This window comes from Chlamydotis macqueenii, chromosome Z (assembly GCF_036417535.1).
Source record: "Chlamydotis macqueenii isolate bChlMac1 chromosome Z, bChlMac1.mat, whole genome shotgun sequence".
NCBI lineage: Eukaryota > Metazoa > Chordata > Aves > Otidiformes > Otididae > Chlamydotis > Chlamydotis macqueenii.
The window spans coordinates 9284866-9398571 of NC_141593.1; the positions used below are offsets into that span (position 1 = coordinate 9284866).

Sequence of the window (113706 nt, forward strand, 5' to 3'; positions counted from 1 at the left end):
TTAGCCTCGCCTGGCGATTGGGTAGCGCCCGAGGAAAGGGAAACGGGCGGCAGAGTTGCAGCCAATCAGAAGGAGCAGGAGGCGGGTGCTTGGGTAGCGGCGCTGAGCGCGTCGGGGCTCAGCTGGCGGAGCCGCCACGCGTGGGCGCGGCCGTGGGTTCGCACGATCTGGACGAGAGCGGGGAAATAGCTCCCCCTCTACTTCCCCCCACTCTCCGGTGGGTTCATTTTCCGCGGGGAAAGGGGGCCGTGCGGCAGCCTGCCTCTTCCCCTCTGTCCCGCGTCTCTTTTCCCCAGTTTATCTCTATTTTTGGTAGTTTTTCTTTTCCTTGATTGATTTTTTTTTTGGCGAGCAGAGACTGAACGACACAGACGCTGAGGGTGTCTCTGCCCACGCCCACAGGCTCACAGCAGCTCGAGTGACTGCAAAGGCTCGCTCTGGGTAACAGGCACAGAAAAAAAAAAACTTTTAACTGGCGCTGAGGCTTTTATTATAAAAGGAGATCTGTTCCGTTTCAATCCTTTGGGAATCCAGCTTTATCCAAGAGTAACGCTGAGTCTTGGAGGAGTCCGTGAAAGGCCTCACGCCAGCCTGGTGCGGGGAGGCTGATGGGGTTAGGTGGAAGGGTTCCGTGTCGCAGTGCTGAGGTAATCCTGTATGCTTCCGGCAAGAGAGTCGCCGTGCGGGAACACCGCCTGCTTCAGGCACGACACCAGGTACAAAGGGAAGGGCCTAAAAAAAAAAAAAAAAGAGAAGGGAGCGCTGCAGCGGCAAGGACTGCACCATTCCCGTGCCGTGGTCTGACCAAGAAGTTCGCTCCCTGTGCGCTGCGCCAAGCCCCCATCCTCTGCCCCCTCGCTTGGCTCCGTGTCAGCTCTGCTGTGCCCCTGGTCCCTCAGAGCAACTCAGACACCCCCGAGCTGCGGGTGCAGGCTGGCGGGAGCTGAAATAAACCGTCCACGCAGTCTGAAACACGCGCTGCGCTGCTGTGTGGGCAGCTGAGATCCCCCTCATCCTTCTACACACCTTCCCTGCCTTTCCTGCTGCCTGTCCTCCTCAAGGGCGCTCTGGGAGAACTCCTGCCAGTGAGCGGCCGCCTCCTGCTTTCGGTTCAGTTTCCAGAGGGCCTGCACCAGGTAGGAGGCAGCGGCTGGGTCACCTGCAAGACACAAAGGGAGAATGCGGCCCTGGCCAGGGGAGGAGCAGGACCCCGGCGCTGCTCTGGGTCGCAGGCTGTTGACAAAGCTCAGAAGCCAGATGAGGGAGGTGAGCGTGAGGAGAGGTGGCGTAATGGGGAGGAGACTGTCCCGGCTGTGTCACGGGCTCTCACTGAGCCTGGGGCTGGCAGCCAAGGCAGATGGCATCGGTCCTGCGGCACAGCCAGCCACACCTCCGTTTGGGCACAGGCGGGGGCAGGTCTGCACCCCTGAAGGGAGGGAGCCTCGGTCAGAACCAGGACCAGCAGGTTTGGCAGATCGTGGCAACGCTCACGCCCTTGCAGCGCGTCAGCACGGCTGGAGAACTGAACAGGGGAGGTCAGCCCCAGGAGCAGCACTAGCTGCGCCTCGACTGTGCTCAGGACACGTACAGCTCCCCGCTCCGCTCCCCTCATCCCTGACAGGCCTCTCTACTCGGCTGCAGGACTGCCAGGCACGGACATGCTGCTTTCCAGGATGAAGTGAGAGTCCAGCTCCTCTGTTCTGGGAAAGCAGACTGTCTCTGGCAGAAAGCTGGCTGTACCAGTCTGTGGTTTGGGCAGGAAGAGAAGTGTCCGAGCTATCTCAGGGCACAGGTTGCGGGCAGGGTTCCGATACACTCCTCTGACAACAGTTTTTGTCTCCTTCTCCAGGGCAGGGAGCTGAGCAGGCCCCAGAGAACCATCTGAAGCACAGAACATTGCTAGCAGTCCTGGTATATCCGAATCAGTGTGGTCTAAAGCATTCAGACCTTTCTGCTGAAGACAGCAAAGCAGCCTAGGACAAATTTGTGGAGATCCCCCCTGTTCCTCACCAAAATGAGCCTCTTACCTGGCGAGATCTGCATACTGTGCTGGAAATCCAACAAGGCTTCCTTGTGCCTCCCCAGCTCCAGGAGCTGCGCACCTCTCCCGATGAGAGAGAGCATCCTGATCTTCTGGAGCACCTCCACTTCTGGCAGGAGATTCTCTGGCACAGAAAAGACACATGCACCTGGAGACAGCATCCTCCAGACATTCCCTCTCTTGTCCCAGCAGGCTGAGTCAGGTTAGCAGTCAGGACAGGCCAAACATTTTCTCGGGCTGCTCATCTTCCAGCTCCCGGAACCGCTGGTGGCAGAGCTCAGCCTCTCCACCAGGCTGGGAGAGGCCAGGAGGTGGCAGAGGACAAGAGTGAAGAACACCAAGAACTCGGTACATTTTATGGCTGTGCTGACCAGTGACCTCAGCAGCAGCCTGGCTGCTGGCTGCCCATCTGCACAATTGGTACAGATCTCTTCCCTGAAATCCAGATTGGAGAAGCTTCCCGGTTCACAGCCCATTTAACTGTCATCTAGACAGCGGGAAAGGAGGCAGAGCAGAGGCCAAACCCTGCTCCAGATCCCAGCTGTGCAGCACCATACCTGTTGGTTCAACGTCAGACCCATAGAGCTGGACTCGCAAGAGGTCGCTGAGGCACCTATGGGTGGGAGGACGGAGGAGCTTTGGTACCACCGTTGGGCTTGGAAATCACCTGCAAGTTGTCAGGCCAGCCCCTGCACCGTGCTCTGGTTCCCACCAGCCACTGGTTTCTGCTGGGGCAGCCCCTTCTCCCGGCGAGGCTTCATCACCTGCTGAATTGCGTTACAGCCTCCTTGCTCTCTCCCAGCGCGGCCCACGCCCAGCCCTGGTGCAGGTATCCTGCTGCTCTCCAGGCGAGGCAGCACAGACTCTCCTTCTTCTGGGACAGGAGTCCACCCGCCAGCCCTGCCCCTGGCGATGGGCGCTCCGGCTGCTCCAGCTTCTCCTCCACTCGTAGCATCCGTGGGATCAGGTCAGTAGTCCGGCTGATGACCTCCTCACACATGGTTATGGCATCCTGGTGCCTCTCGGCCTGCTCCAAGGCGGATGCTGCTTCCAGGAACACCTCAGGGATCCTGGGCAGAGCTGAGCCACTGTCTAGGGGCACCTGGGGAGCGAAAGTGGTGGCAGTGCTCAGGCGCAGAAATGCAGAGCACCCAGCCCAAGCAGAATGACCCCACGCTTCCTGGGAACCCCAAGCTGCAGCCCAGCAAAGCTCATACCCGCTCCCACAGACACAGGAGCCTGTTGGAGGAGGCAGAAATAGCAAAGCACTAACAGCTCAGCAGAATCAAGGCAGCAAATCCCTACTCTTGAAGTAAAGGACATCCAAAACCAGGCCACCAGCTGCTCCCCACAGGGAAGGGGAAGCTGTTTCTCCCAACAGCAGTGGCAAGTGGTCTCTGGTGTGAATCCAAAGGCAGACATGCCACAGATCAGAGGTGCCAGCCCCCAGCTTGTTTCCTTCACATCTCACACTAAACACTGAAACCTGCCATCCAGGGGTGACGCCTGGATCCAGGCCTTGGGATGGGGATCCAAACCTCATCTACCAAGTCACCAAGGGAGTTTTTCACCAAGATACCTACCTGCTGTTCTAGCCCCTCCTGAAGCAGAGCCAGAAAATCCAGGTAATGCTCCACTGCATCAGTGACCCTGCAACAGGGACAGGACACGTGGTGGAAGGAACAGAGGGACCCTAAGAAGTGCCAGCAGCCAGGCGGAACCTGGATTACCAGCCCACAGGCTCTCCCTGCACCACACTTCTGGTCGTGATACCCATGCTTTGAGCAGACCTACAACAGCAATTCTGAACTGGACACTTTTCAGGAGTCCAGAGAAAACCACAGAGCCCAAACAGGCAGCATGCTGCAAGCAGACCAGACGCACCTCCCGTCCTGGAGACACCGCTGTGCCAGCAGGTACTTCACTTCAGAGGGGTGGCGATGGCGAAGGATAGAAGCTAGTAGTGGTGTGCGGACCAGAAGCTCTGTTTGAATTAGGAAATATGGACTAGAGGAAGCAGCTGCTGTAGGGTTTTTTTCCAGAGCCTGTGAAACAGGAACAGAAAATATGGTCAACACAATGCTGGTCAAGTCCTGAGCAGCTGCAATCACTTGCTACTTCTGCCATCTGGAGATGCACCCAGATGAGCAGAAGCCCTTCACTTGATAAGCACAGCTACACTGTTCTCACTTGCTACATCACAGCCACTTCCAAGAAAAGCAACCAGGATCAGCCAGGGACAGGCAGACTTCTGCTTTCCACAGGGCATCAGGAGATTTGCAAGATCACTCAGATCACCTCAGGTTTTCAGTTCAAGGTGCTCTCAGCTGCCTGGAACTGCAGCCGCAGACCTAGTTAGACCAGATCTCGGGCCACTCCTCACGAGACAGATCCCTCTCCACAGCTGTGTTTGTGTCTTACAGATTTCAGACAGCTGAAGAGCTAACTCGGCATCTACTGCTGTGGCCTGGGCACAGACCCCCCAGGCAGAATACAGTTGCTACAGCTAATGCACACCCCCCCTCACAGCCACAATTTGCCTTTTTAAGGCCTCTTTACAAGACAGTTTATTAAGAGACTGACACTTTATGACACGAGAGCGTAACCTCTTCTCCTAAGCCAGCAAGAACATGAACTGGGACCCAAAGGTGGGTGAGTAGGAATTTCACATCTCACTGCTGAAAGCAACACCACAAGGGTCAAACAGCCCTCTAGAAGGCAGGAGCCTGCTCAAAGCTCTTCTGGGAAAAACTCAACCCAGAACTACAGGAAGCAGACAAACCTCGTAGAGCAGAGCCAGGGCCTGCAGCTCTGCCTCAGTCTGCCCCAGCTCATGGTACACTGCTGCCACGTGGGACAGGGCAGGAAGGCACTGGAAGTCCACCTGGAGGGCTCGTTTCAGGTGCTGAAGGGCTGTCTGAGGCTTGCCCTAAGCAGACGGGAAGAGGCGCATGTTGCGAGGACATCTTTACTGTTCAGTGGGATCCAGATCCCTGCTCTGCTTCCCCAGTGATCCCCACTAAGCAAGGGCGCACTTTAGCCAAAGGCAGCCCTCCTCAGGCTGGTTTTTGAGCTTCTCTCTCTGCCACGCAGAGGCACGGTGGCCAGCCTGAGCCTCTTCACCCCACTCTAGGCTGCGTTTCCCCTCTGACAGAGGAGAGGCTGGCCATTACCATTCGCTGAGCGCAGCAGCTGAGGCAGGTGTAGATCTGGGCCAGGACCCTCTTGGAGCAGAATCCTCCTGCAGCCTCCTGAAGGAGGGAGAGGGCGGTGGGGAAGTTCCCAGCCTCCAGCTCCTGCAGCCCTAGGACAGACACAAGATCTCAGCTCTGTGGCTCCCCTTCCTGACCAACCTGGTCCCCAAACAAGTGTACGTGCCCTTTTCTTCCCAGTGCCATAGGAACCCCTCTGCACCCAGCAATACACAGCAGGATGGTGCCAAGCTGCTATCTTTTTGTTGCAAGAGAAAAAGCCACTCGATGGAAGAATCTAGCAGAAATAACAGCAAGTTCCAAGCCCAGATGTCTGCCTGGGCCCAGAACAAGGGCAGAGGTAGGTGCTGGGCAGGTACATCTGCTCATCTATTCACAGTGACGGTGGTGTGGATGAGGAAGCACACACAGAATCTCAGAAAGACTTTTTCCAGCTCATCTGGGCCATTTCCCAGCAGGATGCTTTGGGATATTAATTCATGAATATTTATCATGAATGGTGTTTGCTTTTCCTTCAGTCCTCATTTCAAGCTTCCCTCTGAGGCTGCTCTCACATGCCTACATCATGTTCACATCTGCCACCTCCCTGCTGGAAGTGCTGTCTCCACCCTAGAGGCCTTTGAGAGCTCTATGGGCAGGAGCTCCTGCCCTCCTGGCAGGAAGGCCCTGCGTCAGCCTGAGCACAGCGATGCAGCGCTGGCTGCTCCTGGAGCTGCTGGGGTTGTCAAGATGGTAAGCAAGGGAAAACCACGAGCAGGACAAAACGCAGCAGTCAGATGAGATCAATCACCTGCTGCACACCAGGCTACAAAGCTGCACAACAGCTTCGCATGGCTCCCGCCGCACCATAATCTGATGGGAACAATGTGCTTGCAACAAAGGCAAGTGCCAGAAGACAGACAGAAGAAAGGAAAATCCTTGTAAGTCCCCTGCCAGCCTTCCGCTTTATACAAGTTCACTGCGAGGCTCAGACACCTACCTAAAGACACAGACAGGCAGAGGAAGCCTGTGACAGTGCAGAGAAAGACTTAGCTGGGGAAAAGGCAGAGAAGCTCTTTGAATACCAAGCAGCATAGCTGAGACCCAGAGGCTCAGCCCAGGCCCTCTTCCAAAGGGAGAGACCAGAAAACCCCAAGGGGTGGTTTGCTTGGGAAAAAAAAAAAACAGGATAAGGGACAGGAGAGCAGTGGGAGGCTGTGCTGGCATGAGTACCTCCTCCAGACAAACCTTGCAGGAAGGCTGCTGCAGTACAGAGGATCTCTTTCAAGTCCTTGGCGCTCTGTACGAGGGGCAGGGAGGCCCCCTCAGCAGGTACTTGCCATGCCCTGAGCAGGGAGAGGAGTTCGTTCTCCCCCTCACTGCAGTGAGCTCTCCCTGTGTCCTGTGAATACACAAGGGAGAGAGAGCAAAGAGTGCTGAAGAGCATGGGGAAATGGAGGTCCCACCAAACCCTTTGACAGTGTTCTCTGTGCTGGGGATCAATGTCCTACCACCCCTTCACTTCAACTGCAACCCACTCGCTGCCATGATTCCTGCCTGGCCTGGAGCAGCACCTCCCCACCTCAGAGCGAGGTGCATCTCCAGGGGCTCTTGGCAAGGCAGATCCAAGTGCTGTTGGAGGACATTTTAGAAGGTGGGACCCCTCAGCAGCCTTCACACAACCCGTACAATCAACAGGATGTCTGCATCCCCCTGCTCACAGCATGCTCCCTACAGAGGCTGCAAGTCCACCTGCAGCCCCCTTCCAGCCTGCAAAAGCCTCCTTTCTGGCACCTTAAGGTCTGAGGCACTGGCAGGCAGGAGATATTCTGGGACCCGTTAAGACACTCGGGGTCATTAGGCTACACTGGGATGCCAGCAAGAGGATTACTCACGCTGACTGGGCAGCACTGATGGGTTCAGGTCTCCAAATGCCACAGCAACATTTTGCAAAGTGAGGTTTATGACAAACCCAGTAATTATGCCATCTCTGCCTCCTTTAGCAAACCCGTGGGTATTTATATCCCTGCAAATAGTCCGGTACAGGTAACTGGGAGCTGCGCAGCATCTGCCTGTGCCCAGTTACCTCAGTATTGCTCAGGAGCTGGAAGAGTCCAGCGGTGCTTCCCAGGCGTCTGGCTGCCAGCCACCACGCTGCTTGCAGGGCCCCTAGCCGGTGCAAAGGTGCCTGCAGCTCCTCCGCAGTTACCTCCTGCAGCACCTTCTGCCACAGCTCCTCAGTGCTAAGATCCTGCCCACAGACCCCACAAGCCTCCAGAACTGAAAAAAAAAACCAAAAAAAAAAAAAAAAAAAACAAACCAAAAAAAACTCCAGCCGTGAGACAACAGGTCAGTCCCCTGTAACAGATACCCTCCCAAGGGGTACAGAAAGCCTCAAGCAAGCACAGGTTCCTCGCAGCAAGGGAAGGAATGGGGTTACAGGGCTTGCCCAGCCTCAGCGACACAGAAACCAAGCTCTCGGACAGTGGAGTTAACAGCAGCACAGTCAGGAGACAACACAGTTCAGAGCTACAACTCCAGCTCTGCTGAGTCCTCCTGAGGTCAGTTGCCTCCCAGGCAAGGAGCCCTGAGGAACCCCCATACAGAGAACAATCTCCTTACCCCTTAGGAGCCCCTGGCGTATTTCTTCTGCATCTCCTTCGATGACAGAGTCAGATGCTCCCATAGTAAAAAGCAGGGAGTTGTAGAGGACGGTAAGCTCCAGAGGCAGGGCAGGGAGGGCAGCTGGCAGCCCTGTGATCACAGCCAACCCAACACACAATTGAGCTGGTTAAGAAAAACTCAACAACCATCCATGTTAAGGTATCATCACCTCATCACCCAGCTTTATGACAACAGAAGCGTCCTGGTTAAGTTTTTTTTTTTGTTGTTGTGGTGAGATTTAACAGCCTGAACTGCACTACCTAGAGAGACAGCAGGTATTACCTCTTCAGGTGCTGGCACTGCTTTAGGCATCCGCTCCCCAGCTATCCAGGTGCTGCAGTCCTCCAGAACTGAGACCTTTCAGCTCTCCCAAAAGAGCACTAATAGCCTACCCACTTCCAACACTCATCTGTCCTTTTGCACAGGTTTCCCACGTTGTGTCTCCCAAAGTAAGTCTCTCTCCCTCTCATGAGACTTCTTCTATACCACAGTTGTGGCGAGGAGCCTCTTTCTCAGCTTCCCAGGACAAAGGTTGCCTCATTTTTCCAGAAATGCCAAAGCTCTGCCCACACCCCCCGGCAAGACTGAGCAGAGGTTGGGCCTGAGCCTTAATTCTTTTGCAGGCCCAGTTCAGCCTTAGGGCAGCAGGAAGTGTTTCACCCCTCTCCCTTCATTAGTTCGTTTCCGGCACTGGGATACCAGAGCTGCAGCCCCGTAAACACCAGTGCTCAGGAACCGGTGCTTCGGGTTCAGGGCGGCAGCGGGAGGGAAGGTGAAGGCAAGGCACGGGGCAGGGCGGTCCCCGCTCCGCGCCAGGCAGCGGACCGGGCCGCCACTCACCCCGCATCCTCAGGAGCAGCTCCTCGAAGCCGCGTCGCTGCTCTTGCGCCTCCCGCGCCGCCGCCGCTCCGCCCGGCCCCGAGCATTGCGCTGCCTGCAAGGAAGACCCTCACCGTGACAGGGGCCGGCCCGAGCCGCGGCAGCCCGGCCCAGCCCTTCCCCTCCCGCCCCGCGGCCGACGGGCAGCCCGCGGCCTAGCCCCGGGGTGGCGCATTCGCATGGCAACCGGCACCGGAAGCAGCGCTGTCCCCGCAAGGGCAGCTCCGGGGCTCGAGGAGCGGGGAGAGAGTGAACCCGCCGCACCCGCCAGCGGCCAGCCAGGGCCTGGTTCTCAGCGGCCCAGGTCTGCAGGCAGCCCGGCTCCGGTACCGCCCCGCGGCGCCGCTTCATGGCGGCTGCTGCTGCCGCCGTCCGCCCGCCCGCGCGCGCCTCCCGCCTTCCCGCTGATTGGCCGGCGCCCGCCGCGCCGCCGCCGCGATTGGCAGGAAGGCCAGAGCGGAAGCGGCTGTCGCCAAGGCAACAACCAAGCGTGCGGCGTAAGGGGCGGAGCGAACCACCGTCTCGCCAGGCAGACAGTGGCCGAGGAGGACCAAACCTCGCCAGTACTCGAACCCGCCAGCTCCCACCGGGCAGCCCCAGGGGTCCCGCCTGCCCGCACCGAGGGCGCGAAGGAGGAGACGACCACCGCCCGCCATGGATCTCACGGCTTTATTCGCAGACATCTGTTCCGCAGCCGCCCAGAGCCCCGCGCCACCCTCAGACAGCAAATCTCCCCCACCACCGATTAATTAACGAGTCATTTAACAACGAAGCGACCCCCTCCCCAGCAGCCCCGCGGGGCTGGACACCGGGCACCGGCCCCTGGAACCACAGCAGCCCGGAGGCGAAGCTGTCACTGAATGAGAGCTGCCAACTCGCCCGTTTGGGGTTGGTTTTTTTTTTTTTTTTTTGAAGGAAAAAAGGCTCTACTTCCCAGCAGAGACTCAAGCATCGCCCCGCCACCCCGGGGTAACTGCTGAATGGGACGAAAGCGTTAACGGCCAGACACGTAGAAATACCCAGGAAAGCGTAGCACCATGCTGCATGCGGAGCTCCCAAATTGCTTTCCAGAACTGGGTCCATCCCCTTTTTTTTTTTTTTTTTTTTTCCCCCCCGAACGGGGTACTGAGGCACAGAGAGGTTAGTAACGAAACATGAAAGAACAATCTCGCTCCAAGCCACGTGGCGAGTCGAGCGTGGTGGGAGAGGGCAGAGCTCGCCAGCCCTGCTCCCCACGGGCAAGGGGAGACACGCACGCCGAGAACGTGACCGTTCCTTGGCCTAAATAAGTGATATTGAGAGAAAAAATGTTGAGAGAACAGAGATGGGATGGAGAAAACAGGCGTGGGAACTGAGACACCGAGCCCCGGCCTCCCCACGCCAGTGCCATCCCTTGGGATAGCTGTGCGGGCAGCGCCAGCCCCTCGGATCAGGGTGGGGAGATGCTCCCAACAGCCACAACCTTTTCCAGTGGTAGCAGCTTTGGGTCATCCGCTTTCCAGACAGCATAAATGAGACACAATTCCAATCCTGCCCCGTGCCAGGACTACGGGACACACCACCCTGCCGCTGGCCTGAGCCAGGGAAGCTTCCCAGCGGAGCCCTGCCCTGCCCAGAGAAGCAGGGCACTTGAAGAGCCCAAGCGCAGCAGCTTTGCGGAGCGCAGGATGAGACCGCTCTGCGTAGCACACTGAGGATGACATGTCCCTTGTCACGCTCAGCCAAGGGACAGAGGGACCAGCAACAAACCGCTTGGGAAAACTGCTCCAGGAGAGACGCAGTAGGCCCTGGTGACAACCTCAGCGGGGAGGATGTAGGGCAGAGCCTGCTTCCCAGCACGCCAGGTTTCCTAAAAAGCCTTGGTTTGGACCAGCAGGCACCTTTCTCCAGACACTCCTTGGGGTTTTAAATCAGCAAATACAGACATGTCTGCTCTAGTATCAGCAGCTTCTCCTGCTTCCAAGGTCACTAAGGCTTGGACTAACATAAACTCTATCATCCCCAGCACACTCAGGAGAATGGCAGCCAAATAATCAGCTTGAGGGCAGCTCAGGAAGGCTGTCAAAGTCCAAAAAAAGTCAATGAAAGAAAGCAAGAGCATCTCCAGCCCTTGGAAAACTCGTCTTCTTGAATCTGAATTCTTTGGTGTAGTCGCCAGTCTGCCTTGGCTGAGCAGCTAGCACTCCTTGGCATTTCTGCAGTGACAAGAATGTACTTGCAGCTTTGTTACCGCAAGTTTTGTTTGGTCTCCGGCGAGATAAGTGCGCGTGTTCTCACTGTGCTGCAGCTCTGCTGTCCCCTCTGCTCTGCCCTGGCCTCCTGGGGCCCTGAGCCGCCAGCCCCAGCAGGAAGGCTGAGAGCTGATAGGGAGGCATGAGGAGAGGATGCCCACGCTCCATCTGAGTGCTCTGACCACGAACAATGGGCATGGGAAGGCTCAGCAGCATAATGATGGCCTTTGAAAGAGGAACTATTCCCAGAAATGGAGGAGAACAAAGCCCAGGGGTCTTGGTGGCAACTGTGGGGATGTCAGAGGTCAGTACTACAGCATTAGCAACCATAAGGATCCAGGGAGTCACAGTACACAGCAAATAACCTGCTCTTCAAGGGTGGGACTGCTTAAGCCCATCTGTGGGCTGATGCGTTCCTGCCCTCTCCAGCATCCCTCCCCCTGCACGCTGCTACCCCTTGCTTTGCACCAGCACTGGTGCGCGTGCAACCAGGCGGTGAGGCAGCCCAGGCAGTCTCGCCGGTTACAAACCAGCCCCTGGTTATGTTGGGTGAAATTAAGCAGGACAGAGCCACAGCGCACGGGACATGCAAGGCTGAGGTGGGACAGCACAGCCAGGTCAGGAGGAGGCCAGGCAATGGAAACCTCACATTAGAACAGTTTAAGCCTCCCTGGAATTGCACCCTAACACCTGAGCAAGCATTTTGAAGGGGTGAAATACAAAACTAAACCTGCCCTCAAGAGCCATTTTCCACAGTGGCATACCAGCAAGAACTGAAATGATGAGAGGTGACGAGACACTTTCCCTGGGACTCCCCAGGGTGGAGAGGAAGAGCCTGGAGTTATGCTAGCAGTCTACAGTGAGGAAATCAAAACAAATGGAACTAGAACAAAAATCAAAGCAGGAATCCCAGGCAAGCAGTCCTCATCTCTTTCTGGAGGGGAAAGAGACAGAAGGTTTCACAGCACCAAGTAATGCCACACAGTGGTTCAGGGCAGTAAGGCATCCCAGCTCCCATCGAAACTTAGCTGGGATGTGGCCAGGCACCACGGTCACCGTCCTCTACCTCTGGTCATAAAGAAATAACAACATCTGCTGACTGCGAGCAGTCAAGGGTGGGTTTGGGGTAGCTCACTTGCAGCATGAAGTCCCACTCAGAACAGCAAGGTCAAGGTGAGATAAGCATCAGGCATGGGATCACAGCTGCAGTGCCTGGGGACCCTTCAAGGTGACATAACCCCCGGCACATACACAGACACCGGTGAGTTAAGCCATCTCTCAGAAGAGTCATCACCCACTCAGGGCTTCCAAGCAGCTGTTTCCAGGCACCAGACCTCACACTAAGGCCACTCCTGCAGTTGGAACAACTACTCCAGACTCCTCTTCCTCCTGACCAGACACAATATGGGGATGAGCCAATGCTCTGTCACTACATCCTGCTGCATCTCAACCGTTCACAATCAACAGGTGGCATCCAGCAACACATCCTCAGGAAGAGATTGGGAGCCCTGACTGCTACAGCCCAGCCAAAAGGGACATCGACAGGCTGAGTGGAGAGCTGCTTGGTCATGAACACAGTTCTCCCTGCTACCAGTCCGCAGCCAAGCTAAGCCTGCTTCAGGCTGGACAAGGCAGCCTAGCCTGCTCCCTGCTGCCCCTCACAGGGCTGAGGAAGACCAGGAAAATGGGAGTTAGTGTAGGGCTGGAGGGACCTCACTACAGAGCAACCAACTGACTTTACAGAGGAGCAGCTGCCACCAAAACCCCAGGAACCATCCGTATGCATGACCACGTGCACTTCAACTCCAGTGTGAAAGCTGATCACGCAAAGAGAAGTGGTGGCTGCAGGACCTTCCCTCTCCTCCTTACCCTCCTCAGCAGGCCTCTTCCAGTGAGTGACTGTCTCTGCATGGGCAAGGTGACACCTTGCTGGCCACTGAAGACGACCAGCTGCAAAGTGGGGACAGTTGTCAGGAAAGTAGCAGCAAGACCCCTGGTTGGTGTTTCTCCAGAGGAGCACTTCAGGACTCTTGCTTCTTGGGCTCCTGCAGCAGAGTCCTCCTGCTGCCAACAAACGCCCAGTGAGAGGTCTGACCTCCACTGCTGAGAAACACCACCGCAGTGAGTGGGGAACAGTTGGCTCCGGTCCTTTTGTGCAGCGCTGAGGCAGGGAGCTGGGGATAATCCCTGACCGCTGTCAGCAGGCACTCATTGCTGGTGGCTCATCTATCCCTCCCGGCTCCAGGGAGACAACCTCAGCCTCGGACGACGAGCAGGTCAGGTTCCCCACATCTTCGATGCTACCTGAGCTGAAGCTGGCTGAACCAGGTGCTGACGGCACAGTCCACACGCATCACCAGGGAGATCCCCAGCAGAAGACAGATGCTGCTCACCACGAAGCCCAGTGACTCAAAGAGGAACCTGCAGGCACAACAGATGCAGTAAGGATATCACAGCCAGCGTGCCTGCAAGGACAGGCTGCTGCCCTCACTCCCACCAGACTGACTTTCCTGACAGTGACAGCACCCCAAATCCTAAAACCCAGATTACATTCACTCCTCAGCAGCTGCTGCCTGCAACCTGGAAGCCAAGCACACCTCTGGTTTAGAGGCCATTCAGGACAACATGCAGGTGGGATTCTGAACCCCTCAGAGGCCAAGGCCACCCCATACTCCTACTAGCCCAAAGGTTTGCTATTTCACCATTTCTGGGTTTACCATTTCTGGTCTGGTGTCCCTACCTTTGTCCCTCTGCCCTGAATATTCTTAGCTTCCAGATGGGCTCCATGTGTCCTTGGAAATCAAGATAAGGAGAAATTTCTACGCTCTAGCTCAAGTCCAGCTTCTGAACTTGAAGCAGGAATTAGTTATGGACAGTCCTACAACCTCTGCTAAGTAACAAGTCAGAAGATTGATCATAGGGTCTCTTCCAACCTTCCTGTCTACAAATATTAGTCAAGATGTCAGGGATATGAGCCCTAACGCAGTGTAAGAGCAACTCATGGCACTTACTTGGGGGCAAAGACTTTCCAGACCATGAGGTGCCTCCTGAGGATCATAGCTGCACAAACACAGGCCAGAAGCTGTGGGGGAGATGAACAAAAACAAGTTACAAGTGACTGGAGAGACCTCCTGGGCGCTAGGTTCACATCTGAAGGTGGTACTAACTGCACACACCTGAGAGGCTGATACAGTGCACTCCAGAAATAAGCATCCCAAAGAGAATTCCCTTCCATTGTGTCCTCCAGTCAGGAAACACAAACAGCTTGGGGTACGTGTATGTCCTCCAAGGAAAGGACCAGACTGGGACAGCGCAAGGGCGGGCTCACACTGTGGCTAACCTGACCTAATATTTCACTGACAGGAGTGTTCTCACTCTCCTGCTGCAGGGCCTGCCCCCTCCCTTGCACTGCCTCCCGTCTGACCACACAGGAGAATGATTTGAAGGGATAAACCCCAGAAAGCTGTTTGCTTCTTTCACAGTATTAAATTTCTGGTGTTTAGCTCCCTATATCACCACAGCACACGATCAGATGAAAACCAGAGCTGGTGCAAAACAGATAGGCATAGTCAGGAAGAGGGGGAGCAGGACTACAACCTTGCAGTTTCTGAACAGACATTGTCGCTCTGGGCAGATGGGTATGAAAAGCAGCCCAATCCATACTGTGACTTCCATGCTGGAGCCCTTCCCAAAGCACAGAGAAAATGGCATAACTGAGGAGAGGACCTGTGCAGCTGCTCTTACACCTGCAACCAGACATATCACCTCTGGGCCTGTCTGTGCCCTGCCCGCCCCTTCCTCTCACCAGAGTGTCCCATGGTTCTCACAGAACCCATTTTCCTCTTGGACAGCCTTCTCCACAGTCATCCTGCCTCTGTCCATACCTGTGTCCCAAGGACAAAAAGGTACTTCAGCCCCAGCTGCAGCAGAGCAGTGGAGAACTTCTCGGGGCACTCTCGCAGCCTCATCTCCATCATGTGCTCCTCCACCTCCTGCAGCTCCTCCCGGGGCTCCTTCTTGGGCTTCCTCTTCTGCAGGCTGGGCATCTCACACACAAAGGGCCAAAGCAGGAGCAGAGGGCAGCCGACTACCTCAAGGACAAAGGCACATGAAGTTACTGGAGCCCAGGAGGTGAGGAGTAGTCTAGGCTCTGTCATCATGCCCTGGATGTGCAGGAAGCATATACTCCAGCTCCAGTTTGCTGGTCAGGCACAACTGCATGGAGGCTGCAGGCCACGGGCAGCTCTGTGGCCCCAGAAGGGGACAGCGAAGATGCTGCTGTTCAGCTGGTGCCGGAGCCTTCATCGCCTCATGCTCAGCCTGCAGGCCTCCGGACAAGGCAAAGCAGTGAGCCATGTCTGCTCAGGCTCAACAGCCCAGGAAGAAATTGATTTACCTGCAAAGAGGATATGGGAGGCAAAGGTGTTGGCGCCCACCAGGACAGCAGGCAGGAGGTTCGTGCTGTGGTCAAGGTGGAAGCCTACAAAGGCTGCATTCCAGTGGATGGCTGGGAAGATGGGCTGGTGGCCTGTGGAATAGAAGAACTGGGAAGCTGCAAGGAGCCAAGAGATGACTGCATACCAGGAAACTGAAAAAGTCTCTAAGAGAAAAAAAAAAGACAGAGGAAAAAAAGAGAGAGAGATCAGCATCGAGAAACAAAACAGATTGACAGTCAAAAAAAAACCTATTGACTTTTCTTCCAGGTTCCCTTTCCACACTCTCTCTTTTGAGAGACAGAAACTGGTCAGGGTCCCACCAGAGATATAGTGAGGGGACAGGCATTCTCTCTGCTGCCTGCCCTGCTTACTGGACTGTCAGCAGCAGTGGGGCTTGTTGGCTGCTTGCACCCCGGGGGGAAGGAATGGGTGTAGAACATCCTTCCCTCACACAAGGCACTTCTCCTCCTCCCACATGGCATCCCTGCTGCAAGTATCCCTCTTCTACTAGAGAATTTAAGCAGCTCTAAAAAAGCTAGGAGACTCCCCTGAGGACTGGTGCACCGCCATTCCCAAAGAGCAGAGACTGGGCCCTGCCTCTCCCACTGGAAATAAGTCAAGGTTGCTGCAGATAAGGCCCAGGTCACCCAGAGGATGCTCTACTGAGCCCTGACTCACCAGCATCTCCAGCAAGGCCTCTGGCACGCGAGTGGATGTGCAGCAGCACAAAGGCCTCCAGGAAGAGGAGCAGGAAGGCGAGACTCAGCCGCTCGCTGTGCAGAAGCATCAAGACGAAGCTCAGCAGGGTGAGCGTTATGATCAGGGCTGCCGAGTACACACTGCCCAGCCCGTACGCTGCGACGGTGGCCTTGCAGCTGCCTCGCTCCAGGCGGCTCTTCTGAGACTCCTGCATCCTCTTGTAGATCTGAGGGATGACGTGGAGGAAGTCAACTTCAGAGCGGGGAACACCCAGGTAGGGAGTGACGATGGATCCTGCCGACTCCCGTGTGTCCTTTGCAAACACCGTCATGGGATTACACAGCAGAAGCAGCAGCCCCACGGATGCGAGTCCGTAGACAGCCCACGGAAAGGCAACAACTGCCACCTGCACCAGCTCCTGCAGCTTGCCAAGAGAGTCGTCAGCGCTGGAGGCAACGGCCCAGTAGCAGGCAATGCAGAGGACCACCAGTGGGAAACCCCAGCGCACAAAGAGCACGAGAGGGTCCGAGCTGTTCAGATTGCCGTAGTGTCGCAGCCAGCTCCTCACTGCATAGACCAGCCCGGCCAGCAAGGCCACGCACAGGAGGTAGAAGAGGTTCTTGGCCCTTGTGTTTCTCAGGTTTGCAAGGGGGGAGAGGAAAAGGGAGGGCTGGCACTGAGGGATTTCTTCACGGCACTGGTGGAAGAAACTGGAGAGGCGCACACAGACCAGGAGCATGGCCACGAGGCACAGCAGGTACCAGATCTCTTTCCGGTAAGAAGAAAAGCCAAGGAGCTGCTGCTTGGGGCCTTCTGGCATAGTTAGGCGACCGTCCCAGTGGAGCTTCCCTACCAGCAACATCACCAGTGAGGCCAGCAGGAAAGGGGCCACCCAGGCCTCGGCCACCACAAAGCTATCGGAGAACATAGCTCCGCAGCGGAAGAGGAGAATGCCCATGGGGAAGGCCAGCCCCAGCCATGCTCGCAGCCTCTGCCTAAGGCCAATGCTGGCCAAGGGTGGCTGACTGCCCACTAAACGGGCTCGCCTGGGATGCCAGCCCCACCAGTGCCAGAAAAATCCCAGCTGAGAAGCTGCAGCTGCCGATGACAACACCAGGAGGAGATCCAGCCCCTCTTGGGTGAACACACAGGCCAGGACAAGCAGAACAGCCACCAGCAGGCCCCAAAGCAGTGGGTACAGGAGGCAGCTGCGATAGAAAGAGTCTGATGTTGCAGCCAGCTCTGAGGCCATGTAGCAGAGCAAGCAGGAAGTGGCGATGAGGGTGCAGCCCCCCACCATACGCAGGGGATGGAAGCGGGCCCAGGACCGGGTGCACACAGCCCGTGCCTCCCGCAGGTAGAGCTGGAAGCGACCGATGAGGCTTCCCAGCCTGGACTGCAGCTCCGGAGGCACCAGCGTCGCTCCCTGCACTTGGGCCAAGAGCTGAGTGTGCTCCTCCACGGCACCGGAGAAGAGCTCCTGCAGGCGCTGGATCTGCTCTGCTGGAAGGTCCTGAGCCACCAGCGAGTAGGAATGCAGGAAGCGGTCCACCTAGGGGAGACGGGACACAGGGTCAGACAGCGGCACTGGGACCACTGGCAATGGGATTCAGTGCCATCTTCCTCACTCAGCCCCTTCAGAATGGAAACAGCCCCAACTTGCCAGCCCCTGACAGGACAGACCCAGACCCAGACCCAGCTGCACCACCCAGGGCTGGTCACCTGAATGCAGAAGGAGACCACAAGAAACACAATCCTTCTGCCAAAGTGACATGCCTCTCAATTGACATACCCATCCTGACAGCCACACCGATACCTCTCAGTCCTTCACCCGCAAGTGCACCTCTGGTACCATTGTGCATCACTAAGGGCTTTTATACAGAGACTTTGGCAACACTAGGCAGATGTCCTCAGAAGTTCGAGTCATTACTAGCTATTCATCTGCACTTGATGTTGACTTTTACATTGTTTATCTGAGGACAGACATCAAATTAAAGAGCTTACAGTGCTTGAAATCAAACCCTCTTCCTCAATACAGGCACATAAACACACTGTAACACAGGCTACGGAGAGCTCATTCTGCTTCCTGCTTTAAGAGGACAGGAACAGAAGCAGCTATGATCCCAAAGTCATTTAAAAAAAAGTCTTACAAGGGCATTACCATGGCAGAGCACCCATACAAACACCCAGCTGCTCAGGAACACAAATCTGCTCGAGCCCTGAAACACACCCATACCTTCACATGCCTTCCAGTTGCCTCAGAGCCCAGGCAGAATGAGCCCACCCCTGCCCAGGAACGGCAAACGTATGCACCAGCTCTCCCAGGCGTGCGCAATCTCCCTGCTGTGCCAAAGCTTCTTCAAAACCAACGGGATCAAGCCAGAAACCTCTTCAGACAAATGAGTGCAAATATTTAAACAGGCAGGACTGGGTAACACTAACCCTAATATATGATGATCAATACCCTCAGTGACTACTAGACAGTAACGTCCACTGTCATCTTTAAACGACAAAGCACCCTGCTGCTCTATAAATACACAGCGTAGAGGCTGAACACTTCTGCCTTCCCATCAGCAACCGTATCCTCTCCAGCTCCTCACCGACTTGCACGAGTGGTGTCCAAGTGGCACACCGAGGAGCTGGCTGGGGGCTGGAGGAGTTATTCTCGTGCTCCTGGCAATCCAGAAGTCCCTCAAAGGCAGGCTGGCACTTAATTATTTGAGACACATCCCTTGCAATGCGTGTGGCAAATCTGGTTCTGTAGCATGCCCAGAGCCACAACAGACGGCCTTCACATCCTCCAGAGGCTCTGGCTTGCCCTGGCATATGGCCTGCTCTGTTGCCTCAGCTTCTTCTGCACCTGGTACAGTCACTCTCATTCAAATTTTGTCACTCAGCTCTTGGAGTTCTGTATTCCGTTGCGCTTGGTGTAAACTGTTCCTTCTCTATCCCACTTTACCGTCACCTGTTAAGTGGTGTTTCTTTTATTTAGTCCATCATTATTGTTTTCCTTCTGTCACTGATCTAAAATAGCTTTTTAGCTAACACTGTTTCTCCTTGAAAACTGAAGCAGCATCAAAACATCCATTTGCACTCTTGAATCTCTACTAACAAACCAGGGAATGTTTGCCCCTGGTTATCTTCCGCCTTGAGGAACCAACCTCTGACCATCTGGGCCTAACCCCATCCTGGAGTGAATGCCACCTTCACAGCCAGTATTTTCCACACCACAGCACTCACCACCAAGCACTAAACTGGTACCTCTCATTTCTCTTTTGAGAAAATTGTGCCGCTTTTTACTGGAGCAAACACTGCAAGGAGGTAATTCTTCAAAATAAGCTCCCCACAGAGATAACACCATGTCACTGCCCCATCTCCATCAAACAGAAGAGGTATGTGTTTAAAAAGCCATTCTTTCTCCTCTCTAGTTCAAGGGGAAGGGCTACCACAGGCCATACCTGCTTGGCGTTGATGTGATAGACCGAGAGCTGCTGCAAGGCTGCAGACACAGCGTCGCCGTCCCCAGAGAACAGCTCAGCCATCACCTCCCCGATGTTACTGTAAGGGATGGGCACACCCAGCAGCAGGGCCACAGTGGGCACCAGGTTCACCTGGGGAATGGCCTCAGGCTCCTGGAGAGACAGGGGAGCAATTGGAAATTCGGAAAGAAAACAGCAACGCAGCTTTTCATTCATCCTCGAGGATGGTGGGGAAGACATCCCTGTTCAGAGGGGACTCTAGAGAAGCCAAGAGTGGGAAAACACAGGGGAAGGCAGAGGAACAGCTCAGCTCTCCCTGAGCACTCCGTGGAAGGGAGGATGCCTGCTGGGAGCTGCAGGTCCTTGGGTCTGGCCCTGCCCCTGGCCCCACTCAGACACTCCTCACAGCTGGAGGGGCTCCAACACAGGTCCCAAACACTTCAGTTACCTGCAACCTGTGTCAGCCTTTCCATTCTTCTCCTGGGAGAGGTGACAGACTCCCCGCCCCTCTCCATCTAAATAACTCTGATCAAACCATTACTCTCTGTAACCCCAGGATGCAGTTTTCACCCCAGATGCCACCTCAGGCAGTGACAGCTAAAGATCGGCTGCTTCTCACCTCAGGAGGGCCCGTGCCGAACAGGGGTGTTTTGCTGTACACAAACAGTGCTGCATTCACTTCCTTCTCGCTGTCACCGCCATGGTCTCCAGTCTCTGTCATGCCATGGTCCCCAGCCACCAGAAGAAGGGTGTCATTCCCCAGGTGATCCACCAAGGACCTGTCACCAGGATAAGGAAGGTCAACCTCGGGCAGGTAGCCCAAGACAGAGAGGTGAAGCTGCACAGCCCACTAAGCCTTCTCATACTACAGAGGTGAAGCCCACAAAAGGATCTGAGCAAAAGTGCTGACACAGAGCTGTAACAGCTGAGCCAGGGACCAGGGTGATGGATGTTTCAAAACTGAACTGAAAATTCAGGGCCTTGAGACAGAGTGGACTGATCTCGCCTAGGTCCTCTGCGCATGGGGGCTGGTTCCTCAGTGCCTTCAGGGAACTCAAAAAACACAATTCAGAAGGAATGTTCCCAAACAAATTTCAGGCTGCTCCTATTTAGGACTGGTATACTGCATCATGTTGTGTGAGCAATCTCCTACTTTTAAAGAAAAAAGAGAGGATTTGTCCCTCAAGGATGCAGCAAGTATGACACAATATACACCACACTCTCAGACACAGCAGGGCAAGTTACCCACTCCTTCCAGCAGCAAATATTAAAGCAGCCCTAAGAGTAAAAGGCTGCAGCATTTTGGGATGAGGCACGGCTGCGTGATCAGGATTTCTGGATCCTACTCTACCCTCTGACGGAAAAGTCCAACTGATGGGTCTGTGCAGTAAATGCAGCATTCCCTAGCCAGGGTCCTTGAAGTGCTTCTCAAACATCAGGCAAACTTCAGTGTGACAATCTCCATTTTAAAGATAGAGCAAGTGAGGTTCAGCTGTACTCCAGCTGCACAGTTTGGCTGAGAACCAAAGCTCCAAGACCTAAAGTCAACCTTACCTCTGAAACCAAACTTCTCATGAACATGTGTCTACGCAACTGAGACTGCCCCATAGCTGAGGCTTCAGCTGCTGCTGGCCAGAGCCATTCTCCGTGTTAACAGGCACAGTAAGCATCCCCTCTTGTCCTCTGCATCTATAAATTCCCTGTGAACACCCCTCTAGTCTGGCTGAAGGAAGAGCCCAGCTGGCAACCCCCCACCGTCACACCAATCACCTGAGCATCTCGTTCATCTGGGTGAGCTTCTTAGCCATTTCGGGATGGTCAGGTCCATGTTTGTGCCCACAGTGGTCCACGCCGAGGAAGTGAGCAATCAGCAAGTCCCATTCACCACTGTCCACTGCAGAACAAGAGCAGCCTTATCACACACTAGCCTGGGATTCAGGCACGGGCTCTGTGCCTGAATCCACCTGCCAGAGCTTTCTTCCCCTCCTGCCATCGTCACTCCCAGCTCTCAAGCAGAGAGGTTTTAACAGAAGCACACTCTTGGTCTGCAGGTGCCTGGCTGCAATGCTGCAGAGAGCTCAAAGCCCTGCAAGTGCCCCAGTATCCATGTTTTTTTTCACCACCCCTTGGGAAGAGAATGGCCTAATGTCACCCAATACACTCTGAAATACCTTTAACTCAAACTGCCATAAACTGAGCTAAGCCAAGGGGATGCTCAGGAAAAGGAGAACCCAGTCCTCTCCTGGAGATACTTCAGGTCAGACTCATCAATGTGCCCCTCGGCACGCCACCCAGGCCATGAGCCCAGCACACCAGCGCTGTCCCTAGCAAGAACGTTACCCTGACCTCTCCCCTCTCCTTCAGAGTCTCGACACAGGAAAGCCAACATGTTTGGAGTTAAATGATGAACAGCAGCTCTGCCACAAGGCACAAGGACTTGCCCATGAAAGACCACTGCAACCTTGATTTACTTAGATTCATACATAGATAAAGCAAAGAGCATTCCCCTCAGTCCCAGGACCTCAGGGAGGAGTTTGAAATCACCTAAAATTCGCAAATCCACCTCACACTTCACCTTCTGCCCAAGGCTGGGAGCCACTGATACTCTGCTGAGAGCAGTGCTGTGCCCCGGCCTCCTGGCTGCACTGCTGGCCATTTCCTAGAGGACTGTGTGCCTGCCCTGGCAGCTACGTGTCAAAGTTAAGCTGCTCCTCCTGCTCCATCCTGGCAGTGTATCTCTAGGACAGATGTAGAAGTCTAACCTCGTCTCATCAAGCTGCACTCTCTCCCACATGGAAGAAAGGTATTCACAGAAACAGCTTAGGGGCCCCAAAAGCTGGCTTATCTCTGGAAATCCAGTTTCGGCACTGTAATCCCTGGGCAGCAGTGTGTGACTGCCCACTGCCACTCCGTAAGAGAAAAAAACTCTTCAGTCCCACCCCAAACTTGCAGTAGGACCACTGTGTAATGTAAAGGGTTACCCAGACCCTGGGAAAAAAGCTGCTTACCAGTTGGATAGAGGTGCTGTAGGATCCCATTGTCCACAGTGTGAAGATCCTTCACGTTAAAAGAAGGGAAGAAATACGAGCGGAAAAACTTTTTCGGGAAGAGTCCATCCCAAGTGTCATCACCCATGAAGACCACTCTCCTTCCTGAGGCAGCAAGAAAGGAATTAATGAGAGCAGGGAGCCCACCCAAGTCATGCTGTGACCCACACGAGTGCAAAGAGCTGGGCAGATCCCGGTCAGGGTCTGGAGCACTGGCTCCTCTCCAACCCACACTCAAAAGCGACCTAAAATTAAAATGCCCATCTGGCTGTAAATGAGTTTGAATACAACGAGTGACCAGCCCTGTTTCTGAGCCTACAAGCGCCCCCTACACCAAATCTACCTGCACAACCTCACAACTGATCGTTACCCTCTGACACACCACCCCAGCAGAAAGACCCATGGGTTGAACAGGCCAGGAAGCCGGCAGGACCCCAGCCCCACTCTGCAGCGCTTTGGAAGGTGCAGCGCAGAACAAACCCTCGCCCGAGGCCTGCGACCCCACTGTAAAACACAAAGCAGCGGATGGCTGCTGACAGGGGTTGAGTAGAAGCCACGAGTCCTGGGCTCCGGCTTTAAACACAAAACCCTGTCGGGTTTTCATACACAGGAAAGAGAAGGCAAAGGCATAACGCTTCCCACTGCCCTCGCTCTGCTTGCCCTGCCTGCTGCCAGCCAGCCCTCCGTGTTTCCACAGAGCCTCTCCAGCCTGGGAGCCGGGACCGATCCCTCCAAGGCTGCTGCCCTGGTGCAGGGTCTACCAGTCTTTTTCGCCTCAGGTGATTTAATGTTTGCCCACCTTCCTCGCACACAGCGGGAGGGACAACCCAGTCAGGTTGCCTCCTCCCAGGCACTGGTAATTGCACCACTCTGAGCCCCAGAAGGAAATCTCTACGGCTAACTCAGGCTGCGTCCTGTCCTCTTCACTCTACTCCCTCGTCCCACCCTAACAAGCCCTTCACAGCTGCACTAAGCACAACCCAGCAGCACCAACGTACACAGAAAATGTGATGAGGTTGCTGCCTAACAGCTGCAGGCAGCTGGCCAGGCATGCCTGACTGACAGTCCCAACGCACACCTGGCACCAGCTCCTCCTTCGTTGTGCGTCTCACCTGAATGCAAACACAACATGACCGACTGCCCTTGGTTTCGTATGGCCGTTACTGGTGGTGACCTTGCGACAGCCACCACCAGTACACCTGCTTTCTCGTCATCAGTGACAAGTGGGAGTTGGGGAGTTGGTATTGGGACAGAACCTGTTCAACATCTTTGTCGGCGACATGGACAGTGGGATAGAGTGCACCCTCAGCAAGTCTGCCGATGACACGAAGCTGACTGGTGCCATCGACACGCTGGAAGGGAGGGATGCCATCCAAAGAGACCTTGACAGGCTGGAGAGGTGGGCCCGTGCCAACCTCATGAAGTTCAACCAGGCCAAGTGCAAGGTCCTGCACCCGGGTCATGGCAATCCCAGGCACAAATACAGGCTGGGAGGAGAATGGATTGAGAGCAGCCCTGAGGAGAAGGACTTGGGAGTGCTGGTGGATGAAAAGCTGGACATGAGCCGGCAATGGGCGCTTGCAGCCCAGAAAGCCAACCACATCCTGGGCTGTGTCAAAAGGAGTGTGGCCAGCAGGTCGAGGGAGGTGATTCTGCCCCTCTACTCTGCCCTGGTGAGACCTCACCTGGAGTACTGTGTCCAGCTCTGGAGCCCCCAACACAAGAAGGACATAGACCAGTTGGAGACGGTCCAGAGGAGGGCCACAAAGAAGATCAGAGGGCTGGAGCACCTCTGCTGCGAGGACAGGCTGAGAGAGTTGGGGCTGTTCAGCCTGGAGAAGAGGAGGCTCCGGGGAGATCTAATAGCGGTCTTCCAGTACCTCAAGGGGGCCTACAGGAAAGCTGAGGAAGGACTTTTGAGAAGGGCATGTAGTGATAGGTCAAGGGGTAATGGCTTCAAACTGAAAAAGGGTAGATTTAGATTAGATATAACAAAGAAATTCTTCACTTTGAGGGTGGTGAGACACCGGCACAGGTTGCCCAGAGAAGTTGTGGATGCCCCATCTCTGGAAGTGTTCAAGGCCAGGCTGAACAGGGCCTTTGAGCAACCTGGTCTAGTGGAAGCTGTCCCTGCCCAGGGCATGGGGGCTGGAATGAGATGATCTTAAAGGTCGCTTCAACCCAAACCATTCTACGATCTTTGAAGATGATGAAACCATGGTCCCTGCTACTTCTTGCCTGCACGACAGCTCTGCCTGAGACAACTGTCGTCTGAGTAGGGCAAAAGAATTAGCTGACAGGGCAGAGGTGCTGTAAGCAGTTCCCCTTCCAGGGAGAGCAGAATAAAGGTCCCCTGCTTTGCGCACACTCTGTCCCAGCGGGACACTGCCCTCGCCCACCTACCGTTCTGCACCAGCTGTGCCAGCAGGTTGTCCTCCTGGATCGCATAGGTGGCAAAGTTGCTGCCCACGTCGATGAAAGTGGGCAGCGAGCCGGTGGTGAGGCCCTTGATCCGCTGCATGGTGGCGGTGGGGGGGTCGGCTCGGAAGCGGTAGAGGCGGGCATGGCGGGGCTGGGAGGTTGCCAGGTGGTGCAGAAAACTCAGCTTGTTCTCGTAGGGCAGCGGGCTGGCCTTGGCTGGGTTGAAGCGGGCAAACTCGAAGCGGAGGGCATCGATGACGACAAGCACGGCCTTGGAAAAGCGCTGGGGTGCCCAGCAGGAGCCCGGCGGGAGGCTCTGCCCCTCCCAGGGCGGCGGCACGAGTGGGTCCGAGCAGGAACTGCTGCTGGCCAGCTCAATGCGGGTGAGCAGGAAGCCGCTCATGAACAGCCCGATACCGGCGAAGAAGAGAAAGCAGACCCAGGCCAGGAAGAGCAGCACCGGCCACCGCCGCATCCTGCGGGGAAGGACGCGCAGGCTCAGCCCCGCCGCGGCTCCGCCGGGGCCGCGTCCCACCCCTCCTCACACCCCCGCGTCCGCCGGGACCCCCCCTCCCGCCATCCCCACCCCGGTCTCCTGCCCCCCCCCCGGCCCTACCTGCGCCCGCCGCGGCCCGGCGCCGCCCGCCCCCGCCCCTCCCGCCGCCACCCCGGAAGCGCCGCGCGTGGCCTCGGCCGCCCAAGAGCGGCGGCGCGGGAAGCGGGCGGGAGGCGGTAGCGCCCCCTGGCGGCCGGGAGGCCCCGGGCTCTCCCGCCGTAAGTCTCGGAGACCTCCCCCCCCCCGCTCCCCCCAGCACCCCCAGCTCGACAGGGACACTCATTTAATTAACTAATTCGTTAATTCAATGAACTAGTTCCCCTCCCTGCAGCGCACTACAAGGAGCACGCTGTAGAGACCCCTCCGCTGTGCACTGCCAGGACAGCGAGGGGAGGATGATGACGGTATCATTTATTACATGATTTCAGTCCGAATACAAAATAAGGACCCCGGGGAAGATGAGCAGCGTCTGACCGGGGAGGGCAGCAGGACAGGACTGCCCGCAGCCCAGCAGGCCCCGGGAGAGGGATCCTTCTGGCCCCACTAGCTGGAGCTGGCCTTTTCTGCCTTAAGCACCTCGGCGGCAGGAGGCTGGGGGTCCTCGTGGGCTGGGGGCACCTCCTCCTCCTCCGTCTTCACAGCTTGCGGCTTTGTCAGCGTGGTGTAGATGCCCAGGGCCTGGAGGGAACGAGAGAGCCAGGAGTGAGGAGAGGAGAAGGCCACGTCTCGCCGGGCTGCCATCCTTTGCCTCCCCCGGGGCGAGAGCCAGGGTCCCTCCGGCCACACTGACCTGCGCGACCATGTTGGTGACGTCGCCGGCGTTGGCGGGCAGCAGGAGGGTGTTGGAGTCTTTGGCAAGCTTGGAGAAGGCGCTCACGTACTGCTCCGCCACGGAGAGAGAGGCGGCGGCGCTGCCGTGCTGGGGAGAGAGGGGCGAGGCTCAGCAGCGAGTCAGGTACCACCAAAAGCTCATCCGTGCCCCGGTTCCACAGCCCGCCCCGGCTGGCAGCGGCCGCCAAGATGGCAAAACTCCTTGCTCGCTGCTACCGAAAGCACCGCGGAGCGTCCAAGAGAAGGCCTGGCCGTGGTTTCACCTCCCCCAGCGCCAGCACCAAAGCTGTGGCTGCCCCAGGGACTCACCTGCTGTGCCAGAGCAGCTGCCAGGAGCTGAATTGCCTCCGCCTTGGCCCTGGCCTTGACCAGCATGGCGTTGGCTTCTCCTGCAACCAACCGCAGCAGAACGCGCGTCAGAACCGCAATAAAGCGCTTCCAAGGACCCAGTCCAGACAGCCCATGCTGAGGAAGCCTGGCCCGCAGACAGCGAGCATCGCCCCTCGGTCCAGAGGGTTACAGATCCCCCAGGTCCTAGCCCACGGCACTACCGGCAGCTTTGTTGATCTGTTCGGCCTTCTCCGCTTCCGACGCCAGGATCTGGGCCTGCTTCTGACCCTCCGCCACATTGATAGCCGACTCTCGCGTCCCCTCCGACTCCAGCACCGTTGCCCGCTTCCGCCGCTCTGCCTCCACCTGCAAACACAGACCGGAGTCCAGCCCGCCGCAGCCACGCCACGAAATCCCGTCCGTGGGGCAAGCGCAGCGAGGGCGCGCTCCGACGTCCCGCTTCGGCAAGCGTGGCTTAGCAGAGGATGAGAACGCAGCTACGAAATACGGCGTGATCCCTGGTGAGGGCTGGCTCTGCTCCTCACACCGTGCAGCCTCCTGCAGCCCGGTCCGTACCAAACCGGACAGCCGCTTCCCCCTCCTCCCTGTCCAGCCCGGAGATCTGGTGCCCGGCTTTTCCTAAGAGGAGAGACCCTCAGCTCTGGGATTTGCTTCCTGCAGAGCCTTAAAGGGAGCTAGCAGGGCTTGTGTGTACCAGGTAGAGGCCACCGCTGCCAAAACAAGGACGGGAATTATTTATCCTACAGCCGTACGCTTGCAGACAAAGTGCCAACGCGCTTCCCTCCCAGCAGCAGGGCCCGGTGCTGCCGGCTCTGGACAGAGAACAACCGTGCGGCAGCCTTCCCAGAGAGCCAAACCTGCATCTGCATGGATTCCTTCACGCGCGGGGGCACGTGGATGTCCTTGATCTCGTAGCGCAGGCACCGGATGCCCCAGCAGTCTGAAGCCTGGTTGATGGCATCCACAATGCTGGCGTTGAGGGACTCCCTCTCCTGGGGGGTGCAAAGGAAATGGCAGAGAAGAGGCGCTTAGCGCAAGACAGGGGTCAGGAAGGAAACAGACACCCCTCCTCACGGGCCAAGGTCAGCAAGAAAAAAAAAAAAAAACAAACCCAAAACAAGACCCATCTTTAAAGGTTCGCTAATAGGTCAGCTAAAACAGAAGCCAGTAGCCCTCTAAGCAGAGCGCGTTGGGCTGTGAAGCGTCTCAGCCTGGCCGCACAGACTGTCCCGGGGTTTCCAGAGACGCTGGCAGCTCTGTGATCCACCTCCCCAGCTCACCCGGAAGACTCTGTCGAGGGAGAGTTTGCCCAGTTCGGACCTCATGGTGGTCTGGGCCAGCTGGGTCACTGCATACTCAGGATCTTCCACCCCGTAGCTGGCCTGGAGAGCAGAAGCGAAAAACAGAGTCGATGCCAAGAGGATCCCCAAACAAGGCAAGGTGGGCAAACAGAGATGAGAAGAGTCCAGAGAAGCAGAGTCCAGAGCCTCGGGAGGGATCGGGGCGCTCAGCCCACCCGCCTCGCAGGGCGCAGCAAGCCGGGCGGGGGCTGAAGCGCACGTCGTGGGGAGAAGGGAGCCAGCAGAGCCAGGCGAGCGGTGCCCGAGCGGCTGCCAAGGCGGCCAGCTGAGCAGCACGGCACATGCAGGCCGTGCTGGGTGCAGCCACGGAGGCTCGGTGTCTGACTCGGGCCGAGGGTCGGCGCAGCAGGGACGGTACCTTGTAGGGGTCCATGACCCGCAGGTAGAGCACACCATCAATCTGCAGGGTGACGTTATCTGTCGGGAGAGAACAACACGTCCTGCTCACTGAAGAAGCAATACCAAAATACACACCCCCCTCTTCCCCGACAGAACTAGCAGAGCTGGGCAGGGCTGTCCCTCTCCTTCACGGTGTCAACAGTGGGATTGGCTGAAATGGATCTCTTTCTCTAAAAAGCTTTATAAAAAGGACCTTGACGCTCCCCAGAAAACACCGCATTTTGATGTTTTAATTCAGAAGTCTCAAGTCTCCAGATCAAAACATTTCATACTGGAGGTACCTTCATAAAAAAAAAAAAAGATTCAAGGAGACAAAAAACCCTACAAAACACAAATCTTAATAGTAAAATGGTAACAGAGCTGTCCATTAACTTGTTCTGAAATAATTTCTACAGAAACAGAGGAGATTTTTTATGGTTCAACACAGGAAAACACCTGAAAAACGGGTTCCTGCCCAGGTCTGTTCAACCCAGCAAGAAGGGGAAGGCACAGCCCCCAGAGGGCAGACAGGACCCTCCTGGGGTTCTCCCTCTCACAGCAGCAGGAACATGGCGAAGCCCTGGTCCCCAGGGACAGGGCTGAGTGCAGGAGCCTGGGACATTCCCACTCCTCCCCGTGCTCAGCCCGGACGCAGGGGAAGGAAAGGGGCAGGACGCAGGAGCCGTTCCTTACCTAAGGTGACAGCTGACTGCTCTGGGACGTTGATGACGATTTCTTTGAGACTCTGCACGTAACGAATCCGATCCAGCAGAGGGATGAGGAAGTTCAAACCCTGGGAAAAGGGCAAGATTAGAGATGAACAACCAGAAGGCTCTCTGGTTACCCCCCAGAGAGCTCAGCCAGGCTACAGGGAGCTGTGCAAATAAAGCCCAAGTACGCTACGTGCTGCAGATGCTGCAGGCAGACCAAACGTACTTTACACGAAGGGGATTTAGGTTACTCAGTGCTTTTAACACCTTATCAAGACAAACAGGCAGCCAAAAGGATTGCAATCTGGAAGAACAAGCACACTACCCCCCGAATCCTCACATAAAGCCTGTGCCTTGCTACAGCTTTAGGAACGTGCTGAATTCAGATAGGGAGAAAAATGCCTCCTTACAGGATCGAGGATTCTGTGGAACTTGCCCATCCTCTCCACCACCCATGCCTCCTGCTGCGGCACAAAGAGCACCCCAATATTCACAGGCAGGCCAGAGTTCAAGCGGTGCGGTGCCAGGGCCAGCCATGCTGGACGCTTCAGCTGCTGGGAGCGCTGGAGAAAGGAAAAGGAACAGGACGGAGACCGGCTATTGGCACCTCAGAGCCCAGCACTATCCCTGCTCTCCCATCTGGGATCACTGCTTGCGGCCCTGATACACCAGGGCAGGAAACAGCTCTGACATCCTGAACAAACCCATACCAGGAGGGGACGTGGGCTGTCCCCTTGGGGATGACACCTCAGCCCCACGGCCAGCACGAGCCCTCCCTGCAGGTGTAGGGGGGCTCATCCCTGTGCTGGAACTTTCTCCACATCTCCTTTTCCCTCGTATCCCCACTGGGGAGGAGAAACAAAGCCTCCCTGACGCCATAAGGGAAGGAAAGGTGGTGGTGCAGGGTCTCTTCCGCCCCACTCAGACCCCTGTAATCTGGCCAGAGGCCAGACCCCCTCCTCCCAGCCCTCTCTGTCACCTCAGCCCAGGCCACTCCCCTTCAGCAGCCTCTTGGCTGCCAAGGCCCAGCGACCTGATCCCCCTGGGCACTCACTCACCCTCCTCCCCACAGCCCCTCACTCCCACAGCCACCTCCCGTGCCCGGCTCTCCCGAGCCTCCTCACTAGCCCCCCTCCCGCCCCCCACCTCTCAGGCCTCCACAGCCCCCCACAGCCCCCCACATCCGCTGCTCCTGCAATCCTTTCCCCCCACAGCCCAACTCTCCCCAAACCCAGCTCCCCGAGTTCACCTCACCGCTCCCCACACCCAGTCCCCCAACACCACCCCACCCCATACTCACTTGCCCGCAGGCCCCCTCTGCCCCACTCCCCCCGCCCAGCTCCCCCCAGCACTGCCCCAGCCCAGCACCCTCAGCCCCGCTCCCCGCCCCCCCGGATCCCTCCGGCCTCCTCAGCACCCCCGGCCCTCCCCGCCCCACCTGCAGCAGGCCTAGGCCGGGCCCGGCCCGGAGCCCCGCCCGCGCCAGCATCGCTCCGCCGCCCGCCCCGCTCCCCGCCGCCTCCGCTGCCCCGGAAGGCCTCCCGGAGAGCCCCGCCCCTTCCGGGCGCACCCGTCCGGTCGGCCCGTCCCGCCGCGGCGGCCGCCGCCCTCGGTTCCGCTCTCCCCTGGGAGTGACGACGGGGTAGGCGCCGGGCTGTGTCTCCAAACAGGCGTTTATTAAATTAGAAACAAACACGGAAAGTACCGGTACAGCCTCCCCGGATCCCCAGTGTGATGGGGGGCGACCCCAGGAGCCGGTGCCGTTGGGGGGAAGCACCCTCGTCCGCGGGGTGGGGCCCAGCCCAGGGAGGCCGCAGCCCCACCGGGACGGGGTGGGATGGCGGGGTCCTGTGTCCCCCCCCCCGGTAAGGGCCGGGGCTCCCCGCACCGAGAGCCCAGCACAGACCCCTGGGCACGGGGGTGGTACGCTCAGGCATAACTTTTTCCCTGATCCCCTTGCCTGTCTCACCCGCCCGGGGCTCGGCCCGCAGCTCCCGGGGCTGCAGCAGGGCCGGGCACGGCTCTGAGTCCCCCCAAACGCCGTCCTGAGGGTCCGGCCCAACTCCCGTTTGATGGCCCCTGCCGCCCGCCTGCTTTTTGGGGACTAAGCCACTGCTCCCGGTCACGCTGCGGGGCAGGCCACTGCCCAAAGCCGGCTCCTAGATGGGATTTACCCCAGGTATGCAGATGGCACAAGACTGATTTCCCCCCCCCCCCCCCCCCCCTCCAATTTTCAGTTTCTCTCAGAGCCACAGCACACGTGGGGTCCAGAGGCTCCTGCCAGGAGGGTGCCCCCATGCTCCTGCAGTGAGCCCCAGGTCCCCAGCCGTGTGACAGCCATGTCTCTTAGATCCAGGAGCCATGGCAATGGCCACTTTCCCACCGGCCACAGACTTCTAGGGCAAGCCAGACCCCAAAAAGGGTGGGAGGGGAAGTCTAGGCTGCCCCAAGCTGCCTGGAGTGGGGCCGGCCCCATAGAGCTGGCGCCCAGCAAGCCTCAGCCTTTCCCAGGGCTTCTGGTTAGTTAGGTTGGTGGTTGGATTTGATGATCTGGAGGTCTTTTCCAACATTAAAGATTCTACGATTCTAACACAGCCCCAGCCTGGTGCTGCACCCTGGCTGAGAGGCAGGTCACCCTCCCTTCCGCAGCCACAGGTGTCCCTATCCCCAGTCACTCCTGCAGTCCACGCAGCCCTGCCCCAACCCGGGCAGCCCCGTGCTCCCAGGGCCTCATCCAGCAGTGAAAGAGTGCAGGGAAGAACAGCACAGCAGCTCCGATCCTTTGCACAAGCCTCCTCTGTGCTCCCAGCAACAATAAATACTAATAAATACAAACTCTTACGCACTTTCTGCTCTCAACCCTGAGACTGGTGCGGACAGCCTCACTCGGAGCCCCCCACCCAACTGTTCTCTCCCCCTTGTCCAGCTCCAGCCAGGTCTCCAAGCTGGGAGCACCGTCGGCAGGAGGCTTGGGCATGTCCCTGGAGCACCAGGGCTGCTCCCCAGCCCCTGCCCCTCCTGGTGAAGTCCCCTCCATGATCCCAGCCCTGCCTCAGGGCATGGTGCTCGTGAAGGCAGGGGTGTGCAGGGAGGGTGGTACTTCAAGGTGGTGCTTGCTTGCTGGTCCTTTACTCATCTATCCCCAAAATGCTGGGCTGGAGGCTCCTCGGTGGCCCTGGGGGATGGAGTAGGTCAGGCCCGGGGTGAGTAGCAGGGGTTCCTCGGCATCTCCGTGAAGGATTTCAGTTCGTAGGGGATCCCCGAATCCACCTCAATTGACTTGCGGGAAAAAAGCAGCCGGATGTCGTTGTGAAGGTAGATCTTCCCCGACTTGGAGCTGTGAAACCTGAGCGGAGACAAAAGGAAGGCCTCAGGCTCCCAGGCAAGGGCAGGACAGCCTCCCCTACCTTACCCCCTGGCCAAGGTGGCCATGCTCTGGTTGCCTTCAGAGGGACAGAGACTGCTGCCCTTGGGCAGGATGGCAGCTCCAACTCCCCCAAAAGAGCGGTCAGTCCCTGCTCCTCCCCAGGGTGACAGGGTCAGGCTGCCGTCCTCCCGCTCTGGCCTGAAGGTTTGGGGAGACAGGGACACATGGGAGAGGAGCCCAGGGGTGACCTTGGGGCAGGTGTCCATCCCTCCCAGCATGCCTTACCTTAGGTGCATCAGGTAGCAGAGGACTCTGCGAGGTGGGTCAGAGCCCAGTGGGTTGCTGGGGCCCACGGTGGCCCCTTCCTCCTCTCCCACGGGCACCAGGAAGATGCGATGGCGTAGGAAAGTCATGTGGTTAGCTGGCATGTCCTGGAAGTCGTACGTCACCAAGAACATCTTCACCACAGTCTTGTTGGGGTTAAATAAGGTCTGGGGGCAGAGGGGTAGGGGGTGAGACTGAGAAGGGCACAAGAATGAATCTGTAGGGCAGGGGTGGGGGACCTGAGGTCAGCACCAGCAGGCCCAAGGGTCCAGAAAGCTCCATGCCAGCTCCAGAGGGCTTAGCCTGAGGCCCACAGATCAGTCCTTTCCACCCACCTCCACTCCTCTGCTCCCATCCCCACTGCGCGTGCACACTCTCCGGCTGAGACTCCGTCCCTCCCCACCAACCTCTTCCTTCCCTGCATCTCCCATCACCTTGTCTCCCTGCCAGCACCCCGGGGACCCCGTGCTCCCCTCCACTGTGCTGTCTTGGTGGCTGCGTGTCCCCTCTGCACAAGGTTTCTAGCTGCTGCCCTGCCAAACAATGTAATGGAGCATATCTGCACCAGAGGGCAACCACAGTGGGGGGCAACCAGAGTCCACCCAGCGCCCTCCCCATGGTGCTGCCAGAGGCCGGGGGACAACTCACCACTTGGATGGTTCCGGCTTTGGGGACACTGTAACCCTTCTTTCCCAAGGCCTCCAAGTCAATCACTCCCTGGGACAAAAGGAAGAGCATGTGAGAGCGGGAGAAAGCCCACAGAGAACCCACCTGCGACCTGGCACAAAGCCGAGAAACCCCCGCGCCAGGAATGCCTGGCACGAGGCGGTACGAGGACGCCCAGCTCAGTCCCTTTCCAGACCCAGGGACGAGTGACAAGCAACGCTGAGGTGACAGTGAAGCAACAGCCATGAGACGGCTGGGCTCCAGCCTGCCCGTTCATACACCTGCGAGGGTTCCTGCTTCTTTCCCTCTGCTTTTTGGGTTAAATACTGCTCCCGGCACAGCTAGCGGTCTCCTCGGGTAGGTGGTTGCTCAAGCCGAGCTCTCCGAAGAGAGGCAGCCCGCAGGATGAGCGGTGCATGGGTACAGCCCCCACTCACCTCCCCCACGGTCCCAGCCCTCCCTCGGCCGCGTACCAGGAAAGGCGAGGGCGCGCTGTGTTCAGAGATGTCGAAGTAGGTGACGTCAACAGGCAGGGTGGCGTGCTGGGGACAGTAGGAGCCGCTGGCACCAATCTCTGCTGTGAACCCCTCAATCCTCCCTGATGGTGCAAAGCGCCCCTTCAGAATGGACTCCTGAGAGAGGAGGGAAGTGTTAGGGATCTCCAAACACCAGTCCTGCCCCTCGCCTCAAAGCTGCAGGTGAGATCATCCCCATCTCCATTGCAACCACAGGTCTGCTTCCCCCTGTGTGTCTCCTGGCTTTCCAGAGACCACCCCATGAGGGTCCCCGGCTGCTCATTCTGAGACGGACCCATCCCGAATTGGTGGGCTAAAACCAGCCATCTAACACAGAGAAGTGAGAGCGCCTAGGCTCAGCCCCAGAGCAGCCATCTCAGCAGGGTCCAGGGTCCTGGGGCATCACCCAAGGATCTGCTGGCTGAGCCATCCTACTGGCAGATGGTGGCTGGGTGACACGGCCACTGCATGCCAGGCCCTTGGGGACAATCAGCTCAGCTCAGCCCCACAGTGGGGATCCCGTCAGGTTCAGCCTCTCAGCCCAGGTTCACCCGTTGTCAGCCCAGCCTGGAGCCCCCAGGACCCACTTCCCTGGCAGGCGGGTGCCGTTACCTCAAAGTTTCCCAGCAGAGCATGGCTGACAGTGGTGGTGGCCCAGGACGCTGCAGAGGACCTGGTTCCTCTCCGGAGGCTGCTCCGGAGATGTCGCCTTTGAGAGAGAAGAGCAGACTGGTATCTGCATCAGACTGCAGAGCCTGCGCAGCCCTGGGTTGCCCTCTCCATGTCCCCCTGTCCCTTTCTTTGCTGGAGGCTGAACCCACTTTCAACCCCCAGGGGCAGAAGAAACCCCCCAGTGCCCCACAGCCTCAGGCCTTGTGGAGGAGAGACGCAGGGGAAAGGGCAGGGAAGAGGATTAGACCCAACCCGAACCTCCCACGGGGCTGCGGGGCGCCAGGGTGGCCAGGCACTCTGAGGTCCCATGTCCACCCCAAGGGGCTCCTGGGACACTCACGATTTGAGGCGCAGCCCACTCTTCAGCCTCCTCCCGACCGCAGTGCAATCCGCAGAGCTCTAGAGGGGACATGAAATTGAGAACCATGTTAGGACTGCGCACCCCTGGGAGGTGCCATCGTCCCTTGCCCTGCCCCAAAAAGGTCCCAGCAGGTCGGATAGGCTCCCATCCACGGGGAGCCGTCAACAAGGACAACCAGCAGAGCAGCATGAGGACTGGGGTGTCCAGTGGGGACGTGGGGCTGCCCAAACCCCAACGTGGCTCTGCTGGGGATGAGGGTGTTGGTACCCAAACCGAGGGTGCAGCACACGACTCCCACCTTGCAAAGCAGGTCTCAGGTCCAGCCCCAGTGACAAGAAACCCCCAGACAGAGCGATGCACCAACACCCCCTTGCACCTCACAGGGAATGGTAACACATACGATGAAGCTCCCCGACCAGCCTGTGAAAAGTCCCGTCTCCTGGTGATTCATGTAAAGTCCTCCTCGGCAGTGCTGCTGGGCAGAGGGGCGTTCTGCCCACCCCTGCCCACAGCTGTAGGGTGGGAGGTGAGAGCCAGGGTCACACTGCAGCCTCCCTTTAAAGATGTCCCCTTTTCAGGGGTTTTCCCTTCTGGAAGCCACACAAAGGGCAGCAAAACACAAAGGGATGATGGAGCTGGCTGGCATGACCGGGCGGGAAAACCCAGGGAAGCTGCTGGAGGGCTTCGCTCTGTAAGGGCAGTGCTGGGGGCAGCTGGGCTGGGGGACAGTCACCAAAAAGGGCACACGGGCAGGGATGGAGCTGTGCCCCATTGACGGTGTGTCCCAGCACCAAGCAGCAAGAAGCCAGGGTGGCTCTGCCGTCGGTCCCTGCAGGTGCCTGCACCATGGGATGCTCCAGGCAAAGAGAGGAGCACACCAGCTCTGTCATGGGCCTACTGCAGCCTCAACCAGCAGGACACGGTGAAGGCAGGGAGCTGGTCAGGAGGGACAGGTAAGCAGGGAGGAATCACAGGCAGCTCCTGAGCTGCCAGAGTAGTTGCAAACCTCTGTAGTCTGGCCCATTTCTGAGAGCTTGTGGCATCCTGTGGACATGCCATGGGCATCCCAGAATGGCAGAAAAGCCAGTGACATCTCTGCACGCAGCACTGGGGCTCCCGCTCCCTGGCCAGAGCATGTTCAGTCTCAGTCGCTGCCACCAAAGCCTTGTCCTGATGGGTATCATGGCCAGGGACATGAGTCATCCCCCACATCTCTGCTTTCCTCCTGGTCAGGCAAGGAGAAGGCAGCCACTCTTCCCAAGCCTGCCAGTAAGTCTGGCTTAACGTGAAGCTGTCAGACACTGACTGTGGCCCTACGCCATGTGTGCGCCTCTCACTGTCACAGGAGGTCCTGTCCTGTCCGAGCAAGGCTCTCCAGGCTAAAGAGCTGGTTGCAAGCAGAGCATCCAGTGACTAAAGTTGTCAAGAGCTGCTGACAACCCACAGACTGTGTGTCCCAGGGCTGGCTGTCAGCTGCTGTGGCACTGGGACACGACAGGGCGCTGTGCCAGGACGGATCCCATTGCCCACAAGAACAGCCCTGAGCTCTGGGTGCCCCCAGGCCATTCCCTGCTCTCCCGCCACGAGTTACGCTCACCTTGGCTGTGGGAAGCAGGTGATTCCAGAATGGAGCCCCCTTGGCATCAGTGCTGCGGCAGGCTGTGGGCACTGGGTGGCACGGCAGGACCCTCTTCTTCCTTGCTGGCGGGGTCAGGCTCTCGTCCTCAGAGCAGGAGTCACCCACAACCTCGCCAGCGGGCAGCAGCTTCCTTTTGGCTGGGCAGCTGCTGCTGCTGAGCTGGCTGCTCCCACAGGGAGTCTTCTCCAGGGAGCTCAGGTTGCTGGGCTCAGGGCTGAGTGCTGTCTGCGGAGCTGGGGGTTCCTTGCACCCATTGGCCACCACTGGCCATTCCTCTTCTCCACTAGCCCTGCTGCTGTCAGCTGGGCTGCTCCCTGGCTTCTGTCTCTTCCCACCAGAGTCCAGCTGGGCTGTTTGTGCAATATTGTGCAAATCAAGGTGAAGTAAGTTGTGGCTACTTGCCTGCTCCCCATTCTCCACGCAGTCTGTGGGCTGATCCCCCGGTGAGACAGGGCAACCGTCTCTCATGTGCAAAGTACTGCAAGCAATGTGCTGGGACCAGGAGGAGGAGGAGACATCCTGCGACTTGTCCTCTCTGCTGGCCTTGGGGCTGCCCTCACACCGGTGCTCCACCACCCGCAGCCCGCTGTGGGAGAAGTGCTGGGCAGAGCCACACAGGGATAGCTCCTCCACCAGCAGACCATCCTCAAAGGTATCATCATCGTCCAGGGAAGCCTGCCCAGGGCCCCCGTCACACTTGCCATCCACTCCCCCACCACCCCAGTGAGTTCGTTTAGGATCTCGCCCCCACTCTGGAGTTCGCTGCTCAGGGTAACCCCTCTTGACAGCCGGCCGGCTGCCTGCCTGCTGCTCTGTGCTCTCAGAAGAGCTGGAGAGATGGGAGAAGATGGAGACCTGGTAAACCTTCTGGCGCTTGATCTCTGTCTCGTTGTAGCCCATAAGGATGCCACGGTGGGTGTAGCGCTGCGAGGAAGGCTCCAAAGGTGCCTCTCCACTGGGCCGGGACAGACTGGGGTCTGTGCTGTGCTCCGGGGGCAGGGACGTCTCCGCGTGGATGTGCCGCATGGAGCCTCACTTTCCTGGACTCCGAGCGGAGCCGGAGTCAGAACAGCCCATGCAGCAGCAGAAGAGGGACCGTAAAGTGCCACAGGTCAGGGTGCGAGGGCAGGGGGTGGGAGCTGGACCCCTCTTCGCTCAGGACGTCCAGGTGAGCCCTCTGCTATGGGGTGCACTGCAGCACAGCATCTGAAAAGAGAGAGCAGGAGGATGGGGATCAGCCCGGCATCCCTGTCCTCGTCCGGGCTTCCAGCCGCAAGCGACCTGCCGGGACGCAGGCAGCTCCCTGTACAGCCCTGCTCGGACCTCCCTCTCCGGGGATGGCGAGAGGAATCAGGCTGGTGTGGCTCTCTGGGGAACCCTGCGGGTCACCCACCTGCAGGATCAGCACTTCCTTCCTGGCCTGGGCAGGGAGAGGAGTCTCCAGCCAGGCTGGAGGCTACTGGGGACAAGTCCGGACAAGTGGTGAAAAGGGAGACTGCCCTCTGCCAGGCACTGGATGTGCTTGCGCTGCTCTGGAGCGCAGGAGTCAGGCAGGTCAGACCAGTCCCAGGGGCTCAGGCCTGTAATCACCCCTTTGGGCAACAGCAAGGAGACCTCCCAGCGCTTGCCAAGAAGGACCTGTCCTGGCCACATGCGCTGAACAAGGCAGGGCTGGTGCCCTGCACTGCCAGCCCCATGGCAGGGACAGGAACCTGACCTAACATCACAGTTATCACTGCCAGCTTGGACCAGGGACTTCCACAACCTCAATTAGCAGCTGGGTGGCACCAGGGGCTGCAGAGCCCACCAGGGTCTCCTGCAGCATCCACCCACTCCTGCCTGACCTCCCCCATGCTGCGTGGCACCTTACTTTTGATATTCAGCCCAGTTTGAGAGCTGTGAGAATCCCGGCCGCAAGTTTTTCTGGCTTGATAAATACTGAAATGGCTGCAAGAGCTGAGGAGATGCAGGAAACATCACCAGCAGACCAAGCAGCTCCAGAGCCTGACAAACTGCCCGTGCCTGGCAACTCTGCCTGCTGTTGTGGAGTAAAGGCTTAGGGGCAGGGGAGCAATAGGGAAATTGGTTCTCAAAGCAGGTCACAGCTACCTGGAGAGCAAGGCTGTGCCTGGTACTTTGACCCTGCCGTAATGGGGATAGGAAAGTAGCAGGCCAGGGTGGTTGAGCCCAGAGATTTTGTTTAAAAGGAGTAATGAAAGGTATAACCTTGCACCAGGATGTGCTGGGGGCTGACCAGCTGGAAAGCAGCTTTGCAGAGATGGCCCTGAGGGTCCTGGTGGACACCAAGTTGACCAAGAGCCAGCAATGTGCCCTTGCCACAAAGAATGCCAACAGTGTCCTGGGCTGCATTAAATACCATATTGCCAGCAGGCTGAGGGAGCTGGTCCTTCCTCTCTGCCACACCTGAGAGAGTGCAGCAAAGGGCCACTAAGATAATTAAGGGACTGGAGCATCTCTTCTGTGAAGACAGGCTGGGAGAGCTGGGACAGTTCAGCCTGGAGAAGAGAAGGCTCAGGGGGATCTTGTCAATGTATATCAATACCTGAAGGGAGGGTGAAAAGAAGATGGAGCCAGGCTTTTTCGAGTGGTGTCCTGTGACAGGAAAAGAGGCACAAACTGGAACACGGGAGGTTCTGTCTGACCATCAGGAAACACTTTTTTTTTTTTTTTTTACTGTGAGGGTGACTAAGCACTGGAACAGGTAACCTAGAGAGCCTGTGGAGTCTCCATCCTCGCAGATTTAAAAAGCTGTCTGAACATGGTCCCGGGCAACGGCTGTAGGTGGCCCTGCTTGAGCAGAGGGGTTGGATCAGATGACCTCCAGAGGCCACCCCTTACAACCTCAACAACTCTGTGTAACCCACCACACTGCAGCCTGTCCTGGCTGCCCCCCACACTCACCCCTCTGCAGCAGAGCCCTGCTTTGCTTCGGATTAACCTCTCTGTCCCGCAGTGGGCTGTCGTTGGCACAACTAGCTGAAGACACCTGCCAGCCAGGCACCCCCCAGAAGCGGCGTGGCTGCCGTGGAATGGCTCCCACCATCACGGTGTGCCTCTGAACCTCTGCACCGTCCTCTCCAGCTCTTCAGTTTCCACAGTGGCTCTGAGGGGGAAGGAAAGTGGCAGATGCAGGGCTGGAGTGATTCGGATAATTTCTCGGAGAAGGGCAGGAGGGTACTGCCTGCCTGCGGGGTCACACAGGCAGAGAAGGGCAGCATTGAGGCTCAGCCTCTCACAGACTCACAAAACCAAAGGCCACATACATGTCTGCCATCTCAGGTGGTGCTGCCACCTTGATTTCCATTTAAACCACAAATACTTCAAAGCTAAGCTGTGAACTCTTGGATCTGGCTGATATTTTACATCCCTTTTGCATGCTTTCCTGTATGAAACCAGGACCATTTGACCGTTTCATGCCTTGCTTTCCAAGACACTGCAGATCACTGGCAACCTCTGGGCTTCCAGTCCACCTCCTGCCCCTTTCACCCACAGCACAGGACACTTTCTGGCCTTACAGACAAGGGGAAGAGCTTGCAATTGTTTTCTTCTAATAAGAGATGCCTGGCAGGGAAGGCAGAAACCAGCAGCCTGACAGCCCTGAGCAATGATGGCCCCCCACCAGCTTCCCCCAGTGCAAAGACAGCAGTCCTTTCATGTGCACAGCACTCACCTGCTCAGATGTGCCCTTGATGCACAACAGAGATTTGCAGATGCAACACAGCTCTCCTGCAGTCATAATCCACCGGCACGGCAGCTTTGATGCCTGGAAGAGGGCAAGGAGAAGAGGCAGCTCAGGCAGCAGCTCGTGGTGCAATGCCTTCAGAGTAGGCAGGAGACCTTGGCCACCTCCACCCTCAGCCCCTCTGTGGCAGGGGCAGCCTGTAAACTTTGCTGGCCCAGAAACCTCTGGATGAAGGACAAAATGCTGCCCATCCCTGGGGACCATGCCCTCCCCACCTCCCTCCCCATGCAGCCCTCGGCCAGGGGCTCACTGCAGCAGCTGTCTGGAGGGAAGCCACTGTCTGTCCCCCTGGACAACCCAACCCCATGGTGGGCACTGCTCTGAAGGCTGGAAACAGCAGGGCCAGGCAGATGAACATAATCCCTGAAGGGATGCTCAGAGACACCGAACACCCACCTGCACCCCCTTTCTGGCACCCTGGCCCAGCACTTCTCCATCCCATTGTCTTGCAGGTGGGAAGTCAGTTTCAGGTCACTCGAGGTGCTCACTGCCTGACCTCGTCTGCCCCAGGAAACAGGCTGTTCTTTCATCACATATCCCGTAAGGTTTGTAATTAACAGTCAAGGCTCCTGAGAGTCAGCCAGCCCAAAAGCCACCACCAGCAGTGCTGGGGAAGGGCACCAGCAGCAACCAGCCAGGACAGAGGTACAACACACCAGCTCCACTCGCAGCAGGGCAAATCAACCCTGTAGCATAGCAAACCTCTGGTACAAAACCTCATCCACAGCTCTTCGTAAAGATCAGCTCCTCCTGGCACCCCACACGGGGCCGGCACCAAGGCAGTAGAAAGGCAGGTGAATGCCCGCAGCTGCGGGCAGATGCTGAGGTGGTAACATGCTGTGCTCTGCCTGCCTGGAAGGTGGAGAGCTCTCTCCCTCCTCTATCCCTGGGCCAGATTTGTACCATGACCTGTGTGGCACAGTCAACCGCTGGGAAGCAAAATCAGCGGTCCATGACAGGAGTCAGCAGGGTGCAGCAGGAGAAAGCCACATCTTCTCTGCACGTGCCCATGCTGGGACAAATGCAGTTTCACCTGCATCCTTTCTTTCTCCTTCCCACCTCCCTCTGCAGTCACAGCCCTTTGCTCCCCAGCCTGTTGTGTCCATCAGGAGAGGCTGACATACTGACACCACAAATCCATCACAGCCAAGACCTCAACATCAGTCACCAAGTGATGCCAGCACTAGCCCATAGGGCACACACCTAGTGCAAGGGGCTGCACCGCATTTTGCCAGCCCGGATACTGTATCCCGAAGGATCGTGGTGGGAAATGCCAGGGCTCCCCAGGCCACTCTAAAAGTGTCTCCAAGTACACCTTGGGACCTCCTTGTACATCCTCCTGAAAGGCTGCCTGGTAGCCTGGGATGGGGAGCAGCTGAGTACAGCACTGTTCCTCACCCTCCTGCAAGGCACCCTGGCCAAGGGAGGTTCTCATCCCCTTTCCAGAGGGGACAGAGCCAAGTCCAGGTGCTCACCAGCTCAGCTGAGCAGCAGAGGTGCCATCCCCTTGATACAGCACATGGGGCTCCATGGGGGCCATGGGGCCCCTCCTAAGCCCAAGTGATGGTGATTTTCAAAGTATTTCAGCCTGTGCTGGTGCTCTGACTTTAAGATGGGACTTAACAGGCTTTGCCTGTTGGGGTGAGCCCAGCCAGAGCTCCTCCTGCCCTCTGCCCTGCTTCTGCCAAGCTCCCAGGCCCTCTCAATGCTCAGAGGACATGAGGAGCCCCATGCTTCTGCCACGGTCTCCCAGCACCTGGGTCCAGAGCTACTCCAGGCACAGCTCTCCTTGCTCCCTCCAGCCCGGCGAGGCCTAGGGAAGGGCACTACGCTCCAACAGCCACAAAATACCTGGTGCCAAAAGGAGCTGGAGGGAGGGAGAATCTCTTGGGCACTGGCGCAGAGACACTGTGTTCCCTGCGGACACCGAGACGCCAGACCCTGATGTCACAGGATGACACAGCCAGGCCTGGGGGGGGGGGGGGGGGGTCAGGGATTTGGCTTACCTGTTGGTTTCATTCCTGTCAGAGGCTTTGGTCTGGGTATTGCTGCCTGGGGCACAGTGCCATGCCCGGGGGCTGGCAGGGCCAAGAGAGGTCCTTGCACCATTTAGACCACAAAAAAACCCCAAAAAGCAACACCAAACTGGCTTTAGCTGCCTTCCTCCCCCCTGGTCCCTCTCCTGGGAACTGCTAAGGAGACCTTTGCAGCCTCACTGGGGGTGAAGCAGGAACCACGCAGCCAGGAAAGAGAGGCAAATACAAAGAGAGGCTGCCATTATAAGAAGGCAAATACTCATCCTCAGCACGAGCAGAGCACAAGGCAAGAGAAGAGGCAACAGAAACGGCCGGAAACAGGCTGCCTGAAGGATAAATCGCAGCTCTGAACCCAAGGAGAAGGAAGGAAATCTAACCAGTGCAAATGCAAACCCAGAAGCTCGCTGGCACAGGCTAAGAGCAGAGCTTGAGAAGTGCCAGCAGGCAGAAAGTTTCCATCACAACCCTGAAGGATGGCAGCAGGAGCAGCAATGCAGCCACCAGAAGAGGGTTTCTCCACAGCCTGACAGACAAGGCCTGTAACCCGTCAGGAGAGAGACAGACACATGAGGCTGGGGACCACCTCCAGCAAAGTCCATAGGAGAGGTGGCAATCCTGAAGAGAAGCTGGTTAGAGAGATGCTGGAGGAGCAAACTGTGCCTGAAGGGAAAGACAATTGGCATGGATGCGGCTCTGGCACTCCCCTGGGATTCAGGTTGGGGAAGAAGGAGCTCACGCTTGGTAGAAACAAGGGAGAGGGAAGGAGGGAAGGAGCATCCTTGCCCCATTGAGAGGGCAAGCGCTGCTCTCGGGGGTCCTCAGGAGGCCTCCTGCCACACCAGATTTATGCAGCTGCAGAGCCCAGCTCAGTGCTGGACCGTGTGCTGATAACGGGGAGGAAGCCAGAGCCTGGAGGGGAAGGATGGGGCAAGAGGCACTGACCACATTAGGAGAATTAGCTCCTGGAAACCACCAGAGACAGCTTCTACAGAGACAGCCCCAACACCTCCCTCTGCCCTGCAGCACCCATGTTTGTGAGGTGCTGCTGCTGCCCTCCCATCCCACGGGACGGGGCATGGATGGGGTGCAGAAGCCACTGGGGACAAAGCAGCCGTTTCCACAGGGTGCCTTGCTGGGGCTCCAGGCTGCAGCAGGCTCCTGAGGGGCTGAGCTCTGCCCAGCGACGTGCGGTGCCTCCCCAGACCCACGTACAGGTGCCGCAGGGATTGAGCCCTTCTGCTTGGCCGAACCAGGATAACACAATGAAACCCCTCCTGGGAGCTGGGGGAGCCGGAGCAGAGCTCTCGGCCTGGGCATTTACCCCTGCTCCCTCTGATGCCCCACGTCTTGGCACGGACGGCCTCCGCACACCTTGCGCGGGTGCCTGGTGCACAGGCAGCGACGCTGACAATAGCCTGCAGCTGGGAAGGGGGGCTCACAGGGTCTGCAGGCAGATCCCGCTACACAACGGCCACCTGTGTAGGGCTTTCCCCCACGTCCGACCCCCCTCACCAGCCTCCCCTCCATGCACGGCTGCCCCTCTCCCCGGGAAAGCGCAGTCAAAGAATGAAAAGCAGCTTAAAATCCAGCAGGACAATCGGGCAGCTCTCCAAAGCCGGCAGCACCCCCTGCCCACCCGTCACCAGCAGACTCAAACCTCAGCGACAGAGCCCACGGCTGCCCAGCTCCAGCCTTCGACCAGGAGCCCAGGAAACCTGCAGCAGGTAGGGCAGGAAAATCCCATGCAGCAGCCGCTCACCGGGAGGACAGCCCAGGTTGAGGACAGACCTTTGTCTCTGCCTGTCTCACTCGCTCGCTGCCGAAGGAGGAAGAGGGGGGCGGTGGGGGACAGCGAGCAAAGATAACACCCCTAGGAGGGATGTCACAGCCACGTTAATCACTTGGAATTCCAGCCAGCGCAGACCCGGGCGCAGCAAATATGGGCAGCAAATGGAGATGCTCAAAGCTCTGAAATAATTGGATCCTTTCACAAGAGCCGAGCCCAGAATCCAGCACAGGAATTCAGTCCCCGCTGGAAGTCGAGAGATCAAATGCACGGAGAAGCAGGCGCAGCACAAGCAATCCTCAGCCACCGCCGTATCCGGCTCCGCAGCCCCTGGCGCTGCTCTAATCTCAGGTGCCTTCTCAGCAGGAGCGAGAGCGAGGGAGGACCGCAACAGAGAGCCCGAGCCCCCAGCAGAGCCCAGCCGAGGCTGGCCCCTTCCCATCCAACTTACTCCACTTGTGGCAAGGTGCAGAAACGCTGCCAATGCAAAAAGAGGGTTTCGCAGAGGAAACCAGCGGCCTCGAAGCCTTGCGCGACTGGAGGAGCAGCCCACGGAAAGGAGACCCTCAAAGCTGCCGGCCGGCCTCCGCAGCCCCGTGAGGGAGATAGCCAGCCTGGCAGGCTTGCCAGCCCGCATCACGTTCCCGGCGAGACACACACACGGCACATGTAGGCTCCTGCTCGGCGCCTCAACGTCAATGAAAAGGCACAGAGGCTTCTGCCAGAAAACAAAGAGGCAGCGGCAGAGCTGGGGGTGGGGAAAACTCTCCGCTGCCCAAGAGGATCCCTGCAGAGGCAGCAGGATGCTGCTGGGCTCCACCGCGGCTACTCACCCCCGCAAGCCCAAGGTGGCACTCACTTGCCTTGGTGCAGGGAGTCCGGAGGGTGGGCCAGCTCCCGCTCCCCTCCCCGAGGCAGCGCCGGGTGGGACGTGCTGGAGGACAGGAGCCAGGCCCAGGACAACAGCTGGCCACGAGGGGAAAATTCCTCTGGGCTGGCTCCGCTTCATAAAAAGCTGCGTCTTTTCACCTCGGGGTAGCTGCCGTGTGCCGGGGGGAAGGACCGCGCCTGCAAGCTTTGACACCAGGACAATCTGCGGAACTCAATGGCGTTGACCTTGCAGCGGCACGGCAGCCTCGGCAGTCAGCCCAGGGCAACAAAGAAAGTGCCCGCAGCGAAAGTAAGCCCCTGGCCACCCAGGCACAGGGACATATCAGCCAGCTCCCTTCCAGTCCTCCCGTCCCTCTCTTGGGGCAGCAGCCCAAGGGACGGGGACCTTGGCCACTGGATGACCACACGGACCGGCTGCTCCACTCCAGACCTCGGTGCCAACTGGAAGCAATGGAAAATTTTCCACCGTTGGTGATTACAAAGTCACGTGCCTTTGCAGCTGGTCACAAGATCGCCATGAGAAGGCAAATGGGTCCTGGCAGAGGGGCAGGGACCTCTTCTCTGCGCTTGCACAATGCCTGGGGTCTCTGGCTGTGACCAGGGCACCGATGTGCTGCTGTGTTTCAAGCTCCCTAAGGACATTTGTCCAAGGGAGGCATCTCCCAGGTCCAAGAAGGAATAGACCCTCACCACATTAAGTGATGCACAGATGTTAGTATTAACAACCCTTTTTATCTGATGTCCCAAGAGGAAGAATGATACCTTGGGGTAGTGTCTGCATCAGAAGCCCCTGGGAACCCTATCCTGACCCGTTCAACTCAAACCCAACGGAAAGGCAATCACTTACTACAAACTCCCATCCCATCAGCTCCCCGTCCCGGGCCATGCACCGTGGGAAGTGTGATATAACAGCCCTGCTGTCCACCGCTATGAGCAGGGTACAGAAGCACGAGTGCCTGACAGGGAGCCCTGGAGGGGGATGATGCTTTGTGAGCTGTGAGAAGACAGCACGGCAGTCAGCGGGTGACAGGACCCTTTTTGCTCCCACCTCTGCTGTTCCCTCTCTCCTCCCTCCAGTCACCTCCACATACAGCCACAGCCATCCACAGCCCCATCTTCCCTCCTTCCTGAGCCAGCTCCTTCTGTACCCTGATGCCCTCTAGCCATCCGCACATCCCGGATGCGCAATCCTTCACCTTCCCAACATCCTTCACATGGCAGCCAGGCTCTACATCCCCATAAGCGTGCTCCTCTTCACTCTCACCCCAACCGCATCTTCCTCCTCCCTCGGATGTTGCCCTGTTTACACACACTCCCATGCATATCCCCAGTCTCCCCAGACTCTGTTGCCTTCTGATGGTTGCAGTTCATACCATAAATAACCCCAGTGTCACCGCATCCCTGACTGCCACCCACCTACAGCCTTGCTAAGCTGAGTCTCCTTGCACACACTCCACTGACGAGTCCACAACACACATCCGGGAGAGCCACCACAACGTCACCTTTCCCTACCTCCCCGAACGGTCACCAGTACACAGCAGAGCAGAGGAGAAGGTCCCAGGGACTCTGCATTACCCCGAGCAGCTCTGGACACAGGCACCAAAGCTACGCGTGGGAAGAGGGAGGAGGTGAAGCACCCGCAGCGGGGAGGGCAGCAAGGATTGTGCACGCAGTGTTTACCCCGTGGGAACTGCCCGTCCCCACCACAACCCCTCTTGCGATACACTTCCTTTTACCGTAAGAGCCCTCTCCAAGGGAGGTGCTTGGGCACAGGCGCTCAGGCCTCCGGCTCAGTGTTACCAAGCTGCAGCCTGCAGATAAGGCTGCAGCAGCTGTGGGGACACTCAGCATCTTTTCCACTCCCTGTGCTAGACATCTACGTGACGCAGGGGAGGAGATACCACACACACACATGGCCGTGCACACCCACCCAAACTCACTGTTTTCCAGCAGCGATTTAGAAAGTCTCAAGCCTAGCGCAGGCCAGAGCAGTGACATGGGCAGGGACTCGGGCCATAAGGGTGAAGCTTTGTCCCTTTTTGATTGTAAAGAGCTGGACACAGCCAGGGCTACTGCAGGGAAGGAGGATTTCCACCACGAATTCAATGCCCTGTGCCTTGTCACAGAAAAGGAAAGTCTCTCCTTCTCATGGGACTGAAGGTGAAAGAGAAATACCCTGCTAGCATTAGGAAAAGGGTGCCACTGCTGCCATCTAAACACACACTGTTGCTCATAATGGAGGCAAGCACACAAGTGCACAAGCCTCTCTGAAGGGAAACCAGGGGGAAGGAGGGACTGGCATGTCTGACTGCAGGCATATCCGTAAGCAGGTGCCAGTGGGAGATGCAGTCTAGTTCCTATTGCATTCCGCGAAACTGGCAAACCTCCTGGTCTACGCACTCCAAACCACTTGTGAAGTCCCACTGACAGCAGAGCCCTCTGCCTGGTGTATTCACAACTCCCTCCTCCATGGGGCTGAGCTCCTGCAGGGCTGCCAGGGCTCCAAGCAATGCAAGTGGCCAGGGATGCCCCGTGGGATGAAAGGTGGAATCCACTCGGCACCTTCAAGTTGCATGGAGATGGAGGAAGCCAAGGCTCAACTGGTGCTTCATGTCAGGAGGAAGCTGGAGAGGACCTGCGCCCAGGGCTATCTGGCAGGTGCAGCCTGCAGGGACTACACAGCACTGGGACACCACATATCAGCATCCTCTGTCTTCACAGAAGCCATAGTGAAGAGGGATGGGCTCGAGACGCAGCTGCATCCCCAGACAACCCACCTGTGCAGGAGATGAGCCTCCACGTCAGTCCCTGAAAGACGCGAAGGCCCCCGTGCAAACTCTGCTGGCAGCCCCTGTTTTGCTGCGCTGCTTCTATGGGAACACACAAAGCTCAGAAACTAGCTTAACTATGGCAACGGGGTCCAAAACACCTTCAACCATGGTGGCAGCCGTGGCACTGAGGACACAGATGTCCCCCGAGAGCTGATACTCCTAGGGAGATGGAGCCCACAAGAGACCCAAGAGCTCTCCACAGATCAGCTCATCCCCAGCCGCGCAGTGATTTACCCGTGCAGCTGGGAGTGGACCTTGGGAGCCTCTCAGCTGAGACCACTGAACCCTGCTGCTCTCAATGTGCACGGGTGTTGTAACAGGGATATCCAAGTACTGCAAGAGCGGCCAGAGCAGTATTGAGTAATGTGTGGACTACCAGGGAAGGGAGGGCACACAGTGCTCCGAGCAAGACGGCTGCCCAGCACCAACGAGCCCAGGGGAAAGGCTGAGAGGAGCAACTTGAGAAGGGGTCTGGGGACAAGCATAGGCTCATGAGAACGTCCTAGACCTTGAAAACCCGCATAAAAGCATCTGGGGAGCCTGGATATCCTCCTAGCCTCTGCCAGATGTGGAGGCAGACGTAGCCACAGCTGAGGGTCAGCTCTGCCCAGGCATCACGGCTACACACAGCCTCCCATGCTCTGGTTCATTATTCTTGCAGACAGAACAGGGTAAAACAGTCAAAAACCCTTTGAGCACTTACACGCTGGACACAGGCTTCTGCAGCATCAGGCACCAGGGTTAAAGTTCAAGACACAATAAATCACAGAGCGAAGTTGTTTCTGAAGACCAGGCCGATACGGCTGCCAGCAGCCAGCCTTGCAGAAGGACAGGATCAGGAAAAGAGCAGCCATGAGAATAAAAGGCTGGCAAAGAAACAGAAAATACTAGGAACAAGTAATTCTTTCCAGACAGTCCTTTGGGCTCATCTCAGTCTCCATCTGCTCCCTATCTGCTCGAGATGGTCAGGCAGCTGGAGCCTTTAAAAAGGCTACTGGTGACTTCCTCCCCAGTCACCGCCGTCTCTGGGACAGGCACCACGGGGAAAGATCGACCTGGAGCCCTTCCAGCCGGAGGGCTGGAGGCCAGCATCCTCCCCAGCTTCCCGACAGTGCCAGCACCCGGCTCTGCGCTGCCAGCAGAGCAGGGTGGATGGTTTATCGTCCTGTGCTTTACTGCCGACTGGCTTTTTGCGCTCATGCAGGGAGGGAATAATGCCAACCTCTGGAGAGATGGTTAAGACAGATGGGGGCAAAGTAATGAGCCGGGCAATGCCGCTAAGGCAGTGCCTCCATCCTCCCGCACTGCTAATACCGTACGGATGAGACAAACCAAGCCAGGAGAAGGGGATGGCCAGAACAACACCCTGATTCCTCCATTGGCCTACAATCTGGTCAGTCTGACAGGCTATGAGCTGCTATATTGCCAAACTCCCTGAGAACTGCAGAACTGGGGAAAAATGACAATGGGAAGGGACTTCAGGAGGTTTCGGTCCAATCCTGCTCACAGTAGGATGTTGAGCAGGTTGCTCAGGGCTTTCACCTGCTGAGAACTGAAGGTCTCCAAATGTAGAGACTGCCCTCACTTCTCTGGGCCCTGCTCCAGAGTCTAATCACACTTCCAGATAAATATTTTTCCTAATATCTAATTGGAATTTCCCTTGTGTGCCATTGCTTCTCATCCTGTCCCTCGGCACTTCCCAGGAAAGCCTGGCTTCAGCTTCTCTCCAAACCCACAGACGCCAGCTATGGCAAGAGCCATAGCCTTCGCTGCCTTCCCTTTCCCAGGCTGCACAAACCCCCCGCTCTCAGCCTCTGCCCACAGTGCAGTGCAGCACACCAGCAGCCCCACGGCAGGGCCAGAGCTCCAGGGCTCCTCTGGAGGGTGCTGGAGCCTGCTTGCGTCCATCCTGCCCAGCCAAGGGTGCCACCAGGGAGGACAAGAGGCACCTGTGGCTAGCTCCGAGGGGTTGTTTTTGTTCAAGTATTTGATCCTTGCTCTGGAGTGATACCGAGTACCTATGTCAGTGCCTGCTGCAGGACTCCTAGGTTATCCCAAGCTGGGAGCCTCAAGTACCTGATCCAAGAAGTTTGGCCCTAAATACTGAGGGCTTTGGCTTCACCAGTACCAGGCCTACCTCCATCACGCCCATGGGGGACCTGCCCTCAGGACTGACAAGCAGGACCATCAGGAGTCAAACTCAGCAGAGACCATCTGGGCTAGATGGAAACTCAACAGCCCAGAGCAGGTCCCTGGATGAGGGAAGCAGCCATCTACAACCCCCTCAACACCCACCTAGGTCTGCAGCAGAGTCCAGAGCACACAAAGGATTTCAGAGCCAATGATCAACCATGTCCCCAGATCTGCAGCACATCATCCCTGTCCCAGCTCTCCCTCAACACTGGGTTCCTTCAATACAGAGCTATCTATTTATCTGTCTCTACCCCAGCAGGGATCATTCATTTTTCCATCCCCTTTCTGCTCTCTCAGAGCAGTTGGGAAGGTTAGTTGGCAGGATCCAACCAGGATAGAGACCTGCTCATCTTGCCCAGTGCTGGCTGGACACCCCACTGCCTGTGTGGGGACAAGGATCCACCCCACGCACCGGAGGCTGAGATACCTGGTTACCACAGCTCTCCCTTGCAGTGCACATCTCCAGTCCCTCCTGGGAAAGCCTCAGCACCAAGGATGCCCCAGGCTTCACGGGGACACCAGTATACCCATGGCTGCAGGAGATGTGGGCAGAAAATGGGTTCAGCACAAGGCCGAGCCAGATCCCGACCCGTTCCCAAGCCACACGCACTGCCTCCACCTGTGAAGCCCTGCGGCTTTCCCAGCTCTCCTCCGGCACCCTCTCCCCATCAGCCGGGGGACCCGGCACGGGCTGCCAGGCTCTTGGATTCCCTTGAAGCCCAGCCCTGGGTGAGCACCTGCCCTCTGCTTCCCGCTGACTCATTCCCCCGTGATTCATCTCTCTCCTCCTGGCCTGACTCACCCACTTCTGCCACCACAGTGTGCACGCACGCGCGCGTCTGTGCGTGCAACCCGGCCGCAGCCATGCGGGCAACACCACAGACTCTGCACACCAGCAAACTGGGCAGGGACCCTGGCTGGGCTGTGCCGGAGCCCTCGCTCTCCACAGCACCCAGCAGCAGGAGAGGCCGCTGGCTCAAGTCCACGTTGGAGAGACGGGGCAGAGAGGCAGGCTGTGAGCACTGCCATGAGATAAGAAGCGAGAGGAGGGCTTCCTCTGAGCTCTGGGGCTGCCTTCCAGGCAAACTCGTTGGCTTTATCAGCCCTTCTGCAGCCTGACCCACGCTGCTGGGTCTGGGAGGGTTACCCAGTGCTGCCGTAGCTCAGATCCACAGGCAAGCGGTCTGCTGACTAATCCACCTTTGGGTACAGCCAAACATGCCCTCCCAGGCTGTGCCTCTTCCCAGTTTGACTCTCCAGGGTGGAGAGCTTCCTGGGAGCCAGAAAGGGATCTATTCTAAGCACAGCTACGGTCACTCGGCATCAGCCAGGGTCACTGCCCTTGCAGGGCCCACAGGCTTGGCCAGTTCCTCAATGTGGACAGTGCAAACCACACACATGATGCTATGTATACATGTCCTCTGCTGCTTCTCCAACCAGTAATTCCCCTAATGCTATGGGGCTGAAGCTCTAATAGGCTTTGCCCCACATCCTGTCCCTTCACCTTTCCCTCAGCATCACCTCTTCCAACCTCAACCTCCTTCTCATAGGGGACCTGAGCAGGCAGAGGTCATGAGGAAGATCGCACACCGCAGCCCAGCGAGAGCTGCGGCACACACCTCCCAGCTGGCAAGCGGCTCTGCGTACCAGAGCACATCTATCTGCGTCAAGGAGCGCATGAGAGTGCCGGCGCACATGGAGGACGTCGGTCTGTGCAGCACACCCGGTCATTGACCTGCGCCTCTGCCTGTCATAGCTGGATGATCCATTTCCTATTGACCACAGGAGAAAATTGCTGGGATCAGACACAGGCTCTTCTCCCACCTTTTCCGTTCCACACCCCACAAGTCAGAGTGACACTGAGAAGGGGCTCTGGTCCCTTCCACCCAGGAGCACTTGGCCAGCTGCAGCATTTTGCCTACAGCCACAAGCAGGTTACTCAGGACAAGCTTTGCTGGTGCTGCAATAGGACAAGTCGGTCGAGCATCACGTCTCCAGCAGGGTCACACAGCCCCAGTCAGGCCAGGAGGCCTCGATACCCCGGAATTAAGGCCAGATTTAACCATCCTTTGGCCAGGGAGGGAGGGACAATGTTTTGGGCTGGGATGTCACATATTAACAGGGACAAAGAATGATTTTCTGCCAACGTTAGGACTTTGTCAGAACTGCTAGTTCTCCCTGGATTTTTACATTCCTGATCCTCACCATGTAAGCACAGAGCCTTTCTCCCTTCTCACACAAATAGAACCAAGTTTTCTCCATCACATGGTGTCCCATCGGCGCTGGCAGCTTCCCCTGCACACCAGCCCTCCTCTCATCAGGATGTGCCAGTCCCCACGGTCCCTGCTACGGAGGCAGAGTAGGAGATCCATAGTGCACATCAGTGCACATCAGTGAGGCCAAAGGCAGAGCCAACACTGTGGTCACAGTGTTAGCAAAGTCACAGCACTGGGCAAGCACCTGAACGAAACTCAGCAGCTACCAGCATGACAGGCCCAGCAATTTAAATGCATGTGCTTAAATCAGCCTGTCACCACTGAAAAGATGGGCTATGAGCTCTGGGAGCCCCTGAGAGTGCAGAAATAAGTTACGTGAGCTCTTAGACAAGGCTGGCTCCCTGCCGCAGCCTCCAGGCAAAGAGGAAGACAAGGGATGTGCCCTACATCCAGTTAGAGCAGCCAAGGACTGCTCCGATTTGAGGCAGACCATAAAGATTTCCTGCCAGCCCCCCATTTTTGACTAACAGAGGGGTAACATCTCATCTATGACACTCCTTTCCAGCCAGACTGGGGGGAAAAGTAAAGAGGAGACAGTCAAGCTTCTCTTGCTTCTAACATCTCTCCCAAACCAAGGGAATTCCTTGCAGCTGCCTTGTGTTCCCCTTCTGCAGCCCAGATGGCTACAAAGAGTGGTAGAGTGTCCCTGCAAAGTACTGTGACAAGACCTTGCTCCCTTCAACTAGCATGTTTCAGGGCAGCAAGCTGGGAGCCAGCTCATTCACCCACCTTTATGTCAGTGGCATGCTCCTGCAGTACAGGTCATGCCAGAGGGTAGGACGAGAAGAGAGGACTTTGGGCAACAACAGATGGAGGTGTTCAGGCTTTCACAATGTGGATGGTAAACAGCATGCAGTTCTTGACGTTGATGCTTCTGCCGGAACAGTTCCTGGTTGCACGGACAGACAAACAGGGCACAACTCTGAGAACAGGCACCAAGGTGAACTGAGGACATTACAATTTCCAGGAGGCCCAAACCAAGCCTTCCATTTCTGGGTTATGCTTCTCACAGCAGCTGTGCTCCCTACAGTTCTCCATTTGTGATGCCTGAAAAAGCAGAGTAGCCTCCAGGTTGCTAACTTAGGTGGTGGCTGCAGTGATCCTCACGGAGTATTCCCTGGGAACAGCTTTAATCTCCTAGACAGAGCCCAATGAAGCATCATCCCTTTGTTCCAAAAATCACATCCAAGGTCATCTGATCCAACATAAAGACCAGATGTGGAATTTGTTTAAATGAAAGCTAGATGGGGGAGCACGCCTGTGCCAAGGGATGGAGCTGCATGGCCAAGCGCCTGCTAACCCAGCCTGAAAGTCTTAAACTGCCTTTCCTGGTTGGCAACACAGATCCAAGTTTGCTAAAATTGGAAAGCCCACCGTGTGGTTCACAGCTGGTGCTCACCCTTCCTGCAAGCTGGAAACCCCTATTGTCTCAGCAGCCCTGATCAGCCCCTGGCCCTTGTCAGAGGGATGCTCTTGTTGACTCAGCACATCCTGCAGCCCTCTGTACGTGTCCTGGGTGGGCTGGCTGGCTCACTCCATCTGAATCTCAGGATGGAAACTAGCTGTGTCCTCTTTCCACCTTGCTGTGGGAAGGGAAACAGAGGTTTCTGCCATCCATCCCTTCCCTAGGTTCTTTTGCTGGCTCCTCTGGTGCTCTGCCCTACGGGGTACCCTGAGCAGACAACATTAAGCAGAAGGGCTAGGGAAGCAGCTAGATGCAGGCTTTTCTGCTTAACTACACATGAAAAAAAAAACAATTTTAGCCTGGGCAGGCATTTAAAAGCCAACTTCCCTCTCCTGCCAAAGCAAGATGTGTACAGGCACCCAGAACTGTCTCTTCTTCTGCATTCTGGAGAGATCCTCCCTCGCAGGCACCTTTTACCCTCTGCAGCCTTCACGGGCTCAGAGCAGGTTGGAGAGGCCCAAGTGCTGGCTACACCAGTGATGCTCCGAATTCAGGTGCCACACGTGCAGGCAGCTGCAAATACAATACGGGGGCGGGGGGGGAACCAAAACCAAACCACCCAAAAATCCCAGGGCAGAAGGCCTGCACAAAGCCTGTAGTCCTGCCCTCCTGGCTCCCAGCCTTGTGTGCAACACTTATTTATCCCAGGATACAGCTCCAGTTTTCATTCTGGCCCTAAAGCTCCCCACGAAGTTGCTCTCGCTGACCTTCACACTTTCTTTTCTCTCTGCCCCACTTCCAGCAGGGACCTCAACTGCTGCTGCCTCCCAGCAAAAGGGTCTCCATGACCTTTGTAATTCAACACACTGGGAAAGACTCACTCCATCCCCTCTGTTCCTAGCCCAACACAGACCTTAAAAGCCCTCTTTGTTCCTGCTACCAACCCTACCCCACAGCCGTGGCTTAACCCTTAGGGCACTGCCTCAAATAAAGAGTGCTTCACAAAAGCAAGGCAAGCAGCAGCATTTGTGGGAAGCTGGACCTACCCTCCACCTACAGAAAAGCTGTGCTGACAATCTGCTGGTGGCTCGCAGGACGCATTGGATACACACAGCAGGGTGAGGGGAAGATGCCTCTGATCATCCTCATCTTCAGTACAAACTACCACCAGGCTACGTGGGGATCCTGCACCCCACACTGCTGCAGTGACATGGGCATGATTAGGGCTTGCAAGTCTTTATAGTCTCTTGGTCTCACACTGCCTGCCCTCGGTTCAGCGAGTTTATTACAAAACACCCTCTATGCATGCAGATTCAGGGCTGCAAGGAAGGAAGAAAGGTGAGGAAGGAAGCAGGTAGGACTGGGCATTCCCTTTGTCACTTCTGGAAGGGCTCCTCTGCTCCTGCCCCCAGGTACAGCCACTGCTCCACGCCCAGGCGGAAAGCAGATACAGAGAGAGATGCTGTACTGTTCCCTCCGCAGACTGCACATCGGTGAGAGAGCAGTGATAGCGCTCCTGATTTTTGCCTTGCCTGAGCTAAGCTCAGACCCCATCCTGAGCAGCAGCCCATAAATCACACGTTGGAGGAAGCTGTGCCACAGGACTGTCCATAACCATACGCTCCGCACGTGGGAATGCAGAGGGGATGGGAGGTGCAGTCAGCCCTCCCTACCCTAGCATGATCCCTGGCGCAGGAACAGGCAGTATGGAGCCAGGGCTGCCTTGCAGCACCCAAAAATGCCAGCTCTGCAGCCGGGATGGAACAGAGCTGCCCTGCAGTACCTCAAAACACCAGCTCCACAGCAGACAAAGCAAGGCTCGCATCGCTGCACCCCAAAACACAACCTCTGCAGACAGCATGGGGTAGGGCCATCCTGCAGCACCCCAAAATGCCATTTCCTACCAGCTGCTCTAACTTCCCCTCTGCCTGTTTCTGGTCCTGCTCCCCATCTCCATGCTCCCCAAGCCACAGGGAAACTGAGGCACGGTGTGCCATCCCTGCCCATGAGGAAGGGTGGGCAGCCCCCAGCACGGGTCACTGTGTGGGGAGCACAGCAAGGGTGGTACTGACACCTCTGAAAACCCCAGCGATGGGGAGAGATAAAGATTCTCACATGTCCTGTAGTAACTAAGCAGCTACCCAAATTACGAGCCTTCTCTGTTCCCACCTCTCTTTGAAGCAGAAGTTGTCCCTACTCTGCTGCTGGCCATAAGGACTGCCCCCAGCTCAGCTGGGATACATCTGGTCCCGCAGACTGGCCCACATGCTCTCTGGCACCAGAGGGGACGGGGACATGCAGGGCTCTGTATCAGATGCATGTAACTTAGTATGGCCCAGAAAAGAAAGGTAATACCATATAGGAACAAAACAAAAAAAAAAAAAAAAAAAAAACCAAAACATAAAGCCCAGACAAACAAACAAACAAAAAGATAGAGCATTACAAACCAGAAGAGTGTCCTGGCTTCCAAAAGGCTGGTAGGGCCTGGGTGCTTCCTTGAGAACAGGTTGTCGCATGCTTTACTTTAAAAGATTCATGTGTTCAAGTAAAGACCTGGATTCTCTGGTCCAGCTCTAGGAGCTGGTAAGTTTCCAGGTACTGATCCCAGCCTCCAAAAACCCTTTTGAGGGCCTGTTCCAGGACAAGGTCCACAGCACTGTTCACCCACACTAGCATCCTTTAAAATCCCTAGGTCTCGTCCCATCTATCTACTTTGTAGGCAGAAAAGCTAAAGATCAAGATTTGTTCATTCAGGCTGCAGGTCAGACATCTCACTAATGTTATTAAAGTTCCAGGTTCTTTATGGTATTTCTCAAGATCTCAATGAGGTTGAGAGCCCAGCATTGTCCAGTTCAACTGGGTCACCGAATGAGAAAGCAGAGCTCAAGCTGCAGAAGATGCACTGCTCATCTGCAAGTCTCCTGGCATCTTTCCCCAGGCCCGCATCTCTCGGTTGCCTCGCTCTGCCTTCCTGGGGACTCTCTGAAAACAGACCACTTCACCCCTCCCCAGGGAGGTGTGTTCAGGTGGTACTCGCTGCTGTTGTCATGCAAAGCATAACGTTATTGCCAAAACCCTTGCCCCAGCTCTAAATCCCAGGACAACATAATAGTAGATTAAACTCATTATCCCCTATCACTTTATGGCACAATCTTTTCATTTCTCTGTTAACACACATCTGAGACGCATCGAGTTTCAGCCAGGCTCACTCCAAAGGAAATTCCCTGCTCTTTCCTTACAAGGATTTGCACAAGCAATACCTTTTCTTTTTGGCAGCAGACAAAAGCCCAAACCAAACCACCACCACAAAAAAACCCCAAACAAAAAAAACATTCAGAAAAAAAAAAAACAAAAACAAAACACACTTGGAAGTTCACTTAAGGACAGAATTGGACTTTTCCTTACAGACCACCGCTTTGGTCAGACCTTTCCCAGGCTCTGGAGGGCAACATTCTCACTGCTGCTCACACTGGTGCAGCTCCATCAGCAATGTTTGGAGTCCTGTTGTAAAGAAGTTTTCAAGGGTGAGAAGCCTTTTCCTTCCCAAAAGCCACCAGCACATGAACACAGGCATTTCCTGGTAAACTGCTGCTCCTCACTTCCAGCCTCTGCTACAGGGCTGGCCTCTGATAGCAGCCTTCCTCCGGAAACACCACTGCGTTCTGCTCCGTTACTCTAAGAGTGTGATATTGTAGGGAAACAGAACTAAACAGATCTGTAATCTGTAATAAACCATTCCTACTGAGCTGCCAGGGAAATAGCTGCATGAGAGAAAGCAAGGAGCTGTAAGTCTGTTTCCTCAACATACCTGAGCCATGAAACAGCCCTTTGGTTACAGGGAACAGGCACAGCAGCAAGAGGGCACTTTCAGGGTGGCAGCTTGATGCCACCGATTGTGTTCTCTCTTCCCAGATTTATCACGCAGCCAGGACAGATCATTGCAAATACCTTAAGATCCCAGACCGTCAGGCCAGTGGAGAGGTCGGCAGACTGGCCCCAGAAAAAAAGCCTAAGAATATTCTAGTTCCTCAAAAACTGCTCATATTTTTAGCTGTTGCTGGCTCCTAGAAGACGAATTGAAAGCAAAGCTCAGACCCACTACTTGATGCCATAGCAGTTTTATTTTGCTGGCAGCCACCGCAGAGAGGACCCTGAGAATCACCCTCTTTGTGCACCGCTGGCCCAGCGATGCTAATCTCATTAGCAATGCACTGCTATAGAAAGGACTGGCACGGAAAGTGACCGCGCTAACCTGTCTGTGCTATGCTCTCTCTGCAGGGCCACAGCCCTGCTGACTGGTAGTATGAAAACCCCAGCGCACAGAGTCCAGGCCTGTTCCCCAGGTCTGAGCTGAGCAAAGAGGTGGCTCTTACAAGCTATTCTTCATGCATCTTCCAGACAGGGCGACCTGTAAAGTGCTTCTGGGCTCAACTATCTTCTCACAATTTAGGGAATGCAGGTAGCAACTCCCACCAAGTCAGTTTCCTTCTGGTCCCAATGATCAATCACCTCCCTGCCAAAATCCCCGGCACTCTTCCCACAGCAGCAGCATTAAGGTTGCTCCTGATGTCCAAAAGGACACTGGCCATTTTTTCAGAGTGACACTGCTCAGTGTGGTGTCCCCATCTGACTACTAGCAGGTATGCGTGTCCCGGACTTGCCTAAGGCGACGGCAGCAGCAAAGCGCAGCAGCCCATAACCCACACAGTACTTTCCAAACTTCAACACCGCAGCTCAGCCAGAAGGAAATGCCTCTTGGCTGCCTCTCTCTCAATGCTTATTCCAGCACTGCCTGTCTTAACTCCTTCCCAAATTGGGAGCACAGTATGTGACCCCACTGCCTTTGGGCTTTTCTGATTCTTGGTGCTGTGCTTAAAAATGTGTAGCACGAACAGGCAAGACAGAAAAAGAGGGACCAGCACTTTCAAAGATGACATAACTCATCAGGCCACAGTGCTCAGGAGCTTGAGTCTTGGGCAAGGATCTCGGCATGCAAGGTGCCGTATAAATGGCAAAAGAAAAAACACCTTCTGCCCTAGAAACTGGCACTTCACACCCCAACACGCACACAAACCCCAGAGCCTTATCTGCTGGGCTCTGCATCCACTCCATGACATTTCATAGCACATCTTTAGGCCTCAGTCCAGAGGAAAGATCAGAAGCAATGGGCTGTGAAAGTGGAGTCAGAGGGAGGGAATCACTTTTTAGTTCAACAGATTCTGACCATGCTCTGCCATCATCCACACCTGTAAGATATTGTAATGCCAGTTCTCACGCCAGGTGCTGAAGGTCACATACAGGAAGAGCAGCACTCGAGCTCCTGATCTGAAATTGCCTTCAGTGTCAGGTACCAGCATCCCAGCTTCTTCCATGGGAATGAAGCTCTGGCTGCCAGCATGAAGCAATCTGCTCCCCTCTGAAAGGGGAAGGAACTTGTCAGAAGCAGAATGGGGGAAGCACACCACTGTGTCACAGGTGGCTTTCTCAGAGGCTCCAAGTTCCACCTTTCACCTCTTTGTTTGCTCTCCCTTGGGAACACTAGATTTGGAGTCCAGGGGGTATTTTATAAACAAGGCTAGCCCATTTCAAGTTTTCAGATGACTGAAAGACTCACTGGAGAGAGTTTGGCAGTCTATACAGATCCTATAATCACCCTAAATCAGAGATGGACACTATGGTAGTGGTTGAAACGGTGAAATAGTTTTCAGAGGAACGTCTGAGGCTTTTTACCCTGGTTCAGAGCTGGAAGGAGTGGTCACAGTTCAGGCAAGAATTGTGACCTTTATGAGCATAGGGCTGTTTGGGCAGCTCACAGACAAGTGTCCTTTCCCCTCCAGATTTGAGATTTGCCTGGACATCCTAGTCCCAGACAAACTCTGGCCACAGGCCCTACAGCACTGTGTGCCACCCTATGGCAACTCCACACATTTGACCTGCACAAGTTCAGAGCATCCTCCAGAAGTGGAGCAGGCTCCTTCCCCTCCCATTCTGGGCTGGGCGCAGAGCTGTGGGCAGGGCGTTGTAGCTCACTGTGAGCACTGACCTTTGAGAGGTGTAATGAGAGAGGTTCACAGCTCACAGAGCCATCCATGTTGAGATGGGGAAGCTGTGCTTGCTGCCAGCCAGTCCCTTCCCCCTGGCTTGCATCCAGGCCTTTAGGTACATTATGGATGACACATCGGGTCTCAGTAACGCTCACATTATGGCCAGGCTGGAGCCAGCTTCCTGACCTGTTCTCGCTGCGCAGCAAGTGGCACGATGTTACCCTCTTCCTTCACCTGGAGCCAGCTCTCTACCAGCATCTGGCAAGGGGTCTGCCCAAAGGCAGCTTCAGAAACGTTTGACTCCTCCGTTACCTGCCCCAGAGGATGGTCTTGGACCGTATCAGAGGGCTCACTAGGGCATCTGCTCTCCACCACAGTACAGATACTGCGAACAAGGCAAGCTAGCTGTGCGAGGTGGACAGCACAGTACAAGGCCAAGCTTCCTTGGAAGGTGCAGGCACGGCTGGAGCCACTTACATTGACTAACTGAGGATGAGCAAGGGCAGCAGAATGACTTGCTTTCCTCTGTGGTTCACTAAGAGGGCCCAGGGGACTGGTTTCTTTCTGGCTGGGCCTGCTCTGCAACTCAAGACTTCAAACAAAACAGATCTGCAAACAGGAGCTGCCTGCCCGTTCCCCAGCGAGGGGCAAAAGAGGGGACAAAACACCCTGGGCCACCCACCCTGAGGCAGCTGCCTGGGGAGAACGGCTCCTGACACCAGATTGTGATGCAGGAGCCCAGCGGTGCCGAGCCCATGGTACGGCTGGGATGGGGCTGCATCCAGGGCTGTGGCAGGCTGCATGTTTTCCGCGGCTGCTCCTCCACCATGTGCTGTGGAAAGAGCAGTGCTGGGATGCTGCCAGCGGCGAGTTGCCATAGCAATCCCCCCAAGCACGCCCCTCTACCTCCTTCCTTTGTGTCTGCTCCCCCTAGCCTTGCTGTCCACTCCCCACTACTCAATACATAAAACCCGCCGCACAACACCCAAAAGCCTCAATGTGCTCCTAAAGGGTTGTTCATTACCCCAAGGAAGGAAACGGGGCAGAGCTGGAAGCCCATCCCCACAAGCCATCATCCCTACCTGCTTTGCAGGCAAGGTGCCTATTCTGGAACTGGGTGCATCACACCCCACGGAGCCCAGTCCTGAAGCGTGACAAAGGAGAGCTGGGCAGCCAGACATGGGGCACAGAGGCCCCTCTAGCTGCACCCCGTGTTGTGCTGCGGCAGGCAGGGATGCTTCAGCATCACCGCCTCTCCCACGCTGCCTGCTCCATAGTGGTGACATGCAGCCCCTGCCCAGCCCAGACCAGCACAGCACGGCTGCCTGCAGGTCAGAAAGCCCCATCAGCTATTTCTACCTTGTGGCAGCACCGGATTTGATGGAAATGAGGTCCCAGACTCTTCTTGCTGCAGCCTGGCAGGCATCTCCTAAGTCTCTGCTCTTCAGTCCCAGCCCATTTCCACTTCAGGCAGATCTGTTCTGCTGCACCAAACCTCGCTGTGGCTTCAAGTGGAGACAGGATCCTGCTTTGCTTCCTGTCCTAAAAATTGTTTTCTACTGTTGCTACGTGCTGCTAAAGAGTTACCCAACTCAGCATGTAAGCAGAGGTCCTCTCCCTTTCTGCTCTCCCACACAGGCACAAGATGCAAGGGGAAGACAAAGGACCCCGCTAAACCACACTCAGGTGTGATACTTGCCAATATCGTTCAATTAATTAATTTAATGACTTAACAGAATGGATAAAAAAGAATTTCTAAAAGTTCTGCTTCCCTCCCCATTCTGCCCTTCCCCAAATCTAGTAGGGCCCACCACAACTGGTTACATCACTTGAGGGTTATAGCAGAAGCTAGCGAAGCCTCAGTCCTGATCCAGGATGAGTCACGGAGCTCAGGAGACCATGCAACTTCCTTCTGATACCATCAACTATGTCTTACACAGACTAAAAATAAAGATGGGCCAAAACTGCAGAGCCACGTCTTGCCTCAACATGAAACTTAGCAAAGCTCAGCGCTGCTGAAAGAAATCACCTGAGCAGGTGGAAACCAAAAAGTGCAGAGAGACCAAAAGTCTTGGGTGTACAAACAAGGGAGAGGTCGGGAAGCCTCACCCTGTGCTGCGCTGGGCTGGAGGACGGCGGTGGTAGATGCCAAGCAGCCATCCAGCCGTACAGAGAGGGCCAGAGCTGGGCTCTTATCTGACTCGTGTGTGGGCTTTGCAGTATTTCCACATCCAGAGCCTTCTCAAAGACTGTTTTCTGCACTGCATGCGCCCACCCAAGACAACAGGAACCAACTGCTGCAAACAGGAGGGATGCTGCATTTTTTGGCAGGGAAAGGCTGGAAAGCCGCAGCCCACTTCCCACCACGCAATGTGTGGGCACCCACAAAGCAAGGTCCAGAAGGTGCTTGGTGCTAGGGCTAAAAAAAAGGGGTCACACATCCATATGATATGGTTTAGACACTTAAGGTAAGTGAGGAATTCAAAGTTCTTCCTAATCCCTGGGACGTTGTGCCCCAGCAAAACCTTGAGGATACAGGACTCTCACATAGCGCTTAGCAGGGAGACACAGGATCACACACAAACAGGGCCTCAGAAGCACACCGGCAGTGTTCGGAGACCTAAAATTAGCCTCAGCAGATGATCCTCTGCTCCATTCTTGGGAGCAGCAGGAACCAAACAAGGATCCAGCTGTCCCAACACTCCCATGAACAGGATCTTTGAATGCCCGACCTACTTGCAACAGACACAGTAGGTTAAAAAGGAGATTCCTCACATAACTCCAGTGCCAATACTCACATGGAACCCAGGGCTCCCATCTCTGAAGGGGAGGCAGCATTTTCTTGGGATTTCCAGTGGAAAGAAGACCTAGTCCATGATCAGCTGGTCAGTCCAAGGGGCAAGGGCAGCCCTCACATGCTAAGAGCAGGATGAAGGCCATTAGGCTGACCACTTTCTGTTGAAGCTATAATCACCACTTTGCCCAGGTCTTCGAGTTTGTCAGCAAAGCATTCCACCCTATTGCCAACAGAGGCACTGCAAGTCTGTCCAAAGGACTGCAAGCTGTACTGGCTTCCAGAATACTGCCAGCTGCATTAAACTGAACTAACACAGTTCATTCAGCCCAAATATGAGGTCACTGATATTATCTGGGTTAGGCAACAGCCAAACAAGCAAGAAGAGGTTCATGGCATGACCAAGTAATGGGAGAAGCTGCTGCATTACACATATATGAGACTTTTCCTGTCCCTAGAGGTATTAAGCTATTTCTCCAGCAAGGTAAGGTGGGGGAAGAAAAGTGGATCCAGCACGGTGAGCCTTGTGTTAAAATGCCTCTTGTCAAAAGGCAGGGGAGCCCTGAGAGGATGCTGTGAGCTTGGTGGACCAGTAACTGCAAGGAAGTCCGGCAGAATTGAGGGCAGCCCTTTTCTCTGATCTTAGCCACCTAACATCTCTTCTCCATCACAAAGCGAGATGTAAGATCCCAGCACGGAGCAGGTGTTAGTGACTGTCACAACTCAGCTGGATAAAGGGGCTGCTCTGCTGCCACTGCGTTGTGTGGTTGGGAGTTCGCAGCACAGAGCACTGACATGAGCTAAGGACTTCTTCCTTCCTTTTAACTTCCCAGCTGAATCTACCTCTGCCTCACTCACTGTGGGTACCACTTCAGCATCAAGCGGAAGGATGAGATGGCCTGAGGCCCAGGCTCCAGCTGTCTCTGGACTGGCCCCAGACTTCCCTGGCAGACACTTCAGAGGAAGAGCCATGCAGCCTTGGCAGCCACATGTCCTAAACAGTGGCTTCCCCATGTAACCTCTCCTGGCAAAATCGTACCTGAGCTCTGGGGTGAGAGAAGGGTTTGGTTTGCTCTCCTGGAGGCAGAAGCATCCAGCAAGCACAGTGTGTGAGCATCTCACTTGGGTGACCCCTGCTCTACAGAACTGTCCCTAATGGGCCGAGGGATGGAGAGCACAGGGTTCCCTGTCTTCTTCACGTAGCCCTGGTGAAGGAAGGGAAACTGGCGATGATTGAATGGGTACTAACCTTGGTGCAGAGCTGAAGCAGATGGGAAAGGCAGCTCTCAGCTGTCAGCACTCGCACTGTGGTCCTGGAGTTGCCTGTTACAGCTGTCTTGGGTTATCTGGAAAGACAAATGCACAGACACATGTTCAGCTTAGCTGGGAAATACCTGCCCATGCAAGAAGACCTTCCAAATGCTGGGTGGGCAGTCATTGCTCATTCAAGCCAAGCAAGTTAGAGGCTTACACACAGAACCGAGACCCCCTGGGCACCTCAAAGATCCCATCATATCTTTTACTAGTGCTGAGGCCGTCCCTCCAGCTGCAACCCCTCTCAGGGTTCCAGTTATCACCCAGGTCCCTGCATGACTCCAGGCAGGTGCACTGTTGGTTGCACAGAGAGGGCTGCTAATGTCTCAGCCACCACCCCCGTTTCCCAGATCTCAATGGGAATTAAAGTCCTTTCTGTGGCCTCGGCTTTGTTCTTCTTCACCTGCGCAGCCATACCTTGCTCCACCAGAGGCTTTGCCGGTACTCGAGTGGGTGCACTGGCAGATGGTTCATCTGCAAGAACAGGCTTTGGCTGTGGTCCCCACAGGTCCCCACTAAACCACCTCACAGGGATGTGGAGCCAGGGCAGGCAGGGCCAGACTCCGCTGTGGGGAGACATCGCTCCCAACAACCCAAATAGACCAAGCCAAATCCAACACCGCAGCGTTTCCCAGGCTACAGCAAAAGGGGAAAACGACAACTGCTTAATAGAAATCTCTGAGAGGCCTGCCAACACCATCACAAAGACGTTGTTTAAGACTCCTCCCCAGGCTCCCAGTGCTGTAATTACAGACTACTGGAGATTGCACTGCGTGGGGGCTAGGTCTTCATGCCCAGTAAGTCCTGAAAAATGGGACATCATCAACCTCCTCAAAACCAGATCTGACATTCCCCTGGCCACAGACAAGATGAGCAAAAAGCTGTGTAGGGGTAGTGCCCACTCCCCAGTCTGCCCTCCTGCATGGGCTACCAGCCTGCAGTACCACCAGCAGCACAACTCAGCTCCGGCCAGAGCTGCGGCAGCAAACCACCGCGGGCAGCCACGCTGCCGGTGCCCCAGCAGCACAGCCTTTACATCGTGATGGGGGGAGTCACCCCTACACTAGCTTACTGGGTGCACTGGTCCTTAAAACAGTCATGATGGCACCCAGACAGTTTGTGCTTAATGTCACTGTCACCTACACAGCTAGCGGGGGTCAACCTGCACCGGCATCCCAGGAGAGGTCCCACCTGGAAGCCGTACCAGCCGGTCACCAGGGCTATGCTTTTGGAGAGCTTAGAAGCAGAACAAGGCCCAGTAAGTGTAGCATGTGCACGTGTAAATATACGTATATTTTAAACTCTCCACAAACTCCCTGCTCTACCACCCTGTCTTTCAGAGAAGGCTCAAAAGGCTCTAAGCCTGAGCAGTGACAAGAATTGCTTTGGACATGGCTGAAGTACTGCCACCCACATACCGCTGCAGCACAGAAAGCAAGGCGATGCATTTGACAGGGACAGGTTGAAAACCCTCCCCAAGAAGAATGCAATTACCCTAAATGGTCTCAGGCCAGGATATCTAGATTATCACCTCAGCTCTTGCATAAAGGGCTTTGCATCTTTGTTCACTTCCAACAAGAAGAATCCCAGGGTTGACATCAGCCCTGGCCTGGGACATGGATTCGTTACTGAAAAGCATTTCCATCTGAATCACTAACTGCACTTTTTGCAGTACATAGGACTCCTTTGAAGGCTTCCCATACAAGTATTGTTCTGCCATCACACTGCTTAGCTGGGGGGTTGTCCAGGCCACAACACAGGCAAGTATGACTGCAAACCACCAGCCAGTCCTGAAAGAGCTCTCTGAAATGCAGAGCATGTGAGCTCAGCTGCTCTTCATTCAGGATTCACAACCAGCTGAGGACACTGATAGAAACAGGGGAAAAACATGTTAATTGGCAGCTGGGCATTCACGAGGCCAAGCAAAGGGGACTACAAAAGAGAGGAGCAAAGGCAGAGGGAGGATGAAGATTTGCAAGGACACCTCCCAGTCAAAGAAAGTAATTTCTAAAGCAAACCCCAAACTTCCTGAGATCAAGTTCTCTAGAGGTTATACTCACCTGCTCATGAGCAAAAGCAAAATGGAAAAGCAAAAGAAGAAAGCTGGTCTGAAAACAGGCTCCAGGGAGCAGAACTGCCAGGCACTGCAGGCAGAAGGAAGGGCCAGAAACATGCAATGGCGTTACCATGACACAGGGACCCACGCAGCCCGCAGGAGGAAGGGGGTCCCTGGCAGTGACGTGCTGTGGAGCGGCATCAGGAAAAACACTTCCACAGAAGATTCTCACTGACAGGTGACCCACAACAACACCCTCCACAAGCCAACTGTTAACATAAAATAGCTCCTTTCAGGATTTCTCCTGTGTTGCCCTTCACACATGTCCTGCTTTAAACCTGACTCATTAATTCCTCCAGCCACGGAAGCTTCTGACAACATGATTACAGCTCCATTGACAGTGTGCTGAGGACACCATTTTTCTAATCAATACAGCTTCACTCTTTCCTTTCATGTCTGTGGTCACATACCTACAAACGACATGTTTTCTTCTTCTGCATCCAGGAAGCATCCTGGCCCCCAGGCACTGTGCATTTCCACACAGCACACAATGGTGCCTCCCAAATAAGCAGGGGACAAGTGTGGGCAGGCCCAGAGCAGCAAGGGCAGCTAAAGGACTCAGGAAGAGTTAAGAGTCATTGACTTTCAAGAGGCAAATCAAAAACTATCCCCTTGAACCGCCCTTAGAGTCAGAAGCAGTGAGGAACATCCATGCGTCTCTGCCCTCTGCTACTCAGCGAGGCCGTGCAGAAACAGGCCAGGGCAAGTAGCTGGCAGCAGACAGCAAGAGGAAGACCAGTGGTGCAGATGTGCTTCTCTGCCTTCAGAGGTCCCTTGAGGGACCCAGGGAGGGAACTTCCTTTCCTCCTCCTGCTCCACTTGCTCAGAAGACCTGAAACTGACAAGGTAACAGGGGATGGGGAAGCTCAGCACCACAGCGGCAGGAGGGTGTATGGACTGGGGGCTTCATCTGCCTTGGAGGAAGCCACCAGTAGTGATACAGCAACCCTACCAGAAAAATTAAAATTATCTGTTATCCCCTATAGTCCATTTCTGGAGAGGGCAGATGTGAAGAACAGCATTGAGAGTTGCTCTGCCCAGCTTGCTGTAAAGGCAGGGGAGCCCCTCAGCAAGCTGTGTGTCAAATAGCAGGGTTCCCAAAGTCGGTGCAGAGTGACCCCACCAGCTTTCCTTCCAATGATGGGCAAGAAACTTCTCATGCGGGGCACAGAAACAACGTGGGTGAGCGGCAGAGCTGAAATGGCCCCAGCCCTACCCCACTTGCAGGCCTGACCTCAGTCCACAGGTCCAGCTCCTAAAGGACCGCAGCTCTACAGCTGGGGTGACAGGAGGGCTCTGCTGTCCCACACATCCTGGCCACCTCAGGGTCCATGGGAAGGGAGGCACTCAGGCCTCACAAGAGTCAGCAGGAACCCAGCAAAACGTTACGGGAGCAGCTGCTGCCGACGAGGCAAAGGCAGATGCTGTCTCCTCTGCAACTGCAGCAGCATTCCACTCTGATCCAAACCCTGTACAACCCCCCCTGCCCACCAAGCTCTCACCGCTGCCGTGCTGTCAGCACAGCCAGAGCTGCCAGGAGGCTGCAGATCCCAGCCAGCTGCGATGCCCAAACCGCTGGGCTGTGCGGAAGGAGCTGCATGCTGGGACATGTAGTCCCCACCGGGGCCCTGCCGCTCGCTCACGCCAAGACCCGCACGATGTGAATCGCTGCTGCGAAACAAGGCGGTGGTGAGGCTTTACAGGATGACTTAATTCTCCCGGTCCTCAACCCCTTTCTAAAGCAGGGCCCAGCCAAAAGTAACTCTAGTACTGTCAGATCGGGAGTTTTCTGCTCTTCCACCCGCCAGACCTTCTTCACCTTCTGCATTGTGTTATCAGGTTTGCTGAGACTCTCCTTTGCGTTAGGGTTCAATCCTGCTACGCTCTCCACAAGGTCACCACTTCCCCTCTCTGCTAAGGCAGACAGACACAATTGAGGCACGGACACGTCCGTAAGCAGATCTTTGCTTGTATGACGCTTTTTAAAAAGGCACTGAGTGGAAGTGACTTTGAAAATACCCTAATTCCTCTGCCATACACTTTCCACAGCAGCTGCAGACTCCACACTTCTTCCTTAAAAAAACAAAAGGAGTCTGGAAACCCTCAGAAATAAGCCTATGCCACTCACACACATCACCAGATGGGTCACGTTCACGGGTGGGCTGTGGGTTTGCCCAGTTTCCCACCACGCAGCCATCCCCTCTGCCTTCCCTAACACACAGCGGCTTTCCAAATCCAGGATTCCAACATCTGGGACTGCCAGGAGTACGCTGCGCACCACCCGGGTGGTGTCTGTAAAAGTGGAGTGCCCCAGCCACAGCAAAACGCCCGAACCCACACCCCCACCCCCCCCCCCAACCAGTTCTGTAGCTGCTGGTTTTGGGTGGGCAGATGTCCCCTCCGCGATGGGGCCTTCCGCCCGTGGCGGCTGTCACCAGAGGGCAGCAGGCCTCTCGCCACGGATGCTGGGGTTCACATCCGCTCCAGCGCTATTTTTCGGCAGCCCCACGCCGAGGGTTGTGATTTACCCACGCAGGGGGCAGGTGCCGGCCAAGCCGGCGCTGGATGAGCCGCGCCTCCAGCTCCCCGTCTCGGTGGGCTGCGTGGCCGGGATGCGGGTGTCCGGCCTGGAGGGGGGGGCTGAACGTCCAGCTGGGCCCAGCCGGGGCCGGGTTTGAGCTGAAGCTCTGGAGGAGGAGGACGAGGAGGAGGAGGAGGAGGAGGAGGAGGAGGCCCCATCCTGTCGCAGGGCAGCGGTCGGGCTGTCCCTGCCCATGTCACGGCGCAGAGGAGGTGGCCTCGCTGGGCGAGACCAGGGACAGCACAGCCTCCGTCAGCTGCCGGGGGGGCCCTGGCGAGGGGCCGGGAGCCAGGACGGGGGGCAACCCCCCCAAGCACAGCCTGCGCCGCCCCAGCCACCGCCCCCCACCGAGCACCGACACCGCGCGGGGCGGGGGGCACAGCGTCCCTGCCACAGCACCCCCCCGCTCCCAAAGTCGCTCTGCGGTCACACCGGCTGCCGCGGCCCCCGCCACCGCTTCCCCCGGCCACAGCACTCCCGGTTGCGGCCCCTCGGCTACGGCCCCCTCAGTCACGGCCCCCTGGTACCACCCGGTCCCGGTCCCCCCAGACCCCCAGCCTCAGCGCGCCCCCCCCCCGAACCTTCTGGAACCAGGTACGGGGCGCATTAACCCCTCCCACGCCGGGCAGCCGAGCCGATGTCCCCGCCTGGTTCTGTTCTGTACCGTGCCCCCATCCGCCCGCGTCCCCGCCGGACCCACCAGCGCCCCCTCCACCGCTGCCGCTTCTACTGCTGCCGCCGCCGCCGCTGCGCCCCGACTACTGCGCGGCTCCGTCCGCTCCTTCCGGGTGCCGGCGGGGACACGCCCCTCCCGTACCCACCTCCCCTGCGCTGATTGGTGCGCTGGGCGGGGCACGGCGCGGGGCGAGGCGAGCGGTGGGGCCGCGCGACCAATGGAAGGGAGGAAATGCGGTGACGCACAGCGCCGAGGTCCCGCCCCCGACCCGCCCCCTCCACGTGCGGGTGTGTGATGACAGCGGGGACGGGGCGGTCCCAGACTAAGCGATTCCTCATTGGCCGCCGGCGGCAGGGGCGGGGCCTGGCTGCGCGCTGATGGGGGGGCTGCCATCGCCCTGACCCCCGCGGGCGCGGCGTGTCCCAGCCCCACGGGTACCCCAGGCCCCACGGGCGCGGCATGTCCTGGCCCCACGGGCACGCCCCGCCCCCCCCCACCATGGGTTCACTGTGCCTCAGCCCCACGGGCACAGCTCCGCCCCGACACCACGGGCGCAGCGCGTCCCACCCCACGGACGTACCCACGGGCGCGGTGTGTCCCAGCCCCACAGACACCCTCCCCATAGCCCCGTGCGTGTGGCGTGTCCCAGCCCCACAGACATGCCCCCCCCGCCCCCCCACGGGCATGGCCTCCCCCGAGTGGGACCACGCGGGTGTCACCCACCGCGAGTGGTGCGGGCGCCCCACGGGCCCAGCCTGCCCGACACCCACGCAGCCGAGCCGGGAAGCAGCTGTGCCGGAGCCCGGCCGTGGGCACAGGACCCACGGGAGCAGCTGCCCCACGGGAAATAGCGGCTCAGCAGCCGTGGGGCAGCCGTGGGGCACCATGGGCTCTGTGTCGTGGGGACACAGGCAGGACGTGCTGCCCCGAGGGGCAGCACCCCAGAGCTCAGCAGCCCAACTGTGTGCCGTTTGAGTCAGGGAAGAGACTCCTTGACTCAGCGATTTTGGGTGAAACTCAACAAAAAAACAGCCTGCCGGCCGACTCACCTCGCTCCTCAGCGAGCTGCGACTGCAACGCCACTCTAAAAATAGTGGGGACCGGTACAGTCAAACGATAAATATAACCAAGGTCTCCTCTTCTGATGGTGCCAGCGCACGGCGCTGGATGTGAGCGGCTGGCTCGCCAGCGGCCGGGCCCCCAGGCCTCAGCCTGTTGTCGTAGCAGATTTCTTCTTAAACATCCCCTGGCTGGCCCCGGAATCGGGTTGCGGGCCATCAAAGGGGATTGAATACGTGGAGCATTTTGATTTCTGAGCGTGACGACAGGGACACGTGATCCTCTGGTGCTCCCGGCAGTTTGGGAGCCGCTGACTCAAACCGTGGGTGCGCAGGTGCTGGTTTCTGAGAGGAAGAGCGCAGGAGGCTCAGTTCCTCCAGAACCCGGCTCATCCCTCATAGCGCAGGCTTCCTGCACTCTCCCACGGAAATATTTAGCTTTTCAGCCCTTTTGCCCTGCGTGTCCAACCAAAAAGCTCTGGTGTCCCAACTGGGATGGGAGCAGGGGCCGTGGAAACCTCGGTCCCCGTGGCATGGCCACTTCCAGGGGCTGTGTTTTCCAGCTTAAGCTGGCGGAAATGAGTTCAGGGTTAACAAATGGTTAACGAACCATTATAGGCCTGAACTGAACTGGAACGACTTCAGTCGAGGGCTGAACCCCGCAGAGGAGCTGAATCCAAAAGATTTGCTGGTTCAGCTCCTCGGCTGCGGGGAAGTATGGGCTCCCTTGTCCTTGGCAAGAATAATACATTTCTGTTTATTGTGTGGGCAGTGAAGGATTAATAATATCTCCAGTTATTTACCTCCTGCTTTTGAGCGCTGAGGGTTTGCGAGCGGCATCCCTGCCAAGCACACTGTCCCTTAGCAACCTCCCCTGATCTTTAAAACACGTTCTCCTTTCAGAAACAGGATTAAGGGGCAGGACGTAAAAGCTCCTTTTAACAGGCTGGGTGGGGTGACGGTGCTCCCACTCGTCCCGGGCGCGGGGCAGGACATCAACCATGGCCGTTTGACAGGGAACAGGAACAAAGGCTGAAGACGGTGGTAGTTCAAAGATTGTTTGGAAAACCTCTGGAGGCTTGGAGGGAATGGGGGGAAAGTAGCAGCATGAGCCCTACGGCTGCCTTGCAGAGGGACAGCCCGCCCAGGGCTTGCCAGGAGCAGGCTCCATCCACTCCGTCCAAACCCTGGGGACCCGGTAGAGGATTTCACGAGGCTCCGTCAAGGCAAGGAGGAAGGTTTAAATGCAGTAGGCAGGGCTCTGCACCATGGCTGGCCACCTTCCAGAGGCTCGCCTGCTGGGAGAAGGGTGTTTCCCCAGGAAGATGAGGTGTCCTGGGCAGCGCATGGTGGAACGACGTCCTTCCGTGAGGAGCTCTGCTGCCTGCGGGGCTTCCTTTGGAAGGGTGCACTGGGGACGTGACTGGGTGCCAGTGAGTTCATCGCCGGGTTAGCTCCCTCCCGCAGCTGCCCGCGCTGCCCCGACCGGCCGGCTCGCAGGCTGGGGCCGCTCAGCCTGTTTGCCAGGGTTGGGCGCTGGGTGCCAAGCTCCAGCAGGCTGAGGAGCTGATACCAGCAAGGCTCCTGCCAGAGTTTTCATTTAATTTACGTGTTTTCATCATGGAAGAGTGACATCCCCATGTACACACTCCTTTCATCGCTCTGGGTGGGTTTCGCAATCGCAGAAATGCCTTCAAAAAGCATGCGCATCATTTCCCAGAGCTGACGGGGCAAGACGTGCCCCCATAGGGATGATGCCACCCCTGCATCGCCTCACGCCGGCAGGCTGGCTCAGGCTATGCATGCCTGATCCAAGTTCGTGTAGGTAAAGCAATAAATGACCCAAGAGTAGAAATGAGCCCGGTAAGACATGGAGCCCTGCCAGGGAGAGATTGCAGGGAATTTTAAAAGGCTCTTGGAGGAAGCTGGTGGGAATCAGCTGTCGCGTTGCTCGGGGGCCCCAGGCAAGCTGTGTCATGCTGGCAGGGCTGGATGGGGTGCCCCTTGGTGACTCACGGCCTCCTCCCAGCCGGCAAAGGAGATGGGGTAGGAGGCATGCCCCCAAGGGGCAGGCGTGCCAGAGGAGCGCCGGGTGTCATTTCCCCTCCCAATGGCGTGCCGTGCAGGCATCTCTTCGTCAGGCTGCCGCAAAAGGGCTTTGGTTTGCCTCTCGCTCCCAGCCTCAGCCCTCCACGTGCTGCGGAGAGACCTTGGCTCCTGCAGTGTTGCCTCCTGGGGTTTTCACACTTATCATCTTCCCAGCGGTTGGCAATGGAGGAGAGTGAGGCCAAGCCCTGCCACTCTTTCCCCACAGCTGTCTGAAGGAAGGGATGCATCCTGGTGCCCCACGGTGCCATGCCGGAGCAGGGGGATGTCCCCAGGGGAGTGTGAGCTAGAGCTGCAGGACCTTTCCCCTGCTGGAACCTGTTCCCAGCAATGTGCTGGGCTTACCTGTTCGACCAAAACGGCTGTAAAACTGGAGATATGAATCAGCCTCGGAGAGTTTCCTGCCAGAGGAGCCCTCCGCCTCTTGGGGCTAGGGGTGGCATTCCCTCCCGGCACTGCCGGAATCGCTCCCTGCATGGCTCGGAGCAGGGCTCACGGTCACAACTCAGCCAAAGTCACTGATGGGCCCTGACCAAGCCCCAGTGCCCACCAATGCCTTGTCCTGAGCTGGGGGTGTCTGCTGGGATTCAGGAGCAAAAGGGCCTTCCAGGCTGTGCAGCTGGATGCAGGTCCTTGGTCCGGTGCTTTAGCCAAAGCACTTCACTGCTGCTCTGTGTCTGAGATGGGGCTTCCCAGAGCCAAAGAGGGCTCTTGGCTGTGGGCAACACTCAAGAGTTCCAGGCTGGAGCTGCTGGAAGATGCTGTAATGAAGGGCAAGGGCTCCAGGTTGCAGTGTGGCAGGATGCTCGGGAGGATCTTCAAGGGAGCAGCACAGCCCTGAGCAGGTACCCAGGGGAGGGATCTCCAGGCCTGGAGGTTTGGAGTACAAAGCCACAGCAGATGTGATGTTACATCCTACCCTGAGCAGGTCAGGCTGGGGATGTCCCTGCCCGTCCCTGCCAGCAGTACTCAGGGGGTGCCCAGCTGCCACCAAACACCCAGTGCTAGAACAACACCTGGGGATGCTGTGCGCCAGCGAAATAATCCCTGTTCACGCCTCGCCGTTGGGCACGCAATCTTCCCCCTGCTGCCACTTCTCCCCTTGGGATCAGCCATTGCCCTGGCCAATTTGACTTCACTTAACAGCCCTCTGCCCTGACCTGCAGCTGGGCAGTTTGGGGACGGGCTGCAGGTTTAGGATGGCAGCAGGGACAGGCTCTAAAGGAGGTGCCACTGGTCTGGGTGGGCCCCGGGGACAGATGCACTGTGCCCCAGTGTTGGATGTGGGAACCCATTCCTCCTTTGTTCTTACTTCTTTGTTCTTACCTTAGCTTCCACTGCAGCTTCCCTGCAGAAATGGTTCCTTTTCTTTGTGCATGCCTTAAAAAAAAAAAAGAAAAGGAAAAAAGGGAGGAACTGATAAACTCCATTTACCCACCCAGATAGCATTGGCCCCAAACACCGCACTGGCGTGGGCTGTGCCGGGGCTGGTGCGTGCCAAGGCAGCCTGGAGCGGGGCAGTGACGTCTCAGCCTTGCTGCTGCCTCCCTAGCCGTGCTGGCAGCCTTTGCCGACACCAAGTGTGTGAGCCAGGCCTGATAGCAGAAGGCGAAGGTCCCCTTGACGTCACCTTGGCAGGATGGGGGAGGCTGGGGCCACCCAGAAATGCCTCTCGCTGCCACAGGCTGCCCCAGGGCCCAAGGCTGCCCTCTTGCTCCACGTACCATTCTGTACCTAAATGTTGGCTTTTCTCCCTGGCCATGCTCAGCATTCCACTGCCCGGCCATTTTCTGGAGGACATGGCTGCAGGATGGCAGGGCTGAGCTTTGCAGGGACACAGGGACACAACTCCGAGTCGTGGGTGAAGGCAGCTCCAGGGCTGTGCTGCAGGGAGGGACAGCAAGGCCCCTTCCCCACTGCCTGCTGCCAGGGAGGTGCTGAGCTCTGTGGGGTTCACCTGGCACCTGCGGGTATTTCTCCATTTTAGTCACTGAAAATTTGGGGTGATGGAAAAAGCTTTTCCCACGCCTGGCTTGGTCATCAGAGGATGCTGCCTGTTGGCACAAGGTGGCAGCCCAGCCCAGCTTATTTTCAGCAGGGCCATGTTCGGCACCTTTACAGGGGAGCTGGGCTCTGCCCTGCCAAGATGGTCCCTATCCCCACAGATTTGGGATGCGTGTCCTCCCCAGAGTGCTGCCCTCACACTGCTATGGGTCAGCGTTATGGGACAGGGGTCTGAGCAACCTGATCTGGTTGGAGATGTCCCTGCTTTTGCAGGGGGGTTGGACTGGATGGGCTTTAAAGGTCCCTTCCAATCCTAACCATTCTGTGATGATTCTACGACAAGCCGTGATGCAGAAGACAGCCCCACCAGGCATGGGGAGCAGAGGGGGCACACCTCCTTAGGTCAGTTGGCCAAACTGGCTGTGGTGACACAAACCAGAGCCTGTCTCCTGCCACCACCGGGACACCTTGCAGAGTGCATCGCCTGTGAGCACACACCCAGCAGGTCTGTCCAAGATCCAGCTAAGGGGCTCTGTTTTTCTGGTGAGCTCCAGTCCAGCAGCTCTGGGGCCACAAAGAGCTCAGGGTGAGACCACACCAGGTACACGGTTGCTACCAGGACCTTCTTTCAGGGCCTTTCTGAGCAAGAAGGAGCAATGTAGGCATGGGGGAAAGGAGCCAGCACTGCGATAGGGAATGATGAGCTCTTCTCTGCCCCGGTGGGGAGCAGGGACACCCTGGGGTCTGCGGTAACCAGCCCAAGGTGGGGGTGTTAGGGTGCACTAAAAGTGTTCTCGGGCTGCCTGCCCTGATGTGGCTATTCACCTCCAGCAGAAGGATGGAAAGAGCTGTTTTTATGAAGTCATGATGCTGTGGGGACTCTGGTGCTTTGGCATCAGGTCTCACAGTTTGGAGTTCACTGTATTCCCATGTCCTGCTGTTTCTCTCTGCCTGTTGCAGGTTGGAGGCTGTTTTGTGCCTGAGATTCCCTGTGGATGTCTTCAATGAGACAGCCATAAGGAGGCATGGCAGGCTCCCATTTCTTCCCTCCATCCATCCATGCACACTCTCAGGTGCATTTTTGTAAAAAAACAAGAAGAGCTGTGAAGCTTCTGCCGCGGCATAACTCAGTGGATCTTCCTGGTGGTGCCTGGCTCAGGCTTGGGGTTTACTGGTGTCCCTCGAGCAGCCAAAGCTGCTGTGTGTGCCTGCATTCCTGGAGTGGCTCCTGCTTGATGTGCACCCTTTCCCATCTTCTGTTTGCTCATCTGTAATGGGGACACGTGAGAACATTGCTGATGTGACAGACCTTGATGGAGGTCTGCACCAGCCTTTGGATTTATAGTCCAATCTCACGCCAGACCTGCTTACCTCCTTCTCACCACAACCTGAGCCTTGACTACCTAAGGCTGAGAGCTGGGCACCCCCAACCTTCCTTGTCAAGCAGCACCCTGCTTTCTAGGCACTGCACCTTTGTCTTAAAACTGTTTTTGGTAGATAGGAGCTGCTCCCAGCTTTTGTAGGAAGCTCTGGCAGAAAGATGCCTCACTGAACAGTTGATCTTCCCCTCTGTGCATCTTAAGCACATCTGCATCTATAGAGGAAACCAGGTCAGAAGGAGCCCATGGAGCAAAGGGGCAGATCTGAAGGAGGGGCTGTGCTGGCTGCCAGCATTTTCAGGCAGGGCTGGACGGCATGAGCAAGCTGCTGTGCTGCCAGCGTGCCTGTTGGCAACCAGAAAAACCCAGGCTGAGCATCCATCTGTGTAAAACTGCTCTCTGTGCTCAGATGTGCAAAGACATCCAGGACCACAGCACAGGCATCTCTACACTAAGGGACAGCAGACAGCAGAGAGAACAAACCTTCCCATCCCAAATCACAGCGGCACACAGTCTGTCACCTCTGCTTGTACTGGTCTGGGCACCTTTCGGAGATTTCGGTGTGCTGCTTGCAGGCAGGATGGGAGCTGCCAGGTCTGGCTGTGCCACTGGTTTGCCAGCCATAAAAATGCCCACTCTGGCTGTTATTTCTGTCTGTCTTAGCTTCTCCCACTCAAAGGAATATTTGGGAACAAACCACTCCTGCTGGTCCCCTTCTGCTCCCTGTGCCCAGCTCTGCCCCTCGTGCCAGCCCTTCATTTCAGTGAACACACTCAATCCCTCACCCAGCTCTTGGGAGGATTGAGAATTAAATGATGCAAAAATCCCTGCCAGCTGCCCACGCCGGGCTCCCTGGATGAGTCTCACCGGCTCACCGCAGGCAGGCGCGCAAGCAAACGAGGTCACTGCCACAGGGGAGGTGGGAGCCTCCTTGGCCCCTTGCTCTGAGCACCATGGCTGCCCCTGTCCCAGGGAAGAATCTGCTGGAGTGCAGATTCCTGGTGCTATGGTGGAGAGGAGCGAGGGTGGCTGGGGGCTGAGCAAAGCCCTCTTGCCTGTGGGCTTTGCCCTAAACTGCTGGAGGATGCTGCAGCAGCGCTGGTGGTGAGAGCAATGGTTGGGAAGTGTTTTCAGGCTCCCTGCAGCAGTTTACAGGCTAGAGCACCTGCTTCCACATTTTTCACACTTAGATCTGTCAAAAAAAAAAAAAAAAAAAGCACCCCACTAGCAAAGCTGGTGCTGACAAATGCCACCTGCTGATGCAGCTCATGCCATTAGGTGAGTCCTTTGGCCACCACATCCATGCAGTGGAGGTAAAAGGGCACAAACAGAGTAGCTTTCATCAGCAAAGCTCTCCAGTGTGAAAGCCCAAGGACCGGGTCAAGAAGAGACCTCAGCTATCTCATTCCAGGTGCAGGTGGCTGCGCTGCAGTGGGAGGCACTTGGCTGCTTTTGGGGTACCCGTGCCCAGGCTGTGCTATCTGAACACGCTCCACAGGGATGAGCTACTTCCAGAAGCCGGCTTCTCACCCCAACAGGGCTGGCTCTGGAGTTTCATCTCCGGTGGCTGCAGCTGGAATAAACACACAGGGGAGCACAGGGGTGGGTGGGTGTATCTCTTATGAAAGTGCTGCTCTGCAGCCGCGCATCCCCTTTGCTGCCAAATGGGTGAGGGAAGCAAAGCGGATAATGTTCATGAATTAAAGTTGCAGCTCTTTCCTTCTCCATTACTAATCCCCATTCAGATTTAATCAGGCAAAGAGTGTATTTCAGTCCTTCAGTCTGAGTTACTGCAGCAACAGCCCACTCCAGAGGGGCTGTACCTCAGCGGCTGTTGTGCAAGCTCACAATAAAAAGACAAACCTGCCTCTGAGAGGCTGTGATCTGAAGCACAGTAGCTGGTAGAGACAACACAAAGGGGCACTGGGGAAAAACAAAGTCAGCCAGTACCGGGCAGATCTGAGCACGCTAGCTGAGCTAACCAGTTGGCTCACCTACTGCGAGCACTGCAAGACGAGTGTGGAGGGATGTAAAAGGCCTTAGAGATGAAGACAAGCAGGCAGTGGAGAACTGGGAGAGCTAGATGACACATGCAGCAGGTTCATGAGGTCTCTCTTTAGGACTGTGTCAGCCACATGGGTCCAACACTTGGCTGAGAAAAGGGCCTTTGCTGCACAATTCAGAATAGCTCTGATGAGACTCCTTACAAGGGGATGGGGAAAGATCAGAGTGTTCTGCTGAAAGGCTCTGCAAGACCTTAGTGGGGAGAGAGACGCAGTTTGAAGATGACTTATCAGTTATGGTCTGAAAAACTGGCAGGATAATGATTTTGTACCCCACAATGGAAGGACTTCATGAATGAGAAGAGCTTTGTTCTGGCCAGGTTGAGCTTGAGGCCATGGGATGGGTCTGTGAGGAGAAACTTGGGGCAGATTGAGATTAATTTTGGACAAAGAAAGCTAGGTCTGGGACAGAGGCAGATCTGTGAGTCCCCAGTGTGGTGCTTTATGTGCTTCTGCTCAGAGCTTCCGATATTCAGAGATAAAGGGTTGGATTTACCTCATACGATATTTTCCTTACTCTAAGCTAAGGTCCCCAGACTCCCTCTATAGTCAGTGGAGAAAAATAGGTAATTTAGGGGCATCTAACCTAATTTGAATATGTATTTGAGGGTGAAGGGAACCATTCCCAGGAAGTGTTTCCCTTGATTGCAAAGAGGGGGACAGTGGGAAGAGGTCAGAGGCAGACACCCACACTGTGGACACCTGCATTTGTCCAGCTAAATCCTGATGAATGAGTTTTGAAAAAACCCTGGAAGCAAAAGGAAAGTTTCTTTGTCTCAGTTTGCTTCTGCGAGAGAGCTGCCAGCTCCCAGCTGTGCTGCCTGTTTGGCTCTTGGCTGGGAACTCAAGCATGCATTGCAACCCCCTTTTCCTGCTTTTGGAAAGGCTCATGGTTTGTATGATGGTCCAACACGTACCTGAAGTGCTAGTAAATCTCTGCTCTGCCTTCCAGAAAGCTGAGACGGGACGCAGATTCCAGCTCCTCTATTCCCACATGCAGATGTAATTAGTACTAAAACTCAGTACCTAAGGTGCATTCATGTTGCCTTCACAGCATCCTGCAGTTAGAGATTTTGTTCAGTAGAAATTCACTCTGTCAGTGCTAAACTAGTGAGACCACAGGGAGAAACTTTCCCTAAATAACACCAAAACTGGGCAATTTTCTCATAAATCCTCAGATTACAAGCAGCCCCAAAGAAACACAATAGGTTTGACCTACGAGGCCCCTCAGTACCTCCAGCCTCTGCATGAAAGCCTCCAGATCCTGCAGGGAAACATGTACTTTATTGCTGCTGGATGCTGCCGTAGCAGATCTTTGCACACAAAAGCAGGACTTGGGCTGCTCGGTAGTTTCATGGGAGATGTCTAGAGAAACTTGGCTGCCCTATGGGAAGGTGGATTCAGAGAGGGATGCTTTTCTTCTACATCTGTGTTATCTCTGTAGGGGATCCTGGTGCCAGAATATCTGGCTTTTTGCAGTCAAGCTTGCCATGGATGCTGCAGGCTGTAATCAGCCTGAGGAACTGGGATTTTCCCTGTGGATGTGTCAGCCAAGGCTTGGCTTTAAGGAGCTTCCAAATGCAGAAGACAGCACCAGTGTCACCATATGGGAACAGGATGTGACAGCTGGCTGGATGAGAACTGCAGACTAAAGGGGAATTGCTGGGTAGGGGAACAGGCAGATGACAGATAAAAGATCCTGTGACAGAAGCAAAAATCTCTTTACCTGATATCTTCGTGAGCCATCAGCATTTTTGTATGTATGTACACAAATATCCCATGGGAGATAAACAGCTAGCAATTAAGGATCAAAAGACAAGGCGAAATTATGGTATCTGCCTAAAATTTCCTGCATTTTGAATGCTAACTTTTTCTAGATTTGTGCGGTTGCCAGTACTCAACATTTTTCCAAGCAGAATTTTCTATGTTAATGCATGTAGCTCTGAACATGAAAGCAAACGGCATCTGGAAGCAAACAACTTGTAACGAGTGCCATTAAGAATTTCAATCTGCAAACCACAAAATGATCCCTAGCACATGTAAATGACTCTGCCAATCTGTTTCTTTCCTACCCACTAAGCTTAACAATGACATTGGGCTCATTTTCCCAACTGGGGATCTTACTTCTCACATCTCAGCTCTATGAGCAGGCTCGCATCGTCTCCCCAAATGGCAGGAGCACCTCTGACTACCAAAGGCAATATCCCAGCCACCCAGGAACTACCCACCCCGCAGGGAGGTCATGTACGGTGGAGACATTCCTCAAGCTCTGACACCATTTAGTCTCCCACTGGCAAGGGAAACAGCCTTGCTAATGAGTAGAAATCCTGAAAGCATCAAATAATTTAGAGCCAGGCTCCCTAGGGAAGAGGAATGGCATATGCAAGCAGTTACCTAATAGCGGTCACATTACCCAACTGGAATTTGGCCAGGGTGCTGGGACTAAGAGCAGTATCCTAAGGAAAGGGTTGTAGGGTCTCTGGTGAGTGCATTCATTTGGGATTTGGGATCTTTTTAGCAGAAAATGTAAAGGGCAAAAAGTATGCCTGGTACTGCCCAAAAATGCTCTGGGCTAAGCAAATGTCATTTCAGGCAGGTTGCTTCTTCAGGCTTCCTATTTCTAGAAATTGGACACCCACCTCTGTGTCCTGGCAGGTCTTAAACACCTCATCTGTTAATTGGCAGGGGCAAGTTTTGGTCCAGGTGGATGGGCCCCAACTTAACCTTCTGCTGGGCATTCCTGTCCTGATCCTATCAGCTTGTACGGATGAATGTCAGGACAGGCTGTGTTGTTTCAGATGCGAGAAACTACACAAAAGAGCACAGGGAATGGCATCTCAGAAGGTCAGGAAAGTTCATTTCCCTGTAGGTGATGGGAGGCTGGACCTGTGCTGCTCTCCACCCCTCCTGTCTCACCCTGCTTTCCACTGCTACTCCTGACCTGATCCCAGTGGCATTACTCTGTCAATGCCCTTTTCTCCAGGATTGTTTTCCTTTTGTGTCCCTTTCCTCAGTGAGAATCACCAGTTACTTGCCTAAGATGAGATCTGGCAAACTTGTGCCAGCATCAGGCATGAATTAAAGGCATTGCCTGCAGCCATGCTCTGAGAGACACTTCAGCTAAGCCCTTCTCAGGCAGATAAGAAAAGTTGAGAGAGAAGAGATGCAGGGAGGGAAATGAGAACCCCTGGCTAATGCAGATACTGTTCAGGGTAGAGACGGGTGCTTGAGGTGTTGGTGGCCCCTGCTCCTTCCCTTTGGGCGGGTTTGGACAAGTCTCCCAGGTGAGGGGAGAGATGGCTGCTGTATCATGGTGTACTGCAAAGGGTACAGAGCATTAAGGGAAGGCTCGGGGCCGCCTGCCCTGCTGCCCCACGGTAATGATCTAGTAACTGGGACTTCTCACCTTTCACAGCTGAGGCAAATCTCGACCGTGGCAGGATCCTTGCAGACCCTTTATCACAGCCCCAGTGTTTAAACAACCATATCTGTGCCCAGCTATTTCTCTCCAACCTTTGCTGATTTTCCTACGCAATTACATATAACCAGCTGGACTGGATTTCCATTAGTACAGCACAAAGGCTTATTGCCCTTTCTGGTTGTTTTATGATAGAAAGGAAAGTTGGAAGAGTAGTTTTTTCCTCTTTTTAAAAATTTTATTTCTTTTTATCCTCAACTCTTCCTAGAGTCTCAAAGAGCTCATGACTGGTGTCTGTGCTAGCTGCAACATAAACCAAAAATACCCAGCCCAAGAAATGGAGGAAATCTGTGATTGTTAGCTACAGTTTTGAATTTTGCTTTTGTATTTGCTTTTGATCAGTTTATTTCATTCAAAGATGCAGCAAACAGTATAGAGAAATAGTCCCTATATGGTACTCATCCTGTTCAAACAGATGTTACTTAAGGCGTTCCTGGGGAAGATTTCAAGAGGATCTTCTATTTTTCCTACTCTTGCAAACCCCACCCTCTCAGACCTACCAGCAGGGATACAAGGTGAAGTTCAGCAACAGACATATATTGGTAATAAAGAGTTACGGCCCATAAAAACAACAGTTTTCAGGCTGCAATACTACATCTTCTGCGACTTATCCTCACTTGCAGCTTAATTTTTATTTTTGTTGTTTTAAAAAAGGGATTTGAGAGAGGAATGGAAACATTGCTAATATGGACAGTGAGATGCTTCCTAATAATTAGTTATTGCTTGTATGAAACTGCAACAATCAACAGCAGAGTGCTAGACATTGCATGGGCATTTAGTGAAATGGAAAAGCTTTTCTTACCTCTGCATTTTAAATTCTTTGGAAAAGGATTTTTCTAAATCCTTTGGAAAAAGAGACAAAAAAGAGGAGTCAAATGTGAACCAGAGAGACTCCTGGGTGAACCAGGGAGGACAGAGTTGTGAAATGCTTGCTTTTCTGCACACCCCTCTGAGGAGGCTGGTGGGAGAAAGCGTTCACAACAGAGCTTTTATTCTGCTATCGCAGCTCTGAAAGCTTGATGTGTGTGCCCGGGGGAGGACGAGCCTGCCTGCCTGCCTGCTTTCCCTCTGTTCTTCACGTAGCAGGAAGGCATGGTACACATGCATGCTGCTTGGACCCCGGGGCCTATGGAACAACTTCTCTGCAAAGTTAAGCAGCCTGTTTGCACAGGAAATGTCAGTCACTCGGCCACTTCTAGAGGTCTGGTGGCTCTAGTAGACTGTGGGAGCTTGGCCTTTTCCTGCAATGGACTTTATTGCTCTAGAAAGTAATTTTACAAAAGCACTATCAAAATCCTCAGACAAAAACCATGCTGCTGCTAAACACAGTTAAACACCCTTCCATACTCTTCATGGCTCTTACTGAGGCATTTTTTGTTTTCACATAGAAGTCCTCCCCTTGTTTCCCTGCTACTCTCAGATAGCAGAAGCACTACAAAATCACACCAGAGGGGAGAAACTCTGACCAGCTGCTCTACAGCAAAGTGAGAGGGATCCAGTGTCCCCAAGGGGTAATATGATTTCCCTTACGCCTGTGATGATCTTTGCTAGAAGGTGAACAACTCTGTGGCTTCTCACTGTGGTCTCGGGATGCTGAAGCAGGGCAAGCAGACAGAAGAGTCCTTTAAAGTCTCACGGTTCAGTTCTTCTTCCTCAGAGCTCATCACTTCAGCTATATTTGCCAACAGCTTTTCATTTAACTTTGACAAATACCTCCTCTTTTATCTCTGACAAATGTTCCTTTTCAATGAATAAAAACTACAAAAGCAAGAGAAAAGCTATCCCCCAAGGCTTCTCTGTTGAAGAATAACCTTCTGCACTCCTCAAATGTCTGTTAATGTGAACAGAACAAAAACTGAAGACACAGCTGTAAGGCAGGAAACAAGCCTGGCTAGGTTTTGCACCTTGCCAAGTTAAAAGTGACTCCTCTTGGAAAGGCAAAATATCTGATTTCTTTAAAGTAAAATAGCTATTCCCTCGTTTTGTAATATGGAAGCCATGGCTCAATTTAAATATGAATCACATCAAAGCAGAGTATAGAATAGCAGAATGAGTGTCACCTTTTCCTATTAAATCAGAAGGCGACCATCTTACAGAATTGCATAGATCTGCGTAGCAAACCTGAGGCGTTAATGTAAGGAAATCTTGGCCTGATCCTGATGTGACCTGTTGTGCACAATACACATCCATGCTTGAGAAGCATTAACTCAAACAGAAAGAACCTCTAAACAGAAATCAGATAGTCAGAGCCACAATCTCCAGTCCACTCAGAAGAGAGGCTGTTAAAGCAAAATTAGAGAGGGGACAGGGCAGGTGTCTCATGGGTAAATACTAGGAAGAAATAAACACTATTTTAGCTGAAAGGTGAAGCTGGCAGAAGGGTGAACAACATGAAATATGTTGGAGATGGTGGCTGCTGGGGGTTCGTGCAAAGTAAAAGAGGAAACCTCCAATCTGTTTGTGAAAGAGACAGGACTGGGGAAAGGGGGCAGTGTGACTGCAGGGACAGGGCTTCTGACCCCAGAGGTCTCTTTGGTCCCGTGTCCCCTTGTCCCTGGCTCCTGACTGCCAGATGGCAGGTATGTGTCGAGGGGGATAAAACATAGCCAAGAATAAATATTGCTCAAAGGAGAGTATTTCCGCTGATCAGAAAGATCACTTCAGTTAAACGCAGAGGCTTTCAGAGCACCTGAACATCCTTCAGCTCATGGATATGTTATGGCACCTGCTTTTGGGGGAGCAGCAATAGTGGCAGTGTCCATGCTGGCCAAGTGAGGGATCACTAGCAGAGAGCACCAGCCCTAGTATGGTCCAAGATGATGAGATCCCAGGGAAATATCCCCTGTCAGGGTCTATATTTTACACAGACCCTGTGTTGCTGGCTTTGCTGCTCACTGCTCGGACAGATGGAGACCCCAAACTTGCACATGCGTAGCCCTGGGTGTGGCCTGCAGTGCAACCCCACTGTGTTGCTCAAGGACAAAGCGCCCCAACATGAAGAAGAAATGCTGTGTTTGGGATGCCGGGATAATTGCATGAGAAATAGGTTCAGTTCTATCAGCTCCAGCGTTAGCCGTTGAAAGACTTTTCTGCAGAGCAGCTGTAATTGAAAGGTCAGTTCCCATGGAAGCTGCCCTCTTATGCAGAGGGTTTTTTCCCTGAGATGAAAGGATACTTCTTGTCTCTCCAGCCTTTTGAACATGAATTTCTAATCTAAAAGCTGGCAGATCTCTTTGTGCTATCTGTCTTAAATGGTTATGTGGTGACAGTGTCCAAGCATCTCATCATCGCTAATGTATTTATAATCCTGACACCCTTCATCTTTAATACCTCCTTCCTTAAAGAATTATCACAACCTCCATTTTGTGAATGGAAAATTAAAGCACAAAGACTAAACCCTACCCAAATGCCCATGCTTTGCAGGGAGGAAAGATAAATGGCTGCAGAGAGTTCCTGAGCATGCCAAAAGGAAAGATTCAGTACAGGGACTTCAATGGCATGGTGGCAGGTTGAGCAGGACAGTTGGAGAGTCTCTCATTCTAGAGGGAATTAAAATGAAGCCACCAGTTAATGCCTTAAATTGCCAGACCACTGGCACTTCCAGATGTCACTAATGTTTAGGAAAAGCCAAAATGGGGACACAGGAAAGAAGATGCCCTAGGTCACAGCCCAAAGTCTGTCTGGTCGTTTGGGGGTGCTGCTGCCCCTCACTGCCCTGTTCACCTCGCTGCCCTGCAGGTAGAAGTCCTATCCATTCCCAGACCTTTAAAATTTCATGGGTGTCGTCTTGTTTAGGCATTTAAACATTCTGGTTTACATGTAACTGAGAGGATTGCAGGCTGCTTCCCTGCAAGCTTCAGGGCATGTAAATGGTGTTCTTCACCTACTGCGCTGATTATTGGCTGTGATCTACTCCAGAGAAAGCTGCACTTCAAGATGCTACTGAAATGGCTCCCACATACAGGTAAGACACCATGCAGTGTTGTGAAAAAGATCCTGTGATCCCCTGGCCATTCTGCAAATGTTACATTTCATTAGTAAGAAAACAGACCAGAAATACCAGTGAACGCCAGTTCAGTAGCCTGTTACCTTTACAGTCAAACCTGAGGGCTGCTTCCCAACACCAGAACATCAACTGCTTAGTCTATATTCAGCACTCAATTCCTGCCAAATGTCATAGTGCAAATTAAAAGCTTTTTTTTCCCTTATCTTTAGAGCTTAGCCCCAAAAACCAGGTCTGAGATGATTTTTTTTTTTATCAGTTGCATAACAGAAAAATGGTTTAACAGATCTAAACCCTTTGATTTAAAATAAAGCCCATGTGGGTTTGCTACACGCCAAGTTTCAGCTTGAGCCATTCTCCAGCAGCAGAAATACAAAACTCAAAAAAGGCAGAAGAACATGAAGAGAAGAATAAAACACAATTTACTTGGACTGCAAATATAGCTACAGCATTGCTCTCTGAACAGGGCAACTCTGGCAAATAGGCAGGTATAAAACAGCTGGCAAGCTGCAGTGAGTGGAGTATCACTCATTTATTACTTTCCTATCCAACAGCAGGTGAGCTGACACCAATGGCTGGGGTCTGAGTAGCCAGAGAAAATTAACTCTTGCTCTGCGGGGAGTGAAAACCGGTATCGCTTTGGAGTTGGCTGTAATGCTTCCTTTCTGAGTTTGCAAAGTACCTCCTTCTTTGTTCAGAAAGGCATATGGTTTCAGTTTGCATAAAGGTTACTGTAGTCTGCTTGCTGCACTGTATTTTTCCTCTTTAATTCAGTAAAATCCTCCATTAAAAAAATTACAGTGCTGACAGAGGATACTGCCTGGGCTACCAGAACACGCCGTCAGCTGCAGAATTTAGATCCAGTCTGCTACAACAAGATTTGGGCCCGTCTTGTACGTTAAGTATTTGTGAACCTGGCATTCCCTTTTGTGGATTTACAGAAACGGAACTGGAAAGGTTATTCATGTTTAAGGGCTTGAGGACAGCACAGGAACTGGTGACGTTTTTTCTCTTTCTATTGCAGTGTTTTCTATCACTAAATTATTTTTGTATTGATAACAACAACGTTCAGAGGAAGAATTAGAAAAAATAACAGAGAAAGATGAGTTTGGGAAGTGTCACTTCGGCTAGGCAAACATAAGGAGGCTGCTTTCAAGGAGCAAGCATAATCTAGAAGAGAGTAATTCTACCTTGCAGAAGTTTTGCGGTAGTGTCGTGATCCTTCTTCCAGCTTATTTGAAGAGGAACAGAGAGGAGGGATGGGCAGACACACAAGTAATCACTGTATTTGAGAGCAGGGAGTTACACAAATAATGTCTTTTGATTAGATAAAGTCTGGTAAAACACTTGCATCTAATTAGACCTCAGAATTGCAGGGAATTCATAACATCTCTGATAATCCCAGCCTTCACATTTACTGCTGGTAGCAAGATATCTCATCCTAGCTACAAGATGCTTAATTGATTGCCATGCTTGCTAATAACACATTACTATCATTTTTAAATGCATATGACATCATCTGCCCTTGATGAGATAATTTCTTTATTATGGTAGCATTTACAAGCTGTGGGCAAGATAGGGACTTGCTGTACCAAGCGCTGTGTGACATAGTATGTGACAATCATGGCATCGAAGGCTTTAATTTTTAAATTAGGGCAGGCAGGGCAATGGGGCCTGGCAAAGGGAGGAGCGCAGTCATGACAGCATTGTGTGGTTATGGCAGAGATTAGCTCATGCACAGTTCAAGAATTTTTGTCTGCAATGAGGCTGCAAAGGAGGACAGGAAAGGAAAGGCATCAGAACAGCTCAGGGATCCCTGACCAGATCTTTTGCTGATTAAAATCTCCAAGGCTCTGATGAATGTAGAGGAGCAATGGAGATCTGAAGAAGGGATCTGGTGTTCTCTTCGATGACACATGGGACTTCTGGCACAAAACACTAATGTCCCCTGAAGTTAACTGAAAAGCCAGTGTTGTACCCAGCTCACATGTGCTGCAGGCTTTGATAATATACAGCCAAAATGCAGAGGTTGGTGTGCTGGAGTCCTTAGAGTCTGCCACTGCTACACTTGAATAACACATAAAGAAACAAACCAGAGCTTTTGAGGGGTTTAGCAGCATTTTAGCAGCACTGAAGCCAGTTCAGGGGCAAGAAGAGGAGATTCCTTCCCTGCCTTCTCAGTGCTGGCAGTTGCGTCTCCCTGCACTAATAGTTCCCAGTCCCAGAAAGAGTTCCCAGTCCCTCGAGACTGCCTCTGGTAACATTCAGCACACAGTCTGCTTGTTTGTTTGCAGGAATATCGTGGTTTGTCTGTTCAAGTAGTCCCTCTTGGTATCTCAGAGAAACTTTAGGTATATTTTTTTGACACATTTCCTTGGCTGATACACTTTTGAGCAGCACACATAAGGGTAGTAAAACATGCAGGAATCATATCTTTCCTGTCTAGGTCTGAATTTTGGGAAGGTTGGTTGTGTATTTGAAACATCCAGCTAGGAGTCTTGCCCTCTAACCTCTCTGTAGACTTTTGAGTTATTCTAAACATTAATGCAATAGCAAGCACCTTATATGCCGCTTTTCTTTTGAGTTTCAGTATCACAAATTGTTTCTCTGTGGATCCTCTGTTTGGAACTAGAAGCACATTCTGCAGTTATGGTTATTTGTAAGTTGGGATGAAGCAGCACTACAAGCACTAGAGGCCATCAGAGAAAACTACTAAAACCAGACTCAAGGGAGACCAAAGAGTAGTTCTTCCTGCAACAGACAGCAGACCTGTGAAACAGCTGATCAAAAGATGTGGGTGCAAGGACTTTGCAGGGGCCTGAGAAAGACTAGAGAAGCAGAGAGATGGACTGAGGGGTCACTAACCTCACAAACACGTCAGGCTCAGGAAACCCTCAGAGCTGGTTGCATTTTGGAGCTGGAAGGGTACTGAGAGAGAAACTAAGGGACAGTAATCACACCTGCTTTGTCCCGTTCCTGCTCTTCCCAAAGCATTTCCTTATGGCTTTTGCTATGCAAGGAGACGTGGAGGGCTACTGCCATGCATCAGTCGAGCTTCTTATGGTGATAAACTAAGGCCCATCCCAGGATGGGTGGAGTGTGCATGGAGGGGATGGCTCCTGCAAAGGCGCTATGTATCCAGTAAGTTACCTCACCTCGCAGGGGTAAAACGAAAGTGAGGAAAAAAAAAAGAGAGAAAGAAAAGAAAAGTATAAAAAAACCAAATCCAACCCAAAAAGGAAGTTCAGTCCTTCCTTGCCCCAGGCAGTGACACCTCCCAGCCGGGCTGGAACAGCGGGAGGCGACCGGGGCCTTGTGCATCCCCGCCCTGCCCCGCGGCCTGCCGGCGCCCACGGGCCTTTCCACCCGCAGACGACGCCGCGGGAACCCGGCGCCCTGATCCCCGGGCGGCCAACGCGTCCCTGTGGCTGAAGCCCCGTGTCAGGGCGCCCGGCCGCCTCCCGGCCGCCTCCATTTTGGGGGTGAAGCTCCCCACCCGCCGCAGCCCGTGTCCCGGGCGGTTGCCGTGGTAACGGGGCGGGGCACCGCGGCGCCCCCTATCGGCTGCCGCGGGGTGGCGATGGCGGCGCGGCGCGGGGAGGGGGTGCCCCGCCCTGCTCCGCCCCGCCCCGTCCGGTGTGGCCCCGCCCCTCCCCTCAGCGGGGCGGCTCCGCCCCCGCTCACGGGGGCACCGCCTCGCGCGCCCGCCCGCCCGCCCGCCCTGTGGCAGCGGGGCGGCATGAGGAGAGCCGGGGGCGGCTGGCGGGGCCGCGGCTGAGGCGCGGCAGGCCGCCGCCATGTCGCTGCTCTGCGTGCGAGGTGAGTGGGGCGGTGGCGGGGGGTGACGGCCCGGTTGGGGGGAGCCGGGGCTGACCGGTGCCGGGAGCGCCTCAGGCCGGGCCGGCGCGGCCGAACTGTTCCCTCCCCGGGGGTCTCCTGCCTCACCTGCGGGGAAGGGCGTCGGGCGAAGCCGGCGGGACCCCGAAGGAAAGACCGAGCCAGCCCACCCCAGGCACCCCGCCCTCGAAGTTAGCTGTCACCCGGGCACCCCGCTCCTGAGTGGGAGCTCGGCTGGGAAAGTTCACGCGTGTGCGGGGTTTGGGTTTGTCTCCGTTTAAATGAACAACTTCTGTCACTCGGAAGTGGGGACAGGCGTCCCGGTCACCTCCCGCCTGCGCCCTCGCTCCCTCGAGGGCGTGCGAGCCGTGCAGGCCCGGGTGGGAGCATCCACCCGCACCCCGAGGCCAGGGTGTGAGGTGTCCGCCGAGGGGCAGGGGTGGCTTTTCGGAGCGAGGAAAGGCGAGGGAGCAGGTGCAGCGCGGAGGAGCAGCGATCCCGCCCGGTGCCAGAACCCCGGGAGCGAGGAGGAGCCGTGTTTGACTTTCCGTCGCTCGTTTGAACACGAGTTGAAACGCTGCTGATGAATGAAACTGTGCTGGCAGCGTGCAGGTTGCTCTCACTGGCTTTAACGTTGCCGTTTTCGCTCTCTGTAGACTCGCCTATAACATGCATTGTTTTTTCAGATACATTACTAATTATCTTCTCACCCTGCTATCATCTCATTCCCTTGCTGAACAGGTTGCTGAAAAGCGGCACTTTCTCATGCAGGTTGGATTATAGTGCTAGCAGCTTGCTGTCTGTCTCTGGTTTTCAATTCCTTGGTCTATTGTGCCAAAAAAAAAAAATCCCCGGAGAACACCATCTGCCAGGACTCACGCTTCTGGGATGTGTCTGCCATCAGCGTCTGCACCGAGTGCTGTAGTCACAGGGTGTCCCCGGATGCTAGCCGTGCCCTGCGGCTTAAAAGTGTAGTTTTAATGTTCTCAACTCCTTTGCCAGGTATGATAAAAAAACTGGCACTAGTGTGCTGCTGACAGTTTAGATCTTTTGCTCACATCAGTTGATTTGATAATAGCTCTTCATCACCTTTTGGAGTCAAAATCCTTGTATTGATGAATGTGTTAATAAAAAGATGCCAGCAGAGTATCTCAAGTGTGCATTATTTTGGGGAGAGCTCTGTTCTTGTAGGAGAGACTTTTTATTAAACATCTATTGTGTTTAAGGTATTAGGAGAGGTGTAAGAGTGTAAAGTTTATCTTAAAAATGTTTTTAGTTCAGTTCTGTGTAATCTCTGAAGCATGTGTAGCATCTCTAGTAGACTTGTCCATTTTGAAAGCTTTGCCAAAATGTCTTCATTGAAGGTGATTATAATCAGCTCAAGGATGCTTCATGTTGCGGGTGCTTCCTCATTCTTTTTGGGGGTTCGTCCTCAAAATGTTCTCAGACTGTCCTTCAGGGAAACCAGGTTTTGACGCCACTTGGAGATGACTGAGTTAAAGATGTATTTATGCTCCATCCGCTAAGAGTAGTGAAAGAACATGAACTGAGTTACTGAAACTGTCTTGCCTCAGTCTTTAGAGTCTTTGGGCCAAAACCATTTTAGCAGCCTGGAACGATGTGCTCTTGTGTTTGGCTTATTCTTTGATTAGGTGTAAAGAGCTAAATAAGAAACTCGAGGTGGCTAGCTGGTGTGTGTGACAGAGAATTATTGTGGAAATTTTATCTTTCATTTCCATCTGTTAAGACAGTAGATAATACCAGCAGTAATTCAAGTAGCTGATATCAAGCAAATTTATTATAAGAATGCAGAATATAGTTCGTTTACTAAACTTGAAGAAACATGTTTTTTTTAAATAGTTATGACTGAAAGAATTGAGTTGATGAGATCTCACACGTATGAACCATTAAGCAGAAAGTGGAAGTATGCTGAGGGAGAGGAGCCTGAAAAACAAAAGGGATACCAGGAGTTGAGAGAAAACAATAATTCTTGGGGCAAGCAGGAGAAAGGCCTATTAACAGTCACGTCTTTTAAAAAAAAAAAGTGACATTTTTCTTGCATTTTCCCTTTCCACTGAAATGAACTCATCTTGCTGAGAAAGCAGTGCAGCTCTTAATAAAAGTTGGAAAAGCTGCTTTTTTTTGGGCTATTAAAAATGGTACACATGTAAGACTGCATGGTGACATGAGGCTGGATGCTGTAGACCTGAGATTAAAAAAAAAGAGATGACAAAAAACCCTGTGAAAGAAATGTAGGCGACTGGGACACTGTTAATAGCCTCTGAATTGCAGTTTAACAGATAAAGGGAAATGTGGAAAAACCCTTAAGTGGCAGTGTAACAAGAAGCCTGGCAGCCAGAAAGACAGTGTTGTAATTCATTGGTTTATTCCCCCCTGCCCCTCCTTGAATTACGCACATTAATAGTATTTTAATGAATGGCTAATCTAAAACAGCGCACACCAAACATGTCTGAGTGCTGCCTTTGTTCCTGAAAGAGCAGCTAACAGATGTGGCTTCCCGATCTTATGTTTAGTGATACATTTCTTTTATATTTTCTTCTTAGATAACAGATTAGGATTTTTTTTTTGTGGTTTGTTGTTGTTTGTTTTTTTTTTTTTTTTTTTTTTTTAAGCACTGAGCTGTATCTGCCATAGAAGTACCTGACAGAAAATCTATGCTCAGAGGAATTGTGAGTCTGAGCTCACCTGCTAATGTTTAGAGGGTGTGTGATATAAGCCAGTGGTAACAGGCTGTTGTAGGAACAAATTCAGGGGTTCTTCTGGAGCAGGGAAATATACACAAGGTGTAAGTGAAGTGAAGGAGAAAACAAATCTTGAATATTACATGATTGAGGCTCTTAGAGGAGACTTCTTCGTATTTTGATTGTGCTGCTTGAGTGCAGAAGAGATTGCATATACTCCTGTTTAGAGCAGCTGTGTCTGGATTATGTCTGATAATCTTCTCTTGGCATAGTTTGCTTTATTAGTTTGTATTCAGTGTTGTATTTGTGAAAATAGCACAATATTAAATAAAACTAATCCCAGGGAAGCAGTCTAGTTTTTACATCACTCTTGCATTGTTAAATTTCTTGGCCTTCTCTTGGAAGTCTTGATTTTACCTCAGCTCTCAACTTAATTAAATTTCTTCTTCTGATCTTTCCTGTCTTCTGACTTACGGACAGGAAGAATTGCTATCTCAGCACAGCTTACAAGGGTCTTAGCAAAGGAGGACCCTGCTGAGGCTGGATCACCTGGTCACGGGTGCTCTCTCATCGGTTCCTTTGCTCTGATTGCATCGTTGTCTGGACACATACTTCAGATCCTTTCACTCACTTGCTTTTATTACATCTCACTTTGCCCCTGGCTTTTGGTGTCTCAGAACAGCTCTTCTAGTTTTCCTCCTCTCTGCTCTGTAACAGCTTATGCTGTGTCTTCAGTGCTGTTGTATTCCCAGCTTCTTGATCTACCTTACCCATCTGGTAATTACAGTAAAAGCTGTTTCTCTTTGTCTCGTGTCTTGCCTGGCCTGTTCACTGTATCAACGTCTGAAATGTTTTGCTGTTGCAAGAACGTTGGCAGTGGGGATCGTCCCTCATCCCTCTGCGCGGTATCTGGCTGAGTCCCATGGGGGCATAGTGCTTCTGTCTGATGTCCTTTTGTCTTGGGGCCCGATCCCTAGAGTCCATGTGAGATGTGGCTGCCTGAGGTATGCAGGAGATTGAGTTAGATGATCTCTTCTGGTCATACACTCTAAAATTTTAAAGTTGTTGACTCCTATGTGAAATTACACCATCTGTAGGTTAGGGACATTATTTTTTTTTGCATCCCTTTTATGTTGCTGCTGCTCTGAAGAGATAGAAAAGCTTGCTTATCTGGTGACATTTTTGTCAGAATAGTTGGAGCGTTAGAATACTGCTCAGTGAACTTTGCATCCGTGTATTGCTAGTAAAATTTGGGTTCAAGTACCTGTCCACCAAATTGAACTCTGTTGACAGTCAAGTGAAAGAAGCAAACAGGGAACATGGAAGTGGATGTTAATGAAAACAGAAATGAAAACGTGTTCTATCTCGTGGAATACATAGAAATATCCAAAACTAGAAGCCCAGTAGTCAGGGTTTTTTCTTTGCGTTTAGAGGATCTTTTCCCTTCTGATGCAATAGCCTCAGCTTAACTTGGAGTTTTCTGCAGTGCCTCCAGCTCTTTCTGTCTCAGGGGTGAAGATCTCGAGCTGGAGCTCCCTGCATTGCACATTTGTAAATAGTACTGTTAGCAATAGAGTGACTGTATTGCTGTGTTGTGACAGTATTCTGAAATTACTGCAGAATTGGAAAAAAAAACACCCTGCCTGTCCTTGTGTAGATCAAAATGAAAAAGAAGAGAACTGGACTCTAAAAGCAGTAGCAGAAGTGCAGGTTATAAAGGTAGGGTATTAATAAAAATATAATGTTTCATGAAGATCTTGCTATGTAAATATTATGAACTCCTTTTCTGTAGCTGCAATTAGGCAGTAAGTTACCAGTGTGTGTAGTGTTGAAACGAAGTAAAATGCATTAGAAATTTGGATAATGACGCCAAGGTAGAAGTCTTTGCTACTAACGGAGCTTCTTTGCAGTGAGTCTTAAGCTTGGGGTTTTCAAAGCTGTAATTGCTGGCTTAATTGGAGAGAAAACTTTTAAACCTTGGAGCTGCTTCTGTTCTTAAGTAAGAGGAATGTTTAAAACCTACAAACCACATTTGGCTTGTCGTGCATGGGCCCTTGCTCCTTGAGCTTTGGACACTGTTACTGCAAAAGTTTCAACAGTGTGGAGTCTTGAAGTACGAGGAGACTAAGCTACTTGAACCCCCCCTGTAGCTCTCAGTGGAAAGAAGAAAATGTATAGAGGTGCTTTCTGAATCTGTTGTTATTAACATACTGTTTTAATACGCAATAAAGGGCTAGATTTAATCCAACTGCTGAAAAATCCTGATTTTGAACTGTAACAGTCTGAGAGCTGGTTGCAATCTACACAATGGCATATGAATTCCAAGGAAACGAAACTGCTTTTTAAAATCCTGGACCTTACTTCAAATATTTGACTTGGAGGCATGTGAAATGCATGTGTCTGATGGCATATGGTCCTCTTATAAACTGACTTTGAAATTTCCTCCTGTTTTTTTTTTTTTTTTTTTTTTTTGTGCCTTGTGATCAAAATTTTACTTGATGTTTTGAAAAATACTTTAATGACTCGGTGAAAGCTGTTCTCAGTGCTCTTCCAGGAGAGCTTAAACCAAAATGATGTGCCTAGTAAGTCTTGCTTTTTTCACTGAGATAATTTGTGGTGTGGTCTTGCAAACAGATTGGGAGCTGCTGTGAGGGTGTGTAGTTTCCTTTACTCTGCCTCCTTGGTAGGTTAAAGCGTCCTCGTACCTGGCATTTTCTTGGTCTGGAAGTGTGTGAAAGCAACTTGCTATTCCTGTTTCCTATTAGATAGAAAGACTTCTGGAGTCCGTAGTTTGACAGGTTTCTCTTTATCATTTAAATTTGCTCATCTTTGCAGTCTTTATGTTCTGACCATACTTCTAAAGTTTCTACAGAAATGAAAATTGGATTTAATATTCTTGTGTTGATCTCATCGTCGTTAGATGGAGAACTCAAATCTGCTTTATTCCTATTGCCAGCTCGTGCTTATCTGTGCATGCATTAGCTGTCTTTGCCAAGGACTTTGCTGAAATGATGTTTTGCTTGTCTACTGTGACCTGTAGTATTTGGCCGATGCTTTCTGTGATACGGATTCCTATTCTATAGGTATATCCTGGGTGTTCGGATGAAATCTCTCTGCATTTAGCAGGATTTGAGATGGATTTTCTTTTCTCTTAGGCCCTCCTTAATACCTGACTAGGGTGCTGTGCATAATACTTCTTTTATTATCTGCCTCTTCACTGCCTTCTGTATCCTGCTTGGTTTTGTATAAATGGCAAATACTCCATCTAGGAGCAAAAATGTGGAAAAGTGGCAGGCATTAATACTGGTATTTGGGGAATCCCACTCATCATGACTGGTCTCTCAGGTGGCTAACCATAACTCTGTTTCCCTGGCTTTCCACCATACTATGTTGTTTTAAACTTTCAGAAGAATATCCTGTGCTAGTAATTCATACGTCTCAATTCTGTGTGTTTTATCTATGTAGTTTGGGTAAGTCTTTCCAAACCAGTGTTGAATAGTAGGCATCATTTTTTTTTTTCAGAATTTTAACTCATTACACATTGATTGCTGTGTTAGTTTTTTCAGACACTTGTCTGGTGTGCTCAGTGATCTGTAGGTACCTGTCCTACCAGCCTGCCCTGAATGTCACCTCAGGTGTCCTACTCTGCTCTCCCTGGAGCCTGTTTTCTCATCTCTCACGTTGTGTTTAAAGTGAATGTCGCTGGGCTGCAGACTTCTTCACTGACATCTGAGTGCCATTTATCTAGATGTTCTGATTTTTATTGTTTGTATCTTGGATATTTAATGTCATCCTTGCTTACTGATGGGCTGGAAAGTACCTGGTCACACAGATACTTGCCTCTCCCTGAGCACAGGGAAAATGTTTATTGGATGCCTGTCACTTCTTTGCTGTTAGCAGTTTAGTCAGTAAGTGAATTGGGAGGTCAATCACCTTGTTAGTGTTATTTTTTTTCTCTAGTATAATTAAGATTTTTTGGTTGTAGTCTCTCATTTTCGCCTGTATCTAATTTCATTCTAGGTTGACACCTAGAGCCAGTCAGCCTGTGTTGATGCTGTTCATTTCCTATATGTTGAACCATGGCTTATATTTGCTGCTTTTAGGGTGGACTAAAACTGTCCTTGCTTGAGGAGTAATGTCTTCTTGGCTGCCCAGAATACTCTTCGTAAATGATTCCTGCATCTGATACCACAGTTTTGGTTCAAATTTATTCTTCTGAATCAATTTTCTAATATTTATCCTCAGCTTTATGAAACCAGCCCCCTCTGAAATGTCCCTTATGTGTTACTAGGGATTATCTTTTGACAATTCATGTTGTATTTGATTTGTTTACAACTGCTGCAGGGAACTTTTAAATTATTTCTTTGTAAAAGTCAGTCCTAGTGGGGATCCAAAATAGTTCTCCTGTTTAACCTTTTGAGTTGGAATGCTATTTACAAGTTTTGAAAGAACTGAAGAGTTACTGGTAGGCACATGAAGTCGCCAGTGTTTTTCTACTGAATGGTTTTTGCTTATGGTTTATCCAAGTGAGGTTTACCTGGGGTATCGCAAAAAGCTGAGATGCCAGCCTCCTTCACTAGGTTCTCAAAACAGGTTCCTTAGTGTCCTTTTAAGTTATTTTTCCCATTATTACCTTTGACTTTCAATTGAATAACTAACAAATAACACATGAGGTAGCTATGGTATTAGGAACCTTTTACCTGTGCAGTGTGCAGTGCAAGAGACCTGCTGTGACTGAGGTCAAGTTAGATGATGAAAACTTCTCAGCTGGTGAATTCTTTGGACTGATGTTGGTTGAACTTCATAAGCACCATGTTATGGCATGGACTCATACACTGCTGGAATGTGACAAGAAAGTGGAGCATGGTACCAGCAAGTTTGCTATCTCTGTGACAGCTAGGTGAGAAAATGAAAGGAAACACAGCGGGCTAGTGGTTGTGTCTCAGTTTATGTTCCCTGTGGCACACTGCAGTTGATTGTCAGATGAATTGAGATGGGATTTGGAAAGAATGTTAAGGGAGTTGAGTACCTGCAGTCAACATGGAAGCCCTTCATGGTTCGGAGACCTTCAGTTTATGGAAATCCTATACTGAGAGAAAATTAAATTGAGATGTTATGGGGTATATATAGCCCTCATTCTCTTTTTTTCACAGAACTTACTTTTGCTGGCCAGATTTAAATTGTAGAGGTCTTAACATGGGCAGGGTTGCATGGATTATAAATTGTGTTAAAGGGATTAAAAAACCTGATTTTTTTCCTTTTTGGTTGCCTGTATTTGGAGACTTGGGGCATTTGGAAAGATAAAGAAGGTGTGATCTTTCAACAATTTTGTGCTGACCTCAGACCCCTGATCCTCTTCCTTGCAGTTGAACATGTATCGAGAATGGAAAGTGAATTGGACTGGAATGGCATGTCTGATGGGGGATAAGAGGAGGTGTCTTGTTTGAGATAATCGCTAGCCTAAAACTGTTGGCAAGTCTTAGAAAGAAGTCTGGCTTCCAGCCTTGACCGTGTCCCTTTAAGGAATACTGGCTTTAACCTTATTACTTAAAGCTCCTGTGACTTAACTCTCTTAATTCTTTACAGCTAAAGGCTCTACTGAACAGACTCCAGCATTTCCACCATGGAGACGTAATTATTAGGTGTAAAATAACTGCAGAATTACACTTCTGAGTATTGGCATACCTAATGCTTGTTTTCTCAGCTCATGCCAATGTAATACTACTTAGTTTAAGAAACATCATGTAAAAAATTTACATGTTAAAGGGCTTCTTGGGTCACCCCTCTGTCCAGATGAAGTCTGCAACATATAACCAACCTATTGTCATCTTTGTTGGCCTCTCCTGAGGAAAGGAGTTTGCGTCTGGAGCTAAGTGTGTGGTCCATTAAACCCTTCATTCTATTAAGCTTTTATGGCAGCACCGTGGTGCAGGCCCTGTGTCGGGGAGGCAGACGTGCTGAAATAAGGCAAAGTGAAGTGATGAAGGGGCTGCATCTCCTGAAACTTATTCTGGAGGAGGATACAGGCCTGTTGTTTGAGGCCTGGACTGGGAGATGGTTGACTGGCTTGGGAACAGAGAAGCATTGTTGCTTCAACTTCTTAGATGATGTTGTAGCAAATCTGTCCTGCTGTGTGGCTTTATTGTGACTTCGTGTCACCGGGCGCTCTCTGCTCAGCTCTACCAGGGCAGCCCTTGAGCTGGGGAGCAGCCTGGGTACTGGTGCCGTCCACAGGGAGCAAACACCCAGAATCGGGCGCTGCTTTGGAGCCTCCTGTGCTGATGAAGGTGCACTGTGCTTCTAAACCTTCACGACGCTTTTCCTTGTCCACTTCTCTTGACGTGCCATAATTTTTGGAGTCGTCACTGATTTATCTTACTTTTTGTGTCATTGGATGCCTGATGAAGGCTAGACAGCTTTATAAACTTCAAGCATGGGGAGCTGTGTGCTTTATTCCACTCTATACTGATTGTTGGCATCCTGAGTATGACAGGAAGGTTACTTACTGTAAGGCATTTTTTTTTTTTTCCAGCAGATCCTTGAGCTCAAAGTTCTTGAGTTCAAAGACTGTTGTGCAAACTGAGTTCTTTCAGAGTTCTGTGTGGTTTTTATTTTTTTTAATTGCTCTAAAATATGTTTTAAAGATATTTCAAAACAATTCCATTTAGTCAGGTAGTGATGGAAAGGCTATGCGTGAAGAAACTCTGAGTCAGATTTCACTTAAGCTATCTTGTAAATGAAAATTTCTGCTTAGCAAACTTAGCACTTTTATATAAGAGAATATACAGACATTTAAATTTCTAGAGAGAAACTCTTTAGAGACATTTTCCTTTCCTGAGGATTTGTATAAAGCTCATAACATGTTTTCAGGAAATGTCTAGGGACTTCAGACTTCCAGTACCTGCGATGATTCACGTTTAGTCGTCGCACAGTCTTCTGTTTCAACAGCCACAGTCCTTTGCAAATGAAGTTCCTGTGGAGTGTTGTGGCTGCAACGACACGCCGGAGATCTAAACACTGTTATTCTGGAAATCTTTAATAACTATTTTTTCCTGTAGGGGCAGGAGTACCAGACACTAATTGAGATGATGCCAAGTTAGCATATCAGCTTTGGATGAGGAAGGAATTTGACTGCTCAGTGAACTACTACACACGTTTGAGAAAACTATGTGTCGCTCCTATTCTGTTCACCTTCCCAATTTCGTGAGTTATTCTTCATTATGGAACTTCTTTAAAGGCAAAGCAGTTGGTGTTCTTCAGAAGATTGTTTGGCCTCTGTGGAAGGCACACTTCTTGTGGCTTCTCTTTGAGAGTCTGAGGGACCATAAATTACTAGAAAGGTGAGACTGCCTTCCTTTTTGGGTTTGGGAGTTCTAATGCTATCAAAATCATAATGCCATTTCATAGCTTAATAAAGTCTTAGTTTTTAACAAAATAAATTCTTGTTAGTTTCTGGTTCAAACATTCCCCAACCTTGAACGCCTGATCTGAAGTTAAACTTGTAGTATGTGGTTTGAATTTGGCACACGAAAGGGATATATGGATTGCTGGGGAGAAAAAATGAATGTGAAACAGTAATTTTATTTCAGCCTTTCCTACCTGGTGTAACTTGCTGCATCTGCAAAATTTTATTAGATTTTGATATATTAAATTAAGTAAGTGGAGTCTGTGTATGCTCCATTTTAGTCAGAGATTTTTTTTGAGGAGATTAACTGCTTAGAAACTCTGTAGTTATAAGGCCAGAATGGATTGTTGTAATCATCTAATATGACTCTCTGTAGGACATAGTATTTTTTAGTATAACAACCTAGAGTCTTCTAGAAAAAGATCAGATTCTGAATTAAAATTTATGAAGTATTTTCTGCGGTTTTCAGCAGCTTTGTGTTGATTATTGTTATATCTGACAAACTTAAGCTTTTTAGACTGAACTGATTTTCTAGCTTCAGCATCACAATACGAGAAACTGGCGTGCGGTTCCTTAGATTGGAGAAGCAATTGTGAAATTTGTACTCCCTGTCCTTCCAGCACTTAAGGATTGGGAAAAGTTGAATTTGGCAGTGTATGTTACTTGAGTAGAGGCACCTGGCTGTTGTATTATGACTAATCTGACTGTAATGAGAAGTGTTTACATATTTTTTCATGGTTAGAAACAGATTGAGATGTGCCGTGACCTATGGGATTGCTGTGTTAAATCAGTGTTTTCTTACACTTTGGCTAGATGGGAGGAGCGTGGTTTAGCAGAACTCTACCAGCAAACTGTTTACTTCTGTTGGAAGCTTTGAGTTTGGAGTTGCCGTTCTGTATATATCTGACGCTTCTGTCAAAGATATAGAAATGTGTTCAGGCTTTATTGGAGCGGAGCAGCACTTGACAGAAATCTAAATATGTGTGAGTTAACCCTGTGCGTGCTTGCTGGGGCCCTGTATTGTGGTGTGGGGTTTTTTTTTTTTTTTTTTTTTTTTTTTTCCCTTATAGAGCATCAGGAAAGAGCTGATGTCAGAGATTAAATAGGGATTACATGATCCTGAAATGACAAGTGATACAGTTATATGAAGTAAACTGTGAAAAGCATTTTAATTAGTAGTTTTGAGTTTGTTTCCAAGAGAGTGCAAGCACATTGGTGTTAGTGAAGTGGGGAGGGACCTTGTGGCTGAAGTGGTGGGAAGGGGGCTATTGGTGTAGGACTCAGAGCTAGCCCTCATAAAGTAAGCAGGAACCCCGAGGAGTGGGAGTTTTGAGGGGAACAAAGATGTTGGAGGGGATGCCTTGGTCTGCAAAGAGAGGAATAAAGGTGACTGGGAAAATTCCACTGTGTGTGAGTGATGCAAAATTGTAAAGCAGCATTAGTGTGGATAAGAGAGAACCAGCTGGGCTGAAATTGCTTTTGGAAGAGCTGATAAGAGATTTTGCTGTGATAGCGCAAGAGATCTACTGCACGTAGTCCAGGATTTAAACGTTGGTAGAAATCTCGTAATATGGTTAGAGAGAAGTATTTCTGGGTATTGTCACTGTGCGAGACTAACTCCACACATCAGAGAATGAATGCCGTTGGCAACGGCTGGGTGCAGAGAGCTGTGTTACCTGACAGTTTCATCGTCAGACAGTGCCTGAAGCCGTAAGATCGTTTGAGTTAACTGTAGAGGAGGCTTTAAGAAGCACAGAAGGTACCTCAGGGAAGCTGGACATGGCAGTGAACTTGGTTTGAGTGATCGCAACTTAAACTAGGTTAAGTTAAACAGGTAAATATGTGGACCTGCAACTGTCAAGCCTCTAGAGAAACTGAAGAAACTTTTTGGTGACGCGAGGAGCTTGGATACAGAGGAGAGCATGAAATTCAGTGAAGCTACAGGGTAAATATTAGCATCTCAAATAACAAGAAAAGGCTCCACCTAGGAAATGACCCCAGAGCTGATGATTCACCTGATCATTGCGTCAGGATATGGTGAGCAAACATAGAACCTCTGAGAGGTGTGGGCCAAAAATCAGTTTGTAAAGGAAGGTGTATCTTGACGATCAGGAAGTCGAGGGCTAAGGCAGGGGCTTCTGCCTCAGCAGACGAGGGTATTAAAACAGGTAACAGAAGGTGCTTTGGTCACATGAAAAGGAGAAACAGCCAGTCTCATGCAGGAAGGAATCTGACTGCTGTGCACAGGGACAGGGAGTTGTGTGAAGATGATCTGGGTACAATCCCTGAACTGTGGGGATTTTCTCTTATCAGGATGACACTGAAAGGGGCACACACATATATGAGGTAGGAGTAAAACTTTAACACCTTGAACTTGAGTCTGGTAATCTGTAGCCCAGAGTACTAAAACATGCCACACTTGAAATCTGAACTCTGTTAGCAGAAGTTTATTTACTGCTGTAAGCAAGCAGTGGCATCGTCTAACTGGAGAGCAACAAAGGTGGTTCTGTGGGTTGGCAGGAGAGTGATAAATGTGGGTAAGTATGGGTCTTGACTTCAAAAGCAGGCAAGGCTGTGATAACATGCAAGGTTTAAAATGAACTTTCAAGAGAGAATAATAAAAACTTTATATACAGATGGAAGCAGTGTGGAAGATTGAGTGTAAAATGTGGTGTCAGTTTGCAAGAGGAAGATTGTGGTGGGCTAACCTGCTGTTTCTAGATGAAAGCATGCATCTATTTGGACTTTTGTAATATCCTACAAATTGCTATAGCAGACGTTCCTTTTTGATCAAAATTGGAATTGGCCAAAGAAATTTACAGTGTACAAGGAACCGGCTGTAGCTAAAGCTAGTGATGTTGCAGAGACTGGGGGGAGAAGCAGATACAGCTCTTCTGCTTGTGATGTGGCAAGAGAAGTAGGGACGTGTATGTCAAAGTTGCTTTTAAGCCAAGTCCTAATGGCATAGTCAACTTGGAAGTAGATAAATGTAATGCATGAAGGATTCAATGACCCTGGGTACGGCAATGATGGAAATGAGTTGATAGTCTGTAGAAGTGCTATGCTCTTAAAAGCAAATGACGAGAATTTCTGAAAAATGCAAAGCTTGGTGGAAAGAGAGGTGTTGGGGAGTCCTTGTGACTTACCACCATGGTGTCAACCAGTATAGAACCATTGTAGGGAGAGGAGACGGTGATTCCGGTATTTGCTGGGGAAGGCATTCCTGGCAGAGGGGGAAGGACAAAAGCGTGGGTAATTCGTCCTTGCATGGTGTGACCTGTGCTGTCTGGCCTTGTTCAGGAAGGGTGAACTTCAGTAGGACTAAATGTAGGGGGTGAAAGAAAACCCTCACTGGTGCTCTCATGCTTTCAGTCTCGATGGTGAGAAGACTGAGAGGCTGGGGCTGCTTCTACCTGTTAAACAGAAACTGATGGGATCTATGACTTCTGTTGTTTAAAAACAGGAAATTAAACATGGGGGGAGGAAAAACATTAAGGTGGAGGATAGTGTTGACATAAGATATAGAGGGTATAAGCGTGCCATTAATTGAAGTTTAGACTGGAAGTCAGGAATGACTTTGGCTTGTGTGATAGAGGTGCTTGGAGAACCAGCACTGGAGATGGTGACCCCAAAGGGCCCTTCCAGCCTTATGGTCCTCACAGCACTGACTTCTCTGTAATGTGAATTGCTGCTGCGACAACTACTTGCTATAGGCAAAGTGTATATTAAGGTAAAATTTTGGTGTAGCTTCTTGCTTATTTATAAAGTTTAATAATAAAAAACACGAACAGGAAACTTATTCATAATGGGTTGTTACCTCAGGCTGTTTATTTTAGTTAATGATTTTGATTCTAATGGTATTTAGGCTGATGGAATTTAACTTTTATGGAGGTCAAAATGCAAGCAGACACCATGGGTTTCAGGAGAACAGTCTTGGGTATAATCCTTGTCTTTAATAAGACTTGGTTGTGGTTCAGTTCTTGTGTACACGCTGTGTCAAAACAAAAGTATTGACAGGTGAATACTGATGTGTTTGGGAAGTGCAGCTCCTTCAGATATCGTAAAGCTGCCATGGGGAGCAGCCATTTGGGTGCTTCTTCCAGATGGAGTCAAAAATCACGTGCTTGCTTGGGTGTCAGTCTCTAGGCTGAATTTTATAAAACACCTTCTGTCTTTACAAAATTAACTTAAAAACCAAACACCCTCAAACCATCCTTTTCAGCTTCCTTCTGGGGGAATATCGTAAGTGACCAATGTCTCAAGACCTTAATTAAAAGAAGAAAGCTCCGCAAAAAAGTTGGTGCCGCTCTAACCGTACTGTTCCTGTGGTTTGTGTGTGTCCTCCAGGGACCAGTGTCGTCTGTGCGATTTGTGAATGCTAAGGGTGAATTCGGGCTGCCAAAGAATTCATCTGCCAACAGCGTTCTGTGAGATCTCCCCTGCCTGCCTGCGAATCATGTTCAGTTACACCTTAACTCATATCCCAAACTGTTCTTTTACTCTTTCTTAATGCTCACAGTCAGCTTATTCTGTCTCCTAGATATCAAGCTTTTCTACAGTTCATGAACTCGAGGAAGTAAATACCTAAGTAACAAAATATGAATGTTTTCATTAAAACCATTTTTCAAACTAGAGCAATCCTGCTTCATTATTTGTTGCATGAAAACACAGGTGCTGTTTTTCCTGGGAGCTTATCACTTGCTGTAGTATGCTGAGATGTTTTTGCCTTTTTTTTTTTTCTTTAAAAAAAAAAAAAAAAGTTACTGAATCCACAACAAATGTTCCGTTGCTTTACTTTGCATTTCTCGTTTGATGAATATGTTAGACTTCTGAAGCTGAACCGTGGTATTTGTTAGTATCTGGTTTTTAGCTCAGTGCCTTCCAGGAGAAGCTTGTCCTGCTTGACAAGTCGCCGTGTTCCAGTTGGTTGGTTGCTTGCAATCCTGTAACTTGAATCGAAACTGCCAGAAAATATACCAAGGCTCTGATTAGATGGCGATGGCTTCTGCTGTGGTTAGTCAGCCGCTCTTGTTCCAGGGTGCATCTTGTTTGAACTAAATCTGAACCAGGAGTGTAGAAACCTGAGTCATTTGGGAGACGATACAGATGACTTCAGTGCATTTGATAGCTGAGGAGAGAAGCACAGGCCAGCCAAAGGAGAAGCACATAAGTTGTTTTATTCTATCTGTACTACCTACTTTTTCTTCTTTGGTTGGTACCAGAATACTTGTGTCTTCCAGCAGCTGTTACCTTGGCACGACCGGACTGTGTTGTGTGGCCTAATAACCCTGGCAAGATTTTAGTCATTCAAGTGGCCTTTACCCATATGTATAATGTCTGAGCAGCAGCTGCATGTGCTTTGTGTCTTGGAAGAAGTTATTCTGTAAAGAGATGTATCTTATTTTCAAAATACAGCAAACAAAGTATTTGTCTACTCATCTGGTTCCTGAATTATTTTTAAGGTTTTGGGGTTTGGTTTTTATGGGTTTTTTTTTTTTTTTTTTACTCTTTGCCTTAGTTTTTTTTTTTTTTGCACTGATGCTTTTCTTTTAAGCTAGTTGAACTATTGGTTTGTCAGCAAAGTCAGTTTACCAACTCAGACTGGCTCCTCGCAGCCTTAGTACATTATCAGTCTCTTTTCCTGCCTTGCAAAGATACGGCTTTCATTGTGCATATTTCCTTAGTCTTTGACAGCTGGGGGCATATATGAGTTGAAGTCTGTTTTGTGTAAAATTAAGTAGCGTGGGTTTTGTTCCTTTATTCAATTAAGGCATTTCCACTAACTTAAAATAATATATTTCTGAACCTTACAGAACTTGAAAGAAAGATAATTGATGCCACTGAAAATTGGAAGCCTCCTTTATTGTCAGCGCAGTAGTATTTATCTTCAATATCTAAAGATTCTGAAAGATTTGATGGATTTGTTTTTTTCCCCTAAACTGTTTTATGATCAGAGGAGGAGGGATGCTGTCTCCTCTGATCATAAAACAGTTAAAAGTTCAGGAGAAGTCTGTAACCTGCAGAGCAAAGTGACCGAAGTACAATCTAACAGAATATGTCATCTGAGAGAGTTGCAAACACAGTAACTCCCTCCAGTATGTTGCACTCAAGCTGGTTTTTTTTTTTTTTACTAATAAAATAACATAAAGGCTGTAACAGAATACTGGAGAGAAGAGACAGCTTGGATTACTGTTTAGTTCACCTCTTGGTTGGGGAACCAGGTCGCCTGACAGAGTTGTCTGTGTTGCCAGCGTCAGGAGGATTAACCTCTCATAATCTCTGTGATTTGAATAAGAGATTTTGTTCCTGTCCTCACTGCTCAGTTCAAAGCAGCTCCTGAGCAGAAACTTCAGTGGATCTTCAGCGATGGGTCTGTGTTGGTCAGCCAAAAAAGGAAGAAATAGAAGTTAGAGAGGTGCTTTTTGACAACTGGTTTTACTGTTTGGATGGGAAGTGTATATGGGAGGAGCTGTTCTGCAGAATCAGGGAAATTGGCTACATCCTCAGTTTCCTTTTTGTTTAAAAGGTGTTCTGTTACACAAATACCAAATCAACTTTTCCCATCACCACTCTATGCTTCCCCACTCCCATTGGAAAGCAAACTTTGGACAGAGACATTGTTTCTTGGTTTGTAAACACAGCGCAATAAAACTTCAGTATGTGTTTGTTTTCCCACTTCTCAAGAAAAATACAACTGATCCAGACCAATCAGCCAGAGGTGATGCTCGCTTGCCTGTGCTAGGTCAGGCCAAAGCTGGGAGGAATTACTCAATCAACTAACATGTGTATCTACCCTTGAGGTTGTGGTAGTATTAAGCAAATTAGCTCTGCTCGTAGCCCCACAAAATTTGAAGAAGGATTTGCTTTTGTGTTTTGTGGTTGTGAAGAGGCTATTTATTTTAGTTTCTTTTTTTTTTTTTTTAAAAAAAAAAAAACCCAACAGACTCTATTTACTGTGTCGAACAGGTAATAAAGCATCTTGCCTCTCTTTACACATGATAGTCCCATTCTTCTCAGTGGAGAGTGGTATGGGTTTGCTTGTATTGTCTGCCTACTTTGAAACATCTGATACCGCTGTCAAGTGTCAGCAAAAATGTGTAGCAAAGAGGCTAAATTGTGAAGCAAGGCCTTTGAAGCCTGTGGTCCCTGTTGCTATTGAAGAAATACCAAAGTGGAATTCACCTGAAATTGGCTGTTGGCACCCTTAAGTCTTGGTTGTACTGGGGATGGAGGAGATTTGGTGGTAGAACAGACCATATGGAACTCTGCTTACCAAAGTGTCACCTCTGGATCCAAAACCTAGAAGCTAGGGGCATATGAATATGTAGAGTAGGTACTGCTGTATCACTGTGTCATGCTCTTTCCTGGGAATCGTCTAGGTGTTTGTATTGACAAGATACCAGGCTAAATGGTCTTGTTCTGCAGCCCTTCCTGCCGTGATATGACTCCTCTTGGTACAAACTCCTGCTGAAGGTGTGCAAAGAGCCCCTTGGCCTGCAGGACAGGAGACATCTGGTTTGGGACCCAAGTGCAAGATGTCATTGATGTCTGAGTGGCTCTTAGGGAATTCCAGCATCCAGTTTGAGCAGTGGGGCCATCGAACTTACTCAAACAACTGACGTTTTGGGAACAGTAAGTTACAAATCTGCCTGGCTTTGTGATAGTGATGGTGGGGGGAGAGGCAGTAGCCATAAGGTGAGCGTCTGTGAGATGGCAAAGATCTCTGTGCAGTATCGTTTGTGAATACTCTTGTGTGACTTGGTTGCATTTCTCGGTGGAGAAATAGGGCAGGAGAACTGACATTTCAGAGTCTTTCTGTAATGAAGAAAACTATCTGAAGATAGCTTGACTGCTCTGCTAACTGTGTCTGAGAGCCTGGGCCTTTGGTTTTGAGTAGCAAACAGATGCTGAGGTGACAGGTAGGAGTGAAGTTAAATTTCAGGTAGATGTTAACATGTCTGTGGGAAGGTTGTGAAGAAGCAAAACACAATTCTTGATAAGCATCTGAGTATGCTGGCTCTCACCTCGCTAGAATTAACTTGTCGTTTTTCATTGAGATCCCGATTGTCAGATAAGTTGAAAAGGTGAGCAATGAGGTAAAGGGCTCTCTGGAGAGCAGCAGACTTGGCGTATCTCTGAGGCACCTTGTACTCCAGCATAACTGTGGGGCTCTTGAGAGTTGGAGCTAATACTTTCTGCACTGCCTTTAAGGATGATAACAAGATGCATTGCAAGATAAAAGATTTTTGTCTGGGAGGCTGTCATTCCAGCAAGTCCTGAAGCGGGCAGAAGACGGCTTACGATTCCCAGCTTGTTCTAGTTGCCTGAAAGGTGACTTGAGCTCAATGGGTTGATCTGCTTTGTGTTGGCTGGGGAAGTGTCCTGAGACTGCCTGCCTGCCAGCTGAACTGTGGGACCATGTGGGCAGAAGAAATGGGGACAGATAGCTCTGTAGGCTGGAAGAGCATCTACAGTGATGGGAATTGCTGGAAGAGTGTCCTGGTGTTGGGAATTCCAACGTGACATGTTCCACTCTGCTTCTCAGACTGCTGCCTCCTTCTCTCTCCTGCGCAGCATTTAGCCACACAAGCTGCCTGGAAGTAGCAGCTTCTGCACTTCTTTTGTTTCCAAGAGTACTTAATGTAAAAACTGGAAAATATTTTATGGGCTGTTGCCACTTTGGATTCACTGGCAGTGCTAATCTGTTTCAGAAGGTTGTAAAATTCAAGGCTTGCGTGTTTCTACTTTCTTTACTGCTTCTCAGCATCTGTTTCCAGCTTTTTTGGCTGTATGGTTCATGAGCATGTTTCCCACCTTCTCACTCCAGACATAAGAAACGATATTGCCAAGCTTATTTCAGCTGCTGTTTACCTGAAATCAACAGAATGCTTCCTACTCCCTTTCAGGAAGCTTTTTCTGGGATCGCCTGTAAGTAAACTTCTTGCAGCTTCCTTACTGCAAAGCAAAAGTTTCACTAAGTGCTAATGCTTAATGTAACGATGACTGGAGCTGTGATTTACAAAAGAACTTGTCAATGTTTTAAGCATTTTGTTGGTAGGATCTCCTAAGGCTTTTTGGATAAAATGGTCTGCATGTTTTAAAATGCTGGAATCCTTTTGCACTACCTAATGGTCATGGTTTGATTGTATTTTGCCAGTGTAGATCTTGTTTTGTGATAGATTTTCAGTAAAATTACCATATCCATATACAAGCTCAGAGATGAGGGGAATTCTGGGTTTTGGGACTTGCTGTTTTGTGAGTCTCCTCCTTCCCTTCCTCTCTGTGAACCTATTGTATCCTAGTTGCTCTATTTCAAGTTATGTTTTCAAACCAACACGTAACAGCATGACCTTGCTGCCTGATGCTATTTCCCAGAGAAGTGCTGGTGTAAGGATCCTGGAAGAGCAGTCTGATGTCTGCTCTGACTTCAGGGAAGGAACCCGTTGCAGACCTCTTTAGTTTTCCTCTTGTATTTTGTTCCCCGTCACAGCTGCTTTCTACAAGTTACGTATACAGTTTCAGTTTTGTCCTGGTTTTGGCAAGGATGGATTTAATTTTCCTCTCAGTAGCCACTGTGTTTTGGATTTCATGTGTGAAGAATGCTGATAAACACCCTGATGATATGAGTTGTTGTTAATGAGACCAAGGACACTGTCTGGCTTTCCAGGTCTTGATAATGTACAGGTGCAGGAAGCTGGGAGAAGGAATAATTGACCCAAAGCGGCCAAAGAGAGTATTCCATGCCATAAATGTATCCTTATATTCTGTTGTTATTGTCATTTTCCTTTGCTATTCTAGCAAACTGTCTTCATCTCAAGCCATGAGTTTTCCTTTCTTCTCACTTCTCTCCCCCATCCCTCTGGAGAGGAGGAGAGTGAGCGAGATACTGTGTGGTGACTGGACCTAAGCCACCACAAGTTCCATTTTTCCTGTTCTGTATTCTCCTACTAAGGTGCTTTGTTTTCATTTGTGTTTCTTTGAGATACAGGTTTGATTTCTTTTTTTTTTTTTTTTGGTCCAAAGCTCTATTTATTCACAACTGCGATCCCCGTAGCAGGTCTTCTGCGGCACTATTCAGAATTTTTTTTGATTGCTGTAGCACTTTCTTCAGCTATGAATTTCTGTTGCTGAAATAGTTCAAGGAATATTTCAGGTAGGTGAGTTCTTGCGCTAAGCAAGAAACAAGAATGCACATCAAACTCTTCAGGAGATTGAAAATCTGTGCAGTGTTAAGTCATTGTGTCAGATCAAATCTGGTAACAGATTAACCTGTAAACGAGACCCAGATGTCTCTAACTGTCTGAATCTATTTTCCCACTGAAAGTGTTTGGAAGCCTACTTACATTAACTGCTTACTACCTTAACCATCATAGAAAGTAAATTGTATTGCTACTCCTTCTGTCGCATGAAATACCTTTTAGAGAAGTAGTGTCTTTTAAGAGAAGGCTTCTTTTTCTGGTGAGGACTGAGTTTTCTTTTTTAAAAAAAGGAAAACAAACACAACTAAACAACCCCTGCCAAAGGATCTGCAAAATTGGTTCTCTGCTCCAGGTATACCTTGAGAATGTGGTTTTGACTGGAGTGTTGTCAACTGCCAGAAAGGGGTCCTGACCAAGTTTTTTTAATTTATTTTAAGTTATCTAGTAACTTTAGTAAGGATGGATGCAGCGGAGCACTGTGATGCTCTTGTGCAAACTTAGCTGTGCTGTATACACCAAGTTTTATGCAAAAGCTGAGCTGAAAAGTGATAGTATCTGCGGGAGGGGTGAAGTTACCTGGTTCACCGAAGTGATCAGACTGGATGACTGAGCGAACCAGTCTGACACATCTTTCATTTGATAAGTGGTTCAGCACAGTGTATTAACTGTGGATTTGCTCAGCTGTGTTTGGCATGTTGAACCTGGGACTGTGAAAATTCTGCTCAGTAAGCAGAACCTGGGACTGTGAAAATTCTGGCAAGAAACAAATGTTGGGGTGAAGCTCAGTAAGCAGAACCAGGCAGCAGCTGCAGTGTCCTGTTGGGACTGGCAAGGTCTGTTAGCCCCAAGGTATGAGGTGTCTGGGCTGTGGGGGGAAACAAGGTGGGTGCTGTCTGCCTGTGGGTTGTGGCACCTGTGTGCGTGCAAGCCCTGAATCTTAACTGACCAGAGTTTACAGGTGAACAGGGGAGCATCTAGTGAGGTTTGGCACTGTGGAGGGTTATCGGGATGTGTACTGTATGTAGCGCTTTCCTGGGTTTCCTGTATGAAACGGTGCTGAAGTTACATGAGGTTAGTATTGACTGTGTCTTCTCTTAGCACAGGAATCTGGAAAACCCTTCCAAGCTGTCTCTCAGCTGCTATCAGTCTCTGTCCAGTGGGCAGAAAGGGTGGAGTGAATGGTAGAAAGCTGTTTGTTGGAAATTGTATTGTAAATCAAATAAATGTAGTGGCTTTGTGTGTCTCTGGACAGAGTAATGAATTTGCAGATCATCTGAGCAGGAAGATGCTAATTCACGTGAATTAGGAGAGATTCTAATTAATTCTCAAGACATCTGGAAAAATGGAAATCTCTTGGGTAGATCCATTTGGTACCACAGGCAACAGAGCAGAATTGCTTTCTCTCCCCGCCGCCCCCCTTCCCCCGCACCCCCATCCTCCATCCTTTTAAATGTGGTTGGCCGCTGAAGGGAGCGTACATTCCCTTTGTTTGACTTGGCTCCCGAGGCCTTGAGAAAGGCAAGTCAAGTTGTCCTGTGGGCATTTAAAGTGGTCAAATTGAAGAAAGCTCTTTGCTACAGGAACAGGAACTGCAATGTGAAAGTGTTTTTTTGTTTTGTTTCATTTTGATGAATGATTAAAAATTAACAAACTCTTACTGTGTCCGTTCTATTTATTCTGGACTACTTATTAAAGCAGATCAATCTCTTGGTTCAGTTGAGGTAAATTTAGTGGTACTGATTGCTTGTTGTTGAGGCTGTCTGGGTTCCTCCACAGTTGTCTCAGTCAAACAGGTGATGGAATTTTTAAAGGACTATTTTGGGGGTACTAAGTCTGGAAAAGTCTACCCTTAGCTGCAGCCTTAGTTCTTTGGGTGCTGGTGGAAATCTGCACTGTGTCCCTGCTCTCTGCCGGTTACCAAGCAAAGTGGCATTTCGCAGTGGTTCTTCTTCTGGCAGCAGAGCAGTTCTCTGGTCAGCCCAGCCCTCTGTTCACATCAAGCGATAACAAAATGCTGTCCTCCATTTACTGTGACTGTGCTTTTCAGCTTTTAGGTCCGTTGGTCCATGAAGGTAGCCGCTGTGTTTCCGTCACGTCATTTGCAAAGGGCATACGTTGGGGCATAAAGTGCTCTCTTCCCTGCTTGAGTGGAACAGTGGTTATATGTAAACCAGTGGTTTGTTTTCCCTGGCAGAAAAACAAAGTATAAAGTAACAAATGTGACTTAAGTCTCTCGTCTTTCAGTGGCCCCTGAGGCTGAAGGAATCTCTGGGCTGCGATAACCACCTCAGCTCAGCAGGGCTGTGCTGCGAGGAGACGAAGCCCAAGTGGACCCTGCTCTGGGCTCTGCAGTCACCGCAGAGGCTGTCGAGGTGCCGCTGAGTGCTGGCAGGTCCCTGGGGCCTCCTGTGCAATTACCCTTCCTCTGACCCAGTTCAGGAAAACCTTTTCCTTCTGAACGTAATTTAGCTCTGAATGTATGAGAGTGCAGTGGAGCCTTTCTTTTTAGACCTGCCTAACGTGGCTGTGACGTGTTGAATCTTTGTAACAGGCTCGCAACACCGTTGAACTGCTGTTTTGTCCAGCTCTTTCTTTCTCAGAGTTATGAAGGGATGAGAAGAGTTTCACGGCACAGTCAGTACTGCTGTTCTCCTATGGCATGTGCAATTGCATTTAATAGCATACTTCTAATGCTGCTGGGCTTTTACACAGATCATGTGAAACAAAACAGGGACTGAGTTAAAATCAGAGGTGAGGTCACTGCGTGGCCTCTGCCTTCTCCAGCCTGGAGCACCTTTTGGGTTCAGGTAGTGGGAAAGACAAGGGTTCCTTGCCCTCAGGTGGGAGGTGAGGATGTGCAGGGATGTGCACGTAAAGTGTTTTAATTTCCAGGGGAGGGAAAGGTACCTGTGTGTCAGGGTGAGGTCTCCAGGGACAGAATAGTCCTTGTTAGGTGCACCAGTCTTGTGCTGCTTGCCAGACTCATGGATTGTATAAATAGCTTTCAAGAAGTGGAAAAAAAAATTGAAAATCAAGAGGTGGAGGGAAAAAAAAGAAAAGTTTTCCGTAAGAGTGGTGGAACACTGGAGCTGGTTGCCCAGAGAGGTGGTGGATGCCCCATCCCTGGAAATGTTCAAGGCCAGGCTGGATGAGGCTCTGAGCAACCTGATCTGGTTGGAGACGTCCCTGCTTCTTGCAGGGGGGTTGGACTGGATGGCCTTTAAAGGTCCCTTGAAGCCCAAACTATTATATGATTATAAGTGAGTAGGAGGTGTTGAGTTTCTGGTCCTGCAATGAGTACATGTGCTGTAGCTGTTGGTGCATATTTCAACAGCAAAATTGTTACCAAAGGTTCTATTACAGAAAATATAACAGACCTGACGGGCTAGAGCACTGCCTCGTGCTCTGTTTAACCTCCCAGAAGGGCTGCCCTCCCTTCTGCGTGGGTGCTGCAGGGTGCACAGGCCGTGAATTTGGTGTGTTGACTTAGTCTTGGGCAGTATGAGCGTTTTGCTGTGGTCTCTAATTTCTGTTGCTTAAGCAACCTTTGCACCTACTGCTGTATGTCACTGCGCACTGAAGTCTGAGCACCTGGAAAAGGTGAGAAGAGCAGAGAGTGAAATGGAAATATGTATTGATTCTGCTGTTCAGCTGGGGACAGTTACGTAGAAGTGCTCTCAGAACACATTAACACTGCATTTGTGTTTCACAGGGAAGAGGAGACTATTTGTCAAATCGCTGATCGTGAAAATGCATTTTGAATGTTCGCCTTTCAGCCCTGCATTTCTTTAAGAGCACTAATTAAACCCTTTCATTCTTCTCGTTTCTCCCACAGCCCCTCCATGGCACTTTATTGGCCTCTGTGTAAGGATGCAGATTTTGTTGTAGTGTGGTGAGCGACCAGCTCGTAAGTCATGTGCTGGATTTAGTTAGGATGTAATCTTTTG

At 52.7% G+C, this 113706-nt stretch overlaps 4 protein-coding genes across 19 annotated transcripts; all 4 read right to left on the reverse strand.

Annotated features, from left to right (window-relative positions):
• Positions 1-463: 463 nt before the first annotated feature.
• Positions 464-9135, reverse strand: FANCG (FA complementation group G). Of its 2 annotated transcripts, XM_086770490.1 has the most exons (14): positions 9040-9135; positions 8737-8830; positions 7855-7986; positions 7319-7512; positions 6481-6634; positions 5215-5345; positions 4824-4970; positions 3926-4086; positions 3625-3691; positions 2806-3143; positions 2599-2654; positions 2028-2165; positions 1027-1159; positions 464-732 (listed from the first exon to the last, which is right to left on the reverse strand). In XM_086770490.1, exons 1-14 carry the CDS (start codon positions 9124-9126, stop codon positions 615-617), a joined length of 1950 nt encoding a protein of 649 aa, XP_086626616.1. In that variant the 5' UTR covers positions 9127-9135; the 3' UTR covers positions 464-614. The 2 variants fall into 2 exon arrangements, with proteins under 2 accessions (XP_086626616.1, XP_086626617.1); XM_086770491.1 differs by lacking the exon at positions 4824-4970.
• A 2213-nt stretch (positions 9136-11348) lies between these two features.
• PIGO (phosphatidylinositol glycan anchor biosynthesis class O) lies at positions 11349-25720 on the reverse strand. 3 transcript variants are annotated; one of them, XM_086770870.1, is made up of 11 exons: positions 25705-25720; positions 25071-25564; positions 22629-22772; positions 21391-21514; positions 20240-20399; positions 19600-19773; positions 16121-17693; positions 15403-15606; positions 14891-15093; positions 14018-14088; positions 11349-13427 (listed from the first exon to the last, which is right to left on the reverse strand). In XM_086770870.1, exons 2-11 carry the CDS (start codon positions 25561-25563, stop codon positions 13307-13309), a joined length of 3267 nt encoding a protein of 1088 aa, XP_086626996.1. In that variant the 5' UTR covers position 25564; positions 25705-25720; the 3' UTR covers positions 11349-13306. The 3 variants fall into 3 exon arrangements, with proteins under 3 accessions (XP_086626996.1, XP_086626998.1, XP_086626997.1); XM_086770872.1 differs by lacking the exons at positions 11349-13427; positions 14018-14088 and having other exon boundaries at positions 14961-15169; XM_086770871.1 differs by lacking the exons at positions 11349-13427; positions 14018-14088 and having other exon boundaries at positions 14961-15251.
• A 318-nt stretch (positions 25721-26038) lies between these two features.
• STOML2 (stomatin like 2) lies at positions 26039-30788 on the reverse strand. Its single transcript, XM_086770888.1, has 10 exons — positions 30714-30788; positions 29686-29838; positions 29259-29358; positions 28546-28604; positions 28107-28208; positions 27684-27818; positions 27027-27171; positions 26785-26864; positions 26435-26563; positions 26039-26322 (listed from the first exon to the last, which is right to left on the reverse strand). The coding sequence occupies exons 1-10, from the start codon at positions 30762-30764 to the stop codon at positions 26188-26190; spliced, it is 1089 nt and encodes a 362-aa protein (XP_086627014.1). The 5' UTR covers positions 30765-30788; the 3' UTR covers positions 26039-26187.
• Positions 30789-31499: 711 nt separating this feature from the next.
• ATOSB (atos homolog B) lies at positions 31500-69609 on the reverse strand. 13 transcript variants are annotated; one of them, XM_086770879.1, is made up of 12 exons: positions 69550-69609; positions 64088-64184; positions 40511-40603; positions 39742-39943; positions 39383-39627; positions 36778-38025; positions 35160-35218; positions 34760-34856; positions 34070-34264; positions 33615-33683; positions 32928-33133; positions 31500-32621 (listed from the first exon to the last, which is right to left on the reverse strand). In XM_086770879.1, exons 6-12 carry the CDS (start codon positions 37843-37845, stop codon positions 32468-32470), a joined length of 1848 nt encoding a protein of 615 aa, XP_086627005.1. In that variant the 5' UTR covers positions 37846-38025; positions 39383-39627; positions 39742-39943; positions 40511-40603; positions 64088-64184; positions 69550-69609; the 3' UTR covers positions 31500-32467. The 13 variants fall into 13 exon arrangements, with proteins under 13 accessions (XP_086627005.1, XP_086627007.1, XP_086626999.1 ...); XM_086770881.1 differs by lacking the exon at positions 39383-39627 and having other exon boundaries at positions 34106-34264; XM_086770873.1 differs by lacking the exon at positions 39383-39627.
• Positions 69610-113706: the final 44097 nt, after the last annotated feature.

Coding starts and splice junctions, on each gene's coding strand:
- FANCG (XM_086770490.1), bottom strand. CDS start 9,126: ATGAAGCGGCGCCGCGGGGCGGTACCGGAGCCGGGCTGCCTGCAGACC. Junction 5,346..6,480: donor TGCAGCAGCCTTCCTGCAAG/GTTTGTCTGGAG, acceptor TGTCTGTCCTAG/GGCTGCAGGAGCTGGAGGCT. Junction 3,692..3,925: donor CGGTGTCTCCAGGACGGGAG/GTGCGTCTGGTC, acceptor TCCCTGTTGCAG/GGTCACTGATGCAGTGGAGC.
- PIGO (XM_086770870.1), bottom strand. CDS start 25,563: ATGCGGCGGTGGCCGGTGCTGCTCTTCCTGGCCTGGGTCTGCTTTCTC. Junction 17,694..19,599: donor ATCACATCAACGCCAAGCAG/GTATGGCCTGTG, acceptor CGTCTCCCCTAG/GTGGACCGCTTCCTGCATTC. Junction 14,089..14,890: donor TTTTTGTCCTTGGGACACAG/GTATGGACAGAG, acceptor TCTCCCCCACAG/CTTCTGGCCTGTGTTTGTGC.
- STOML2 (XM_086770888.1), bottom strand. CDS start 30,764: ATGCTGGCGCGGGCGGGGCTCCGGGCCGGGCCCGGCCTAGGCCTGCTG. Junction 27,819..28,106: donor CCCTCGACAGAGTCTTCCGG/GTGAGCTGGGGA, acceptor TGCACCCCCCAG/GAGAGGGAGTCCCTCAACGC. Junction 26,865..27,026: donor ACAGATCAACAAAGCTGCCG/GTAGTGCCGTGG, acceptor GGTTGGTTGCAG/GAGAAGCCAACGCCATGCTG.
- ATOSB (XM_086770873.1), bottom strand. CDS start 37,845: ATGCGGCACATCCACGCGGAGACGTCCCTGCCCCCGGAGCACAGCACA. Junction 34,857..35,159: donor AGTGGGCTGCGCCTCAAATC/GTGAGTGTCCCA, acceptor TCTCTCTCAAAG/GCGACATCTCCGGAGCAGCC. Junction 34,265..34,759: donor CTCTGCTGGGAAACTTTGAG/GTAACGGCACCC, acceptor CTCCTCTCTCAG/GAGTCCATTCTGAAGGGGCG.